This window comes from Cygnus olor, chromosome 3, assembly GCF_009769625.2.
Source record: "Cygnus olor isolate bCygOlo1 chromosome 3, bCygOlo1.pri.v2, whole genome shotgun sequence".
Classification (NCBI taxonomy): domain Eukaryota; kingdom Metazoa; phylum Chordata; class Aves; order Anseriformes; family Anatidae; genus Cygnus; species Cygnus olor.
In genome coordinates this window covers 85454624-85598802 of record NC_049171.1, presented here as the reverse complement: position 1 = coordinate 85598802, position 144179 = coordinate 85454624, and the positions used below count along the sequence as shown (strand labels likewise).

Sequence of the window (144179 nt, the reverse complement as noted above, 5' to 3'; positions counted from 1 at the left end):
CCTTACAGTTTCAAGCAATTTACTATGTGCTAAAGGAAGACAGGGTCATGGTCTGTAAATTCCAAAATCATTACCAGTGCCTTTTTAAAACATAAGCGTGGTATTTGCTATTCATCGGTACTGCACAATAATAGCTGCTTTAAAGCTAAGACATTTCATTCATGCTAAAATGAAAAATATAAAGAAAACTTAACCAGACTTCCTGTGTTTTTCAAATGCGGTTATTCTGTCATTTAATCTTAGGACTAGATAATGTATTTATGTTGGGTTTTCTTATTTTCTTTCACTCAACTTGCCCAACCACCAATATATTATAATAAATTTCCATATAAACATCTTCAAGTCCAGGCACTTTGAATAATCTCACTTTGAGTGTTGTACTTGTAACCTAAGCATAAACCACTTTTTCATTCTTTCTTTCCTTCTCCTTTCTATTTAGGTGGACTGTTTAACATTTACTTTAAGTTTAAATATGTTTGTCTAGTTTAAACCATACTTCTGCTTCATTTTAGGGGTGGAAAAAACATTCTCTAAAAGCTAGTCTGACAAGCAAGCTATAAATTGTATACTTACTGCATTTTTCGTTAAATTCCCTCACCCATTACACAATAGTTCTTCATTTGCTTTTCTCTTTGTTCTCTCTGTGCTGCCTTTTCTTTCTCACTCCAAAGTGAAATGTTACTAATATAGCAGCAGTGTCTGAGGCAGAGTCAAACCCATGCTGAGTGGGTTTGAAGCTAAGCAAAATAAGTATGCACAGAATAGGCTATGGAAATAGCACCTTCCTACCTGATAGACCTCCTTCCTAGGCGTGCTCAGTCACATCTGTGCCATTTAGCTACTACACATCAGGCTTTATTGCTTTCCACTCCACATCTCGCTGACAAGCCACTCTCATGAGCCTCTTCTGACTGAAAAGGAAAAATAAGAAAGTCTCTATTATTTCTTGCAGATCACCCCCAGAGCTGTGTGCCCCATGGCAGCTCAGCCACACCTGTGCAAAGGTGCTAGGAACAGACAGGTTTGCCCAGGTACCCCTGCTTGCCCAGCTGGGTTATTCTGGGCAAAGGACAGAAAAGGAAAGGAGTCAGTGCAGCACCCATGTCGTGGCATGGCTATGGAGGCTAGCACCAAAGTAAACAGTGGATGTTCATTTATAAACTGAGAACGCTTTACAAGAGAATATGGAAGATACTTAGAAACAGCAACTGCATTGTAAAACTAAAACATTCCTACAATTGCTTTAACATTTTTTAACATGTCCTTCAGCATTTGATTGGTTTGTAAAATATAATGGTCCGTACTCCAGCATTTCTTAATTTTTTTTTACATAACTTCCTCCAAATAAACAATGATGATATAATCCCTGCTGATACAATAGCACCATGTGTTAACCCCATTAATTTTTGTAATCATTGCCAAATTTCAACAAAAGCTAACATATACACAAAGGATTCAAAAACCATTCTGTTCCTCCAGGTCTCACAGAAAGTCATGGAGGAAAGCGTCCTGGAAGAGGATGCCAGCTTAGAGCAGAAGCTCGGGTACTGCAGGACCCTGAGGGCTCCACACGAGATAAAGTGAAGTGTTTACACAAGGTGAAGTTTCACAGGCTGTGCACATACCCACGAGATGGAAATTTTCACAAACTTAGGGCCAAAAAGTGCTTGTTATTACTGCACAAATAATGGTATCCCTTCTCAACAAGAAAAATGTTAATATTATAACAAAGTCAAACAGCCTTAAGCAGGGACTGGTTTGATCATCTTGGTTTTATGACCAGATTTCTGACCCATTAGGAAAACCTCTAACCACCTTCTTTCCAGTCGTTCAAAAAAATAAAAAATAAAGATTCCCACAAAACAGCGGCAGAGAAAAGAGAGTTTAAACTTTATTCTAAGTGTAGGGTCTATTACACAGCAGTATAGCATACCTGTGGTTAGGCTGTTATGAGAATACTGCGCTCCACTGCCTGCATATCTTCATATTTATTTAAGGGATAATCTTTATTTCTTTGTGCTGTACTATACAATGCCATAAACAGCTGCTGAGATTAATAACTGAAGTTAAATCAACCTCCAGAGCTGTATATAGAGAGCATACTACAGTGCCGCCGAGGGAACCTAATTGTATTTTAAAGCAAACCATAGCATTATAAGAGAGAGCAATATTTTTCTCTACTTGGGAGAGTGCAGATCTGAACTCTTTCTTGAGCTTTCCAGCACCACACAGTTGCACTAGACGTGGGTAGGATGCATACAGCCTGCACTGATTAAGGGACTCAGGGAATGGAACGACTAATTAAAGACTGGTGCAAAGTGAAAGCACATTAGCTAAAGCTCATTAGATTCCCGTACGGGTACTTTACTGCTGAATGACAAGGTCCGCGCAGAGCTGAATGCACTTCAGCTAATGGGATTTTACGTCACACTCCAACTCATTACATCTTGACTCTACTGGACAGACGCTTTAAAACTCCTAATACTTCCATAGCAAGGTAAAACAGACATCCAAGCAAATGAAGAAAGGGCCCCAAGTGCCAGATTTCGGGAGGCAGTAGGGACCCGTAACAGACAAGAAGAAACCCCACTGAAGCTCCTACAGCCAGTCAGTCACTCCCAAGCCCCACCATGGTGGAGGTGCTGCAGCCACCTCTGTGCCCCATCCTTTGCTCTGCTCCTTCTGCCACAACCGAGACTGTAGAACAGGCAACATGCCCTCACCCCAAACACAGCCCTGCATATTAAGACAAAATTGAAGCAACGACCATCCCAGCAAACATGCTGTGCTGCGGCTGAAGCTGCATAGCTCTCAGTGACGGGTCTCCAGCTGCAGGGGTGAAGCTGCTGCTGCCAGCGCAGGGCTGACAAACCACCAGAGGTCTCAGGGACCAGCACCAGGCACGTGCAGCCTTCCCACTGCAATCACCTTCAGCAACAGGTTCAGGCAACACAACAGGAACCTGACATTTTTGAAAGAGGGATGCCCTTCTTTGGAAGGGCCACGGCCATTCCTTCCATCTTCAAACGCTTCCCCTTAAATCCCACGTAATGTCTTTAAATTGCAGCAGCTTACAGGAGTATCAGCGGCCTTTTGCACTCAGAGGTATTTTGTGAAGGCTTAGCATCTTATTTTTGCCAGATTAATGTGTCCTTGTTATAATTATATCTCACTGCTTTAGCATCCCTTAAAGTTATGCACATTTGTAAATGTTTAACTGTGACCCGAAGCTGCAAGATATGGCACAGTTTCAAAATTTTATCACATCTAGAGCACCCCAGTGACATTTCTCAGGGCGAGAGAAAAAGAACCAATAGCAGCAAGCAGAGGAAATCTCTGAACAGAAGGGGAAAAAAAGGATGCACTTAAAATATGGGGGAGAAAATGCACATGATGAAAAGCTGGAAACTGATCTAAGAAGGAAAAGCAAATCATTTATAAATCTATTTATAAAAGTAAGGAAATTGACCTAACCTAAAACAAGTGTGGTGTAAAGCTGCTTGCCCAGCCTCTGGCTCAAGCCCTCCATGTGGGGTGAGGAACCCCAAGTAGAAGTGCAGCGTACACAGCCTCCACCAAGAGCACAAGTCGTGAGAGAACACCCTGCACTTCAGCAGGGCTGTGCTGGTCAATTTTCTTCTTAAGAAGTGATGAACTGAAACCAGCCAAAAAAACAACCAAGCAAACAAAAGCCCTGTAGTCCTTTGCAAATATTTCCATACTGTGTGAGCTATAGTTAAACCTAAATCCCATCTAACGTGATGAAATCCCATCCCACTAATATCACCAGTGATCAATGTGATTGTCCATCCTGTGTAACGCTGAACATGTAAATCAGCATTGGGGTTTTAAAAGAGTATTAATAAATAGCACAGCTGCTGAGTGGGCTGGAGTCGGCACTTGATGAGTCATCGTAGTATGAGCTCTAACAAAATAGATTAGCTCATAGTATGAGCTCTAACATCACAACTTTAGAAAAAAGAAAAAAACCACACACACCTTGGAGGTTTAAAACTGATACCTGATCCAGCCTCATTCTTTCTCACATTCGCTCAAGAAAAAGTTCCTGCACCTTCAGGAATCCTCCTACTTCTCCCCAACCTTCAGTTCTCCTTTAACCCGCTAAATCTCACTCATAACAAAGCACTTTGTGCAAACACATTTATGAGCTGGAGGCATTCTTGTAAAGGCCTCCAGGATTTAGGGGTTGGTATTGACTTTAAGATGCAAAGTCCAATCCTGTAAAGTTTTCAGTGTCCTCTAAAACAAGAGCACCTCCTTTTCACTCGATTCAATTTATGCAAAATTAAATGCTTTCCTGTAACATGGTCCTAACAAATCCATTACTTAGGATCAGTTTCCATTAAGTTGGAACCTTAAGACCACAGGCTGACCTGGTATTAAATATTGATTTGTTTCACTTTACTAGAACATTTATGCAATGGTGCATTTTCAGGTTTGAGCTCTGTATTCGTATTAGGATAGTACTTTCATTTGACCTTTTTTTCTTTAAAGAACTAAAGTTTTTGAAAATATAGTGAATATCCAAGATTCTTCCACATCTAAGGAAATGGATTTTAATGAGACAGCAACTTAATCAAAAAAAATGCTTTATGCCATTTAAGAGTGATCTTGTCAAACACAGCTATGAGGTAGACACAATAATCTATGCTAGATATATTAATAAATCAATAGCGTTTTTAGCAATTCAGTAATCAACATGGCATTGCATTAATTCATTTTGGAAAAAAGTGTACATCTGAGTTAGAAGTGAAGCATTCATCACTCATTCTCCATTGCATTTAACAGTTGTTTTTTAATTCAATCATCTCTTTAAAAATATAAACACACTCACTGAAAGAAGTTTCTGCTACAAACCATGCTAGTAACTTTACAGAGAAAAAGAGTAATAAAATAATTCTAATAGTCTAGGTGGCAGAGTAAAATATACAAGGACTCCAAAGAAGAGATGTAGGATAATTTCAAACCTGAACAAAAAGTACATCCGTACTCTGCCCTTTCAATTTTGCAGTGCCACGGAGCCATTGCAAAAGCTAGTTCTCCATTAATCCTGTGAGAAGACTCTCCAAGCCGCTGATTCCTTTGTGTGGTAATTGTCCCATTTGCCAAAATTGGATGACAAAATTATCTGATTACACACCTGTAAGTATGCAGCTGTCCGTCAAGTTGGCAGCAGTATATACCAATTACTCAGATTCATCTTGGTGTTGCGTGCATGGATCATAGGGACACCTGCATTGTCAGGCTGTGTTGGTCTGACTCCTGGAAAACTATTCCAGAAGTGAAAATGAATAACCAAGGTCAAAGAGCACAGGTGGGATAAAGGGCATTATGTACTGAGAGATGCTCATATCTTGGCAACTTCTGTGTGCACTGTAGGGAAAAATCAATTCTTCTTTGTTTTCCTCAGACTACAACACTACTGAAGAAGCTGAGTCAGAGATTTGGAGCCAGAGCTCTGTTTCCCAGCAATCATCCTTCAAGCCTTTAGAGAATGTGAGGCTTCTAAAAACAAACATGCTGACTATCTAAATTAGAGGAAGAAAATGAAATCTTGAAGGAGACTTAAACAAAAAAAAAAAAAGTTTTCTTTAATCAGTAAAACAGCCTTCCTGTGAGAATAAAGTGGACAAGGAATGCCTCTGCAGTACCAGCAGCCAACCGTAATAAATGAACTTCAGCTCATGTTGCTGCATTTGTCTTTTTAAAGAGAAACAGCTGAACCCTGCCAGGAGCTCCTCCTGACCAGCACAGTCAGGAGAGCCAAAGCTGCTCTGCACCCAGCACCACCAGGTGCTGCTGATCATGTCACCAAATCGACACAACTTGCTTCTCATTACAGCCTTTTCTCTGACCTGGTGCAAAAAGCAGGCACAGAGTCAACGGCTGCAGAAGTTGAATTTTTCATTTGCCTCCTACACTAGTTGATTCTTAGAGCCATTAGGGGTAGGAGCTGGAGAAAGTTACACTACACCTGAGCACATGAAGTAATTGGGAAGGTCAGTACAGGATGCTGAGACTGTTCAGACTGCACAGACTGCTCCCAGGCTCCAAACCACCAACCTGCAGTCCCTACTGGGCTGCATCTCCTCCAAGGAATGGGAAACCTTCCCCCAGTGCCCTTCTGGAACACCGAGCATTACTGTCCTATGGAAATCAGTTTTCTACAATCAGTTCTTACAGGTTAAAAATGACTTCCTCATACAACAAAGCAAATATTTATGGCCAACATAGCCAAATCACAGAAAGGAGTAATAAGCACCAGTCTCACAACCAATGCCACAGCTGACATCACAGAGGCTTCCAGATCAAAAGGGTATTCTACACTTGCAGTAACAGTGCATCTTTCTCTATTTCAACTTCTCTTTTATCTGTGACTGAAGGTGGATACAAATCTTTTCTGATGAATTTTTGTCAGCTTAGTTCATTTCCTGTGAAACAGAATCATTGGCTTCCAAGCCCCTCACTGCCTGCCCAGTGACAAACATCAAACTGCAGCAGAATATCTGACCTCCATCTTCCCCGAGAGTAGTGTTACTGATATCCATCACCCACCCAAACACAATGATGGAAATATTATTGTCTAAAAAGTCAGCCCAAAAAAATCATACGACCTTAAGTTCCATATACAGAGACAAGGAATATATATTTTAGCCTTTATTGCATATGAGAGATACTTCAGCAGAGGATATCAAATACAACAGATGACTGCCTGACCTTTCAGGGACTTGGAAAAAAAGATCAAACAACTGGATAATTTTTCTACACTCAGTGGCCCATAATGACCATTCAAGATTTTAATTCAAGTGGAAAAGGGAAATTAAGGCCCCATCCCGCAAAAAAAGAAAAAAAAAAAAAGACGAAGACTCACTTCATTCTTTTTAGAAGAGTGGAGTGTACTACTCTACACCTGTCTGACAACCTCTATGCCTCTCCCACTACCTTATTTCCCCATCAAACCTTTCTAAGTCCCTAAGCAGTCTCAAAATCTTCTGATCTAAACAAGCAAAACCAGTGAAAACACTGCTCCACCTTGCCTTCAGTTTTCAGTTATGTTCTGCAGGATCAGGGGCAGCAGTAATAGGCTAAAGTCATATTTAAAGTCATAACTTGTGATATTAAGGTTCCATACCAGCTGAAATGGGAAGAATCCTAAAGAACATCCCTTCTGGACAGGTGTTTTTTTGTTTTGTTTTGTTTTTTATAACCTTTCGTATCTCAAAAAAATATATAACCCATAGGGGTGCTCAAGGTACATTGGGGTCCAAAACCAATGAGAAATAATCTTTACTAATGGAGAAGATAGACAGTATATTAACAAGAACTTAAACTTTATTTTTTAACTATGTGGCCTAAATATATATATATGTGTGTGTGTGTGTGTATGATAATCAATTAAATTAAGTTCTGCTAACTGTTAATGTAACTAATGAAAAATTAAATCATTCATGTTTCTGTCACTTTGGGGTTTATTTGTTCTGACTTATTTCTAAGTAGCATGATGAACACAATTTAACAGCAAGAGGATTTGTATGGTCTTGGTATTCGTAAATTGCTAAAGCTAGAAGTATTTGCATGTTCATGCAAGTCTAAGAGGAGATTATGTTGTCACGTGATTTAATTTAACGTGATTTAAAATGTGATAAAATGTGATTTAATTTAACGACAACAATATAAATGGTTTGCTAAAGATATCAGAGGATATTTAGAGCAAACTCTAAAGTGTTAGGACAGATAAATCTGGCTATAAAAAAAATCACTGATTTAGTGCAAATTAGAAATATATTTGATTAAAAGGTGATCTTCTCATGGATATATTACATTAAAAAGGCATAAACTTTTCAGAAATATTTTTATTTACATATTAGCTACCTCTACTGCAATAAATCAGGAAATGCCACAACCAAGGTGGCACAGGTAACCTTCCTGTGTATCTGTGGGCAGGCATAGCAATGTAACCTTTTTTAAACAACCCCCCAAAAAGCGATTTTGCTTAGTTTTTCACAATTCACAAATCATGTCTCAAAAGGATTAGTACCACCAGTGGTTTGGTGTTTCCTTGGCTCCATCCACTCGTTCCACCTGCACTCGTTCAAACAGCAAGAAGAACTGACTTGTTCAGAAATGCGAGAACCCAGCGCCCATCCTTTCCTCGTTGCAGGAAACCTCCTCTCAGAACCGAAGACGATGCGATGCGCTCCTTTCAGGCTGAGTGACTGCACTATAAGCCTGTTAAAATTACCAAGCTGCAAAGTTCTCTAAGCATTAACCAAACATAAGTCCAGGGCAACATAGCCCAATACTGCTGCATTTTTACAGCTTCTTTAACCTGTGCTTTGTCTTTCTGCATTGCTTATTTTGTAATAGTGTCTTACTTAAACAAACAAATGGTGCTAAGGGCTTTTTAATGAGAAGAGATTAATGTGCAGTTTTCCCACATTCTCTCTATTTTCTGAGTAGGAATAGATCAGCATGCTGTCATTGCCCTGCCGCTTTCTTATCTCTGGATGTTGCCATTACACCTACCTATTGTCAGAGATATGTATCACCTTAGTAAGTACCTCATCACACAGATATCAGCTTTTGCCTTTGATGCTGGAGCAGGCTGTACTGATTTCTACATATGTACAGCATTACCATAAAGACTTAGCAAAAGATAGCTACTACCTCACAAAAAAGCCCCGTGGTTACGTGAAGTTTAAGCTAGAAACAGTCAAGAAGCTGACGGCATCTTCCTCAGGAAAACAGCAAAGAGGATTTACTCATCCAATCTTCCCCCAAAGAGACTCCAAATTGTTTGAAGTGTATCTATGTTAAATAGATTGGCATAAATAATAAAAAAAAAAGAGATTAGAAGGCACTTTAATTTATCAGAAACTTCACGGCGTAGATACCAAGCTAATCTTTCTTTCCCAGGTAACAGGCTGTGCCACAGCACGTGTAGTTGCAGGAAGGCAAAGAGCCGCTTCTCCGTCCTCCTGCATTTAAGCTCTCGCTTATCTCTGCCTGCACCCGCACGAGCTCTGGAGGCAGGGTGCAGCTGAAGATCCTGACTTCTGCCTGTGCCACAGCTGTTTTTGTGTCCCCTAGCCAAACAGGTCCTAAGCGTCCAAGCCAGGAATACAAGAGCAGTTGCTTGGCAAAGCTTTTTTCCCAGACAAACAATGAAAATCATAAAACGCCAAGCTTGTTTTGTCGTATACATGGCTGTGCAGAGCAAAACAGAGCACAGAGCAACCACTTGCCCTTCTGACAGGAGCTTTTCAGTTCAGAAACACTTGGTGATACCACTAGGTTGCCTTAAATCAGATTCAAAACCCCTCTTTCTTTACCCAGTGGTAATAAGCTTCTGGAACCTGCTGCAATAAATCTTGTGGATACGGCCAGCACCGGCAGTTTCAAAAACTGATGAGACAGACCTACAGACCAGCCCAAAAATGACTCCTGGGAGTCCCAGGGCAGGGAGGTACGCTGCCGTCCTAAAGCACTGCTGGGTGCTGAGGGAGTGCTAGAGGAGAGGGATGCAGAAGCAGAACAACCGCACGCGGTCTCCCTAAACAGAAGTTTGTACATTCATGTTTCACAACATTTCATTTCGACACTTACTAAACTTTTACAATCTCAGGGGTACATTTTTTCAAATTTTTATCAGGGTAAATTAACAAGTATTTCCAACAGCAAAACTCTGGACTGAATTTAAAACTATACAACTTTCAAACTGGAGAATTTTGGAAAACCAAACTCCCCCACAAAGTTTTTGTTTTGTCAAGTAGGCATCTTCCAACTGGAAGCAAATACATCAGCAAGCTCCTGAGCAGCTCGCTCTACTGTCCCGCCCTATGCTGGTGACTGAGTTATAATGTGATGGTATCAGTGGTAAAAACTGCAAGATGGGAGAAATAGAGGTGGCAGCTGTCACGTTAAGCGTGCAGGTTTACCTTGCACTGCACACTGGAAGAACATAAAAATGAGATGCCAATATATTATCTGCTTCAGTGCCTGCCTTTCACACAACGACAAGAAAAACAGAGTGTGTTGATCCACAGGAGAAACTCAGAAGTTTTTGTAAGACTGCAAAGCCTGCCTGGCTTGCACTGCGCTACATGCGTTTCTGGGGAAGAGGTAGCAGTGCAGGCTGCAGCCACGTGCATCCAGGTCAGATCCTGCCTGCTGGCACGGGGCTCTCTTGTCCTCTGACTTCCCTCATTCTGCCTGTAAGCAGGGAAAACTGTTCACACTGAAAACACACAGCTGCTTTGTGTGCACCACCACAGTTTCCAAGTGATGCACGCGCTGGCCAATTCGCTTGTGGACTCAGCCAAAGGACAGAGCACATTGCAGCTGTCTTTGTGATGGCACCTGCAGACCCTGTAATAAGTTCCCAGCCCTTCGCCCCTCTCCAGGACACTTTTCTTTCTTTCAATGACTTTCCATTCTTACGCTTGTCAAAAGAGAAAATTAAAAAAAAAAAAAAAAGATTTGTAGGAGATTTTAGAAAACAAGAGATTAGCTATTTATTTTGGAAAAATAATTCTCCAACCTTGCCACTTTTTGCACACTACTTCTCTCCTGATTTGTGAACTAGATTTGCTAAATACCTTCTTTGGCAGGACAGCTCATCTGGGAAGAGCCACCCTACTATCTGTATCTCCCTTCACTTGTTTCAAACTCGGCCAAATACATCGTCAGGTCATTCAGTTGTGCCACAAACCTGCACTTTTACTTAAACGCAAAGTCTGCAGGCTTTCAAAGTAGATTTGTTTTTCACTTCCTTGAGCTCTCAGTACTAATCAGCCTGAGCCTTGATGCCACGTTGGGTTTGCCCAGTTTCTCTTTGCCTCCACTGTTAGCCCACAACACTGCCGAACTGCCACTCTCTGTTGGCAGAGCCTTAGCAAAGGAGCATCTGTTCCCAGAAACTGGATTTGCCATTTCGCTAAGGGAAAAATATCCACATGGCTCTCCCTGGCCTATGCAGAGCTGTTGTGCAAGTCAGTGCCTACTCCCTAACCACCACATCTAGATTTTTTTAAATGACAACTAAAAATATTAAGAATAATAGATTAAAAATTGTAGTAGTCTATGGAGAAATCAGTGTTTCCTTGCTGCTGCTTTTATCCCACCAACACACACAAAAACCCCTGCACTTGGTTCCACCAAGTGGAAATAGCTGGTATATGAGTTTTCTTAACTCTCTCATATTTCTTTGTATTTTTCTGGATCTAGGAAGTGGTGAAAGTAAGAGGGATATGGAAAATACTGAATTACGTTGCTACTTTACCAATTATAAATATCAGTTGCTGAAAAACATTCGCATTAACACCTCACGCGTTGATACCAGGGTTTAGCCCACTGCCTTACCCTGCTAATGCTCCAGTGACCTGCGTGAAACTGTTCACAAAGTACAACCAGAAATGAAGAGATACATCACATGAACGTACCATCTATATTACACATTTTCTCATGACCGTGGGACTAAGTTTACAGTTTATGCTGCTGAAAGCAGCTTTTTATTCTGCCTCTTAACAACCCTGCTCTTCTTTCCTTCTAGTGGGGCTTTTTCTCAGTCTTCCCTGATCACTCAGATCAGCCTTCCCAGACCACTGCCATGCTAGCATTAAAAGTATTTTTTTTCACCCCTAGATTACTTTTTTGCTGATGTAGCAAGTTCCACTGGCTTAACACACAATTAGATAACTGACAGAGCTGGCAAAAGATAAGTTACCCATGGCATATAGTCTGGAGCGAGGAGAGAGAGGATAATAAGATGTTAGCGATCAGCAACAATAATCTGTTAATTTGGATCAAACCCTAACACAAAACTGCAGCCTTACAGCTTCCAGAGCCTTCAGCCGAGATGCTGATTCTGCGGTGTTCAGTAACCTGCCTTACAGACTCCTGATAGCCTCTGCCCCTAAAAGACTGCACTGTGAATAGATACGGCAATCGGCAGGCAGGCAGGCAGAGAAACAATTCAAAACTCATCCAACGCTTCAGCAGTGGGGTCAAGAGGAGGAGTTGGCATCTTTATTCTCAGATCAGTATCAAGTTCTAACCATGCTCAGATCTGAAACTTCTGGGGCCTTCTGATGAGAATTTTGCCATTACAGGGGTCCTGGCATTGCGTTGGTCTGGCTTTACTCCAGCAGCATGTAAATCTTCAACTAAAGGTCTGAAAAACTATATAAACAACATCAAGTCACAAATAGCAGTATGCTTTCTGTACCACTATTGCCTGATCAGATTGATATTAGGAAAAAGATGGATTGCATCACAAAAGAATAAATTCCAGAAGAAAAAAAAAAGAATTCCAGACGTTCGTAAAAATATTTATAAGACTGCGCCCTATTAGCGCATGAAGATGTAGTGAAGCAAGCAGCCTGGTTCATAAAAATTGAAATCAAAAGGTAATTTTCAGTCAAGGATCATCCTGCTAGAAGGAGGTCAATATGCAGAATAATAAATTTAAGGTATGCAAAAATAAGGGATATTTTCCTATTTGTTTCCTGCTTTATACATTTTACACTAAGAAAAGCAGAATATTTAATCAAGGAATATAAAGATGCTATAATACCCATAATATAAAACATTTGCATTGCTTCCCAACCACTAAGATGAATGGAAAGTTCACAATACAACAGAGCACCGTCACAATATACAAACTGTTCTGAAACAACAACTGTTGCAAGCAGGAAAGCACAGAAGCTCATTGATGTCTCATAAACTTAAGCAAAAGATATATTTAAAAAATAAATAAATAAAGATGAGCCCCTCCCCAAAACTTGGAGATATTGCTACCACCAGGGGACAATTCTTTTATTAATAAATAAATAAATAAATAAAGGCCTTAAAAGAACAGTAACATCATAGCTCAGCCCCCCTTGGTGAAGACCGAGTGAACTCAGTGGGTTTATTGGTTTATTGGCTGAGGGGATGAGGAGCTCGGAGCTCAGCCTGAATGCTCTGCAACACATCAGTATCCTTGGGGGACTTTGAAGAAGAAATTTCCTATCTATTTTGGTGGCTTGTTTGAGAAATAATTTCCCTTTATTTTTCCCCTATGCCCAGAACCAAACACATCTGGCCATGACCACAAACTTAGCTCGTCAGGCCCTGCCCAGCCCACCAGTAAGCCCCAGTTTGGCCAACCACCCTAACGCCACGGCACCTGTCCCACCACTTCTCTCACCACCAGCAGCAGCCCCAGACCTCGCTCGGAGCAGGAGGCAGCACCATGCTGCAGGATACTCCTACTGCGGCCCATCTAAACCCAGACCTACCCAAACCTACGAAACCCTGTCCTCGGTGCTGGCAGCAGCAGCTCCTGCCAGAGCAGAAGTAGGCAGCACTGGATGGCCCTTTTGGAAACAACCCCAATAGTAACTAATTGACCTGTTCAAAATCAAGAAGCAATCCAAATCTATGCATTTATGCCAGATGAAAACCCATCCTAGACCAACGAGCTTTGCCAGACAGGATTAAGCATAACTGGAATTCCTAATGTCACCAGTTATAGCACAATCCATTACAGCTGTTGTCTGCACATACGAGCAGCAATTCAGAATTAAATCTGGAAACCCTACAGAAACATGTCCTGATTACCAAAGTAATAAAAACTTCAGGCAAGATCTCCACACCCAACCAACCTGTCTGGGCTTTTGTTTACGCCTTTATTTTTAGAAATAAACTTGAAGGCACTACAACTTGAAAATTTAAATCTTGATGTTAAGCCCCTTGTTGCCTTTGAATGAATTTATCAGTCTTTGTTAGCTCCCAGAAAGCACTATATTTCTGTTTTAAAAAGGGAATTTACAACTACTCCAGTAGAATGAAAACGTGAACTCTAAACATCCAGCAGCCTCATTAAAAATATTGGCCATCAAGAAACACCACCACAAGTGAAAGATGTACAACACCCTCGGAATAGCATTTCTGCCCCCCTCTATTTTAAACCCTTACTTCTAACCAACAGAATATCTTCCCTGATGGACACATGCAGAATAAGAAGTGAGAGTCCACAGCCTATCCTTACATAGCCCTCCTCTCATTAGGCTTTTGAGATCAGTGTATTTCTATTAATGCATATCTTTTTTTTTTTTATAAAACCTTTTAGATTATTAGTTTACTAGATGACCATGGTGTATACATGATATAAATCTTTCCAGCTTGTTAAATAAAAAATAATAAAATAATAATAAAGCCAAGGATAGAATTCTAGCCACAGAATAAGTCTGAGGGAGAAAAAAAAAAAAAACAGTGATTGCCTTCCTCTGTAGCATATTTTTATATATTTGTATATAACAGCCTGCATACAAATACTGAACCCTTTAATATTCTTCTTCTGCTGAGAAAAAGCATACATTTCCCTCTTAATTGGATTAATAGGTTCATATTACTAAATTTGCTGTCAGCAATGCATTACTATCATAAAGTAGTAATTTCAGAGACCTACAAAAACCTGTTGTGAGTAATTGTATTTTTTTTCCATTTAGAATACAAAGAAATCCATTTTGCCAACCTAATGTCAGATGAAAGAAAAATTCTCCACTCAGAATGCAGTCTCCTTCAGTTTCTTTTGCTGTGCTTTTGACAAGTAGAACTAATTGCTGAGAATAAGTTATTCCAGGGTTTACCTATTTGTTCTTTGTAAATTCCATGTCACCAAATTGCAATTACAGTTCTCACTAGTAAGTCTTCCATGGAGAGTTTTATGAACACTTTTGCAACTGATTTTGTGTCACATGAAATTTCCTCCAAGTCCTTGGGCACATCATCTCAATCATATCCTATTATTCTTGACTTCCAATTAGATGACTTCACTTCATGGCACTCTGTTTTCATTCATTATATTTTTTTCATTAAAAATCAGATTTTATTTCTCACTCCAGCAAGTTTCATACAAAAAAAAAAAAAAAAAAAAACAAACTGCAATACGCAGGTGCTGTGTATAATAGATAATTTTGCACTTGCTGAAGTTCTCATGATCTGTGAATGACAGAAGCAGAAATAGACTGAGTCTTACTTTCAATTCAATGAACAGTTCATGACATTCTCATGCTGCTGATCAGCCATATTTCTGCATTTATTGTCATGGGTTCTGTTACAGAGCTGGCTGTAGTCACAACATTTCAAAGCTGTATTTTGGTTTAAATCAGAAGGAAATTCTGAAATGTTCAAAGGAAGAGAAAATCTAAAGAACAGCAGCATAAAGTTGCTAAGGTTTCACTTTTCAAGAGAACTAAATCTCTACAACTTTCACAGAATTACATTGATGCATTTGGGTTCACGAGGCCAGGGTCGGGTGCAGACTGGTGAAAATGTATTCTTTTTCACTCTATCCCTCTGCTTGGGATGGAAAATCCTTTTTATCATAGTGTTGGAATAGTAGCCTCTATCTCCGCTGTGCACAAAGTCATGTGAAACCCGCAATTACAATGTCATAGCCATCATTACGGAAGGCAGAGTTCATCAGGGAGCTTGGCCATTAGAAGGGATCAGGATGTCAAAGAAAAGTGCAGCTGATAGCTTTATTTTACTTATTTAAAACATTCAATTAAATTGCCTACTCCCATTTGGATCAAATAGAAGTGAAAACACCCATTTCTAATTCTATTAACTAAAATTGAAAGTATGAGTTGAAAAGACCTCCAAGATTTGTCCCGCTAAATATTTCAATTTTGGAGGGATTGAATTTTTCATCTGAAAAATCTTTCAAGTAAAAAATTTCTAACTGGCTGCATTTCTTTATTTCTCAATTCTTCTACTTACATTCCACTATGGGATATCTCATCATGGTCTTTTCTCCCCTCTGAATTTGTCTTTATGCTCTTTTTCAGTCCCTGCAATTTTAGCATTTTTCTAGGGATACAGGTTTCAAAATTCATAGAATCATAGAAACACAGAATATCCCAAGTTGGAAGGGACCCATAAGGATCATCAAGTCCAACTCCTGGCACCGCACAGGTCTGCCCAAAAGTTTAGACCATGTGACTAAGTGCACAGTCCAATCGCTTCTTAAATTCAGACAGGCTTCGTGCAGTGACTACTTCACTGGGGAGCCTGTTCCAGTGTGCAACCACCCTCTCGGTGAAGAACCTCTTCCTGATGCCCAGCCTAAACCTCCCCTGCCTCAGCTTAACACCGTTCCCGTGGGTCCTGTCACTGGTGATAACGGAGAATAGGTCACCTGCCTCTCCACTCCCCCTCGCGAGGAAGTTGTAGACTGCGATGAGGTCCCCCCTCAGCCTCCTCTTCTCCAGGATGAACAGGCCCAGTGCCCTCAGCCGCTCCTCATACGTCTTCCCCTCTAGGCCCTTCACCATCTTTGTCGCCCTCCTCTGGACACTCTCCAACAGTTTCATGTCCTTTTTGTACTGTGGTGCCCAGAACTGCACACAGTACTCGAGGTGAGGCCGCACCAGCGCAGAGTAGAGCGGGACAATCACTTCCCCCGACCGACTAGCAATGGCGTGCTTGATGCACCCCAGGATACAGTTGGCCCTCCTGGCTGCCAGGGCACACTGCTGGCTCATATTCAACTTGCTGTCAACCACAACCCCCAGATCCCTCTCTGCGGGGCTGCTCTCCAGCGTCTCATCGCCCAGTCTGTGCGTATAGCCAGGGTTGCCCCATCCCAGGTGCAGGACCCGGCACTTGCTTTTGTTAAACTTCATGTGGTTGGTGATCGCCCAGCTCTCCAATCTGTCCAGATCTCTCTGCAAGGCCTTTCCACCCTCATCCGAGTCCACAACTCCACCAAGTTTGGTGTCGTCGGCAAATTTGCTCAGAACACCTTCTAGTCCTACATCCAAATCATTTATAAAAACATTGAAGAGGACTGGCCCTAAAATGGAGCCTTGAGGGACCCCACTAGTGACCACCCGCCAGCCAGATGTGGCCCCATTTACCAAAACCCTTTGAGCCCTGCCCGTCAGCCAATTGCTCACCCATCGTACGATGTTTTTGTTTAGCTGTATGCTGGACATTTTGTCCAGTAGGATCCTATGGGAAACCGTGTCAAAAGCTTTGCTGAAGTCCAAAAAGATCACATCGGCTGGTTTCCCTTGATCGACTAGATGGGTGATCTTATCATAAAAAGAAATCAAATTTGTTAGGCAGGACCTACCCCTCATGAACCCATGTTGGCTGGGACCAATGACTGCATTGTCCCCCAGGTGCGCTTCAATAACTCCAAGGATCATCCTCTCCATAATTTTACCAGGCACTGACGTGAGACTGACAGGCCTGTAATTGCTAGGGTCTTCTTTCTTACCCTTCTTGAAAATTGGCACAACATTTGCCAGCTTCCAGTCCAATGGGACCTCTCCAGATTCCCAAGATCGTTGAAAAATAACTGAGAGAGGTCCCGCGATGACGTCAGCCAGCTCTTTAAGCACCCAGGGACGAATCCAGTCCAGACCCATGGACTTGTATGGATCCAGGTGGAGCAGCAAATCCCGCACACGTTCAGGGTCGGTTGGGAGTTTGTCATTCCCACCTTCATGGTCCTCCAGCTCAGGGTACCCTGGGTCCCGAAGCCCATCATCAGCGTTGAAGACAGAGGTGAAGAAGGCGTTAAACGTCTCTGCTTTGCCTATGTCATTGTCTGTGCGGAGACCCTCCCCATCTAGTAGCGGACCTACGTTTTCTTTGGTTCTCCTTTTTCAGTTCACATATCTAAAAAAAACTTTTTTATTGTCTCCCACAGACATGGCCAGCTTCAACTCTAGTTGGGCTTTGGGCACATGAATTTTCTCCCTACATACATGAACAGCATCCCTATATTCCTTCGTCGTCGCCTGACCCTCCTTCCAGCAGCCATACACTTTCTTTTTTCGCCTAAGCTCCAGTAGAAGACCCCTGGTCAGCCAGGCCGGCCTTCTGCCCCGCTTGCCTGACTTCCAGTATTTTGGAATTGCCTGATCTTGTGCTTTTAGGAGGCAGTGCTTAAAGATTGACCAGCACTGATGGACGCCAATGCCTTCAAAAGCAGTTTCCCAGGGGACCTTGCTGACTAGTTGCCCAAGCAGCCTGAAGTCTGCTTTCCCCATATCGAGGGCTGAAGTTTTGGTGACAGTTTTCCTTCTGTCACCATAAATTCTAAACTCAACCACTTCACTATGACCGAGACGGCCGCCAATTGCCACGTCTCCCACAAGACCCTCTCTGTTCTCCAGCAACAGATCTAGGAGGGCACCTTTCCTAGTTGGCTCTCTTAGCACCTGCACCAAGAATTTATCATCTAGGTGCTTTATGAACCTCCTGGACTTGCTCGTGTCAGCCGTGTGGTGATCCCAGTTGACGTCTGGCAAGTTGAAATCCCCCATTAGGACAAGGGGAGTTGATCTCAAGGCGTCTCTTAGTTCTGCAGAGTATTTCATAGGCGTTGTCGTCCTGGCCAGGTGGTCTGTAACAGACTCCCACAACGACATCCCTTTATTTGTTTGTCCCTTAATCCTTACCCAGAGGCTCTCAACTTTGCCATCACCAACTTGAAGTTCCACACAGTCCAGCCCATGCTTCACATCCATTGCTACCCCGCCACCTCGCCTACCCTGCCTGTCCCTCTTGAAGAGCCTGTAACCATCTATTGCAACACACCAGCCACAGGACTCATCCCACCAGGTTTTGCTTATGCCGATGATGTCGTAGCTGCGGGACTGGGCCAACACTTCCAGCTCATCCATTTTATTCCTCATACTGCGTGCATTTGTGTAGAAGCACTTCAAATGTGCCTCCCTACACGCAGCACCTTGTGTAGACGACCGAAGAGCCTCACTAGCACACAGTCCCTCTGATTCTAGCACACCATCCCTTAGCTCATCACCGGTGTGCCTGGTTTTATCCCCTTCCCCCTTTGACTTTAGTTTAAAGCCCTATCTATCAGCCCTGCCAACTCCTGAGCAAAAATCCTCACTCCTCTCTGAGAGAGGCGCATCCCATCTGGTGTCAGCAGGCCCGGCGTCACGTAGACCTTCGCATGATCAAAAAACCCAAAATTCTGCTGGTTGCACCAGTCCCGAAGCCACGTGTTAATGTGATGAGTCTGTTTGTCAGCATCAATCCCCCCTATCGGAAGGACAGAGGCAAACGCAACCTGTGCCCCTGATCCTTTAAGTAGTCGCCCCAAAGCCCTGAAGTCCCTTTTGATCGCTCTCAGACTTCTCATTGCTACCTTGTCATTACCAGCCTGAAAGACCAGTAGCGGGTAGTAGTCGGTGGGCCGTACCAGGTGCTTGACTTTCTAAGCGAAGTCTCTCACCCAAGCCCCAGCGAGGCAACAGACTTCCCTGTGGGTTGGGTCCGGTCGGCATATTGGGCCCTCTGTCCCTTTCAAAAGGGAGTCCCCCATGACAATAGCCCTTCTTTCTTTTTTGACAGTTGTAGCAATGCAGCGGATAGGTTGCCTTGCCTTAGGCATCCTCTCCAACTGGGATGGGCTTTCGTCTACTTCGTTGTTCTGACTGTCGTGTTCTAGACCCTCATACCTGTTATATAAGGGTAGATGGAAAGGTGAGGTGGGCAGGGACAGGGATCGCCTACCCCCCCGAACAGGAACCTGCCTCCATTCCCCCCCTTGGCCTGGGTCTCCTCCTACTGCCTGGCGGGATGAGGGAACTTTTGTCTTCTGCGTAGCAGGAGACATTTGTGCTATGGCAGGCTCGTGAGTCTGTCTCAGAGAGGGCAGAGTACACCTCCACCAGTCAATTTCCCTCTCTGACTCCCTAATGCTCCTGAGCCTGCTCACCTCCTCCTGAAGCTCCACTACCTGTTTGAGCAGCTCTTCAACCTGGGCACACCTCTCACAGGCATAACCTTTGCTGTTGCTGTCAGATACCAACAGAAGACTCGGGCACACCCTGCAGCCCAAGATCTGGACGGCTGTGTGTTTCCCCGAGCCCTCTGTCTGAGTAGCCACATCGGTGACTGCGGCAGGAGAGGCTGCGAGAGATGCGGAGTCCATGGTTTTCTGCCTGGTTGATACCATGGCCAGGTTCCTCACAGGCAGGTTACAAGTACTGAAGGGAAAGACCACTGCAAAAGAGCGGCGAGGGACCCTCCCTGCTCGCCCTACCGCGCAAGCTGCCGCGCCCCGCCCTTCTGACACGCCACATCCTGTTTGCCCACCCTGTTCGCCCCGTTCCTGGTCGCTCGTGCTCCCTAGGGGCTGCTTTTGAATGGCTGGGTAGGGGGCGCTACTGGCTCTGCCTACGCCTCGTCAGCCTCCCTCACGAGGGCTGCGGGGTCCTGGCGGCTCCCTCGGCTGCTTCGAGTGGCCTCGATGCCAAAAAAAAAAGCCCTGCCTGTCTCGATTACCCGCTCCGCTGCAGAACGCGTCTGCCCCGGAGCCGATCGCCTCGGCAAGTGGCGAGAGAATTCCTTGCTTAATGATCAGATCTCCTTATGTGGAATTTGGGGTTATGCTTCTAACAATATTTTCAGATATTTTTGTTGTAAAAAATTACTCTTTCATATTGCACCTGTTTGAGAATAATGCTTTGGGTTTTTTTCTACCAATGCTTGAAGATGAACTGCCTTTCACTACCTTCTGCACACACTCTTCATTTTCCCTCATTTTCATTTTATCTAATATTGATGTGAATTTAATCCTGAGATTGCTGGAATTAGCACCACAAAGTACAACATACTCCAAAACATTATCATTTAAGTAGACAATGCAAAGCACAGCAAAAGCATGTCTGAAGAAATTGAGTGAGTTGACTAGAGTTCCGCATTATCTGCTTATTGCCTTTCTTCCTCATACTCCCAGAGTCTGCAAAATATTTATAGCACTTTTTACTGAAACTTTTTGTGATCCTGGATGGGGAGTGGAAAGGCTGGAATTTATTGTTGCTCTTCAACCTAATAGAAACTCTAAAAAAAATCCCACTATGATTAACTATTGTAATTATATGTCTATTGCTCAATCCTCAAATCTTCTCGGGCATGAAATTAAACAATTCTGTAGTATCTATGTCTTTGAAGCGTCTTGGAAGGCATCAAGGAAGACCCTCACTAAAATACTCCATCCTGCTTTTGCCTGCAGACAGAAGTGGGCAGAGTGAAAGCAGCATAGGAGAAGAAGAACAGACAGCAGTGAATAAGAAAAAGCAATGTGAAAAGCAACTAGCTGCACTGTCCCCAAAATGTACGTTACATTTTAAAAAATACTTCAGCAATGGCTTCACTGGATCCAAAGCACAAGGTCAATTTAGAGAATTCCTCTGCTTTCCCTACACCCAATCCCCAGCTTACTGCCACACTGCAGCTCACGTGCCCAGGGAACCTTGCTGGCCCTCTCCAGAGAGCCACTGGTACATCCGTGGTATAAAGGCAGGTTCAGCAGTGTGGATTTAAGGCACCGTGCCCGTCAAAATTTACCAGGGATCTAAACCTTGGGGGTTAAGAAGAAATCAGAGGTAAGACTCTGTGAGAAAGAGGGACATCTATCTGGAAACAAAGAAATACACATTTACTAATACTCTTTCGGGTAGAAAAGGGCAGAACAGATAAACTTGCACAGGAACAGTGGGAAAGCAAACTAGAGGGAAGGACAAGTTGGTGATCCAGTCATGAGGAGGGAAAGGAGCTCTTTTTTGCTGAAAGCCACAAATTGTACCTTAAAACCTAAAACCATACAAGTAAATAACTTCATCTTTACAGACCCATAGTCAGGAAATAGATTTAAATGCTACAGTAAGGATAGAAAGGGCCATGAGGGATGACTTGCCAAAACCACATGATCCATACCAAAAATCATTCATACTGCTTGAACACAGGCAATAAGGGGCACATTACAATCCTCCTTCAAGTACAATACCTTCACATTCATCTTCTGCAATTCTGTGGTCCTTCCTAGTTTCACCTTTCTCTTACAAAGGAATGTTGGTCTGCAGTGACCAGAGTTTTGGGTTCTGCTTGATATCATATTATTGTCCTTTCACAAATCTATATTTCAACAGTGCCCATTTAAACAACTGGCCATCTCATACCACAGACTAAAATCTGCCCCCTAGCTGCCTTCTTGGCTCTTACCATGAGAAAGCAAGAGTATCAGACCCAAAAGCAACACTCACCATATTACCCTCTGAAATTAATTCACCCAGAACCATGTATTTTACTCCTAGTAGGATAATACCACACTGTGGGATTTTGAAGTGGACAAACATTACCTGAAGCGAATAAACGCTAATTGCAAGCATGAAAAGGATTTGGTTCATTAAACAAAAAAATCAGTTTTTCAGCTCGAGTGAGTCAGAGGAATGTACATACACAATACCACCCTAACTAAGGTCACACTACTTCCAAAAGTCTTAGTACCATCTCACAGAGCACAATATTCCTTTCCCAGATAGGTCTAGCCTGCAGGCAATCATTTAATCTTTTTCCCATGTTTACTTGCTCTTTCTGAAACCCATTGCAAGATTTCTTAAACAAATATCTGACTTTCATCCTAACAAACCATATGTTAGACCCCAAGGGAAGTTGAAGACAACAGCAGAGCTGCCTGAAAAGTTACTAGATGCTATAATCTGCACAGTTGGGTTGCAGAAACCTGCAGATCATGCTAATTAAAGGGGAAAAGGGAAGAAGTTCGTAACAGTCTCTAAGTAAACCTGCTACTAAGAAAGTTACAGTTTGCACATACTAAGTTTCTAACTAAAGCAAAGCTAAGGTAAAATAAATAGAAGAAATTATTTAAATGTAGCATTTGTATAGCAAATGGATCCATTTTCTCAACTACAATTAAATGATTTTCTGTTCCCCAAGGCGATTTTTCATTTTTGATAAATTGCCAGACTACGCTTAAGGGCCACACTAGGGTCCGTCCAACGGCCCAGAATCTTATTTTGAGAATTTTAGATCAATGCCCAGGCTTCCCACTAGCTCTCCCTATCCCTCCACATACTGCAGTGGTGTGAAGGCCCACTCTGACACTTACAGAGAACAGTGACAATACAGTTGGCACACGTCTTAGGTTTCCTTTCTACAAAACAATGAAGGCTGCTTTGCTAATAAAGCTTGGAAGGATATTCCTAAACATAACATGCTTAATAGATTTATGTCTAAAGCTGTAGCGTGTTTGTTTCTAATTTCAGCCCTCGTAATGGTGACCTTCATTTGGAGATGCAAGCATTAACTAGACTTTGTGCCCTGCACATACCCTATTCAATCAAAAAGTTAATGGAAGAGTAGAAATGCTTGTGTCCTCTTTTTGCGGTCTTTTCATGTGATGTATGTCCAGCCACTGACGTAATATTTCATTATCTAAAGAACAACAAAAAATAAATATCTAACTGGGATGCGTGCTCTTAGGTTACAACTAGCCTGCTGTCTGAGACAAGACAAAACAGTAAGCAGCCACTTTAGGATGAGAGTATTTTGGGTGGCTTGCCTCTCAGCTTCCTTCTCATAATAGTCCCTTTGTTCAAATAAGATCATATATATTTAAATATTATCAGCCATGTACAGGCACTCACACGGCTGGGTCTTACAGAATCAGGTTAAAGGCCCTCAACACAAACTGACCCATCCAAAATTTACATCACAGATTCCTTGCGGTTCCAATCAAATTTTGTCAGCACATGTCAAGAAGCAAAGCAAATTACCCACCTTTACTTTAGTTCTGCTTAGATCATACTTCTTGTACCAAAAATATTTCACTTTGTGCTAGAGATCTCAACACTACACCGTGGGCCGCAGCACAGAAATCCCCCAGTCTACCAAACACCTACCAAAGAAGATGTGGTTTGGGTTAGAAAAGAACTGTGCTGCTTAACTCACTAGACAGAAAAATCACTCTCTTCTTGTCCCTCTGCCATGGCGTTTGCTCATAGCACTTAAGAGGTTGTTCAGTTTCCGGTTTGAGGTTGGTTTTGTTAGTTTTTTGGTTTTCATCTTTAAAACACAAAGTTGGTCAGAGTTTGCCAAAGTACTGCAATCTGGATTATTTCTATTCTTGCCGTTATTTGAAAAGCCTAACTGAATTTAAGAGTCTTGTTAGCTCAGCTTTAAAAGACAAAAAAAATCTTAAAAGGCAAAAATTTTCAGCCAACAAGGGACTGACTGTAGGGAAGATTTTAAAAAAAAAAAAAATATTTAAAAAAGATTTTTAAAAAGATTTAAAAAAAGATATCTGAAACCAACTTTAAAGGTGAACAGACAACATTAAAGAATAAATAAATAAATAAATAAGAAATCCTGAGAAGCAGAACTGTTACTTTAAAGGAAAGAACCATTTCACATTTGAATGTTGATCGTACTTCAAGCATTTGGTGGGCAGTCCAGCAGAAGATTGCATTACTGCAAGTAAGGTTACATGAACATGTTGAAAGGCACTGAACACAGTGTATGTTCAAAAGAATTAATGGAAAAAAAAAAAAACCACCTCTATTAATCTCTACAGAGATTTGAGGAACCTCATATCTGTTCTGAGTAGGTGAGAAGTGCCAGCCTCGTACCAGGATGCAGAAGTTAATCAAAATCCTTTTGATGACACAAGGCTTCCCTTGGCTTCAGTGAGCTTTGAAACACGCTCTCTATCCAGAAGTCCAGAGCTTCCCATTTTCAATAGTACTGAAACTGGCACCTGCTGACCGAAGTAGATCACACTGTTCAGGAAGTAGAATGCTAGCAGGTTGGGAGTTTTTTGTTTGTTTTAAGTCTTTCTCATTACATTCCTCCTGAGTTTAATTAATAAATTAATGTGTTTCCATTAGCCATTATTGGGTTTTTGTTTATTTGCTGGGAGGGGGTTCTTTTCTCACATCAAAAACTGTAATAATTTGGGAAAAGAAGGCAGGGAAGAAGAATCCCACTGTTGAAGCATAGATTTGATCCTGTTTGTTGTGTTTTTTTTGTTTTCCTTTGCTTGTATTTTTACGTAGGTCCCTGTGAAGCTCTCACACTCACACCCTTGTAAAGAAAAATTTTGCATCCTACCTACATGTGAATAGAAAAGATGCAGTTTTGCAAAGTAATCTCATTAAACCCATGCTGAAAGACCATCCCACTCAAAATTACCCCGCCTATGCCTCTGATATGTGGAACCAGGAACAACAATTTTGGTTCAATTTTGAGGTACACAGTACAAGGAAGACATGGACAAACTGGAGGGAGCTCAGCAGAGGGCCACCAGGATGGCCAGGGCTTGTTCTGTGAGGAGAGGCTGGGGAAGATGGGCTTGATCACACTGGAGAAGGGAAGGCTTGGGGGACACATAACAGTAGCCCCCCCAGTAGCTCCGAGGAGGGCATCAAAAGGCAAAGCTGGGCAATCCCGTGATCCCATAAAGGGTTAAAGGGTTTTAAAGGGTTCTCATCCTTTATTGGGTTCTCCCAACCACATTTCATTTTCCATAACAGGAGGTTGCCATTACTTTGGAGCTGTGATTCTGAGTACTTCATGACCACTTATACTGTGGTACCTCAATTTTCTTTTACAGAAAACCATACTGCTATAGCAATTAGCAATTGCTAATTACTGTTAGCAATAGTAAAACATTAGGAGAATGGTACTTGAATATTCTTATCCAAAACATGTGAATTCTTATTCACCTTTTCCAGTGTAAACACGTTAACACTCAAAACAACCTGCAAGTCATTCTAAATTAAAGCAGAGTGATAGTTGATGGAATTGTAATAGTAGGAACCTGGGTGCAAAACCCAAAGGCAAAACAATCAAGTTAAATGAAACTTCTTCTTGTAAAAACTGGATTCCACCTATGACAATCCTTCTGGGAAACACAACTTTTAGTAATATACTACCTTAAGGCAAACCATAAGTATTTCCCTTTCTAGGTTACTAACCAGTAATTTGCCGCTGGGAAGGCACAGCCCACTAAACCAAGCCAGTAATTTGTCACAAAACATCACAGACATTCTTACTAGCATGTAGTCCACTGATTTCATTATTTATGGCAGAGCCCCTACCAAGAGAAGAAAAATCTAGGAAGATGCCACATGTCAAACATTGCCAAGGACTAAGCAATTCCCATAGTGCCATCTTGAAGTCAGTCCAGATTTTGTCACTCTCTAATTACAAAGTGGCACTTTCCTCCAAATTATTCCTGACTGATTTAAGTCAGTAGTGGATTCTAATAAAATGTAATTACAAGGTCTTTCTTCAGCAAATGGATGAAAGCCGAAGAGAAACTCTCCACTGAATCAAACTTTTCTTGCCTTAGCACCCCAGAAAAACTCTTATTCCCGATGAAGATGTCATCATCAGAAATGGTTTATGTGATAAAAAACAAATTACAGGAAGTTACAGGGATTGGGATTTGTGATTCGGCATTCTAAAAGGAGTATCAGTTCATCCTCCCCAGTGTCAATCCTTTTGAAGCAAGTAAGACCAAGTCATCATAGGTAATTCGGTACTCAAAGGTGAAGAGAAAAGCCAGTGGGATTTTCTAAAGGCAGCTGTTTGCAATTCTCATCGACTTCATTATTCCTTAAAAGTGAACATATGTTTAAACCCCTGCAAGAAAGGTTCTGGAATATTCAAATAAAAACCAAAAGCAGACCCTTACCCTTATCAGTGTTTGACCTAGACATTTAAATGATTATGCACATAAGGCTAAGCACTACTACATCTTTTCAGGATTGGGGTCATAGCTCACATTAAAATAATATCTTGTAAATTGCTTACATTCAATGGAACACAACAAGGCTCAGGAACAAAATATAATCAGGGTACTTCGTCTTCCCCAGCTACAGCCAAAAAGAAAAAAAAATTCTCAAGAATAAAATATAATCATAGCATCCATCTTCATACTTTGAAATACTCCTTCCATCTGTATTGACAAATTAGCCTGAGTAGAAATACAAATTAATGAGAAATTACTTAAAATAACATCACTGAAATTATTCTTCGAGTATTTTGCTCAGATATCACTTTGATACTGTTCACACACAAAATCTTGAAAAAAAATATTCATTCTCAGATTGTCTATTGTACTTTTTTCATTGCTCACATACATAGCCCTGTGTGACAAGCACATTAATTGTTTGCATTACTATGTGTGCAACTAGAATCTAATGAATAATATTGTTGTCTGTATATAGGACATCATTCATCAATACCCAAATATAACGTTTCATATTTGATTGGTAGGAGCACGTTATATATACCATCATAGTACTCACATTTTTCCTCTGCTCTTTGACTACATGATTATTTGAAACCAAAGGCTTTCTGTTGCCCAGTGCAAGTCCTCTCATTATATTGAAGGATTCAGCCAGGGTATGTGTGATGCTATTGTTTTAATACACTGTAGAAGGAGACTGAGTAATCCACTCATTTGCAGTGCATTCAAGCTGTCAGTAAGTCCAAAGTAAATTAGACAAGGTCATACATCAGTACTTAAGTGGAAGACATCACTTTTGATTTTTTCCCCTGTAACATTCTGTTCTCTTCTGCTTCTGTAACTACAATATATATTTCATAGAATCAGAGAATATCCTGAGTTTGAAGGGACCCACAAGGATCATCAAGTCCAACTTCTGGCTCCACACAGGACCACCCAAAAATCAGACAATGTGGCTGAGAGTGTCGTCCAAATGCTTCTTCCAAATGTCCAAACTCCACAACTGTCTTGGTAAATAACCTCTCCTTAACACCCAGCCTGACCCTCTCCTGTCCCGTCTCCATGCCGTTCCCTCGGTTCCTGTCGCTGTCCCCATAGAGCACAGCTCAGCGCCTGCCCCTCCACTCTCCTTGTGAGGGAGCTGCAGGCCGCCATGAGGCCTCCCCTTAGTCTCCTCTGCCCTGGGAGGCCTCCCCTCAGTCTCCTCTGAACAAAGCAAGGGACCTCAGCCACTCCTCACGTGTCTTGCTCTCCAGACCCTTCACCATCTTTGTAGTCCTCCCTTGGACAATCTCTAATAGTTTTATGTCCTTCTGTTGTGGTGCCCAAAACTGCACCCAGTGAGGCTGCACCAGCACAGAGCAGAGCGGGGCAATCCCTTCCTCCCTCAACCAGCTGGCAATGCTGTACCTGATGCACCCCAAAATATGGCTGGCCCTTCAGGCTGCAGGGCACATATTCCTGAATTCTTTCCTGAATCCTGAATTGCCCATGTAAAGGATGAAATATTGAGGAGCCCAATTTCAAACTCCCAAATATCATGCAGGTCAGCTGTCATTCAGAGCAAGGAGCCACGCTGGGGTCGCCTGCCCACCTGATGAACACTGAGCATTCCTTATCAGTAGTGATTCAAACCAATGTCCCATAAAAAGATTAGAGGCCTCATTTTTTGTTGCAGGTCAGTAGGCAATCTTAGCACCAGAAAACACTGCTCACACAGAGCTAGCTCCTCAGCAGCGACCTGAACAACTCTGTTCAGCAGAAAGCATTGCTGACACTCTCAAAGAAGCTGCATTTTATGAGGGAGGGCTGACTTAAAACCAATGCAATGTGTTTGGTCTTAAAGGTCGTTCGTTTGGGATACCTGAGTTCTTCACACATGTCATCAGCAACATTTAGATTCTCTGTGTACACATTTCTGCTTGCCCTAGCTGCAGTACAAAGTATCTTTTGGTTGTGAACAGCCTTCCTATGCAACCGCAAGTGGTTATTGGCCTTGGATATTTCCTCTGTAAGTGAGTGCCCCAGCACGAAAAGGCTGAGTGAGGGAGCCCTCCATGCGCCCAATACAAGGGGATGAGGAAAGGCCTGGGCCCATAAACCCTCCTTAGAAGCCAAGTCAGCAGCCATCTGAGATCATGTGTGGCCTACCTCCAAAAGATGCTAAATCCAGGCCAAATTTATTTTCTCAAACAAAGAAAGAGATACTAGCTACTTGGAGTTGGCTGTCTTCTGTCAGAAATGATTTTTCAAATGCTAAAGTTCTGAGGCTCACAAAACATTTTTGTTACATTTGGAAAATTGGATTTTTTGTTTGTTTTCCAGAAAGTTGAAGTCAAGACTGTGTCTTACAATGCTGCAACAGGAAGAAAAGTTTTGGGAACTCGAGTCTTGGGACACATGGAAGTGTGATTATTTTATTTTATTTAATTAACTAGACTTGAGTGATTTTCAAAAAGAACAAGTAAAATCAAGTTAACTGAAATCAATAGGTGACGTGTTGAATGAGTGGATAGTTAGCAACATACACCATTTTTATATCTAAATGAAATTTCTGTTTAGTAGAGAAAACGAAGAAAGACCTACTTAAATCACAACCACATTTAATTAAAATAAGGTAATTATTGTAGTTATATTTGAACAGACAATACAGTTGCAGCAATTATCTGCAATTATACAGCTCCAATCACAGAATAATAGAAGTTTCAATGTCACTAAGCACAATAAGGATAATTACTCTTTCAATTATTCTGATGGGCTTGTAATTAGCAACTTCTAAAAAAAAAAAAAAAAAAAAAACACTTCATGGGGACTCAATAGCCAGACTTCTTTAACTACTGGCTGATTGAGAGTGATCAAGGTATTCGGGCAAAAAAGGAAAAGCAACATCTTCAGTTGGTTCCAAACTCAACTGAATTGCCATGTACTTCCCACAGAAATAGCACTTATTCCATGATCATAACAAAGGGACTCAATCATGTTTGAATAAAATCCTCTGCTTACTGAACAGGACCTTAAGATAGCAGTATTTAATAACACATTTGAAAAAGCTTATATAAAAATCTCTCCTTCAACAGAGGATACCCAGATCCAGAACAGCAGCAAAGCTACAGGTTCATTCAAACCTATAACTGGTTCTTAAATATTTCATCCTCGATATGAGGAAAAGATTTGAGCTAAAGCATACAGTTTCTTTAAACACGTAACTGAAAACCAGACAGGAAAGAGAGCAGAAACTCCACAATGGCAGTGCTAGCAGACTATACTCCAGGGATAACAGTTCCTCCTTAAAAATTTCTATATTCACTGTCTCCAGATTGTCAGTTTTTCTGCAGTTTAACTTCAGTGCACACAGCAACAGTTGCCTTACAAGAATGTGTGCATCTAAGAGATGGACACCACCTCACTATCACTGGGTGTTATCTGTTTTGCAGCAGACTGGGAACAAACCTTTATTTCTGCCAGCAGTGAGGTATGTGCCCAGGCTGCACCAAAAAGAATGGTCATGTTCAATCACCTGACTGCTGTCAAGCAGCCTGCCCTTTGGGCACCCAACACCTCTGTTGAGGCTACCAAACACTGATCAAAATCATCTGCTTCCTGAGTGGGAACGAGCAAGACATCCCCTCTCCACCTCACTTACTCTTCCCAGACACCCATGATCACTGTGGTACCCCAACTTACTTCAGGCATAATTGGATCCACCTTACTTTAGGCATGTGGCTGACACATCTAAGCCTAGAAGCGAAGTTAGCCTGGGTTTCCTGTATAGCCAAACAGGGAGAAGGAGGGATATGAGATATGGTGGACTGAATTGCCGGTTAGAAGGGTTTTTCCCACTTCAGTCCCTCCTGCAGCTACAGTCCTGGGGGTAATGCAGCTGGTCCAGTCTGGACCTAAGAGGAGAGTGACTTTCTCCTCTGCTTTCCATCCTCGGTAAGGGTGGAAGAGCAAAACAATAAATAAAAAGGGGGGAGGGGGTACCTGCAGGGTTGCCATGGCATCCATGGCATCACACTATTCCTCACCCAGCGCGTAGCCCAAAGTTTCAAGAAGACTGACAGATCTGTTGCTTTTCCTGAACCAAAGCCAGACTTTTTTCCTCTCTCCTGGTGCCATACCTGTAGGACACAAAAGATGCAGGTACCTCCTTGCTGCTTGGCCAAGACCTCAGCTGTCTTACTGGCAAGGAATATCTCCTTTTAAACTATATAAAACTTGGCAGAGTCAACCATGGAAATTATTTTCAGGAAGAAAATTGGTTTTAAAGTAGGATTTTAAAGTGACAGTTAATTCTAGAAAAGGCCCTGACAAGTTCCCAGATTCATCCCTTATATGAGTGACATAATCTTTTCCACTCATTTTCAGAACCAGAAGCTCATCTAAGAATCAAAACAGAGGCTTTCACACTTTTAGACTGTGAGCTGGAATCAAAAATACCAAAAAAAAATCATTTTTCTCTCCCTAGAGAGAAATGATATGCAACACACAGAAAATGCATTTGTTGGGGATAAAAAAAAATAAAAATAAAAGGTGCAACGCTCTTATACATTTGCAGTTATAAAAGCTGAAAAGATTAATGCTCCATTTTGTAGGGCTGAAAGAAGTAAAGGTTTTAGAAGCCTCTTTCCATGTTTCCTTCAGTGTTTAGATTTAAAAAGAAAACTGAGGAAACATAGTGCTTTCAAGATAATGCTGAGACCCACTGCTAGGCTAATGGCTTTGCCTCTGCAAGATGTATTTAGATTTGAGAGTTGGCAAATAGCATGCACTTGACCATGAGACTCAAGCGACTGACTCACCCTAGCCACAGCGCTCTGACTCCTCTCCCAGTCTGGGAGTCGGGCAGACTGCTGGAGCAGGTCAGCCTGCATTGCAGCCTGCTGGTGGCCAGGTACCACCAGAGACCCAAGGAATATACTCCAGGTCTCTGTTGGGTACAGGCCCGCTGGAAGGCACATCTCCTGCCAGCAACTTGGGCTCACCGGCAGCTGCTCCCCTGGGCATCTGGTGTGCACTCATCACAGGACCTGCATACATGAGGTCCCATGAGCTGGTGGAGAAGGCTAGGAGGAGTCAGGATTTCAAGAAGACATAAACCCTTGCTATTAAACACATGTACTGCAACAGAACAAAACGCACTGGTCTCATCTCTTAATGGATTTCAGCCATTTTGAACTACAGTATAGCAGAAAAACAAAATACTACCACATACTTGCCCATCACAACTCAATCTACGTTGTCTTCACTAATAAAAAGAGAAGCCATGCAGTTTGCCTATTAGGCAAATACTTTTCTGGTAATGTAAGATCAAGGGAACACAAACTACATTTGAGCAAGGCCCACCAAGCAAAATGCTTGATCAGTCATTGTGCCGTATAAAAGCGGCTGCAGCTTAACCAAGGCTGCTGACCCCAGTGGTGATTAGACAGCATGTGGAGGGCCAGGGTCTCCCAAGGAGACAATCTGCAGTCTTGCAGGGAAAGAATGTCCTCAATATGTTTGAAAGCAAAATTGCAATGACATCTGCACGCTACTGGTCAGACTTTTCTTATTATAGTCTAAAAATGTCTTCTTGTATTAGGTTTTGTGACAACTACCAGTTGCTTGAGCGGAATACAAACATCTCCCCTGGAACCACATACCAGTTGTTGCCTTTCAGCTTGCAGTTTTTCAATAATTGCACGTTCTTCAGAATAATGAAAAATTAGGAACTTCAGAATTTGTCTATAGCAAACAGTTTACTTTTTCTCTATGCTTGTTCTTCATTTCCAGTTTCTTGTTTTAATATGATGGTGTTGTTTGTGCACATTCATATAAGACCACCAAATTATTTTTCCTCCCAGTAGTGCTTTCTGTATATTGGGGGGGGGGGGGGGGGGGGGGGGGGGGGATATTGTCAAAACAACTCTATTGATACACGTTCTTCACTGGTATGTTAGCATTTGTCTTTCACATTCTTTCCCAAAAGACTATGCTGCTGCAGTGCTCTGATTTTCTTCTTTTCATTTTCTATACATTTCACTTAATTTAGTCCTGAACTTTGAACTGTTTTCATTTTAAAGCAGTCTCTAGTTAGTTCTGTTATTGTTATTTGTAGGATTTGTCATAATGTTGAATAGCTTTATATTTACAGCACTTAGTACTCATTTCTATTCTACCGTGTTACATAAATGCCTTTCTATGTCAATACTGCCTTCGCCTTTTCCTGTGCTTCTGGATGTGTAGTTTGCATACCCTTTGGGGCAAAAATAAATAAATAACCCAACAAATTTGTATGGCCCTACTCTGTAAGCTCTCCTGAACACTGACAGAGAAAAATGCAACAACAGAGAGCCCTGCAGGCCCTCTCCTGCATTGCACTCAAGAACTCCCACATACAGACATTCACATACACAGAACGCATGTCCTATCTCTTCTGTACACGCAATGCACAGAAAACTTACACAACACTTCCCAGACATAAGCTGTAATTGTATGACACCCATAACTTTGCCCAGTTCTTTGAAAATGAATGAGACAGAAAAGTGGCTTGCCTGCTTGTTGTTTGTTGGGAAGAAAAGTAGATGGTGATATTTGATGACTGCAAAGGACTGTTCATTGCATCGTTCATTCCTATTCCACAAACAACAGACCTGATTCAATGTCTACAAAGCGAAGTGCCGTCACAGCAGATTCCGAACCAGCTCTGTAGTCTTCTAATTTTCCTACATTTTAGGAAATCATAAAACCTACTGTATTTTTCCCAGGCAGCTGATGTGTATGCATTTGTAGCATCTGCTTTCATTACAGTCTCTTTGAGGTAAGCTTTAAATGGAAACAGAAATAATATATATATATATGTACTAAAACAAACAAAACCTTACTCATTATTACATGCAATATAGGCATCATTAGGTAGCACTGAAATTTGTCTTTCCAGAGAAGAGTCATCTGGCAGGGGAAGAATAAGAGTGAAGGAACCTGTACCACACCCGTGCTCCAAGGACAAAAACCACTCTACTGTATGCCTGACCATCAACCACAACTCCTTCACACAGCACATCCAGAATAAGAACTACAACCCTCCTCCTAATACCCAAGATCATAGGCTGAACTTGCTGTAACACACACAACAAACATTGGTCTGTCATGTTTTATCATGGATCCTGAGGTTTTGTGCTTACTTCTGAACTGGAGTTTGCCTTTCTAATGGGAGAAGTCCCTGAGGCGATGTATCCCAGCTCACTGACTGCCCTGGAGCACCTCTTGGGTACCATCCTCATGCCTCCAGGAGCCTCTTCCCCTGACATTCCTGTTCCATTCAAGAGGGCTGTGGGTATTCCTGTCAGCTCCCACAGCAATGCTTCCTCTTACAAACTGTCAGGACATCTCTAGCACTTGTGCAGTGAAGGGCTATGCCAAAGGGCAAGAGTTTAATTACAGAACACTTTGATTTGTTCAGTGTCCAGGGCAATCACGTGTATAAATCTATCTTTGCCTTCAACCTCTCCTCCAATTGCTCCGTGTTCTTCCAAGAAAACCTACATAGGAGTCTTATAAAGAGTGTTTTGTGGCACATAAAGGGTTTGTTTCTCATTTTTACCATAAACAGAAGGGCATATTTTTTTAAGTCTGTCATTTTTGTCAACCTTTTAAATACCATAACCCTTTAAATACCGTAGTAAAATAAAGCTATATTCGTAGCCATCAGGATAAATAAAACCAAAAGGATCTTGCAAGAAGGCCTTGACATAATAAGCAAGAAAGTTTTGTAGTTTCCTGACATGCTTACAGGCAGGTTATGTATGTGGGAAAAAAGACCAAACGACCGAATTACAGTGCCCCTCAAATCTACACTGAATGTGGGATCACGCCAACATAAACAGGAGGAGAATCTTCCTATTTAACTCACATACATGCATATTAAATTATTTCATAACTTTAATAAGTTTCTTAGCTACCTTCCAATTTAAACACAACACATCAGTGTAAGTATAGTATGCCATATGAATCAGCAGGACAACTCTGTAATGAGAATTATTCTACTGTTATTGATTATGTCAAGCCACACAGAGGTGCAGATAAAAAATAAAACTGCTCAGGTATACAGCCACCTCAGCTAGACAGACCACTCAAAACAGCATGTCTCTGCACCATCCCTGTTGCTTGTGGCAACAGCAAGATGGATGCTTCTCTTTAAGCCACCTCTCCTCATCCCTCAGCTGCCAGGACAAGTCAGTTCGCTGGGATTCTCCTCCTCTGCAGCCTCTTTGCACTCCCAGGTCAGCTCCTAAGAGGCAGGTGAATTTTTCCCTCCCTAGCTTTAAACATCCCCATTTTTCAAAGCCTTTTTCTCTTCCTCACTCCCTTCTCTCCAGAACACCAACTGACAGTCTCCTTCAGAGACCACATTTTTCTCTTCTTAAATCTTTCCTGTGTTTCTTTCTACTGGCAGCTCTGAGTTACTGCTAGCTCCAAAATTCACAAAGTATGGGTCAGATTCTAAACTACCATGAAAAACCAACTACATGAGGCTTAAAAATAACACCTGTATTTAGGGATGATTCCTGCTTGCTCTCAGTACACGTGTGTGATGTTTGCAGCACTCCAACCCTCACACCCTGTAGTAGTAGAGATTTTGGCTGGTTTTGTGGAACCTTCAGATGAAGCCCCTGTGGAGAAATCATATCCTGTTGGGATTGGTACCACACCAATGCATAGTAAGAGACAAACCTCACACTATACAGCACCCACAGGCAAGCCCTTCATTAGGTGAGAACAGCTTTCAACTGGACAGGACAGGATTTACACGGGCAATCTACCCATGAAATACTCCAGAGCTTGCTGAGCCAGGAGCTAAGAAGGAGCACTGCAACTGGAAGTCCTGTGACCCACCATCCTCTGCTGGGCCTCACAAGGATGGAGGGGGAACAGCTTTCCTGACAGTGTGTAAAGCTTCACAGCTTTTAAGGGTCTCCATCCCTTGTCAACACCAAACCTCACGAGCTTCCCCAGCCATTTCCACAATGGAAGAAGGGGCTGTTCTGATCCCAAGAGCAATGTCATTGCCTAGTGATCAATTATGGTTTTGGTAAATTACCCATTCTACAATGCTAAAAAGGTTGAACAACCTCATCTTCAAGTATTTAGTACTCCATACATTGAAACAAGTTGCACTTTCTGTGGGTTGGTTATATAATCCAAATGCTTGATGCCAAAAACACAGAAGGGGAAAAAAAAAAGAAAAAAACATACTCCAAAACACTAACCAAAAATTGTGGACACGTTCTCAACATATAAGCACTAGAAAGGGATTAATGAGTGACATTGATAATGAGTAAATTAACTAAATGTTAAACAGCTTGTATGCATCTACATTGGGAAAAAAAATGTTCAAAGGAAATAAAAGAACAAGCTTTATATCAGTCTGATATATCTGTGTGTTTGGGAAAATAAATATTGGATTTTATAATCATAGGGATGATCATCATCAAAATTAAGTCTGATAGTTGTGCACATATATAAGTATATGTGATTCTGTTAAGGAAAAGCAATATATTTCTAGTAATTCTGAAGTCTTACTTTTCATTCTGAAATCAATTAATGAAAAATCCAAGTACTCGGATGTTTAATAATCACAGTAAACAGAGTCATGGCCAAACAGAAAAAATAAAACAGCTTTTCGCTGAAAATGTGCCAGGAGGAAATAAACAGCTTTCTGGATAAGTAATAACCAACATCAAACTGCAATGCCATTAGGTTTTACAAAGGACAGAGTGGAATGTGTGGAAAGATTAGAACAAAAAAAAAAAAAAAAAAAGGAAGAAAGAAAGCTATAAAAAGCCTAGATACCTGACAGAAGAATGTGAAAAGGACATGGGTCAGTGTTCTGCAAAAATGATTCAAATAAATCTGTACTTTGGCAAATAGGAAAAGGACACAAAACATGCATTAGAACCCAGTTATTCTCTTTGCTGTTTCATTTTACAGCAACATCTAAGGTCATCTTTCATATAAACTTACCCTAAATAGAAATATTTTGCTTCTGTTTACATTGAGAATGGATAGTAAAGTCATTATAGTTTATTCTTGTGCTGCTCTCATTTATCTTGTATAGTTCTTCACAAAGGAATACATTGTCTAATTGAAAAAAAAAAAAAGCTTATACAACACCAATGACTATTACAGGGAGTGAAGACAGTTTTACTGGCTTATAGAAATTGAAACAGGAAGACAACCACAAAAAAAAAGCCATGAAACTTTGCCAATATGCTTGTATTGTTCACAGGAATACAAAACTCTCAGGCTAATAACTCCAACTCATCATCTCTTTCTTCTACGGTACCATATTTTTGGCAAGGCCTATGAGCAAAGTTTCCATCTCTCAGCACTATTAGATTCCCATAGCATACTGCCAGTCAGCTTTGTTGAAACAGAATAGCCTTTACAACTTTGACTATTTTTCAAAAGTTTCCATTAGGCTGCAAATAAAAATCACATAATTGAGTGCTGCATGAAGAGTGTTTTCACAAGAGTCTTTGTACACAATTTATATGTATATATAGAAAGATACATATATTATTAATTTAAAAACAGATATTTTTTCCCCAAAAGAGAAAGAAGAAAACAGTAAAATTTATCAAGAGTATTATCTGGTTATGGATTTATAGTACTGTTACTTGAGTTATGAAATATATTAATGTTGGAAAGATCTTGAAGTAATCACCTTGAAGGTCTAACTGCAGGTATAAAATATTGTATTTTATCATTTCCATAAAGCACTTGAGAAACTGCCCTATACTTTCTTATGTCATCCTTTCTCTTTTTTCTATACATTCTTCCCACCAATATCCACATATCAGTCATTTCAGCACCTTCAATATATGTTGCCTTGCTCTGTATTGTGTTAAAAGCAGGTAAAAAAGTGGAGATCTCTGGCAAAAATATTCTTTTTGACAAAATTCAGATCAGTGTTAGCATTTATAATGAAGTACCACCATTAGAACGAAAACAAGTCTAGGTAATTGCTTTGACAATAACTAGGGTAAGAATGTATTTAATGCCCCCCTTCATTACAAACCCACTTGGCATCTATTTTAATAGTCAGTCTATTATATAAAATATATATATATTTCATGTTCCAGTGAATGTCATGTGCCTTGTACTTTTATAGCACTTCTATTATAATTCAACATCAATTACAATTCACATTAATGTACTGAATAGTCCTGCAATATGAAATGCTCACACTTTGTAAATGAGAAAATTAAGCTCGCTTTTGTCTGTTCCAATCCCATTTTACCCTTATTAGACTTAGTACCAGAACTCCCCCCTTTTTCTGTTGTATTACCAAAACCATGAAAACACAAAATGCAGCTCTCACAAAGAGAGTATTTTGCTATCCTTACCCCAAAACAACAAAAAAAAAATCACACTAATTTTCATCACTGCTATATCATTTTAGTACGCCTTCCTGCTGTAGAGTTCTTACTGGGATCTTAAAAGAAAAAGGAAGAAAAGGAAGAAAAAGGCAGGAAAAAGGACTAATAGGGAAGTAGATTTTGGTCATCAAAGATCTAGAACTGAAAAACATCCATGCCTGCAGAATACTGGTGAATGATTAAGAAATATGTCACTTCGTGTGTACCCTGACCCCTTCTCAGTTAGTATGGCATTTGCTCAGAGATGACTAGTGTTTATTTTCCCCAAGCTGCATTTTTCAGAGGAACACAGAATAAAAGAAAAAGACCAAAGAAAATTGCAGTTGGAGCTTTTTGATCTTTTAATGAGTCATAGATAGCTATCCTTGGTAAAGTGAATATGATTGGTATAGAATAAGGAAATCTAAAAGGGAATAGTAGAGTGGAAGATAATCGTTTTTCCCCAAACATTTTTGGGGAGAAAAAAAAAGTATTAGTGTACCTTTTAAACTTGTTGGAACAGCCCATCATTGACATACTTCAGCGAGGGGAGTCTCACCAATCCTGTTTGTAGGAATGTGTGTTTGACTACATTGCATCAATACGCAAGGTATTTTGTGGCCTTTCTGGGGAGCCTGTGCATATGTGAAAGCCTTAGGTGCTTAGTGTGGTCAGACAGGTTGAAAACCTCAGTATGTCCTTTAAACTGTTTAGCTGAGCAATTCTTCTGTTAAGTATTTATGTCAAATGTGACACTTCTCAAACAGAAGCCAAAGGAACAACAGGAAGAAGCAAAAGAAAAGGGGAAAACAAAAACAAAAAAGAAATGAAAAAGAGGTGAGCTTTAAGGTCAGCTAGGCTTTCCTAGTCCATGAAATCATTCTCACCCTCCTTGCTGACCCTTTGAGCTAAGCTCTCCAGAGACCATCAAGCAAATGAAGCAGTCAGGTAAATGTCTCCTTGTGCTAACATTCTCACAGAATAAACACGTGGTTGGAAAACACTACAAGCCTTTGGTTCAAGAAAAGCTTTGGGAATATTAGACCAAAAATTTCTATACCATGTAAGTAGTTGTTGCACTTGACTTGCTATAGTTTTAGCATGGAAACTCATGAGATGGTGCTTGACTCTGTAGGAAGGTTGCCAGTGCTAGACCAGAAGGCCTGATTTCATCTTCATCAGAAAAGGTGGAAAAAAATACATTTCTAGTTACGTCCACACTGAGGAATCAAAGAATGAGACTGATGTGAGACCACCAGCTACAACAACCTAAGGCCACTTAGACAGAGAACACCTAGATGGGCATTCCGTGTTTTTCGCTCGAGAACTCAGTTGATTCACCCCATTCCTGCTTGGGATGGAATGAGAGAAGAGGTCTTGATTATCTAGGGTCAAGTACTCAGGATCTTTAAAATATCTCACACTGACCACCTAAACACAGAGACATAAAATCCCTACTCACTTTTGAGGCCACAGTATTGCATCAAGCAATATCTGGGGGAAGACTAGAAAATAAAACTACAGCAGAGAATAGGAGAAGGAAGAAAGAGAAAGGATGAAAGGGGAAAAAACAGTCAGGTTGAAACTAAAGGAAAGTTATAAGTTCTTCATTCGTTTCTGCTTTTCAAGCAAGGCAAGAGACCCATACAGCAGGCTCCTCCAGAGCTAAAGACATGAGCAGCTACCTCCAGAACTGGTCTAGGCAACTGTGGCTTTTCAAGTAATGCCTTTATAATTCTTGCTCTTATTCAGCAGAAGTTTAGTCATGTCATTTTTCATCTAGAAAAGGAGAGAGAAGTAGCAAGGAAGGTAGTATTGGTTTTTACACAAACACACTCCACAACAGGGTACCACATACTGTGTCAACCACAAAAACTGTGATAAAAAAAATGGAGACATCTCTGGGGAAAAGACTCAGAGATACTGCATAATAGCGGTTTAACAGAAGTTTTATGAAGGTAATCCAACTATAATACTTGGAGTATTCCTTATAAATCTTAGAAAGTATTAAAATGTTAATGTTGAACCTTGGGGCTCCAATACAAATAACTCTGATATATAGGTGGTTGTAGTTTCCAGGCACCTTTCAAAAAGAACAATTTATACTTTCTCAGTGAAATAAATATTTACTGCATCCAGAAAACATTATAAATAGAATAAAGTGGATATTTTTTGGAATACTAAGTAAGCTTTCAATAAAAACCCCTAATAATTCTCCTATAGTTAGTTACACTATGGCTGGAGATGTTGCTGTTACTGTATATTTAATTTTAAGGCTTCAGTACAAGAGACATATTCCTGCAATTTAGCATATACCTATAAAAGTTTCATGTTGAATTACTAGGTTATCACTGTGATCATAGTATGTATATAACATATTCCTAACAGGCATTCCAGAGTTTGAGAAAAGGAACAGTGCTGGAGCTCGCTATCAAAACTTCACAATCAGTCGGCTGACTGTGAGCCGGGTACCCCTGCGTATGCCAATGCTGCAGACCTGAGGCTGAGAGTTGGCTGAAAAATTATACCTACAGCCTTTATTCAACAGACTGCAAGTATCAGCACGCCACACACACAGCAAAAACTTGTTGTGCATGGATCAGGCACTGAGCCCATAAAGATTTCTTTAATATTCTCCCTCCACAGTGAGAACTTCTTCCACCATTTCAGAAACCACGACTGTGTTTTGGACCTGTACCAAGCTTCCCTAGCGCAGCAGCCTACCCTAAGCTGTGTATGTACAGACTTACAGTATCCTGTGAAGGTCTAATGAGTCTCTTCTTCACTGCTCCTTCTGAGACAAAATCAGATGCTATAATAGCAATGCTCTTTACTTTGGCCAAAATGCAAATGTTAATTAATAATACAAATCACCAATACTCCATGGAGATAAAGTATACAGTACTTCTGAAAGTTGTGTTCACAGCACAACAGTGTGAGAAGAAATGTTCTTTGCCAGAGGATGTTCCCTCCTAGGACACTGCAAAGGGATACGATATCACCCTATTAACCCATTTAAGACTTACTCAACAGATGAGTTGGGTTTCACATAGATACTACTGTTACACTAGCTAAAAAATGAAAAATCACTAATAGGAGACAAAATGCAAAAGTTTTCTCTTCTGACAGCTCACGCTCCTTAATCACTTTGCATGTAATCAAAGTGGTCTTGTCAAAATTTGTCACTGAGAATTTGCAGTAAAAATTCTGGTTATGGTAATCTTTGTCCTCTATTATCTTTAATAGCATTTTCAGAGATGCTGCCCTAGGGAGCTGCACAAGTCCTGACATTTAAAAATCAGGCATTTGACATTTGGAATTACTTAGAAATACCCTAACAGCAGCTCAAAATAAAGGTTGTGTATGTGTGGGTGTGAATGCATGCAAGCGCACGGCTTTTCTTTGAGACACCTCTACCTTTCTCCGTGCCAAGTCTTTTCTCTTAACCACAATACGTTTGCTACTTTAAGTTCAATAATGGCAAGTTCACATTCAAGATTTAACCTGTGTCAGTGAAAGAGGGCTATTGAAATGCTAATTGCTTCGAAGTTACACTATCTGCTGGCTGTTCAACATTTGCTACAGACACTGGTATGGGAAAGTATGGATTGCAGGAGATCCCACAGCAACATCTCATAGACATTGCAAAGCCTGTTTGGACGAAGTACAAATAAACTCCCACCAGAAATTGTTCAGTTCTGGAGTTGAATTCTTTTTAGCATACGTTAAAAACAGTTTTTGAATACAGTTCAGGTCTTGCAGTGGTTTACAAGATATATATCTATTTAAAAAAAAAAAAAGTATGTCCACTATACAGATCAAAAATTCAAGGCTACGGTATATATGACCTGTAGAAAAATCACTGAATAGCTCAGTATGAGAATGGGAAGATAATTTGCTTCTCTTTACTCTGACCAGGATGCTAGTTATTATCTTGCTTCCTTTGAATGGCTCCTGAATATACCAATGTCACTGCTTAGTAGCCCAGTTTGAAATGTGTGGTTTAGATAAATTTTATGAAATCATAAGTAATATTAAAATGAAATTAAAATAGATTTTTTGAAGACAGAACAAGCACTACACTAATCATTACTTAACTGTGCAGACAGAAGGCAGAGAGATCTGCCTAGCTTTGCATTTAGACTCCTCTTACAGGAAACTCACCAATTAAGATTTCTCTCCCTTGCATACCCCTATGATTCTTTTAAGAGAAAACACAATTAGACCAAGGTCTCCAAAGAGGATGACAATTTATGCTGACAGTTAGAAGCTGAGACGTTCTCATTTCTCAGCTTTTAAAAAATGGGAACTGTAATAGCAATGATAACTTCATGTTACATGGGGTAGAGAGAATTCTTATGCTCACATCCGGTCTTCAGAGCATAAACCATAATGCATTTTGTTTTGAAGTCCCAATCACTTTAGGTCAGTATTAGGACACTTTCATAACTTGCCATGAATTTTAATTTCTATGGGTGAGTAGTTTCAGCCAAGCTACGTTTGTCGCAATTGGGATCTTTTTACCGTGCTTTGAGATCTAAAGCAACCAGAGCAAAGAAGTTCACAAGTAGCTTCCCAACTCCAGAAGAGGGCATAAGTCACCCTACACCAATCTAGTCACAGCTGGACTGCTTTTGGTACACAGAGAAATTAGCTCAAAGCTACCTGTTTTGGCCAGCAGTTAATGCCAAGCTGCAGACGTACCTGAAAATACAGGTCAAGATTCAATGGATGAATTTAATAAGAGAAAAAGAAATGCTTTTTATTCTATATTGGTTATTTTTAATGAACATTGTCTCTGATTATTTTTGGAGACTGGGCTTTTTTCTTATTATGCCGGTAAGAAGAGATAAAATAAAGCCTTTGGAATAATGACAATGCAACAGGAGCAACTGTTCTGTGGATACAAACATTTAAAAAAAAAAAAAAAAATCCCCAGTATTTGCCGCTTTATCAGTCCTGTATAGTAAAAAGCACTCAGAGGAAAATGGAAAACACGTTTAAAGGACTATTGTTGCCAACCCCAATTGAAGCAAAAACAGCATCATTAAACAATCCAAGAGAAAAATATCCAGCTGCAATCAAACACCTTTTCAGCAACCTGAAAGTGAAGCTATTTAAAAGAATGAAAACAGCTGACACTTCCCCATTGCTGTCCCTTGACTCATCTGTCTAGATGAATCATGATCAAATAAATCCACACGTTTGCAATCCTCTTTTTTATAAGGCTATGAACAAACTGCATTACCATACCATGGAGATTTCAGAACTCCAGCTAGATCAAAAATTTATTTCCAGTGTCCCATCTATTTTGCAAATTACTGCACCAAAACTCTGCAGCATCCCCTCAGTTTCCTGCAGTACTCATTTTTCTGCTGTGCTTCAGTGAACAGTTCACCAGCTGCACCTTTCTGCATCAGAATAAGATGAACACGGAGCAAGCTTTCCAATCATCAAAATGAGGAAATCATTTTTCCTTTCCCCGCCATCTTTCTTGATATCCACTGACTGCCCCAGGTGCTTGCAGAAAACATGGTGTGTTCCTCTGATTGCCATTAGGAGACATGATGAAGCTACAGTCACTGTAGGAGGAAGTGCGCTTTTAGCTCACTGCCTCTCTCAGCTTCCGCTTCTTGTTCCTTAGGTCCACAGTCTTTTCCCTCAGAACAGAATATAAGCATCATACTTTCTTTCTTAAACAGATAATAAAATTGCACATTTTATACATCGGAATGTCTTGAAGCTTTAGTCTTCCAAAATCTGCTTGGAGTTCTTTTCCAGGAGTGATAAAGCAGGATCAGTCCACAGTAGAGATGCCGCATGTATCCACCTAGAGTGGCTGCTAGCAGTTCATCAGGAGTCTACAGTTGGCTATATGGATTTTATCACAGTCAGGAAATGCAACAGGCTGTGCCTATAGGATCTAAAATCTATATTTGAAAAGATATTTAACATTTCTCACATACATTCTGGTCAGAAGAAAGACATTGTGCAAAGTATCACAGAAGAGACAGGTTGGATGGTATGTTTACCACCACCACTTCTTATCACTGTGCAGTCTTGCATGGAGACACAGCTAGCCAACGCTGAAGCAGATCATCGTACCTTGCAAAGGGTGCAGAAGACCAAAGCTAACATGTAGCCCGAGTCCTGCAGTCCTCCCAGACTCTCTTTTCAGTCAGGGAAAAAAAAAAAAAAAAAAGGCAGGAAGGTATTCTGAAGAGTACAGTCTTGGTGCTTTTTCTCAGAAAGATTTCTTGTTGGCAGCTTTGCTGGACTGCTTGGTGAAAGAGTCTTGTGATTAGTCACCAGTCTTTGCCTGGTCTGTTCTAAATTGTATTCTTCTTGTCATAATGTTTCCCTAATACATGTCTTCCTTTCCCACATTTATTTAAACAGATTTTATCATTTGCAATCTGATGGATTTACAAACTCCTCAGAGCACTCTGCAGTTACATTTGTGTTCCAAACCAAAACTGCCCTGGAAATCAGCAGGATGACAGCAGCCTCCACATCCCCCCAAGAGCAGAGGGCACAGTGAAAGCACCACGAGCTGATGACGCATTCAGAGCGAGCGATCTCGGGTGCAATTCTCTTACCACCTGGTTTTACCCATGAATAAGGAATCAGAAGAATGGTAGTAACTGGCAAATGCTGTTGGTAGCATTAAGTCATGCCTTGAGAACTAGCCAAGCTACAGATACTACACAGAAGTTTCTAACTGGTCCTTCCTTGAGGGAAAAGTATTAATTTGATTAGTGTTGAGCCTATGTTCCTTTCATTAGCTATTACCAGCCACGTGGGGAAAAGGGCCTGCTGTGCACAGGTGGCTTGGACATCTCTTCGTGCTTTCAGGACCTCCACTTATGCCACTGGGAGAGTTTATTACATGCAGGGAAGTGATTCAAATTAATTTTCTCTGAGCTAGCAAAGCCATTTAATTTAGACTTGCAAAATAAAACAAAAACTTGTAGTAATGAGAATGGCTGAGGCTGCAGAAGCCAGGTGAAGGAGTTTGGGGCTCTTTAACGAGACTCTGCTTGGAAGTGCTGTGCTGGCTGCCATTTTATAGCCCCGATGTGAGAGAACAAAGCCAGTTTGTTCACGACTGAGCTCCTCTCCTCTGTCTTACTTCAAATGGTTCCCCACCACCTGCTTCAACTTTTGATGGAATATTTTTTTCCAGCCCCATCAGTAAAGCCAGCTCAATTCACACCTCCAGTATAAACACGGTAGAAACCAACATGGAGATTAAGGAATGCATGCCTGCAGTCACAGTTACTACTAAAAATTCACTGTTTGCTAAATTTCAAATTAGAGTGACATCTAAACAAGCTTCCAAGGCAGAAGTCATCATAGCTGGCCTGGTTGTTTGCCGCCGCAGTCCCAGAAGTAACTAACACCTCACCTCAGGCCATGGTTTGCATGCATTTTCAATGCAAGTCAGGAGAAAAAATAGGTAATGCAAAAACTGCTTTTAAATCTACAAAATCACAATGTACCCCTGTTTTATGCAGGCCTACGTTCACACTTCAAAACATATTCTCTGTCTCCCACAGAAGGATCATGTTTTTGGTAAGAACTCTGAAAAATTACTCTGATTCAAGGTCTGATGCCTTCCACAACTCCTATCTCAAGCTCAAATTAGCCTTCACCCCCAACGTATTACATCCTTCCAATTGATATCAAGAGGATCAATGCTACAGGAGAGACCTGTGGTTGAAAGTATTTGCAAAAGCCCAGCCTGGGTGTTCAGCCCTTGAAGAGGAAGCCAGACACCAGACAATCAAGCTCTCAGGGCAAGCAGGTGCTGCAACAGAGCATCCTCATGAGTGTCCTTCGGTTTAGAGTTACAATAGTTCAGGTTTGTGTTACTTTAAAAAATATGTCTAAAAATAAACTTCTCTACACACAACGGTTAGCTTTCATGCAGAAAGGTACAAAACAAATGATTTATCTGGAAAAGTACATTTTCATGGAGAGAAACCACTTGGAGAGAGACCCTGATCAGCCTCGCCTCCCGCTGTGGTGGAACTTGAGGTATGAGGAAGCGGCCTGCTCCTCCATGAGAAGCCCCATCACTCTCGTGCATCAGCACCAGTACCTCCCACCACTGCTTTCCACAGGTTCCCTCACCATCCTCTGTCCCGCACTCACCCATCTCCAGGAAGGGAGCACTGACAGGAGGGAAAGCCTCCCCACCCCTCAGGAGGGGGCTGATAACCAGGAAGAGCAAACCACAGCGATCTGCCAGGTGGAGCCAGCCGTGCACTGCACACAAGGAAAAGCACCACATGGGGATATCTGTGCTTCCCCAAGCATGACACCTCATTGTGTGCTGGGCAAGGCAGCTTTTAGCACTGCTCATACCACAGGCTGCAGCACAGAGCCCAGATGCTCACTTTCACTGTAGTTGTTGCTTAAGAGGTTTCCTGGCTTTCAAAGTGAGCTTACACAATCCATTTAATTATTTTATTAGCACATATTCATTTATTAGAAAGCTCTAAGCTCAACAAACAAGGAAGTAATTCTGTGTGCCGAAAAATACTTTCACAAAACTAAAGCCTCAACACTACTTTTTGACGCTAACATTTTTCCTATCCCATTTTTGAGTTAAGATTTCACAGTCCGTTCCTAAATGCTGCAGAAGATCCCCAAGTCCCATTGAGGGCCATCAAGACTTACCACTTTGTGGAATGCAGCTCTGAATAATATGAATATAATGTTGTGAGGGAGCACTGGGATATATTCTAGTGTTTTCTCTCTTCTGATCCATCTATGACAAGACTGGAAACCAAGCAGAGAAATTCTCTGTGGAACATTATTGTACTTAATGGAGGTACACTGCAGTGGATAGCTGAATCTTGACTTCCTTTTATATTGAGTCTCCACTACCTTTTTTTTTCTCTCCCCCTCTTTATCAGGGCATGCCATTGTAAAAATACTATAACGAGGAAACCTTTTCCCATAATATTGTTCTGAAAAGTCCCCTTTTTCATATTACTGTACAGTTGCCATAACAACTTGATGCAACATCTTAGTTAATAATCATTTCTCTGCATCTTTTTTAGCATTTTAGTTGTCATGACAACAATGTGCATTTTATTTCATACCTATTTCCCAACACTCTTAGATGTGTTTTGGTTGCTTTGAATGAAATAAGACTCGGTCTCCACTAAAAGGATCAGAAAGAAATCTGATGCAGTATCTAGCAAATAAAACATCTTTTGGGGAACAAAAATTAAAAAAAAAAATAAATCTAAAACTGCTGTAGAACATAACCATGTCTTTTCTGAAATACTTTAACAAAAAACTCAATGTAATACTGAATTTGTAACATCCAACTTTCTGTCGAAGAAAAAGCAATAGCTATTGATTTGGGGGGAAAAAAGAAAAAACAGACAGAGAGGAGTTGTTTAAACTACAGTAGGTATGTTTTCTGTGGGTAGCTTATAGCGGAATATTGGCTTCAACCTCTCTTGCCCTACAGCAGGGTCAGATATTTATGTTAGATCAGAGTGCCATCAAAGCACAATGATGGCATTTTGCTTTCATATATAACCTTAATCTAGAAGAATTCTGAGCCTCAGCAGGAAAAAAAAAAAAAAAACATCTTGCTGTGGCAGACTGATATTGATTTAAACTATATGCTATGGTAGAGTTTTATACTTTATTTTTAGTTATGAGGTGGTTGTCATGCAATCATGACCTAATGTGCAAAAAGCTACCCAGTCGCACTGATGCTTTTGCTGTTGGATGTCAGAAAAAAAAGTTTATAAATTATAAACCAAGATTTATAAATTATAGTATCAAAAATAGTTCATTCAGGATCATTCATACAGACTAGACACAGGCCACTAAGTTCACCATGAAAATAACTGTTTATGGAGATGTCAGGCCAAACACTGTAACAAGTCCCAGTCTCTTTTTTCCTTCCACAGGCAACAACACAAACCTTGTCACCGGGGACCTACCCATTTCCCTCTGAAAGGAGTGCCACTATCTCTTCACTTGAAGTGCAGACTGCAGAGATCATCTTACACTGCTCAGCTTTGTGCAGCTGTCTGAATTGTAAAATATTTACTAGCTGTGAAAACTTGAGATCATCCCAAGAAGATTTCCAACCACTTCCTACACTACATCAGAATATGCTTTCTGCATTTGCAGTCCTTACAGACATTCTCTCAACCAAGGGAAATGTTTTAACTTTCCCTGAATATTTCGTGCTTCTTTTCCCACAATGTGAAATTTGGAGTCATCCAAAGTGCAACACGTGGTTCCTAGGGTACAGTAGCTGTAATGGTAGGAATGGTAAAGCACATACGTGTAGTTAGGGAGATAGAGATTATGAATTTTAGAGATATGAATCTTCATCTTCATTTTATTGCTTCTGTGAATTTGTATCATGTGTGCTGTAACACAGGTGCAGTTTGGCTCCCTCACTAACATTTTCTTCAGTCCCAATAAATCCTGTTGTTCTGGCATCCTGCTCTGGATATGATGCTATCTCTAGCCATCCTACTTCAAAAGTACACAGAGAAGCAGAGACATAGCAAAGATGGGGGTTATTTGATTTTTAGAAATATGGAGAAGGAATTTATTTGCAAGGAAATACAGAAAAGACTAGAACAGAGTGAAAGGAGAAAGCATGGAAAGTAATGAGCAGATCAGATAGATCAATCTTTTCCTCAACACAAGAGCTAGGCAATAAATCATCAAAAATTAAAACAATGCTTTGTCACATTATCAGTGATTTTAAGAGACTGAAAATGAAGAACCAAGCTAAAGAAAAGCTGTGATTACTAGAGATGCAATAAATGAATTATAAGCCTTCATGCTCAATTATAAACTGCAAATTAGGTGAGACTGGAAATTTCCTATCATGGGTAGCTTATTCCAGAGTTCTGCATGAAAAGATGTCTCTGACTTCATTCAAAAACCTCTGGGGCTGAATCTGAAGGAAACAGGATGCTGGTGTGTAGACCACAGGGTCTGAGACAGGAGCACTCAGGTTCCCGGAAGACCTCTCAACATCCCTGCAAAACATACCTTCACTCTCCTAGCCTGGGCAATACTGCTCTAGGTATGGCATACAAAAGCTTAGCAGGGTAAGATGATCAGCTACAACACAGGCAACAGTGAGCTCACACACCAGCTGGTAGCTGAGCACTGACGCACGCACCTAAAACCTACCCTTCCACTCTTTCCTCTCACACAGCACCTGAGTCTTGGGAAGCTACTTTGTAGTTCTTGAAACAAGAGTTTGTCGAAACAACTTCTATTTTCAACTTCTGGCATCAGAAGCTGACACAGAAATCTGAATAGCCAACCTACAGACATGTGAAAGTTTCATTTGTTTCTCATGTACCCCAATCTAATTCAAGTTTTTTGGGCACATGAGATATTTGAAGCCTACTACTCACAAGATCTGACTGGTAGAAACTACCAGGCACATTGACCAGCTTGCAGACAAGCAGATACATAACAAGCATGTAGACCAACAGTGATACAAAACAGTGTACTTTGTACAAACACACAACATGCAATTAAGAGAATTTAAGAAAAACTAAATTAACATCTAATTGCTTGGAAGGGAAATAATAAGATACGACGTGAAAGTGAGCGAACAAAAATCTTTCTAGAGAAGAGATCTCTCTGACTTAAATAAGTCTCACTGCTAGCAATTACAAAGCAACTACATGCAGAATCCGTGCTGATTTATTGATCTTCAATTTACTGTTGACTCTCAAAATGCTCTTAACAGTTACCGTTTGCTTTAAAATACTCCAAAGCTGCTTAATGTTTTCCCCTTAGCAGTATTTCTTTTGCGTGAATTAAGAATCTATTTAGGATATACACTAATATGAATGCTTTGTATTACGAAATGCAGTCACACTCTAATAATGTTTTAAAGGAAACAAATGCTCAATACTCTTCCTGATCTTTATATTGGGATAAAATACAATTTATAAGAACCCACAACAGGTACAAACACTCTCCCTCCTCCCCAAATACATTTGTACAGTCTTATTTTTCAAGTTTCAACACTTACCAAAGCCAATCCAGTTTCCACACTGTTACTGTTTTAGCTAGATGATAACAATATATCCCAAAATCAATTTTCTTTCAAATCATCAATATCAATACCTGCTCAGTCTTCCATTTAGTGTTTCAAGTAGGAAATACTAGCATTTTAGTTTATAAAGGTACAAATCTTCTTCAGTCATCACTTCTGCAAATGAATTCATGGCATACAGCATATAAAAGGGAAAATATTAGGTATCGCATTTTTATATCTAAGTTTCAAATGTATTTTACCTGAACATTTCTCCTCTCCTGCAATATTAAATCAGGTTGTCTATTTTATTCAGTACAAACAAATAATAATAAAAAAACAGCTTTTTTTAATGCTAGATTTTCTTCTCAAATCTTATGAAGTAAAGCTGAAATGCAAGTTACAGCTACAAAGTTTTATTCTAGATTTTGCTAGCACTAACCTATTATATTTCAAATATAACATACTTAAGAGCATTTAGATATTAAGAGAAATTCTGCAACATCTACTAATGTTCTCCACCAAGAAGCACTGGAGACCTGTTTCAAGTTGGTTTGCAGAGCCCGGCCTCATTTTAAAGTGGCTAGCTCTGAAACTGGCCACTAAAAGCACCCGAGAATAGCTTCTTGAATCACGTTTTACTGTGCCAGTCCCTTGACTGCAGCATACCAGCTGCTGGAGATGGGAATTTATTTTTAGATATATCTTAGTTTTGTTTCATCACATAACAAACTGAATTGAGAAAACAATGTTTTAACAAAAAAAAAAAAGGCTTAATTACCTATAAGCACTTACATATTTCTGTGCCTGGGGGTGCTTTGCGTATGCGGAAAAAAAAAAACAAATGGGACTTCATGCCTAAAGGAAAGAGGCTACCAGTCATGCTTCCTACAACACCCTAGTTCGCTTTTAAGTGCTTATTTTCAGAACCAATACAAAGCAACCACAGGGGGAGGGACAATATGACAAAAAAGTTGTGATCATTCAGTAGCATAGTTCAACTTTATCAGAAGTATCTTCTGAAATTTCAGTCTCTAAATGTGAAATGTAGGACTTGCCATCCAGTACCTAGGACAGTGCAGAAAAAAAGGCAAGCAGAGTGGCTAGGAGGCAGCCTCTGTTGCCTGCTGACCTTTGCAGATGAGGCAGGGATCCACTAAGTCTTAAGGAGCTGCCTCCAGCCCCACTGGGCTGCTCCCCATTGCATCAGCTGTGATAAATTCCAGCCTGGCAATTTGGCAGGATGAGATTGCCACAGCGTACCGGGGATGAGTGTACCAGGGATGCAGCAATAAACCTTCTCTTTCCAATTCTCCTTGACACCTAAAGCTTACTGGAGTATACCTCCGTGACAGAAAAATAAAATATAATAAAAAAATTATTAGTTACCTGCTTAGCCAGTCTTTGTGGCAGCCAGTCTAGCAGCACAAAACAAACCCATGAGGGCCAAGAGACTGTCCCTTAAGGTAGTTTCTCCGCAATACTGCTCGCTTTACAACTGCTCGTCTAAACTGCCAGAGAAATAAAAGCACACCGCTTCATTCCCACCCGACCACTACAAAACCAACCCAGTAATCTCAGAGGCCCGAGGCTCAGGTCATGGCTGGTCATGGCTTTAAGGAGAGGCAGGCATTCACATTTGTGGGGGTGAGAGGAAAGGAGAAGGAGGCCACTATACACTTTCATCTGAAGAAGAAAAGGTGCATGTGGGGCAGAGTTCATGTCATATTAGCCCCTTTAAGCAATTCTCAAAAGTAAGAATAAAAAATACAGATATGGACAAGAAGTAACACAGTGATTTTCACAGCCCTGTCCGAGCATCTTCTGTGTGTTACACAGCAAAACCCCGTCATTTCCAGGAAACATCCACAACTGTACTGCTGTCAATCGTAACATGCTATAAAACACAGCTCCTGGTCACATCTTTTCCTTGATAGCTAGGGAAGACAACCAAGTTTCTTAGTGTGACAGAAGTCTTTCTGGGGCAATTTGCTCGCATTATTTGCAGCAATACAGAACACTGTTGCTTCCGTAGAAAAAAATTGCCCTTGCTCGCAGTGAGCAGAGACAACGTTATTATTATGCAGAATCACATTCTGTGTCATGGCAACTGGGAATTTAATATTATATTGCTGCCTTTTTCCAATGAACTGATTCGTTTCTTTGATAGCAGCACTAATTATACCTTTGACAGAACTGCAATTAAATTAACATGATCATAATTTACCATTGACCAATATCAAGCAATTTACTTCAGACAACTGACAATTAGTTAGTTTTCCAAAAAAACCCTCCAGAGACATGATTTGCAAGTTCAGCTGTTAATCTAATTGAAGCCCAAACAGTACTGTGATTGCTTATCCAAATGTTATGTCGTGTGCTAGGTCACTGCTACCCTTTGGACATCGTGGCATCTTCACTGTTTACTTTTAAGAAGATGTGAGGGAAGAGGATACAATGAGTACTATCAGGACCATCTCCTTTAGAAAAATCAAAAACTACTCCAATGAATATATATCCAGCTCCTAGCATGTTTTACCGTAAGACAATGCAAGAGTTATGAGGAAATTAATATATTTTTGCTGATCCAAAATCACACAGCAACTTGCAGGAAGTATTTATTATGTTCAGTATTTATTTTGACCCTAATTCAGTTGAAAGAATACTGAGCATTTTTTTTTTTAAGCAACACTTCTGTACTTACGTGACAGAATTTTCAAATGCTGAAAGAACATTATCTCAGAATATTGGGTTTTACTGTTTGCTGCTCAAGGTTTTTGGTTTTTTGTTTTCTTATTTTTTTGATTTTTTTTCCACTTATAGGCTCTTGGGGGAGACTCCAGAGCCATCCTTTCTGGAGTATAATTATCTAAAAATTTAATCAACACTCAGATTTCTACTTCCTGTTTAGAAGGTTTTTCCATCTTGAACAGAGCCCTTTACATTTTAAAGTGTTTAAATAATCATTACTAACTTTTTTTTTTAAACCCATAGCAAGCAAGCTTAGAGTATTAAAAGATCTGTTCCCTATGATGACCCAGTGTGATCCTGGTGCTGGCAAAATGTTCTGCCATGAATGAGAGCCTCAGTGCCCTGTGCCAGGCAGACACCAGCCACCTCTGTAACAGCACGTCAGCACCCCAGACAGGGACATCAGGAATAAGAAGTATGAATTCCAGAGGTCTGGTTATACATCCTGAGGGATTTTCATTTATAAGGGCAGCTATCCTATTGCATTTCACTCACCCTAAAGGACACACAAGAGAAACATGTCCCATAACGTTCACTGCGTATCTACTGCGGTCAGTCTGAGAGCACATAAACTTGTGTCTCAGGTGAACAATTTAGAGTCTCAAATACAGCCTCCAGAGAGGTTGTGGACAGTCCATAAACTGATAATTTCTTACTTACACTACTGAATATTAATGATGGAATAAAAATATTATACCAACTCACAGGAATTGTTAAGCTTCACTGAGAAGAGAAGGACTAAAGACATTACCATCTGAATGAGATGGATACTGTTCAGTCATGGCTAATAAACACAGTAACTTCACGTTAGCACTGCCAGCATTTAAGGGGAAAAATTCACTTTAAATTAAGCTGGCCATCTTAGTATCACAGAATTTCAATCAGGACATTGCACCAAAGTTAGAACTGCTCTGAAAGCCTTGGGACTGTGGGCAAGCTCACTATAAAAACAGCTACAATGAAAAAAAAAAAAAAAACTGGCCCATGAGCTACAGGAACCTATTTAGGTATCTCCAGCATCCATTGAGCCACTTGACAGCCAAGAGGACACAACTCACTTGAAAAAGGAATGTGCAAATGGCTAAAGATTCAGAGGATAACTTGGTGGTAACTCTAGCTCTGGCTCTATGTCTGCTGAAAAACATGAAGAGAACAGCCAGCTCAAGCCTCGTGTACTTGCACGCATGAATTGAGAGCTTGTTCTGCTAAGTGGTGCCACCGAAATCAATCGTTTGAAAAGAAAAAGGTGATACAAAACCCACCATTGGTACAAAATCTACCAGCTCTTTCTTGGAAGTCTTTCCACTGACATTAAATGACATCAGTTCAGGTCATGGCCTCATGCTATTAAGTACAACTCATTAGTATCAAAAACTGATCCAAAATATATGAGTACAGACAGGAACAACTGTTACCTCAACAGATGACTCATTCATCTCTCTGTGTCTGAAGCATGTGTATTCCTGGGGTGAATTTTGCTATCATTTATTTGGTTGGTATTTTTACTCTGTCTCAGCACGAACCACTGTGTCACCGTATCTTTCATCTGGCACAAGAAACAAATAAATGTATCTACAAACTTGAAAAAAATTATTCAACTTCCTTGAAAACAGAATCCTGCCTACTAATTGTCTATTGCAAGGGCTACCATCTAAATGAGGGCAGGCATAATTATTGCCACAAATAATTCAGTCTGTGGTAAATAATCTTTTCCTGTTTGTCATTCTCACCTCTTGTAAAGTATTTGTTCATTCAGTGTGCTCTTGTGCTGATTACATCAGACTGTTAAGCTACTTGTAGGCAAAATATTTTGACCATTGATCATATGTTCTTCCTTGGCTTTAGCTGGTCCCACTAGGGTAACACGATAGTCCTCTGTTCCCTGGAAGAGTTTGTTAACCACCAGCAGTGGTTAACAAACCCTATTTTGTAATTCCCCAACTACCACTGCAGAGACAAAGCAGTTTCCAAAAACATTCACTAACAGCCTAGCCACTTGATCAGCTCTTTAGGAAAGGAGTGTTTGAAAACACTTCTTCCAGCCACCTCTGATCTTGCACTTTAAAAAAAAAAAAAAAAACAGCAAACAAAAAGCAGAGGCCTCAGTTGAAAGCACAGGTACACTGCTGTAACAGACTGACAACCTCACCTGGTCTGTACGTGTTCCACTACAAAATGTTTAGATGTACAGAAAAAATGAGAAAGGAATCTACAAAGCTCATTATGCTTTCCAGAAGATGCTGACTTATGCTCTTACCCATCCTTTTGATTGCACCAAAGGATAACTGTGTAAGACTGTGTAAGAAGAGAAACAATCAAGAGGAAGAGAGGAGGCTGCATTTTTCTGCCACTATCCATCTTCTGCTACAGCTCTTCAGCACGGCCAGTATAGGTCTGCGTTCTTTAGGAAGCCAGAGCTGACCAGGGCAGCACTTTTTAAGAAGGCTCACTGAACATGTGAACATGGCTGCTTGCAAAGTGAGACTGCACCTAGCAAGATTCAAGGCATCATACTCAGTGTCCAGCATTAAAGCACCGCTTTTAATCAATAACTTTCCCAGCCAACCCAACTCACCCATAACTCACTGGGACATGAATGTATTCTCAGACTCAAATTTCTATTACAAAGCACTGGGGATATGGTGGGGCTTTGTTTGTTTTTCATTCATTTTAATTTGTTTTATGGGTTTGTCTGTTTTTGCATGGTTTGTTGTGGGTTTTTTTTTTTTTTTTTTTTTTTTTTTTTTTTGGGGGGGGGGTGCATTGTGCTTTTTGGAGGGTTGATTTTGGTTCAAATCTCTTGAAATGGGCAAATTCTCCAAGATTTAGTGGATTTTAGCTACTCTGGACAGTACAAGTTGTTCAAGGATGCATTCTGTTCAAATGTAAAACAGATTTCAGTCAAAAAAAGCACAGGATGCCTGGGAGGCTCATTTGGCAACAACAGTGATGCATGACATTGTTCAGTAAAATACATCTTTTCAATTAAAATTGTGTCTACTGGAGGCTTATTTAAATTACACCAAACAATTTTAAAATCTACAGCTCCATGATGTGTCAGAGAATGCACGTTCTGTTATTTGGAAGCCTTTCCACAAGCTGTTAGGATCACTAGTCCGGATGCTTCGTTCCACTGCCTGCCATAAACGTGAAGCAAAGTCGCTGCAGCCAGGGGAACTATCCCACTTCTATACTGCTGAAATTGAGATCAAGATTCAACTCATTATTTGTCATTAGCAAAGAGGAGGAGGAGGACCCATACTTTCTCAAAATAATAAACAGTGACAAGCACAGTGCTCTATAACACGTCTATTTTTATTTTAAATAGTTTATCCATGGATGAAGAACTTGAAGAAAATTAAGCTTCATCAAAAATCCTATTCATGCTTTCCAAACTGGAATGAATAGTCTGTCATTTCACTTATGCAGCTCTTTCAATTCTGTGCTTATGGAACAGTGGTTTTCTGATTTGTTTCTTCCAGTGTGGGCTACTGAATGTGTGCTGCAGTTAAAGCCTCTTCATCTTGAAGAACAGTTATTACTAATGCTTTGTGGGACGCCTGAACTACTGTTGAGTGTCCAGTAGCTTTAGCAGTTCATCAGACTGAAACTAGGAACACACAGCGGGTGGGACATCTGCCTGGAAAGCTACAATAGCATCAGTCAAAGACACACACACAAATTATAATAATGACTCATTATAAACTCTTTGTGCCTCTAGAAGAACACACATATCACAGCTTGCCATCTTGTTATCGTCAAGAAAATGAAAATGCTGCTTAAAAATGGGTGAAATGTATGTTCATGTAAACATCCATATTTATAGAAAAGGAAGAAAGTGACAATTAAACTACATCAAAGTAGCGGCAAAACACAACACTGATGAACAAGAAAAGGCGCCCGGAACCATGTACTTAGCTGCCTTTTTCTTTTTTTAATCTGTTTGGAAAGAGCTCTTTTTTAGATCAAATTATTTCATGCAAAGATGTGAATGTGGGTATCCACTCTCTTTTAAGTGAGAGGTAGTTTTATATATATTTATGTGTATACGTATATATAACTGTATATATGTACATGCTATACAATGGCCATGACTGTGGAGCCTTCCACGTTATATGCCTTTTCACCTTACAGTAAGATTTTGCGTCCTCTAGGACCTCCTATCCATTGTCCAGGGTCCTCCTCACATGTCACATTAAGGTCTAAACATAAGTTCACATAACGTGTTTCTATTTGGGGCCTTTTCTCTTTGCCACATTTAAAGTGCATTCTTGCACACTGAAGAGACTGAGGCGAGCCATAGTTCACAACTGCAAGCACAGGATTTAAACTTTATATTTCAGAATGGATTTGTGGTGAAATAACTTTGATAAACACTTGAATTCTGGAAGGTTAAATATTTAATAACAAGTCAAAAGGAAGATTTATTGACTGGAGGTCAGAAGGGTAGAGAGAAAATTCTACCTTGCGCATCCCCCGATGTACTCCCAGCCTGAACTAAATCCAGGAATAAAGGATGACCATGAAGTCAAGACCACTTTGAAAAGTGTCTGGCAAGCAAATATCCTGTCCTTAGTCAGGTCCTCAACTCTGAAGGCAGAGGGATTTAAATGCTAAAAAAATCTCACTGTGAAGGGTTATCCAAAACGTGCACTTTACAGGGGAACACAGCTCTGCAAAGAACTCATTTCTAAGACATACCAAACAAAAGAAAATGCACAAAACAGAAAGTGATTAACCTAAAATGATCTTCCTTGAGGCAGCTTACACGAAACACCACGTTTTGGAAGTGAAGTGCTAGCCTTTAAGGCATCATTTACAAAGCAGAACATTTTCACAACAGTCTATCTTCTCTGTGCTCCTTGACAAGAAAGTATTGTCAAAGTGGTCTCCATCTCTGCTGCTGATATCCTGCGCGCAATAGAAACCTTTGCAGAAACATAGATGCATAATCAAGTTTCTTGATCGCTTTAGCCCATTGCAGCATCACTAACAGATAGTGCAGATGACCCCCTTTCTGAAATAACCCTTACGTGTACTGCTCTGACACTCTTAGAAGGGAAGGAAATTTGGTATATATGAACAGCAACATGCACCAGGACAGATGTCATTACAGCATATTGAGAGAAATATCATGGATTTTTATTATTATTATTTTTTTTAATATTGGCTAAGTGAGTAACTGAGACAGGTAAGAATGACATCCTGACAATCCTTCCCTTTGGTTAGGGTCATGGAAACACCTTTCAGCATCCTAGTGAAGGCCATTTACTAGCACACAGTATAAACCACACAGTATAAACCACGGCTTTCAGTTTCCACATCCACTTTGTACTTGATGAAAGTGCCTCTCCCCAGCTGAGCTTTCTGAATGCTATCATGAGCACAGTCAGCACAGCCAAATCACAGTACACACAACGTTAAACTCACTGTCACCTCAAGGGTGCCTTCTGGCAAATGCTCCCTTTCATATTAATCCAACTTTTCCTTCAAACAGCGCTGTGATCCATTTGTCCACTGGCTTTTCCCAGCTAAATTCTTCTGAATAACCTCTGCTCCAAATAAGAGCTGACAACAAGCAGACATCAAAAGTGATGAGTTCTCCAGACTGGTTAACTATTGAGCAGCAGGCCCAGCAAAGGAATCACATGGGATTTCCTATGCAACAAGGTTTTTTCTTTCAAAAAAGCATCCTAGGCAAGTGAACTTAGGAAAATAAGAAACATTACAATATTAAAAAGAGAAGGGAGGAATGCTCTGTTTCTCAGGAGAGAAAAGGATAGCTTACAGAAATGAAGAAATTAAACATCTAAGAATGAATACTTGAATACCAAGCAATGAGAAAATGCCAAAAAAGACCAAAAAAGTATTAACATCTGTAGATGTCTGCACCAGAGGAGGTTTAGATTGGACATTAGGAAGAATTTCTCCATGGAGAGGGTGGGCAAGCATGGAAACACGCTGCTTGGGGAGGTGGCAGAGCCTCCATCCCTGGAGGCATTTAGGAGACAAGTGAATGTGGCTCTAAGGGGCATGGCTTGGTGATTGGACTCGTTAGGTCAGGTTGAAACCACCCTGGGTGTCTGTACCCAGCAGTGCCAGTGGGAGCGGGGCTGTGGAAAGAAGCAGCAGGTGCCAGTGTCTGATGACCACCCCACAAATCCTGTTTTCTGAGCCTGGTCCCAGGGACTGAATGCTTGTTGGCATCCCCTGGGGCAGTGCTGGAGCACAGCTTCCAGCTGAGCTTCTCCCAGAGAAAGCTGCCTTGTTCGGTCTGAGGCCGCAAGGATGCAAAGCAAAGCACAGTAAGCAAGGATTGGCACAAGATTCACTTCCAGCCCAAACTAACACAGAGGCATAAACACACGCTCAGATATAGCTAGTTTCCATTCAAAGAAAACAAAATTCAAGCCCACAAAATTCATGACCAACAACAGACAAACAGCCTTGAATCCAGTCCTCTGAGAAGAAGCCTACAAAGGTCCTATGAAGCACCACCTGATCCCAGCGATGCCCCCCCCAAAACACCTCCAAAACAGGGAGGTAGCCTGACCCCTTGCCTCCTCCTTTAGTTCTCCGCTTGTTTCCCTGGAGCTCAGACCAGGCAGCCGCGTTTCCCTAAAAGACGCTGAATGTTTTTATTTATGGTTTCACATTCTATGATGGTTTAAAACAAGCATTTACTCCACAGGCAGTCCAATCATCTCTCTCTTCTCTCCCAAAAAGCAGCCTGGTATTTTAACCCACCAGTCCACAATACTCACACGTATACAGGATTAATTTAGGACAGTGCGAGTCGTTTACCACTTTAATCTCACTGCATTTAAAAAAAAGGGGATAGTGCTTTTTATTGACAGCTTAATTTGCATGCTTCTGCTCCCAGCAAGACCCACCAAAAGCAGGATCCTGTGCTTGAGAAGCTGACATGCTTGTAGTCTTCACAGGTTGCTTATCACCTGAGACACAATATTTTTCTTATCACCCTTGCCATTATCAGGTGGCTACTAACATACACTACAGGAAACTACTGCTATTGAAAGTAATACCATCTCTTGTAGGAAATAAGGACTTCACTGAAACCTGAATGTTTTGCTTATGCAAATACGTCTAGCAATAAAACAAAGACAACAAAATCAATAGCAAGAAACAGGCAAAATCATAACACTGAAGAGTTTTCCATGACACATCTGCTCTTTTTAAATAAGACAATCTGTTCATTGCAGGAGCTGCTTCCTGAAACCCGAGCTTCCTTTTCTAATACCAACCACCTCCAGCATTACTAAACCTTTGGTCATTTCCTTCCCTCTGGCCCTTCCTTTTCTGGTTTTATAATAGGTATTTCTGAAGCCTAGAACAAAAGACACTAAAACCTTCGAGGAGTCCAGTGCCAGTTTCCATAAGGCATTAAAAAACCTTTATAATAACAGCAATAGTTAATACAGTCACAATCAGAATCAAAATTATTCTCAGTTAGTATAATTTCACAGCCCCATAAAACCACAGATATGTATGCTGGCTCCCTCAAGTGAGTCTCATGGATATATCTTTATTCTTTTTCTTCACTTTATTTTTTCCACCTTTTATTCCGTTTCCAGATAGCATCCTCCTTGTTGGTTTCCAGCGGCACTCAACAATAACATGAAATTGCTGTGATGTTGCCATGTATTAACAAAGCCAGTCCAAATGACTTTACCCCGACAAGCTGGCCACACAAATAACCCCTCCCGTGACAGCAAAATATTAATTGTTATTATCCCAAAGAGTGAAATGACTTCAAATTTAACTGTGTTCCTTATTGTTAGTAGACAATACCAAAAGAGCAAAAGATAATTTTATGGGGACAGAATCACATATACATTCATATAACCTACATAAACTATTCTTGCCCATTATTCTTGCCATTTTATGTCCTCTGTGGGATCATTTTATTTTTTCCAATAGAAAACTAAGCATTTTTACAATTTTACTTTTTCCCCAATAACAGGAGAACTGTTATGGTTTAAGGTTATTTACAAAGATGCTGACTTTAAATAACACTGAGAGGAAAAACAGTTTTAAATGAATAAAGGCATTAGAAGTGCACATCTAAGGCTTTGTCTTTTCCTACTGTATTAGTCCAGACTAGTCAAATTTATCTCAGATAACAGTACCGTTAGGGGAATTCCTCTCACCAATAAGGTCACTACCAGAATTCAAGATAGTAATGCATTTCATTACCTCACAGTTTTCCCAGTTTGAAAAAAAAAAAAGTTCATTCCATTCCCAAGCAGAATCTCCAAGTGTCATTTTATTCAACGCATACTCTCCTGGTGATCCCCAAGTAAAACACAAACTGTCTTCTAAGAGGGAAAGTGTCAGCCTTCCAGAAGTGCAGACATCTCAGAAACATGGGCATTACTTCTCTTACAGGAGGAACTTCCAACTGCAAACACTTAAGAAAACTCCTGTTTCAAGTCAGATGGACACTTCTAAGACAATGGAATACCCATATAGCTCTAACTGCTATTACTCTTGTTCCAACACTAATGTTTCATGTATGACAGCTGCTGTGAATAAAAAAAAGCAGCAAGAATGACTGCTTCTTGGTGTCTGGGATGCTCATACAACGAGAAGACATCCTATCATCCTTCAGTAAACAATTAAAGCAGAAAACCTCAATAGAAGCTAAAAAACATCAACCCCAAGTAATCTCTGGCACATTTCTTAATATAGTCTTCCTGAAGATTAGAAACATACTAGTTCAGGCAGAACCCAGAAGAAATAAATTCTTCTTGGCACTGACATCCTGAGCGCTTTCATTTAAAGTTACTGGATGAAGGTAGACTCCAGCATCTTTTCATGTCGTAAGGTGCATCTAATTTGGTTCAAAAGTGCGTTTCCGAAGTAGATCCTCCAGTTATCCCCACTTACTGTACTTTGCTTCACATCAGGCAGTGGTTTCAGAGGGCAAAAGTAGGAATGCTTTGGGGAGACAAAAAAAATTGAAAGATGTTTTCCAGGACTGCACTTGATGCCCTCCAGTAACTAAGGGGCATTCGGCCCATTTATTTGACTAGGGCTGGTACCAACTTAAATCTGCTGAAACATACTGTGCAGATGCCAAGTCCTCAGCATCAGTCTGCTTTTCAACTCTGCTTCTGTAGTGCCATATTATTTTTTAATATGCATGTAGCCTAATACTATTTTCTTTCCAGGACAAATGTACTTGGCAAATTTAAACCAACACTAAGAACAGTTTTGAAACAAAGCCTACTCACTTGCATTATTTTTAATGTTTGCCTGAAGAGGTTTACCTTTTTTGGGGTTGACTCAGAGCTATACTTCATAAATAGTAATCAGTAAAAAATAAAATAAATAGTTATCAGTTAAAAAAAAAAGCGCCCACTAAGCTTAGAACAGTCACATGAAATCTACAGTGACCCAAAACAGTCATATCACTTTGGAGTGGGTACTGGCTTTCCTGGCACACTGGAAAAAGCCCAGAAACTTAACTGGGTTAGTAGCTTAGTTAGAGAGGGGTGGAAAAAAGTCAAGAGGGTCTGCAATATAACAAAAGTTAATTGATCATGGTTCACACCAGGTAGTGAACATATCACTAATGCAATTAGCGGAAGCAGTTAGCCAAGTCTTTGTGTTCCACATGAAGTACAACAGAACACAGACCATATTATCCACTGATTCTTATTCCCACTTGCTTTCTACCTGCTCAGTGAGCAAAGCAAGAAACTGGCTGTAAATCTACTGTCCCACCTGAGATACCTGTGTTTCAAGCAGTAATATTCATGAACAGTTGAAAGTTCCATAGAAAAAAAATGCTGCTATTTCCCCAGGTGGTAACTAAAGAATCAAGAGACGTTCTCAGTGGACTTCCAGACAGTGGAAAGGAACACATGGTCTGTCTTCATATTTGTAAGGGCTCTCTTCATATTTGCTCAAGCCATGCTGAAAACTGGAACAAGGCATCAGGTTATCATTAGAGTAAATAAGAAAATAAAAAAGCCCAGCATAAAAGAGCTAGTGCATTATAAGAAACTTACTAGTTTCAAAAAAAATGAAACTGAACTGCATTTTTCAAATGGTGCTGATTCAAAAGCTGCTGACTAGGAAAAACAGCCTTAAAATATATTTGATAAATGTCTAAAAACATAAAATTCAGCAGAATTGAAGTTGAATTCCCCATTAAAATGACTGAGAATCAAAAAAAGAGCTGATCACTGCTAGTGTAACAGAACAAAGCCAAGCTAAAGATATTGAAAAAAATCTTAAGAACACAATTAATAGAGGTTCTACAAATGTCTTGCTGAAGACTCCATTCTTTTCAGCTTCTCTAGAATTACTGCTACAGCATGTAAAAATGATAATAGTATAGCATTTTCAAATAAAAATATCTACTGACGATTTTTAAAGTAACGCATTATCAAATGTTATTTGTAGACTAAAGAAAACAAAGTCTAATCAGAACTGTACAAGTGAACCAAAGAACAGAATCCCTTGACAACCCTACTTACAGAAAGCACTCAGAGCAGATTAGATCAGACTAAATGCATTTTTCAAACATTTAGGCAATAACCTAAATTAAACACTGAAACCAAAAATAGTAATTAAAAATCTAGGAGGTGCATTTCCTGCAATTATTCTCTCCCTCTATTTTTACTGTGAGAGGCTACACAGACATCCATGGCACAGGTACACCATGCCATACTCAAACATGTATGTTGGCCAACTTACACTGAAAGGCTTACAGGAACTGACATATCCATTTTCTAGGGAAAAGTGTAATTTTCTCATGTTTGGCTTCTGAATTAGCAGTAACTACTGTTTTTTACCCCCCTACCAAGCATGCAAGTTGTTCAGGATGCCAAACAAAACCTTCTCATAATCATAACTACTTGATGTGCTGCTGAATCATGCATGACTTATGTAAACATTTTCAGTTTCATTATTTTCCACAGACAAATGTATAGTACCTTCCTTGAACATCTCATTTTATTATTAGCAGGCAAAAATACTTGCTAATGTTAGACCCCACACTTCTGGAATAACTGCCCTCAGAATAAGTGCTTCTGAGTCATCATCTTAGGGTTTGTTTTGCGTAATTCTCTTATAACTTTGAGTCTTACAGAATATATTCTTCCCCATTTTGCATGGGATTCATTTCATTTAACTCTCTTGGTTTGATGCTTAAGTTAAACACAAGCAGGCATCTGCTCACAGTTAATTGTCTAGGCTTCCTTTCACAGGCTATGGAAAAATACAGAAGATCCCCTAAGGATGATTCAGCCCACCTTGAGCACCCACTTAAGCAGAAAGTGATTCATCTCCTCTCTCTCTGCTCCTGACTAGGAGAGCTACTTTTAAGTTGCTAAAGTCAGACAAGATGAAACCCATTACTAATGCCTTACAGTTATAACCGCATTAGCAGCTAGCATGGTTCAATAAGAGCGCATCTGCAGTGCAAAATACTTTGTGCTAAGAAGCACACGTTCACACTAGGTACACTTCAGGGAGAGAGGGGAAGCAGCATTTCAGATTCACTTTAGCCTGTCCCTATAGGCTGAAAGTCCATTAGTAGCTGAAGCTTATTTAGGTGTGTTCCTGCAGCATGTCTGATAGTTTACTTTTTATTACCATATCCCACAGCCCAAGACTGTTCCGCAATGAAGACCAAAATGGGTAAGTGGGAACACCCAGGGGGTTCAATTTAAAAGCATGTTCTTAGTCCAAACTAAACTGCTAATGCAGACGTCCCGTGTTAGAATTTGTGTACTTCGAAACAGCTTTGGGCTTGTTGGCACATTCAGTCAGTGCCCTGCCATCCAGGCAATTATAATCTATATTGTTAACTGCCAACTTTCCATACTAACCCTGCATTTTTGACCCGTCTTACTTCTGCTAGAGTGCCTTTCACAAACACGAGTGGTACGCAGCATTTCCAATGAAGTCTCAGCACAAGCTACACCACCAGCTCTGCTACCCAAGCTGGAAACGTCAGGTGCAACCACACAGGTATCATGCAAGGCATCTTCATGGTTATATACAGACATCTCCCTCTCTTACTCCACCGATGACTGATTGAAGAGACAAACAGCAAGGTACAATAAATACAGCTGAGGGTGAGTTCAAAAACTGTTGGCACGGGTTGAAGAGCGAAGGATTCCAACATTCCCATTTTCCCAAACACATAATTCTTGCCTTTGACCTTAATGAGTTTCTCTCACTATTCAGGTTTTAAAAGCCTCTAATGAATCTAGGGGCAAAACATTTTCTTTTTCAATAAGAAATCAGGCCAAACACAGTATGAGGCAAACTAATCTGAAAAGTACTCCCTGGGAACAAAGTAAAGACTAATAACAGACACTGAATCACCTGATGCTGGGTCTCACTAGCAAATGTCACTGCTAAATCAGGCATCCTTTGTTACCATAGGCAAGGAGTTGCACGGAAAATTTAAATCCCACAAAGGGAACCATTGATTTTAGAAGAGAAGATAAAGGTCTACTAATAATGAACCCAGCAACAATATAACTTCATAGATATTTAGCAGTAGAAACAGCATGTCACGTCCTGTGGGTAAGCACAGACAGCCAAAGGTCATTCTGCTTTGTTATTCACATCAGCACATTTCATTTAAGAGGATCTTCTACTACCCACACAAAAAACGTACATGTGAATAGTGTTTTGCACATGGAGCACTGTCACCAACACGCTCCATCTCAGGAATGTTATAAATTTAACACAATTGTGTTGAAAACTAGGTGATTGAGCAGAGAAAGCAGTAATTCACAGTATGTAGCAGGAGCAAAGACAGTTGACATTCACCTCTCCTCCTCCCATATCACTATTAGGAACAGCTACAAAAAGGCTGCTCTCGTCACCAGGAGGAAAGGTCTAGCTATTCCCGCAGCTCAAGCCAGCGTTCTTACTTCCCCTGTCCCTTTCAGAACCTTCCTCCAGCCACCTGCACAGAGGAGGAGAGATCACAGAAATCACTCGTGGACACTGAACTCTCAACTGAATTCACCATGCCCAGAGAGCACATGAAGGTGACCAGCCACTAGGTCTCCTTGCCTTCACATCCCACCAAATTCTTACTTCTGTCTACATCATCCCTCACACCTGAAGGATAGAAGAGGTAAAAATATCTAAAGTAAAATTACATTAACATTTACATACAAATATTTGTGTTCTCTTGTCAGCTCATTCCCTTGTGCCCTTCATCATGAGTTACATCGACTTCCATCCTCAGAAGTAGTAGATCAGACTCAAGAAAAGTAGCACATAAGTTACACATTTGCATCCACATGATGCTAAAGTCATGCCTGCAACACAATGCCTTGAACTTAGACCAGTTTAGACCAAGTCATCTATAGCAACAAGCTCTACACAAGGCTGAAACGCCTTTCCAGAAAGCTCAGTAAATTCTTGGCAGTTACCCCATGCTACTGCGCTCTTGCCAAGCCAGCTAACTTAAAGTTAACTTGGGTATGCCCCACCTTGCAGTCTCAGTAGCAACTACACAAGAGCAGGCAAAAACCTATATAAGTTGTCTTCCTAAATAAATTGTCTTTTCTGTTGTCTCTACATAACTGATTAAAAATGGCTACCAAAATATGCCAGTTCTACCTGAAAGCATTTCATATAAAAATACACATATACATATCACATGAAACAAAGCTGCCAGTACCTATGATAAAGATTCAAGCAAGATCAAAATTAAATGTAAGAACTCCAATTCAGATCTCAGATGTTTTACATCAGTCTTCAGTTGATATTATTACATTGCTCCCTATTTACGTCAATAAAAGAACAGGTCCAAGGACTGTGTCCACAAAACAGTGAAATAAACAGGAAATTATACAAGCAAAGGACCCCTTTAGACTGTTCATATAATTCCTAAATTTGCAACACCAAATATTGCCACATTTATTTCTATTAGAAAGCAGTTTTTAAAAATATTGAAGAAGCGTCCTATTACACAAAACTAGAACTTTCAAGACTAAAATATGTTAAGACAGTCCCAAGAAAAACTAATCAGAGTTCATAATTCCTGGATAATTTCAGATCTGCCCTCCATTACGTTCAGTACTGAGGCATTTTGCTAAACTCTGACCTAAATTCTAAACCCAGAGCTTTATAAATACTACAGAAATTGTTGGCTTGAGTTATTTGGTGTTGCTGTCAGCTCTGTATCAGACTGCTGCATTCCTTCTTTATGTACAAAATAGAAATCCTGACAGTTGCATCTCATTCAATAAAATGCAATGAATTACTACAGTAAGAAATATATTGAAATAGAAAGTGCATCAATTCATGTCAATTCATTCCAAAATACCGTAGTAGGACATTTTTCATCACCAGAACATCACACAAAAGCTTTTGGCACCTTACTTAGTGCTGGTTGTACTGACTGTCATTATGTGTTCCAGAAGCCTTTCCTTGCCTTACACGAAGGCAAAAATAAAACAGAAAAAGTGACAAGTTCAGTGCTGTCACACCACTTCATGCTTTCCATGAAGACACAAAATTGGTTTTGGTAAGAGAAGCTTCAGTCAACAGCTAAGCTGAGCACTGTAGTTCATCTGGACTAAGAATACTAAAACATTAAAACTTTAGGCTTCACAAGTTTTTAATCAATTCCCTGCAGCTGTTATTTGCAGCATCTTTGTTTTTGAGATTCAATAGTATGCATGTTTTCACATTTGAAATGTTCGGCTCAACATTTTACATATTTTGAACTAGTTTCAATGAAAGAGTGAAAAAGGTCACACAAGCATTCCTCTAGTCACAGGCAACAATAGTTGCCTACTATATAGTATATACTGTGATTTTCTCTCACATAAAAATACTGGTTAAACTGGTGGTAACACATACTGGTTAAAGTTTGTCCTCAGCTAGCAGCCCAGGCCTAAATTTGCAGTCCAAGTCTTCTCCCCTCACCACAGTGAATCTGAACAGTGAACATAGACCCTAAACTTCAGAAAAAACATTTCTAAGACTCAAGTTTGGAAGCCACATCTTATTATAGAATTACAATGGATAAATTGAGATCCAGAATTTTCATATGAAATTCAATACGGCCTAAGAAGGCTCATTTCACATTTGGAGACTGTAATTTAGTTCTAGGTAGGACAAATCAGTACCAATCACCAAAGATTCTCTTCTACATCCAGTACAGAGGCTGAAACGTCTACCTGTAAACCATGTCAAACAGCATTAGCAACAAAATATATCCTGTGACCTTTCTTCCTGGTTATTTGCAAGGCTGCTATAGATCTGTATTTTGCATGCAAATCACAGTCTGTATGAAGAACTTTAGATATTGAAGCTTGACTTCACACACACCACAGTCAGCAGTGTTTCAACTTTTGTTAAAAGTTTTTTGACCTCACATCAAAAATTGATGCACTTCATGAATTAGACTTAAAAGACCTCAACGTTCCACCGAGTATTGATATGCTGGGTCTGTCAGCCTGGTTACACCCCATCCTATGGCTCCACTCTGCAGGTTTTCCTTGTAGGGTCAGCTATCTCTCCAAGTGGCAGTGCTGCTGAGATCTACAGGTTTGCTTAACCAAGAAGCATTGCACCTGACAGCAGAGTGCTGAAATACAGTGGGTACTGAACAATGAACGAGATCGAGGCTATAAAGAGGAAAAGCTTGCGCTTGCAAAGGTGCAGTAGAGAACCGTGGGCAGCCTCTTCCCCTTCCCCAGCCCCACAGGCCACAGGAGATGCAGTTCCCATGCCTGCTGGAGAAAATCCGTGGTCTCCGTGCCACCTCCACCTGCTAACACCCTCCCCGGCCTCCAGGGCTCCCACCCTGCCATGGTACACCGCTCCCTACACATCCACACAGGGATTAACAGCATCACCCCTAGACTAGAAACAGTTCAGCGCACTAGGTAATTAAAATATTAGCGTACTCATATTTGCTTCCAAAACACCTTTCACTTTTCTCCTCCAAGCAGTTAAATATCTCCCAGGGTCCAGTCATGTCACAAAACCTTGGGATCAAAGCACGATCTTAGCTCTATCCTTCATCTGTGCAGCTGATTCACTACCACCCCATGAAGTTTCTCTTGTAGCATTTGCTCTAACAAAAAAAAAGTCTCCGTTCTCACCCCGCAGTCACCTTGTAACAGTCTGATGCCCTGCACTTCTGGATCACAGCCTGCCATCTGGACTTTTGTCTTCCTCTGTGCTCAGGCCCCGTCCTGGGCCACCTCACAGTTGTTAATTAGTGGCACTGTCTACATGCAAAATATCCTGCCCATCATCATTTATATTATAAATGCCTTTTCCCCCCTGACTCTCTATGTTCCTGCTGCTAAATGTCCTTAATTTCAAAATCTTTATACTAAATTTTGACTTTAATAATGCCGTAATGAAAAGCAATTTTAAAGCAATACATACTGTCAGAGGTCCCCTCAAGCAGATACAATTTCTCTTAGCTTTCCCTTTATGTGCAGGTTAAGCTTAAATGGAATAATAATACCATTAATAATAAGACTATACACAACAAACGTTTAAGGTCAGACATTGAACATGCCAAGTTTTCAAACATTTCCCAAACAGCTGCCCATATGCTTGTGAGCTCTTGCAGACCATCAGTTTCCACTCCAGCCTACTTGCATCATTGCAAGATTGAGCTTGTAAGAAAAGCTAATGTAATACATTACAAAAGGAAAGTTTTAGCAATGTGAAACCAACTAAAGCGAATTGGTAATGAACGCAACAGCTGACTGCCAATGCATTCTGTTCTGCTATTATAGCAGCATGGTGTCATCAACAAAAAAATGAGGCTTTTGAAACTGAAGAATTAGGCAACCTTGAGATATCAGCCAAATGAATAAAAAGGAATTGCAGACCTGACATTGGAACAGGCTGCCCAGGGAGGTGGTGGAGTCACAGTCCCTGGGGTGTTTAAGGAAAGGTTGGACGTGGTGCTTAGAGACACGGTTTAATGGGCAATATTGGTGATAGGGGGATGGTTGGAGATCTTTTCCAACCTTTATGATTCTATGATTCTAAGACTGAGAAAGCATATTCTTACAGACAAGACCCTAGACTGGGAACCAGAGGAGCAAGATTTAGGATTTCTGAGGTTCTCAAGTTTTTAAAAACACATGGCACGATCTCCAAATCAGTCACTTTGGTAATGGCTGAGCAGAAGAACCGATCAATGCAAGAAAGTGCTTTTCAAAAATCCTGGACAGTGGTAAAGCACTCAGAAGCAAACAAATGTGCAAATGCCACCCACTTCAAATTTCAAGAGGTAATTAGGTGTCAACATGTTTCTGAAAGCATCAATCCAGGATCTCTGATCCTGCACCAATAAGAATTACTTCTCTGCTCTCAACTTCCCATCTCAGCTGAAGTCTCCAGTGGCTTATAAATAATAACAAATAATCCACTTAATAACTATAGCACAGAAATTCCCCGGGACTTCCTCTACCCAAAGAAGTGGTAAAGATAAACAAATACTGATCCATTCCTGTTAGATAAAAGTTTGTCCAAATGCTGCAAAGTCAAACGAAAATGCAACAGACTTTTCCAGCATTGGCCAACTACTTTGCATTCTTAAGATGCAACCAGACAACAGTGGAGCATGAATATGCAAGAAAGCACAGGTGACTGAACAGAAACAGCCTAGCCTTGAGCACAGAAATATTTCAATGGCAAAAGCACCACAGACTGAATCATGCCAAGAGAGGCAGAATTTTTTGTGTGATCCTGTGACTGCTCTGTGTATCCCCATGTTAAGACTGCCATCAGTCTCAATAGCAATGAGGGACTCACCACAGCAACAAGCAACAGGCTGACAGACAAGAGGCACTCAACTCCACAGCAGCCCTGCCAAGGCCTGTAGTACTGCTCCTTCTCAAGGGACACTAAGAAGAGGTTGCACTTTTGTATTTCAGTAACTCCACATAAACTGTAATTACAACCCTCAGCCCTACCCAAAATCACCTTTCAATTTGAAATTAAATCTAGGTTCTTTGCTTCTAGGCAAAAGCCCCACCTAACCTTCAGCTAAATCCCTGCCCCTCTTATTACTGTCTCTTGCTATGCTCATGAAGAACTTGGGCAATGACTTGTGCTGCAGAATTGGAAACAAATCACCACCAGTGGGCTTGCAGGAGGATATGTCAATGTAGCAGGAAAAGGCTGACATTTTCCTGCCGTGGTCCTGCCATTTTAGGTTACTTGTGCCACTGCTTTTGGAGGCTACACTGGCTACTGGGAGATGGACAGAACCACAGCAGCTCTTGTGCAGAAGACAAGGGAATGGCCGTGGGGACTGTTATGTTATTCCATCATGTCCCTGGCATACAGAACCATATCCCAGAAGCTTCATTCTACATGCCTCTCATTTCAAACATCCACCCCAACACCGGCCTTTCCCCTCTCTCCCTTTCCCTACTATAGCATATACAGCTTATGGACCTCCCACTTGGGGCAGCTAAATTCAGTACCAGCAACAATGCTGAGAAGCCTTGAACGCGTTGGAGGACACACTGCAGACCATCTCCAGGCCTGGGAGCTTGCACCACAGACTGCACTCCCCAGCCAGGAGCAGGACACACATGTACGTACTTGGCCCTGCACATCAGTCCTGCAGCAACAACACCACCACCGTGGCTGGCATCTGACCTCACCTCCCTGCCGGACATGAGACCATAAGCTTTCCTCAGGGAAGCAATCTTGTTTTGCTTTTAAGAAAACTGGGTCTGTGGGAGCAGACCTGAGCATGTCTGGAGATGCAGAGAAGCCTGCTATACACTCCGTAGCATAATGGCAGCCTTCCAGCCAAGTGTTACAGAAGCAGTGGAAGCCAGAACACCCTCCAAAAATCAGTCCACCCCTGAACAGGAAGAAAGATGACAATAAGGATATACAAGTCTAAATTTTGGATGCCACAGGAAGGGAATTATAATGCTATTTCTCATGGAGCTTTAACGCAAAAATAAAAATCCAAGCTCCCTAACACCACACATAAATAAATAAACCCACAAACAAAACCGCACAGATCCTGAGCCAGGGGATAGCAGTTTGCCCACACTAACTTTAAAATGAGGTATTTCATAAAGGCATACTAGAAAAGAGTTCTGCTGCAGTTTTAATTCTGTTCCCTCAGTCGCAGACAAGTGTAATGATACAGCACTGCAAATTAAATATTCTAATGCAAATCAGGTCCATTTCTGAAAGTCACAGTGACCTGAGCAGCCACCCGGAATAAAAACTTGCCAGAGTGCCCTCAACCAAAGGACAAGCCTAATGGCTCTCACAGCACACAGAACTGGAGAAATAGATTTTCTCCATCTCATATATAAATGCACACAACTTGAAGTGAATTCCTCTGAAGAAAATGAGGTAGCTAGCGGTTGTATAAAAAAACTAATGGGAATTTTAATAAGGTATCAAAAAAATGTGATGGACACAGCTGTTCAGTATCTCTTATGTTTCATTCTGAATTTTAAATAATTAATTTTTAAAAACAAACAGTAATTGGATTTTAATAATTGAGAGAAGAGCGGATAAGGAAACAACAAACAACGGAAATTCAAGAGTGGTGGAAATAGTCTTAGAAGATCCAGATTACTTGAAATCATGGTTCAATGTATTTCATTTTCTCCTCGGGGACCTCAGACACCTTTGAATCTCACTCAGGTTCTTGCTTCATTTCTTCTTATACAAGACCTCAATGTTTTTATGTACTGCTGCAACACTATATTTAGTTTTATGACTTGCAGCAGTTAACACTGCAATAGGACGGGCTTGTACTTATTAAGGAGCAGTTCTGCTAATGATGTTCATGATCTGCTCTGTAAGACATATGAGTAAATTCAAAGATGCACTCCTGCAGATTACACCTGCCACAGCTCTATGAATAGCATACCGCTTGTCACTGCCAATGCAGTTCTTGATGGATGGCTGCACAGAAAGGGGGATCTGCGTGTGAGCAACAAGCAGGTATGGGCAAGTTGTTTGTCTGCACCCATTCTCTGTTTATCGGAGTGCTTGATAGGAGTGGTCACAGATGGGAGCAAGGAGCACTGATGTATGAGAACCTTTAATTTTGTTGTAATCTATTTTAAGAAATATAGGTTACATTATACACAGGGACTGAAATAAAGCTCAGTCTCTTGTCAGTGTTTTTTTTAATTGCACGGAGGTGTCAGGGTTGACAGGGTGCTGCAGATTTACAGCATCCCAGATCTAAATGCACAAAGGAATTTCATAGATGCTTACATGGAGAACTTAGAGCAACCTCAAGCAACAACTCTGGATACTCTTGGAAAGAATAAAGAACTTCAATTCATGCCAAAAGCTTTTGAAAAAGTTTGCGGTGTTTTTCCTACCCCTCACTGTCCTATACATCTGTTTATTTAAGTCAGTCTAGTGTAAGATTCACAGATATGTGGTATGTCTCTGATATCGCTAAGCCAGGGGCAACTGGCTTAGCACAGAAATCCCTAGAAATGCATCAGAAGCCCCCAGATGGGCAATAAGCCCATTGATGGTGTCTCCAAGCTGCTCTCCGGCTCTTCTCACCCAGAACACTCCAGTGATGACCAAAAGGGCTACATGGCTGAAAGTTTCCCAAGCCCCACAGCATGGTTCAAATCCTAACAAATAATCCATGCTTAGAAAAGCTTCAAAAAAAAAAAAAGGCAGTATTTTTATTGTTTTGTTATAGAGATAGATACCAAAGCATTAAATTAACCAACAGCATTCCTCTCAGTCATGAGCTAGTGCTATGCTTTGTAGTAGGCATACTCTGACTGTTGGGATAATGAGCCAACAAGTAAACAGATGTACTGCAGACAAGGTCCCCTAATACTAATTGGGCCAGAGATTGCTACACCTTCTCTCTTACAACCTACTGCATAATTTTTGTTCTTCAAGTAGCTATAGCTCACAAAGTGAAGTATATCTTGTTCCAAGACATGTTACTACACCCCTGAGCATCAGCAGTTAGAGATCTGGTCAGCAATTGAATTGGAGCCAACTCAGTAATTAAACTGCTTAATCAGCTTCATTGGCTGGTCCCTATTCTTTTCCCATAACTAGTGCAAATCAAATGGACTGAGATTATTCCTAATTTTTACCACTGAATCTGAGAAGACTCTGGTGTGTTCTTCTCAAGCGATGCCCTGAGCAAGGTGCCAACCCCACCACCAGCTCCCAGCCACCCAGCAGAAGCCCTTCCCTGAGTGTCAGTTCAAAGAGGAGTTTTTATGCCTCTTCTCCTGGAGGTTTAAAAATAAATAAATAAAAAAGCCATGCAACTCACGACTATTTCACAGAAGAATATACTCAGCAAACCATCTGAAGTAGTCAAGGACTGAATTAGTCTTTGAAAAAAAGTTTGTGTGCGAAATCAAAGAAAAAAGCCTCTTGCTTTTTATCATATTAAGGTGGCATTTCTTAGAGATGAACTAATTAAAAAGCACTTTAAACAACATTGATGGGAATATAAATCAGATTTCACTTTCCAATAATAAGAAAAAATCACTTATGTCTACAGCAGCACTCATTAGGGAGTATTTATAAAGGCTTTTTTCCTTTGATTTGTCTCTTTAAATAAAATTCCCATTTTTTTGTTAGTATAATTTGCCTTTGGTCACCTAAAACCCTGACTATCCTGAGTTACACCATCTGAGAAGCTGTTTCATGCTAGCTTTAAGAAACATGCTTTTGAACATCCTTTGACCTTTGCTGGACAGATAGGTAAGAATTACAATTGTTCTTCCCCTTGAGGAGGATTACTTTTGAAAAAGTGATCCAGAGTGAGATGTGTTACCCTGCTCTTCTCCTTACTGTCAAGCCTGAGATGCTGCCACCGTGGCTCTGTAAGAGCAGCACACTGCCCCAGCTCCTGCAGAGAGAAGCCGGCCAGGCTCTGCACAAGACAGAAGGGCTGCAGGGCTCTCCTGCCCTGCTTGCTGGAGCCAGCAGAGTCAAGCAAGCAGAGCCTTTGACCAGACGGCACTGGCAACTCTCCTTTTCTTCTGCTTACTTCAGTGGGTTTCAAGACAGCCAGGGAGATCCCCGACCGCAGACCCCATGGGACCTAACGACTCAAAGGCCCTCTTTTCCACACATCCTTAGAAAGCCCTGACAGCCTCTCTTGCTCACCACTGCTGCCAAGTTCTCTGTTGGCTGCCAGACTTATGCACTTAAAACAGGATTGCAGGAGTAAAAGCTTATCCGCAACCACCTCGCGGGCTGTTTAGAGTCCTGCAGCGCTGCTGGATCATCGCCCCCAGGCATCTTAATCAGGTTCTTTAATGTTCTTTACTCGGCACTGCTGTTGCTTCAGAAGCGCTCTGAACTGCCCTTTTCAGCCTCTCATCCTGCCAACACGGCCACGATGAGCCCTAGGAGGCACACTCTCACAAGTCCCAGCAAGGCCTGGGGTTTGTTCTTGTTTCAGAGCCTGGATCTCCCAGGGATTTTAAGCCCCTCATTTCTTGTTTCAGCCCCGTCAGTATTTTCTACCCAGCACACGTATTTTAAGCGCACAGATACAAATGAAACAGGTTATCATTCTGCTTTCTTGACAGGATCTGCCTTTTAAAGTCTCTCCTGGTATTAAGCAGAAGCAACTACTGCTGGAAAGCACTTGGAGAGAAATAGCATCAGCAGTGCAGTGTAAATAATTAACTAAACCATTCATTTAAATTGCATTATGCAGAGAGGAGTAAATCATCAGACAGGCATTTAATATTTCATGAAAGTTATCATAAAGTTGGGAAATCAAGTGTCCTTCTACATCATTTCAGGGCATGGACTAGTCATCAATACATTTAAGGACTGCGCCTTATACCCTTGGCAGCACTGACGGAGATGGATTCTCTCGAATGCTACACACATTGAGTTTTCTACATCCACTAAGATTTCTAGGAGGCTCATGATCAGAATTTCCTGGGCAGGGCGAGGGACAGAGAAGGGAAAAAAAAAAAAACAGGCCTTTAATGGTCTTTTAAATTGGGTAGCCAGAAATTGAGGCATACAGCATTGCTAGCCATTTCTGAAAGCACTAACTCACTGAGCTGGTAACGAGGAGTTGAGTTGCTGAATGACTACTTCAACAAAAGATATTATCCATCGCCCTAAGTGATACTTATTAACAACAGATCTATCCTCTGGAGAAAGAAACAAAGCAAAACCCAATCCAGCTCCCTATTTTCAGCCTTGCCAAATGAAAACCTAGCATAGTTTCTTCAGAATTAGTAATTAGAAAGCCATGGAACACATCCAGCCACATCACATACTCTCCAAATCATTTAACATTAGTTTTTACAGGAACAAATGACTTCGCAAGTGACTTAGGACTTTTGCTAATGATACATTTTCTCTTGAACAGACAAATTTTTAGTATTACCATTGACTTTTAAAGACAAAATAAAAAAAATACTTGTACATTTTCAATTATCTGTTTTATATTTGCATTTATCCATTTTAAAATAGATATTTTTCAGGTTTCCCTTTGTTACTTTTGCTCTTTACCAATAGCAAGTTTACCCAAGTTCCACTTGGGTAAAGAGGAGGGAGGCTTTTCCCTCCTCAATCTTTAGCTGATGTTCTTCATCCTAAAGTGAAATCCCAGGTCCTTCTCAGGCCTGATAAAACTTAAGGCAGTGCAGTATCCAGAGGAAAAAAAAAAAAGATGAGAGCATCATGGTTTCTCAGCTTTGCAGCAGTAGATGTAGGAAGCCCAAAGTAACTATTACCCTCAACTAAGATTTTTACGTGCACAGGACCTGGACACCTTCAATTTCTAACATCCACCCTACACTGAAAAGTGAGTGAAGAGTTGGAGCTGTGTAAACACAAGAACTTTTTGCTGGTTGAACACACACACACCCACCACCCAAAGCAAGATATGATCAAGACACTGTATTTTTAAGCTTACAACATTATTTTAACTTATATGACAGCACACACTAAGGCCATTAATGCAGTGTTTTGGCTCCACTGCTAGGTCACAATAAAGTGAATTGTGAAAGTTCTCATGTGAATACAGATGTTCTTTAAACAGAAAGGAAAAATTGAAGCTTGCCCTTAGAGTAAAAGCTTTACTTCTACTTATGTTGTTCTAGAGGATTTATGATGGTTGGAAAACTTGCAAAATTGTGCAATATGCAGAATAAGCAGCTCTGCAAAGACAAGGCAAGTGAAACTGTTAGGAAAAATCATTTTAGAAACGCACTGGCAGCATGCATGCCTGCATGTTATCATACAGAAGAACCTCAGTCTAAATCCTAGCACCCAAAGCCTGAATGATCAAACTTTCTTAAAAGTTAACCCAACTCAACCAGAGCTGTATCAAAATGTATGCTCCAAGTTCAGAACCCAGTAGAAAATACAAGATTAAAAGAAAAAAGACAAAACTGAAAATCTCCATCAAAATAATGAGCGAACACTTGAGGATGAATCCTGTCAGTTCAGCAGTGTTAGCCGCAATAGGCAGCAGACACACTGCCTTACAGATGGAGCTGCAGGTCCCAGGTACAGATTCAGCATATGTAGTTATCCATGGTAACACCAGGATAAATAGCAACACTTGATTTTCACATTTATATATATTGGTGTGTGTGTATATATATATATACACACACACACAAATCATTTGGTTGCTTCTCTTCTTTTCCCTAACCATAGATTAGCCACATAGCTCCCTACTATCCCCTACTGCTAAGGAGCCATTCCAATGCTAAGAACACCTAAATATTACATCTGCAGTTTATTATAAAAGCCATCTGCATCAGTTGCACTGGGAGGAGAATAGATGGCTTTTTCTCTTCCCAGTTTAGAGAAACATGCAGGTAGGCACAGCCTAGCCCTGAGCACACATCATTTTACCTGAGCCAATGGGCTAGAGCTAGTGTCCTGTGTGTTCTGCCATGTGGCCAGATGCATTCTTACAAAATGCACTTCAGTCCCTATTGCTGTTCTTTTAACCAGACTTCTTATTCTCACTTCTAAAACCAATTAGTCAAAATACCATTAGCTTATCCCATGTCCCATCTAATCAATCTCCAGCATGCTATAATCAAAATATGCCCAATCAATACCCTTGAAATTTTCATTTTATTTGTTTAGCCTTTAAGAGGCTCATCAAACCTCCTACATCAAATCCAGTAGCCTAGTTAACAAATTAATGATCTTCACACAGCATCCAGCGTAGCACTATTATCCTGCTTTCTCTTAGTGAAGACAGAAATCCACACGACTTAATGAAACTCCAGTGAGATGGCAAAATACTAAGCATATTAGTTGACATTGTTCCACAGAAAGCATGTGCGTTCAGTTGTCTTCCAACCAATGAAGCAGGACTGTTGTGTCTGACGCATTATCCTATAAGATTGCATACGTCTAACAGCAAGCTTGAGATTAAAAATAGGCAAGCAAGAAACTGGAGAGCTTCCCAGAAACATCTCTGAAGGCAATCTATCCTTCTTAGCAACTAGTTAGCAACCAGAAGATAATTACTATGGGTTAAAGAATTAGATAATAAAACAAAAGCCTAATCAGAAACACTATTGCCAGCATTTTACTACCACAGGGCCCATTAGGGAAAAATAAAGACCACTGATTTTCATTTTGTTAAAAAATTAACTAAAAGAATAGAAAGAAATTTAGAGATGTAACAAAGATGGAGGAAATCCAGACTCATGAAAATATTTGAGGAACCAGAAAGAAAAAAATATTTTTAGTAGGCATTTGTGGCTTGGCTGAATTTGCACTAGCCAAATCCCCTGGCACAGCAGTTTACTTCGTATTTGTGGACATTGTGTAATTAATTCACCCATTTGGAAGAGTCAAGTCAAATTCAGCTCTAGTATAAGCAAGCATAATTCTCCTGAACTTAGGACATTTCTTGCTTGCCTTTACCACTCACAAATCCAGCTGCTTCCCACACAAGATCTAGGAAAGATGAGTTGTTTACATTCTAAACCATGAGATCTCTCATGCTGCTCAAGCTCCGTAGGCAACTGGTAGTGCAGTCTTATGGAAAGATTAGTTAAGTTGTGTAATCCCGTACAGAAGATCAAAAGGGACACTGCAGAAAAAAATGCATTTATGCAGGTCATAACACCAGTGCTACAGAAGTAGAGGAGCTACCTCTATTATTCCATATTATTCAGTACATTGGACTAGCAGAGACAGGATGGCAGTCCAGAAACCCTGACCCTGGGTTCAGATTTGATAAACACTGGGGAATTCTAAGGCAGAGTGAATATCCAATCTGCATGAGACCAGGAAAATTCCAATGCAGTTTGAAATGCTTGTAGCAAAATTCAAGAAGTAGCTAACCAAATAGTCTTAAGACTAAAGAGTTTGTCCGTCCCGACCCCCCCCCCTTTTTTTTTTTTTTTTTTGCATGCCAGCAATCTACTGAAAACTCCAGGGGCTTTATTTGAAGTTTTCTTCCACTATTTCTCTCTCTCATGTGAAAAACAGTACGAGAAGATTATGATAATGAAAAATTAATGCTACATGATCAAGCCCACACAGCTCAGGGAATTACAGATTCCAGGTTAACAGCTTTCAGTATGTCCCTTCACTCTGTTCATAATGTACCATGACCACAAAAACTGACAAGATCCAACAGATTTTAGTATTTTACCATGCAAATTTATACACTTTCAAGGAACTTTACCACATCTTTATTCACTACTCACATACTTATTCAGGTAATTGAGTAACAGTCACTACAAACCTGAAGTTTCTCATTCGGTCTTTCAATGTTTTGCTATTTTATTTTAGTATGCAGTTTTCTGACACAGCTTCATCTGAAAAAGGGATGCTGCCACAATGATTAGTTTAGTTTATTGCACAATCTGATTTACTGTCAGAGATTTGTATCCCTTAAGGTATTAAACACTAATTAGCCAAATTACTTTTGTTAACATACCCACTAAAAGAAGAGTCAGGCCTCTGTCTGGCATGTTACTATTTCTTCTGGACTCTGTGACATAAGCTAGTGTTCATTAACATTTCTAAATTACCGGGTAGGATGTCAGTAGTTACTTATTTCATTCAGCTTCCAAAAACCCTAGAAAAATTGTACCTAAGCTGAAATGAACTCTTCAAAAAAAAAAACAAAACCACAAAACATGCTGTCACTATTAGAAGCGCGTAGAAGACATGAGATTAGTCATCTAACAGACTGTACTATCAAAGTCCTGTCTAAGCTACCAGGATAACTAAGAAATATTACAACAGCAACACGTTTTCAGAAAGACAAATCCTTTCTCCAAGGTCAGATAGACACTAAGCAAGGAATTTACAGAATCCACATGGTGGTTGTGGTTTTTTTTTTTTTAATTTGGTCGGAGGTTTTTTTTGTAATTTTTTAAAAGGGGGGGGAGGGAGAGAAGGGTGCGCAAAAAAACCTGCCACGTTGAAGCTCTCTAGAAAACTCACAATTACTAGCCAAAGCCTGCAAATTCCAAGTCAACCACAGAAAGTTCAAAACCCTGAATAAAACCTAGGGTTTTCTCCTCAGCCAGCTTCAATGTATCAAGATTTGTTTCAAAGCAACACAGATTTTTAATTACTTGGTTCTTTAAAACCAAAGCAACAAAAATGCTCACGTTCTCCAGCATCACTAGTTCAGGAATATATGACCAAATGTACCTGCATAGGTAGGCAAGTTATTTTGCTCATATAAAATAATCCTATTTCCTTTTTTTTCTTCCTGCATCATAAGCATTAGTGATACTGATTTTTCTAGAACACCATTTTCTTGTTTCCTATCTATTTTTCAAAGCTCTGTAGGTACCACAGCATTTTTCCCATTTTACCTTGTGTTTGCAAAGGTTTCTGTGTTTGTTATCGTCATAGTTTTTAATCTACCATTTACTTGACTTCACAGATCATTAATAAAGATGTTAAGGAAAAACACACTTTATACTCATCTCTGGAGCAGTATTGGGCACCTCCACGACTCATCACTTTTCTGTTTATCATTTTTACCAAGATACTATTTCTGTACAAACCAAATTGGAGTTGAGTCCATACGGAAAACCCACATTTTTGAAGTCAAACTGGCTCACTGAAATTCAGTGAAACACTGATTCACTTGAGCCACAACAATTCAATGGTAGTAAACATATATGCTAGAGACTAAGTGTTGAATCAACTGTACTTGATGAAAGTTACTCTGGAGCACTTTAGGAACTGGAGAGGGCAACCAAACTTCATGGAAGTTCACTGAGACCCGTCAAGTTTAAAGTTTTGAGAATTTTGGGGATCACAGGGAGAGAATGGGAAATCCCGGTATCATTAATTGTTCTGTACAATACATAAGAATAATAAAAGTTTTTTTTTTGTTTTTTTTTTTACTTACAACTGCTTACAGACTTCACAATGGATTTAACAGAACATTTAAATTTCTTTTAGTATATGAAAACAATGAGTGTAAGAGTGAGTACAGGAGAGTCATTGCAATGTCTTTTCTTGCACATAAAATGTCAGTATGGAAACACAGGGAGGCAAGAATAAGATTTGAGTAAAATCTAAAGCAAAGCACTACCACTTTGGGGGCATTATTTATTAAGAAAATAGTAGCCTGATCAGAGGTGAATCTGTAAGACAGCTGTAAGAAGGATCAGAAACCTAGAAAATGTGAACTACATAAAAAACTAAATAAGTATTTTTATTCTAAAAAAACACAAAGGGAAGAAAAAAGCTCTGCGTGAAGAGTATGGCACTGTTCTTCTCCCACCTCTAGTGAGCATGGAATAAGAGACCTATAATGTAGAAGAAATTAAGTTTAGACATCAGGAATTATTTCTTTTTTTATTATTTATTTTATTTTTAAACTCCCCCCCCCCCCAAACAGTAGGAACTGCAAAGCACTGGTAAAAGAAATTGCTTGCAGCTAAAAGTAAGTTCCACAATTGGCTAGCAAGAGCAGTCTTGTCAGGACACCAGATATGCACCAGTGAGAGCATGCAAAGTAGTAAGATGCCTCTGTGACAGGCTGTTCAGCCTGACATTCTAACATACCTGATGTTTTCAAGTAAACTTTGTCCAGAATGGATGCCCATCATATGGTTTCAAACTTAAAGGCCTTTGCTTCTTTAGCATGGAAAAAAAAAAAAGATGAGTTGCAACGAGCTCAAAGGGAGAACATACACCCACAGAAACACCAGGGATGCCAAAACATATGATATGAGAGGAGCTGTAAGAAGGGCCTATGACAAGTTCTTTAGGTGCCATACCTTACCAGATGGTAAGGGTGATTTACACCTAAGCAGCAAGCATGTGCAGCTCTGACAGTCTTCTGGATCAGTATTAGGAGTGTGTTGGCTCTGCTCTTCTTAGAAGTCCATGTGAAAGAACATGTGAGAATTAATGCCTTACAAACACTTGTAGGTTGATACTTAATGATTCTATGATTTATTGCTCACAATTTCAGTACTGATGTGGAAGTATAGCAGAATAATATACCAGACCGATAGCACTCTTTGCTTGCTTCTAAAGTCCCTTGTTCAACAGCGGGCTATCTCCCACAGCCCTGATGCATTACACTATTGCTTTTTCAGTTCAAAAAGATAGAGACAATTTAAAGTCACCTAACAACTAGGAAAGAACAGATTATTTTAATACACACTTCAGTCAGTTATGTGTCACATGCACATAACTGGTCTTACTGAAAACAATCTGACACATTGCAAAGAAATTCAGTATGTAGCTACCAGACACCTAGCTACAAATTTCTGGAATTTCTAATTAAGTAGCAAACATTTGCCAAGTTTCAGAAGGCTAAATAACCAGAGTCCCCTTGAAATCACAGCCCTAAAAATTGATCCATCATGGACTGACCTGGCTCCAAATTTTCTTTTCCACGTACTAAATTAAGAGCTTGTGGTGAGCAAGGCACTGAAAGAACTGCAAGCTGCTAATCTCACAATCCCTACAAAAAGTTAATAAGTGATTGCTGCCCAAAAGCTATGCTAGTATTTTAAGATGAGAGCACAAATGTTATTCCAATAACACTGTTTACCATGAAACACATGCCATTGACATCACCCTAAAGTGGTTTGAAGAAATCAAGCTCCTGAGCCATGGAGAGGAGGAGCAGAAGACCTGGCATCTCAGGGCAGAGGTGTCATTCACGTCTATTCCCCATCCCAGGTCAAAAAGCACAGACCGGCCCTTATGCATCTCCGTTTTCTCTACGGCATTATACACAAACTGCACATGGAAAAAAGATGCCCACAGCAACAGCTGAAGAATAATCATGCCAAGTTTATAAAAAACAGTTCATGCTACAGGCAGCTAAACTATTTCAGCCTGCAGCTTCTCCACAGGGAAAAGTGCTCAGCACCACAGATTCTGCAAAGTCAGTATGCCTCTAGCAGCAAAAGTATCCCAGAGCACCTATAGAGGGCTCGCACTGGAGAGATTACAGTGTGTGCAACTGCATTCACATCCAGTTCAGTCTGCTGGCCGATAGGGAGAGATGAGCAGCATGTCAACTTGTCTTCCAAACGGTTTGTAATTAACCATTACCCAGACTCGAGGGGGACTTGATGTTTTCCATCGTCTCCTCTCCATTGTGAAAAGACATGAGCAAAGCAAGAAAGTTTCTATCTCCCAGTTCATTTTGCCAAGACAAGCCTAGCAAATACCCTGGATCCCCCATCAGCAACTGTGCAAGAACAAGCATGCCCAAAGGCTTTGTTCAGCCCTCTGTCACAGAACTAAGCTGTTTACTTCTTTTGATACAAAAAATGAATCAATAAGCACAATCTCAGATACCATACTTGCCAGAAAAAATATTGTTTCAACAGCACACAAGGTAATGTTACAGCTTTTAACTTTTATCCAAGGTTTGCGGTGATATGTCCCTTTACTTAACAGTGAGATAGAAAAGTATAAGATCCACTTCAGCTTCTCCCTTCACCCATCTTTTTACCATGCAGGCCATTTAAACTGACAGAGGCAAGCAAAGCTCTTCACCAGCAGAAAACTCTCTACCAACCCCAAAGAGCACAGCATGAGCTAGATGAGCACAAAGGGAAGGGATGGCAATGAAGTCTTTGCCCTGAGGGCCCCATTTCCCACAGCCACAGCAACACAGCCATAAGCCAGGGCAACCACAGCCAACGTGCTTCGTTCCAAAGCAGCAAATCGACCTTGCACATGCAGGAGGGAGGTTTCACACATGCCACACCAGTCCAATACTAGACCTTATTAGTATCCTTCCTCTTCACATAAACACTGCTAAAATGTTTATACAATATAAGAGGAAATTGCAGAGCTACCCAAGTTCTTCAGGGCTAAACCTAGCTGAATGTTCATAGTTCAATTGAAAATAGAAGCATTTAGAAATAAAACTGAAAAGCTGCTTTAGATCTTATAAGCTCAACATATTTTAACAAGTTAAAAAGCCTTTTTGATAACTTGTAAGTGAAGTAAGAGTCCCAATATTATTGAATTTTTTTCCTGCTTGAAAACAAAGGCTTACGATAAAAAATAAAAATTTAAAAGGTAATTGCACAATACGAGTAAATACAACAATAAACAAATTCCCACAGCTCTATTACATGCCATTTCATGGGAAGCAGCTTTCAAATATATACATATATTTCATGTTTATAGGCAAATTGGAAAACAAATGCAGATAGAGTTGTTCTATTAGATACCAAGGATGCAAAAACAAACTTAAAAACCTACGAAAAGAACAAAGCCAGAGTGGCTCAAACTGCTCTGCAGCACTAGTTCTGCAGAATAAAACATGCGAAGCTAGCCCAGTTGATTTCCTCCTTTTCTTACACGTCAAGTGAACAAAGGAAAATCAATCTGTTAATCTCCCACTACAATAATATTTTTCCTTACTGTTCTAAACTCTACATGTCAACCTCACAGGTAAGCCTGAATCATTAATTGATGACCAGGAAAATGATTGCAAAGAACTGTTATACCATTTCCACAAGTGAAAACAATTTATTATAAAAGAGATTAGGAGTTTGAATAACGGATAATAAAGGCATTACACTAGAGTTAAACCTCTGCCTGCTCTCCAGATACTGTTTTGAAGAATAAGGCTCAACTCCACGGATTTACTCACAAATCATGCCCTAAAGACAACTCTCTCTTTTTCATCCTCTCTATTTATTTAGAACTTTTAAGCTGACTTGACCTTTTCCCTTTCCCACAGAAAGGAACACATTTTTCCTATCCCTTAGCAAAATAGTTAGGAAATCAGTAATTCAACAGCATGTTTTTTCTGGCAACTGTGGCTGTTGACACAAGGAACTACGTTATCGTAAGTGCACCGACACAGCATCATGGGACAACTTCTCACATCTCTTCCCAGACCCAGGACTGTGCAAAGAGGATTTATAGGTGCATCTCCCAGCTGGCATACCCTGCTTAAAACCACAGTTCCAGAATAATGAATCCATGCACTGGTATGGGGACATTATAGATTTGATGCAGATCCTGATCAGGCAACAACATGCAGCTGCTTTTTTGGTAAGCAAGATGGAGTATATGCTTCCTTTACTCCAGGAGTTGAAAATACAGACTCAAAATGCAAGAGAGACACACAGACAATATCTAATCCAGAACTCCTGGTACATATCAGACTTAGCCCATTAATTATTTTTTTTTTTGAATAGTTGAATTGGCAGAGCAAGTTAATAAGTTCTTTTCATTATGTAGTTCTGCAGCTTTGTTCATTAGCAGGTACCCTTAATCCAGACTTAACGCATTTAGGAGACAGCCTTGGGACAATATTCCACAGAATTTACAATGATGTTCGACAAGTTGAATTTTAGCCAAAAACCTGTGACAGCACTTTTCTCTGTTAAACAGGACTTCTCTCTTCCATCACAACTAGGTCTTGATGAGGCCAGTAGAGAATTTTCAAATCAGTGCAGGAAACCTCAATTCTTTCTCAAAACCTAAATCTTCCACCCACTCCCATTCAGTAATCTCTGTTGCCCAGTTGTATAGGTGTAGCTCGTTAGGAAATATTCTATAAAAGGCCTGGTTCCCACTTACTTCACAGCAGGACAAATAGTTCCTAAACCCTTCTTATTTTTATCAGAAATTGCCATTTCTGAGCATCCCCTAGGTTTGAATCCTGTGCTGTACATGTGACAAGCAGCTACCACCAAATTCAGCAGATCTAGGATGAGAGCAGAACTGAACTATTAGCAGCACAGAATAAAAACTGTCCAAAGCTGATCAGTCAAGAATTCCCATTACCCTGGAAAGTCTTTCTATGCCAGACTGAGCAAGCCATTTTTGCCACCCCCAATCTCACAGTTACATCCACAGGACAAAAGGCCAGAACAGAAGAGTAGCGAGCACTCTTGTATGCCAGCACTGCACAGTCACGAGGTGCATAAAGTCACAGAAAGGTTTGGGGTGGAAGGGACCTTAAAGGATCATCTAATTCTGAGCCCTTTGTCACAGACACGGACACCTCCCACCAGGCCAGGTTGCTCAAAGCCCCATCCAGCCTGGCCTTGAACACTTCCAGGGATGGGCAACTTGGGCTCAGTGGACTACAGCCAATTCCCCTGACCTCCTCCATTTCAGGCCTCAGTGCTAGAGCCAGCAAGATAGCACTGGGCTGGTGATCTATTTTGAGCTATACCAAAACATCTTCCCACTAGAAACAATTTTTCATTTTCAAATTCAGACATTTCTGATGAAAAGAGGCTCCTAAGGTTGAGCAGTATTTCAGATTACGCACTCCAAAGATCCTTACATAATTAATTACTTGCTGTCTGTTAGTTCAAAATAAACTGGCCATAGATTCTACTTACAGTAGTTTAGTAGCTATGTAATTTACATAATTTTAAATTATAGAACCAATAAAGTGCTAATTATTGTACTTTTCAGTTATATTTGAATTTACAATGAAAAGGTCTGGAACTTTAATTAGCATAAAATCAAGTCATTCAATTGCTATTTTTGAACATGGTGTAATTACAATAACAAAAACTACAAAGGACTTGGCTTTCAATAGGTGGTTAGAATTATTAAAGTAGATCTTTAAGAGCTATGCTGATTTAATTGCAAAAGAACAGAACTTTTTATTAATATGGACATATTAAGAATTCATGTACTGTCGAGAAGGAGAAATACATCTTATAGTCTAATGGAAGCGTAAACCTTTTGGCTGCAGTATGTTTTCAAGAGAAAGTGATTTGGCCCAAGTCCAGGAAAAGATTTACTGTCTGAAAGTCTGATTTTGCTTTGCTCAATTTCTAGATGCATAGACAGAGAGCAAAATCCAGGATTGGTACAAGCAGCTAGTCCTTTTATATGATATATATCCTCAGCATCTCTTCTTAAAGCTCTCACTTCCAGGGTTAGGCATGACTTAGTAAAGGATTTTCACAACAGCAGCTCTGGTGACAATCCTCCCTCTCATCCCTACCCTTCCACCTGAGTTTATGTACTTAAAAGAAAAATGATTCAGTGAGAGTGCTGTGCACTATCTCATGCCTCAGTAAATACAAGAAAAGTATGAGAAAAGTCAGCCAGCCATACCCTCTAGTACGTTTTTGCAGACAGCAAACTCAAATGAAACGCAGGGCAGGACCGAAAGAGAGAAGGGTTCCCATTGTTTGGGGAAGCACAGCTCCCCCCACTGAGTGGAGAGTCTTCTGTAGACTGACTGCTGGATTTATGCAGGTCTAAGAACACAGTTTACACACTGAATTCTGGCAGCACCTGAATTTCCAGCCAGGTGATTACATAACTTACATTTGTTACCTCTTTTCCCATATTTTCATTTCTTTTCTGAAATTCGACCATAACATAGCATCAACAAGACATACAGAATGGTGGCCCCTCTCTCTTTAAATAAGAAGCGTTGTTATATTTGGTTGGTAAACCTTGCAAAGATATTAGTCTGTGCAGCAATAGCTGTTTTTCTTAAAAACTAGTGAAACCAGCTACCTCCCCAAATATGTTTAAAAAGGGAAGGCAATAAAGTTATTCACTTAGCAACAATTTAACATTTCAGTAGATTTCAAGTATTTATTTTTAAATAAGGGTTTATTAGTGCTGCAGACACAGGTATTTTTATTCATTTGAGGCATTTCTCAGCAGTAGCAATTAATGCTATTACATCTGCAGTCTGCTGTGAAATATACTCTAAAATGGTTTCTAAAAACAGTCTAGCTAATTTTCCTAGCAAAATCTTGTAACAGCCCTGCCAAAACACCCAGACATAGAGCAATCTCATTCAGACAGGTCTTAAATATTTGTCCCCTCACTCTGAAGTACGCCTTTCAGCCACGTCATTACATTTGGATTGTGCAGATGAACACAGATTGCAGGGCTGTTTACACTTCCATAATCACAGTGATGTAATTCTAATTTAGAAAGAGATATTCATCTCCAAAGTGAATTGCTTTACTTGTTAACAAGCCTTATCCTAGTACTGTGGCCATTTATAAGTTACCAGTATGGGCTGAAATTAAGCTGCATTGACAATTGCATGTATATTTACCTCGGCAAAAAACATAGCCAGGACTAACAGGTTTATTTCCCAAGTTTCATTCTAGAACACAGAGGAGACCACAAAGCATGCGTTCCCCATGTATCCATGCACCCTAATTACCTTGAACACTTAACTTTCTACAGAGAATTTCACTCTCAGTAGCAAGAGACCAAAACTACAAGTAATATAAAGTATTGCAAGAGTTTAAGAGAAAAAACGCCAGTGTCCCTCACTCAGGCCCATTCAATGGCAGAGAACGTATTAGGTAACCATCCCAGATATCCCCAGTGGTGTACTGTCATCAGTAAGGCTACTTGTAGCTGTATCAATGAGCTTAAGCTGAGCTTTAGGAACCTAAGATACAAAAATCAGGTTGTAGTCAGCCTGTTCAGAACAGCAATATTGTAATTTTTCAGTTTCTCCATGGAAAAAAAATTAATGTCCTATTTAAAGTGCACTCCCAAATAGGGGAGAAGAAAAAGCATGCAGGTGACAGGATACCACACAGACTGAGCTCTGGTAAACTGATGCATGGTAGGAAGTGAGAAAAAGCCTCAAACTTTGGAGACTATGCCTTACCAGAAAGGCCATGCATGACCTTTCTGGGCAATTTAGCTCTGCCTGAGGCTTAAGGAGATAAATTACAAATGATGAGGACCCATGTATTATTGTAATAGGGGCCAAACAAGTATGACCTGAATGATACTGTCAGGCTGATATTGACACAATTAGCCCCCTAAAAATAAGAGCTCTTTACCACTATACTACACTTCACTTTGTCATCTTCAAGATGTACAAAGAAAGTTTAATCATCCTAAATGCTGAAGAGACTCAGAGTAAAGATTCTCAAGCACTGAAGAGCCGTCTAGGTAGAAGCCCCACAGAGCTCACTAACCTCTTCCTAGCAGAGGAGCTGCTCTTCAATAATGCAGCATAATTAATGCTCACCATTCTTAACCTCAATCTGGCAAGGGAAACTTAGCATTACTAACACCTTTTACTTTCACGGCTTCTTCTTTTCATCTGCCCTAGAGCATAATGTGCTCCTTGCTGTAAAAATAACGCCAGTATCTCATCCAAGCTGCACAGCAACAGTTTCTAAGGGAAAGAAAGAAAAGAAGTTCTCTTTGAAGTTACCCAAGAGCCAAAGCAGTCCACAGAGGGAAGAGTGAAGAAAAAAATGCAATTTCCAAGGGTATCCATACTTTGCCAGTCATCTTCTACAGAAGGAAAAATAATTCTGGTGGTTACTGACACTCATTTCTCTACAAGTTGCAGATATACTACCCCACCTACCAAAGCAGACATTTTCATTAGACATCTCTGACAACTCCAAAGAGAGTTTGCCACCTAACACAGAACACATTTGCAGTGACTATTTAGGTAGCACAAGTGACTATAGAGATGTGTACTAATCACTTTTTTCCTCTCAAATTGTCACTTAAATTTAGTAATTCAGCAAAAACAATACATCACTCTCCAAATCAGTTTAAGTAAATAAATTCTATTGGGTTTCACATAGTACTACTTACACTTACTTACAACTTGTGCACTTGAAGGTCCCAATTAGTCTCATCTGCCTTTCCCAAATCCAGTCTTAGTCTGCATCATGTCTGTCCACCTATAGCAGATGTAAAAGGCCCTGCCCTACACTAGAGAATCATCAATGTGTCAGAAAAAAATGAATTTAAATGAGAAATGCAAAACTAAGGACACAAACACATTTCATCAGGAAAAAAAAAGTCGGTTAGAGGTCAGGTACCCACAACCACACCACGTGCTCTCCAGAAACAAGACTGTTCACACTGTAGTTAGGCTCTCCAGAACAAGCATAGCCTTCTGCCATCATTTACGAGAGAATACTTGTAGTCTTGTAGTCTAAAAGCAGAATTCCAACACACTGCAAAAAATGCATTTGCTTCCCATTAAGACCAGAAGTACTTTCAGCCTCTCACACTTTACCTCCCACTGCTTATCTAAGCCTTGGATTATATTTCCTCAAACTTGAGCATATTTTTTTCCAAATGGAGTATCACATTGTTAATTTAAGTTTTTATTAGCTAACTTAAGTCTTTCTCCTCCTACTTCCAGTGATGCATGCAATTCACTTCAATTTGATGTTACCTGTTAATGTCATTAGTGTATGCTTAAACCCACTCTGAGGTAATTAATGAAGATAACTTACTGAAAACATTAAGACACCAGGAACACAAACATATACATCAATGATTGTTTGAGGAGCAAAAAAAAAAAAATCCAAGTCTGCTCCAGGGACAGGTTTCAGCACTAGAATAACAATTTTTGTAAGTGGTACGTGACCTCTTCTGACATTAACAGGCAAGTTACATAAGAAGAGAGGTAGTTTTATGCATCTTATAAAGTCCTACCTATGGAGAAAACAGCCCTTACCTTTCTTCCCAGCCCCTGAGGTCTAAGTAACAGTTTTCAGATCCCCATCAAATATCCATCCTAAAATAAAATTAATCAAGCAAATATCATTATGAAACACAGAAATCGAAATAACTGTATCACTCCGTCTTCTCCCTAGATTCTCTTCTTATGGTTTTATCCAGGAGTATAACCTAGTTCGCCTGACAACATTAGCTCTTTATAAAGAGACACTGATTGCTCCTAATAGCTCTATTATCCTCTGGAACAGACTTGTTTATGAAGTGCCCCTAAGTTCGGGTATGATAGTGCATCTCACAGACAATGTGTACAATTCTAGAATAGGATTTGCACCAGCGCACAGTATCATAGAATATCACAGAATATATGACCTGGAGGTTACCTGGTCCAGTCGAGTACCTCACTCAAATCATAGCCAGCAAAATCAAGTCATTCATGGCAACTTGTCAAGGCAAGTTTTAAAATGTCCAGGAGCACACAACCTCTCAGGTCCCTTATTCTAGTGTTTTCATCCCTCTCATGGTTTATAAATGAGAAAAAAAACACTCAATATTTAATTGGAATTTCACACATTACAGCTAAAGCCCATTGCTTCTTATGGTAATACTGTACATCCCCATGAAGCTTCTGGTCCTGTCTCTCCTCTACACCCTCCAGTTAACGTAGCTGAAGACAGCCCTATGGTCTCCCTCTTTGCCCTCCCTTCTCGAGGCTGAGCTGACCCAGGTCTCTCATCCTTCCCCCATATGCCATGATCTCCAGACCTCCAACCAGCCCATCAGCCCTGCTCCGGACTTACTCCAGTTCATCCACCTTTTCCTTGTATCAGGAAGCCCCAAGCTGAAAGCACTACCACAGATCAAGCCTCACCAGTACTGGACGGAGGGGAATTGTTTTCCTCAACCTGCTGCCTACACTCTGTTTGTGCAGCCCACGAGGTGGCCTTGTTTAACCCTTCGCTCCTGCAGGTTCAGCTCCCTCCCCACCAGGCACAAGGGATCACACATGGTCTGGATGATGGGTTTTTTCCCTTTTGGGGCAAAAAGCAAGCATTACCCATCAACAATCAGCTTCCACAGGATTAGAGGGGGTCAGGTCCAGCACAGCTATTTCTCTGCTACTACTGGCCTACCATTCATTCCCAAAGACATTCCCAGCCATCCCTTACCCCTAATAAGATTAAAATAAAGTGTAACAAGTGTAACACCTGTCAAGTTGACATTTTACTAGCATTATACATAAGAACTCTGAATATCACCACTTCCTAGACCATTTTGTGAAAGTCAAGCAAGGTTTTACATTCCCAGAAGAAAGGCTGTTCCTTTCTCTCTTGTTGCTTCTCTTACCCACGCAGCAGTCATCAACCTCACTTTCTTCTTTCTGAAATTAGCCCTATGCTCTGCTTTAGCCTCAGGTTTTAGTCTTTTTTTTTTTTTAACAGCTATTTCTGCCTGGTGACCACAGATGGGGAAGGTAATTATCCCTTTTTTTAAAACTCTTTTCATATTTTACAGTTGTGGGAGGTAAATAGAGCCAACTTTTTGTAGGTCAGGCACCAGGGGGAATGACCCCAATATACTATTCATTCATTCATTTGGTATTTCAGAATAATAACAAATAAGTTACAGCCTGTAAACTGTGCTCACAGCTAGACAGAATACAATGGAGGAGGGCAGATTTGTTGATGAAAGGTGTAACATTAATGATTTTCACTATCATTTTTCATAACCATAGCTGGCTTTTACTCTGCACCACCTTCTCTCAAACAACTCAAAACTTTCCCAGATTCCTTTTTTTTTTTTTTTTTTTTATAAACAGCACTTCATAGTTCTTCAAGTTCTTCAAATTAGCAATGAAACCAAACTCACCAGTCTACCTGTCATTGGATCCCCCATGCTCCTCTTCCTCCATATAGCCCTACTAACACTTCCCAGGTTCCCATCATCACTTAAATTCACACCGACTCTTTCCCATTCTTCCCCTCTTACAGCCATGTGAACTGAATTTGTCTACAGCATTAAAAATCCACGACAGTTCCCAAATGGAAGTACGGCACCTGCAAGCAAGGAACAGAGCAGAGAATCTTCCCTTCCAAAGGAGTTGACAAGCAAAACCAGACATCCAAAGCATTTCACGTGAACCTCTGCAGAGCTCTCAGTGCCTGTTGGCACCTGAGCTTGTTCATTTGGATACCCATTACATTGCTCTTCATCCTTTGGGTTAGAGCTGCTGGGGGTAGGGAAGGTGCAGCAAGCAGGAGATCAAATGGTGCTACTGCACCAAAGCCCCCAGGCCAGAAGGGTGAGGGGACAAGCTACAGCAATGGACAACAGGCCTTGAAGGTAGAAAAACATGTTCACAAACAGATGTCAGAGCAAGCCTGCAGTATGCCACCTTCCACTGTGGAGTTACTCTGGAGCTAGGGACCTAGAGGGACCATTAGATACACAATCTTATTTCTAAGTCACCACCTAGATATTAGCTTATGCTCCTATTGTTTTTACAACATTTTACGTATTATTTTATAAAAAAAAATAATATGCAGACTGTCAGCAGATTCCTTCCTTTCTTTTTGACCTTTCATGAGTCAAACTGCCATACAAACAGGTTTTTGCACCTAAACTCACCCATCTGAAAACACAACAGGACCTGCTGGGGCTGCACAAAAGTGTTTTGTGGCCCACTGGATAAAACACACAAGTGATCTCATTTCCAATGACATATTGCTCATGGTCCCAGCCCAAAAGAGGTCTGAGACACAATATTTTAAAACTGTGGCATTTTTTGGAAGGAAATGTTATTCTGAATTGCTTCTAAAGGTATTCATTTCTTTACTGAGGCTCGGTACATTTGTGTTCATGGTGACTGAAGAGCCCAGCTTTCATACAGTGCTCCCAGAGCTACATACTTTCACCCTCAATATTTAACTCATTCTAAGAAAGCTTTTCACACATAGCATATATGGAACACATGATGGCCGATGTGACAGAAAGCTTTTATGGTTACTTGTCAGACTGTACTTGTCTAACTCCTTTGGGCCTTTGTCCACTTTGAGGCATGTAATAAGACTATTCCCAGGGTTGCACTGAACAAACCTTTATCAAGCAACCTTTGACATCAATGTCACCACAATCATTTATGCTAGCCACAAATATCCCATGATACAGCTGTACCGTATTAACCACTTTTTCCTTGTATTTTTACTTTCAGTTGCAATTTGAGTACTCGGGTTTTGTATTTTGCTTTTTTCATTTGTTTGTTTTTTTTTGTTTTGTTTTAATCTCAGCTGTTGATTTAGTCCTAGCTTGTATATATATAATAAGATAAACACAGTTGTGTCATTCTAACAATAAACCTATCAGTTCCACATGTAAGCTGATGATACTACCTCCATTCCTTGGGGAAGAAACAGCTGTGAAGGTGCCCTTTTAACAGGATACCTGCATCAAAAATATTAGCATACAAGTGAAGCATCTTCTATACAGAATTTTTACTTCAAGAATTCCATTACTGCAGTATATTCACTTGTCTGACACTGCTGTAACTAACTTTACTTTATCAGATTGAATATTCACACTTCAGTACATGACATTTAGTGCGCCTAACCAGAATCAGTTTTTGTCTTATATGATAGCAGTAAACATTTGTGATATTTCCCTTTGTAAATCTTCTGTCCACTTTGAAGAGTGAAGAAAATATAAATAAGTTTATATCTGAAATTCTTATTAACTTACACCTATCTGCCATGTTTTGCTTTTTTAAATAATTTCTCTTACATCCCTAATCTTTTGTATTAGCTATGCAATTTCTTCTGCGCAGGAAGATTATTTTTACTCATCTCTGTTGGGTATTTACCACAGATTCCTATCACAATTCTAACTACTACTTTAGAACAGATTTCCTGGCACAAGATCCATACATCTATTTATGTAGTTAAGTATACACAATGTAATTTTCCAAATGGTTTCAGCCATAAGTACTTTTCAAAAATGTTATCCACTACTAGTATATTAAAATGCCATTTTGTGCAATACAACAAATGCGTGTAACAAATGGTGGGCAGTGGAAAGGAAGTAAAAATCTCATTCTCTCTTGAAATTATAATAGACCCAACTCAAACATTGTTTTTCTACCCATCAGTGCACTCGATTTGAATGAAGTCAGCTCAAAACCCAGACTCTCTATAGCCCCAGTTACAATGAGAAGCTTCTTAATCACATTTAGCCTACAACCCAATCTCTGTCCATTTCTTTTTTTTTTTTTTTTTTTTTTAAAGAAACCAGCATTTGGTCAGCCATTTTTTAAAATGAAACACAGCTGATAAATTCATTGGGAAGTCTTTCTAGCTAGACCAGACAGAATTGCCTCCAAAAGCTGGCAGATCTGCCTGTCCTTTTCATCAGGCAGTGGCACTGGAGCCTTTAAAGCAAGAGCTGTCATCACACACTGCAGGAAGGCTACAATTCCTGGTTATAGGGAATGTGCAGGCAACATACACTGCAAAGAATGCCAGGCCATTTTGTATGGTTCATACAAATACAGAAGGTTAAAACCAAGTCATATACAAACACAGCCAGAGGAGTAGCAGGTTTTGGCAAAAAACTCCTCTATTACTTTATAGAATTTTTTCATGATGCAAGCAGGCACCATCAATGGTTGGCTTCCATCAAATTTTTGTTTTCTACACAGTTTCTGCTTCCAACAGTTTAACGTTGCTCTATATATACTCTTTCAGAATGGTTGCTTTTTCACTTCCTTCCAAAACGTTGATACCCAATCGCAAGAACGCAAAAGGGCTAAATTTTGCTCCAGTTTAGGCTGGCTTTATTGAAAGATTATTCTTTGATTTAGGAAGGAGTTCTGCGGAGCTGTTTTAATCAGCACAAGCACTTCAATAACAAGCCTCAAGTTGACAAAATTGTCTGTAGCACTAAGGTAAGGGAAGAATGCAATACTTCAGATTACAATTCCACTATAAATTCCCAGCTGGGTTGGCATCCTCTCTAAAATAATATCAGAAGACAGAGACAAAGACTAACTTCAGCTCCTTCCATCTTCATTATAAGGGCCTCTTATACTTTCTGACATCCTGGTAAGCCCCACTCTGCTCCCCGAGCTGTTTCACACTCTATCATAGCTTTGCTGTAACACCTTCTGATCACAGTCTAGATATTTGAAGGATTGTGTTGCTCTTTTCAGTCATGAAAGACAAGCTTGACCTAATCATCCACTGCCCCTTCAATTAGCAAAAAGCATCAGATGAAGACATTTCTCAGTGAAAATCTTATGCCTTGCATTATACAGTTGATAGAAAAGATCATACAGCCATTTATCCACTTAGACCCTAAAAGAAGGGGGGGGGTTCCTTTCTTCCATGTCATTAGCCGGAAAACTCAAAGAGCAAACTCACAATAAGTCAGACTGTGAGCTTCAAAATGCTAACGTGCTCTTTTTCAACTCAGAATTTCTTGTCTGTTCTGCAGGTGAAAGATTACAACGCTCAATAAGCGATGAAGGGACGACTAAGATTAACGGCAATAGTGCTGCACACTCCTTGTCCTATGCCTTGCTCTGCTTGAACATGAATCTTAGGGCCACAGATTTCATGACTGGTAGCACAACTGGGTAGTACACCACAGAAAACAAAATGCCATCTCAAAGAAAAATCTCAGGTGCAGATCTTCTGCTAAGGGCAGACTCCATAAAGCAGAAAATGATTAGAAACACTAATCCTAATTCTCAGCATCGGTATCAGAGAAAACCCAGTAAAGCAGAATACAGTTCACGAAGGTGATTACTGGACAGTTTTCACAGTATCACCTTCTGTGAGTGTTTTCTCTCGTGGTCTATGTTTAAAAACAGTCACCACAAGCAGAAACAGCCATCTTGACCAGCATGTACCAAGACCACTTGGCAAATCAAAACATCATGCAGTAAACAGCCACCAACACAGATTTGTTTCAAAAACCACACAAGTACTCAAACCCAAGAAGTCCATGTGGACACAGCTATTCCATTCGTAGGGTTTCTTCCCTCCCCCCCACAAAAGTTACAAAATGCAACTCTACAATGAAAGGAGAAATGGAGATGGTTCCTTCCTACCAAATCTTTACAAATGTTTGCCTACAGCAGCATGTGAGCTTGTAGGAAGCCCTGTCACTTATATTTGCATGGAGTTCACATTTCTACCCCATAGCATAACCGGCAGACTATGCTGCTTGCTTTCCAGTGAATGGGCTCCTGTCCTGCCCAAAACAGACAACACAGAAAATGTAATCCTTCATTTTTAGACACAACTTTTTCTGTCTTTCCTCTTGCGTTTGCTCATGCATTTGTACTGTATCATCAATAAGTGATAAACATAACTCATCAGTTCTTAATTTCCAGAATGGAGAAGAAAGATCAGAAAAAAACATGAAAACAAACTTGAAATCTGGATTTCCATTACAGAAGGTAATATAGAAAAGCAGGGTGGAAAGTCTAACAAAAATATTTTAATACACAGAAGTCATGAAAACTCAGCGAGTATGAAAAATTGAGTATGAGTCAACAACCTGTGCCTGCTACAAAAAATTTGCCTTTCTTCGGATTAATTCTCATGAGAAAGACTGTTCTGCTCTCCAGGACAGAGAGGAGAGGCAGGACACAAGCTTATGCATTAAAACAGTACGTGCAGCTTTCTTTTACTTCCACCTCCCTTGCCCTAGAAGACCACTACAGAATGGTGAAACAAACACCCAGTCAGGAAAAGTTGAAAAACTTCAAATTCAGTCATATTTTCAAGAAATCATTCAGATTTTTGTTTTCCTTTAGACCTTTAGAGCAATGAGCAAGATATCTTCAAAGTGAATAGCTAAGACATCATAATCTTAAAATCAGAACTGTGCAGAAATGCTTGGATTCGCTTTATATCTGTGCTTTGGGAGGCTAATTTCTCTGGACAGTATTTTTAATGGCAGGTAACCACACATCACTGAGTTTCAATGGAACCAGAATATTTAAGTTCCTTAGAAACATTAGAAACCCTTGCTTTTGAAATCCAGGTTGTCAAACTAACTTACTAGAGGTTAGTCTCTTCCAGTAGAATTCAATTATTCTCACCTAAATTCCTAAGTACTGCAAAGAGTTATTTTTATTTAAGGTCAGATGATTTGCATTTAAAGGTAAGCCCATTCAGGGATTTGTAGGAAACCATATATTTCATCTCTGTCAGACTTTTCTTTGTCCTTGACCTCACTTTAAGCCCAATTAGTATTGAGGCATTTTAGATCAGCATCCAGAGCGACATGGAGTCGTACAACAATGCCTACACATGCTTTCAAGCAATTGAATTCGAGCCTGAGGCTCACGTATCACGAATCTGTGTCCAAATCATACATTTACATGTGCAGTAAATCCATTCAGACATCAGCATTAACAACTCACTTCCCTCCTATCTCCACAGTAACCTGCTAACAAGGTTTTCTAATTGTTCTTTGAAAACAGAAGCCAAATGTATACAAACATGATTTAAAATAACAGGCCCTCAGAAAAACCTGGAAATCTTGTAGAAAGCAAGTTATAAAAACACCAGTTTTACTCACCCCAAGTGTGGGAGCAGGAGGGATGGGATTTCCCCTACAAGCACTTAACCTATTACAAGAAATAATAGTCATCATGCCTCTAATCAGCTTTCTTGCCAAAGAAAGCATGAGGAGATACACCTACTTGGCTGCTCCTTGTTTTCTATATCCATAAGGTGCTGTACAACAACTTCTTAGGTCCCCAAGGTAGCATAACTAGTCCAGTACTCAAAAAAGGCCAGAGCTCAAGCACTGGAATTCAATGCTCAGATGATAGGCAATTTTAAGGAGACTTGAAACGCATACCGCAGGGTAAATAGAACAAGTAACTAATAGAGAAAGCAATACTCACCTGGGGTCAAGTTTGAACCCATCTTGTATTCCATTCTGGTTGACAAGCTTTACTATTCTGACACATGCCCTTGATGGCACAGCTTCTACCTGGCATTCAGTTGTCCCTTCTTGCTCTCCAGTATTATTTGACTTTTTCTTTGCTGTCTTTTCTCCAAGGCATGCACTCACCCTGTCTTGATTTCCATCTGACAAATCCCCATAGGTTTTTTGCAAGTCTATTTACAGAAATCCACTTTCAAGCTTCCATTCTCAACTTTCATTTCTCAACTTTCTGTGATTCTGTGAAATTCATCCACATTGTTTTCATTTGGCTGAGGGCAAGGACTATTTCTGTAATTGTCAAGTTGCATATTTGAAGAAATAAAACAGTCTCCAAGTCAACATGGATTCTGATTAAGTCTGAATTAAATAGTAAGAGCAGATGACAACACAGAAAGATGATGATGGAAGCAATGAGGCAGTAAAACAACTGTCTTGACAGGTTTTTCTAAGAGGTATTTATTCTAGTACACATATTGTGGCATGGGCACCTAAGCATTCAAAGCAACTATTCTGAGGGATTAAACAGACAACATATCTCCACAATTACCAGGCCAAAAGGTGACTTAAATGTAGGTTTTGCATAATTTCTCACTAATGCCAGCTGAAAAAGATGGCTATTCATTTCCAGAGTTTGTGTGCTGGAGGAAAGGGAATGGAGCAGAAACAGGGGAGGATCCAAATGCTCAGACATTACCACAGTTTATGATCATGCAGTCAGTTCATCCCACTGCAAGCCTCTGCCCAAACCAGAATTTCAGCCAAATGGTAATGTCCCTGAAGCAGGGCTCACAGGCTTTCAGCCATGTACCACCACTGTATTCCCTCCATAACCCCCGAAAAAGATTCAACCTGAAACCCAATCTGATGCCAAAAAAGCATAGATGGAAGAGCTTTACTGCCAGCTTTTGCATTCAGACATTCCTAGTTCTCCAATAACTTCTACACAAATAGCAAGAGGAATGGACTAAGGTTTTGGCACTGACCCCCTCCAGGTTAGCACCAATCTGCCCTGCAGATGCTTTTGCCACCCTGTCCAGTCATAACACAATCAAATACCCACACACCCCTGAAAACATGGTTTACCTGTTCTGCAATGATGACAAAATAATGAGGACTGACAGACAGTTCACCCTCACAATAGGAATCACTATGATCCTGATCCTCTCCCTTTTTGCATTGTTCATTTTCCTTGCAGAAATGTGTTTAAACTTTACCGAAATGCCAGGAACAAGCAGCTCTTCCAGTACTGCAAGGTCCAAACATTACAGCTCCTGAGTAACACACAATTCTAGGCCACTGAATAGTAATCTGGCCAGGGGTACGTTGCACATTGTTTAATAGGTACAGCCAAGCACCTCCAACGGTAAAGGCATGCTGTTCCTAGGCATTAATCAAATGTCTGGTGAGGTGTGCTAAGCTCTAGAACTAAGTCTCTGGAGATGTAAGGGCTTCAGTTTACCCACTATTTCATCTTCAGAGGGTGCTGCTTGTGATCTAAAAACAAACGTATGCATAACATTCTCTTAACTGTCTCCTCTTAGATTTGCCTTCCCCCTCCTTTTTTCTTAACCCAAGAATAGGGTAATTCGGATCCCAAGTCAGTAGCTGTCCTTTGTATATCCTGTAGATGGTTCCTGGTACCTGTGAAAACAGTAAGGCCACAACGTGGCACAAACCTGGACGTTTATAAACCTAACACCACACGATTTAACTTTCCCTTACTGCACTCTTCGCACTGCTCAGCTGATTATGACAGCTCACTGAGAGGTAAAGTGACGAGCCTGTGTAAACTTAAAGGTGGACCTTACTTTCATCAAGTGCACACAACAAAAAAGCACAGCTTTGGAGTCACAGAAGCCACCTCTGCTAGCAAAGCCTTGCCACACACAGCTCACACAGGGTTAAAATACATTCAAAAGGCAAGTGACATTGAATATTTGAAACCTGCCAAAATGATTCATTTTGTAGGGACGCTCTCCACCTGTGCTTGCTAATTGCTGCTAATAAACCCGTTAGAGGGCACAGAAGTCACATGAATATAAAAGAAAAGACATTCACATAACAGATGCAAAAATAAGATAGCTAAAAAAAAGACCTGATCCTGCATTTACTGTTGATTTTTATATATAAAGGTTAATATAAATTCATCACCACTCCCCAAAAATATCTGTGCAGGGAGACATTATATTCCATTTATCTTTTCTCTTACATAATAAGCAAACACCAAGATCACAAGTTTAACACTTGTGAGAAGAAAACAGCCGTATGCCATATAAAACAGTACTCACAGAAAGGAAAGTCAATGCTCTTTCAGCGTCACAGTATCCGATTCTAATACAGGTGCAGGAACATTTTCTGGTGTTCAGAGATCTAGATAGTCAGATGCTACTACTTTTCTTCATTTCTCCCAATAAAGGATGATGTGATAAAAGCAGAAAAGCAATGAAAGAAAGCAAAATAAGTAGGATAATCTACCTTTAAGACAGAGCATTCATGGACTTCTGGACAACAGTGTGATAATTTTTTCTCACTAGAAATGCTTTCTATCATATCCACACAGAACTCAATGGAGGATGAGGTCAGCCAAGCTGTATGACGACCACTGAAAGAGGATATAGTCCTCAAAATATTCTTTCTTAATATGTATAAAGCAGCACTGGGAAAAGTATTAATTCTTCCAAACACTTTACACATCACTAGTTGCAGTTATCCACTCAAATTCTTCTCCAAGGCACAATGCAACTGTACAGAACGTGGCAGAGATGACAGGGTTGGTTTTTTTGTTGGTTTGTTGTTTTTTTGTTTGTTTCTTCGCTATAGTTGGGTTAAGGCCCAGAATCTCCTCCTTACTCCAGGATGATCTATACAAACGTGATTTCATTTTTTCTTTTAAGTTCATCTCCCTCCTTCAGATATACTAAACCTTCCTTTCAAGGTCAATTTGCTTTCCCAAGAGTAACTAATTTAGCATCACAGTATCATGATGAGAAAGGCAAAAAATACTCTCTGTACTGGAGATTAGGACACTGAGGCACACAGCAACTATTCCCTGATTCACACGAGGAGTCACAAGAAAACAAACCCTGCCCTCCCAGCTCCATTGGCTGTAAGACCATCCTTAATTCATTTTACAGTCAAAAATACTACTGCATTCATTTCAGCTCTGAAGCATATTTACAACCTAGGGTATTTTTAAGTAATCTGATCCTCTTTCTTGGTCTTCATCACTTAATTCCGAAATTTATTACTGCTGAGATTTTTGTCCATTTAAAATGAGATGTTCTACGATCAAAGGATTTTTATTGATTTGATCCAATGTCTAAAAAGACTCAAGTGCCTCTTGACACTTTTTTCAAGAACAAAATCTTGCTAGCTCATTTTCTTAATGTCCAGAAGAGTGTTAATGTATGCTGTGGCCTTTCTTTCAGAAGATACACTAAAGGAAACAACTTGGTCATCTGTTCTTTATGAAAATCCTGGTAGCTTAGTATTTCACCTCTTAAAATTTGAGAAGTGCCATTGGCTTCAAAACTTACTTGGTGGGGTTCATACCTGTATACTTACCAGTAGTATCATATAACACCCCCCCACCTTTTTTTTTTTTTTTTTTTTTTAGAAAAAGCTAAACAAAACAGATTTTCAGTGAAGTTCTTCCTCTGTCCACCACAGTATTTTCTCAAGAATGACACCAGGAATTATTCATTTCTACAGACACATAGGATCAGATTTCATAAACATGACGCAAACCCATGCTTCCTACACTTACAGAAAGACAATGTCTCCCCTTCCCCAGTTTTTGGCTCAATTATCCTAAAAGGACTTACTTTGCAACAAGTTCGTTAAATTTTCTCAGGAGATAGTTGAGTGTTTACCAGCCAGGCATTCTGTGCCTCTTACTAGATGTCCATAGGAGCAACATCACCTTTTTATTATTTGAAAGTACTTCACCAAAGGAAAGAAGTCCTTTAAACTAAAACAATTCAACACCCACTTTGCTGGATCTATTTTAAGAGATGGCTAGTGACACACATACATAGTTACTTTTAACTGCAATCTGCTGCTAAAAGGGAAGCAGATTTAGTCCAGAAAAAATGTGTTTTTCTCTTTTGCAGTATTAGTTCATTTTTCACCTCATAAAAGCAACAGTTCCATATGACTGGGAAATGTAGGAAAAAAACTATGGAGGAAAAACTGCTGATATTTGTAGTGCCCTTCTAATTTTGACTTTGAGAGACTAACTACATATGCATGTATGTTAGGACCACACGGTAAAGGTCATAAGGATAGAGTTTCCATTTAAGTTTCCCAGGTAGATCCTATTTTCCCCACTAAAAATTTCATCCCACATTGACAATCAGAACCAGCTGCCAGATATCTTAAGATCTAGGACACCACCACAGTGCACAAGCTGTAAATATATTGGACGTATACATTATATGCATCTCATTGCCACTGTGTGGTCACAGAACACAAAGAAAAGGAGACAAACACCTGTGAGAAGCATCTGTTGGACCAACCATAACTTATTTCCAATGGTTCTGCACACACAACGATTCTGACACTTCATGGACACAGGACTTGCCATACACAGTTTTTATGTAGGTACACTGAAAGGTCCCTGGATGAACACCCATGAAAAGCCAAGGAGAAACTGACAGGTCCTGCCAAGCATTATTCTAAAGGTGTAGTTCTGTAGCTGCCTGCTAAAGACAGCACACATCTACAAATGAGTATAGACATTTTTGGTTTAACAGGCCAGCAAGTTTGCATGTTGCTCCTTTCCCGCTCTCCGACCTCATGCATTGTAGTGGAGAAGTGAATGATTATGTTTACAGTGAGCCATTTGACAGCTTGTAACAATCACTAATGAAGAGACCTCTGTTACACTCATGGATGCTACCAGTGGTAACTGCGCATACATTCAATATTAAGCAAAGGTAATTTCATCACTCCAAACGTAACAATTGTGTCCCTAAAAAGCAGAGAAAACATTGCTAAGTGATATAAATACTTTTCAATCATCTGTATTAAAATATACTCCCTGTGCATGTATACATATAAGTACTGGATTGATCTTCATGCTCATATTTTTATAATGAATTTTAAAAGCTGTCACACTGAAATGTTGTTTTAAATCAACAGATAGTGTATTTCTGACAATCCTTGCCTGACGTATATCATCCTTTATTGCATTACAATGGACAAGAAGCTAACAGAACATGATTCATTACTGCAAAGCATTGGATTCTAAGGTAACGTCTCAATGAAAACTGTTGAAAGCAACGCTATGATGATTTTGATGACCTTCACTTCCAATGGTTTGAGGGTGTTTTTTTTTTCCTCCAATCTGAAGGAAAGTAAATACTGAGAAACCTGAACATCTATCAGTAACTCAACAGTCACAAGTATCCAAATGCTTATGATATATCCAATTTTCCTAAAGGTATGCTCAATAAGAAAAAAAATCCACTTAGGTTTAGGAATGTTTCACACCTGGAAAACTGTCCCCATCCCCCCCAGTCCTGCCCTCAAGGCCCAGAGTAAATTATGAAACAGATAATCTAGACTGCCACAATCATCTAAAAAGAAAGAAGAAAAACACAGAAATAAGCCAACTGTCCTACAGCATACCAGTGAGGACGAAAACCTGCTGATTGATGAGTTCGCCATTTTGGAAAGAAGAGACATTGAAGCTGTCAAGCACTGACACTGACTAAATGACTAAAGCAAGTTGAAATATTTTCATGTCTTTTGTTTTTTTCAGACATTTGAATATCACATTTTCTCTGTTTTGGCTCCTTTTAATATGTGGTTTCTTCTAGTACAGAACAACATATTGCCAAACATAAACAAGGTAAATTATCTGCTGAACAAACATATAGGCTTATAGGGTTACCCAAACAGAAAACTGGAACTTCGCATGCTCCAGCTTCATATAAAGCTATGGTGTCTCCTGGGAGAAATTCTAGTGTAAACACTAATGTAATTTATTAACTTTGATATTCTCACTTAGAAATATATTCACACTTAGAAATTTGCTTCTACTGGGTGGATTCAAGTCTCCATCTTTGTGATTGTATATAAAGTGATAGTGGAGAACAGCTTCATCAGCTGCATATGAATAGCTGAAATAGGGTTGGCTAAAAACCATCCAACACAGCACTTTATCTCTGACAAGAGACAGCAGTAGATGTGTAGGAAGCACTGAAAGAACTTGGCAAGTATAGAGAGAAACTTCCCTAGGTACCCACTTAATTCAAATTCAAGAGTGTCAGAAAACATGAAGCTTGTAAGGTATCTATATAATAGCAGTGCTGACATGGTGTTTAATGATGGGCTTGCAATCATGATTTTATATATATATATATATATATATATATATATATATATATATATATATATATAAAATTACCTTTGAACCCATCTAGAGATTTTGGATCAACACCATGCTCTACAATGTCTTGTGGCAAGGCGATCCTCATGATATAATCTTATCTTGAATCTGGCATGTACTGGTTTCATCTGATGCTCATTTTTGTAACAGAATAGTGAGCAGGTTTTGCTTGTTTGTTGGGGGGAGGGCAGCTGGTTTAGAGTTTTGTTTGTTGGTGGGGGGTTGTTAAAAAAAGCTTACTCCTCCTTAATTCCCATGATTGGATAGACTTCTACCCTATCTTTTCTGCACTATTTCTTTTTCAAGACTAAAGCAATCTTGCTCCACTTAGCCATTCCTTCAGCAAAACCAGTCCACATACATCTCTGAGCACCCACAAGGTGGTTCATTTACAGAGAAAGACAATGTCTATGAGATGTTTTCACAACTACCTTGTTGTAGGCCAAGTCCCATTCTCTCATGGTTATCCTCAGGCAGAAGTCTCACGCAGAATATGTGATCTCGCACTACCTTCCACAAGAACTGCATTTCAAAGCAGATGTGTTACACCAGCCTCAGCTTCTACTAGCCCAGACATGACCCCTCAAAAGCTACTGTGAAAGCAGTTTCAGCAGAGCTTGAGGGCCAGGAGTGGGAAGGGTGGCAGAAGCTGGATGTACACCATAAAATGTTGGACCCTTCCAGTAAGTTGTGGTCCATTTAGGCTATGTGTCCATTACTTTCAGCCCCTACCCAGGAAATATCTGATTGCATGTTATGGGCCAATGAAAGGAACTGAAATGAAAATATTTAGCACACTGTTAAGCTGTCCCACAAAAGTGTCAACACATCATACTTAATTTTTTCCTAAGGAATTTCCCTAATTTGTAAAGAACAAACATTCTCTTGCTGTTATTTTTTGCATTCATTTTTATGGTCCGGGGATAGTCTGTGAACAGGTACAATAATTCAGCTCATATTTCCAAATATAAATTTGATGTGTGTTTTCAAAGCCATTTTGACCCATTAATGTCCAAACGTTTCATAAGTGCAAAAACTCACACCTACAAAATGTAATTGCCTATTTCCTGAAGCACTGACAGACATCCAGCTGTACTGAAAACACGTACATGTGAGTAGAGCCTGCCAGGCCCCCAGATCTGCTATTTAAGTAAATTCCATAAATTGATTCAAAACACATTGAAAAACTGAAAATCCACTTCCTTCCCTCCCAAATCCTTTCAGGATAAGCTGTTGCTGTAAGAAACCATTCAAGAACTTAAAGCTGCCTCCCACAGAGGAAAGCAGAAGCCAGTTGCCTCATTCAGCAAGACTGATCATCCAAATTGCTAGCTTTTCGTCTGTTCTAAGAGGACTCCATAGGTAGATCAAGGGCAGATAGAAAGGATACCACTAGATAAAAATCAGTTTCCAGCCCACCTGAAATCTGGCATCTTTTAAAGCCAGCTAAACAAGACTCCAAATGTGAACATACCCACAAAAAAAAGATTCAAAACTTTTCATGCAAAGATGCAGAATCTGTGTTTCAAAGAATTGATTTACAGCTTCCTCTGATGTGTTTTGAAGTCATTTTCAATAGAAGATACATTTCATTCTTTAAGCACAAACAAGACCAAACCTTGCAGCACACTTTTCACACCTTATACTATGAGTTCAGTGGTTCCCTAGAGGAAAGGGAGCACTTTAAAGGAGGAGCTCCAAAATGCATTTTTTTGCAGGTAAAATACTTCATGTTACCATGATCTACCACCTTTCAATTATTTTTTGTAAATAATTATGTTTGTATTCCACGTTCATGCATGCATTAGGAACAAAGAGCCTGGCTGGTGGCCCACACAACACGCTCCCAGCACAAGATAGATATGAATGTACTAGATACAGTCCAATGCAGGGCCACAAAAATGACTAAGCGTCTGCAGCTTCTTTCATATGAGGAGAGGATCTGAGCTATGACAGTTCAACCTAGAGAAATCGGGATTGCAAAGAAAAGAACCTTATCAATACATATAAATATCTGCTAAGAGGGAATGAAAAAGAGGCAGACAAGACTCTTGTTCATGATGACCACTGACAGAACAAGAGGCAACAGGCACAGATTGAAACACGTGAAACTCCATGTGAACAGAAGACAACTTTTTAACCCATGTGAGCAATCGAATACTTGAAACAGGCTGCCCATAAATGTCATGAGATGCAGAGACTCTGAAGTCAACTGCTAGTCCTAGGCAGCCCATTGCAGTTGTCCCTACTTGAACGGTGGTATTGGAGTAAATGATCTCCAGAGATCCCTTCCAACCGCATTCTGCATGTGAAAAGATTGGAATACAAAGAAGCCTCTGTTGCTTGCACAATTGTGTAGAAGTCAGATGCAGTCTCAGTCCCCCACCCTGGTGATGGAGGTCTGCACCAGTTAAGCCACGATGGTGTTCCATGGTGTTTACTCTGTGCACTTTGAGCTAAAGACCTCCGACAAAAGAGCCCCAGCACTTGGTTTGATTCAATAACTCTTGCTGTAAAGCACAACCATTCTTAGCAAGACTCAGTGCTGCATCAGCATGACTATATCACCTTGAGACAGCACACTTCGAGAGGGTGTAAGAAAAGATTCCTTTCATCTCAACCTTGGATTTTTTTTTTTTATTTAAGTACACCTACCAGTGTAGCCTACAATCCTTGCTGCATCTCCAAGGCCCAGTGAGAAGATACTCCTGGTTCAAGGCTTCCATTCATAGTCTGTCTTGCCCTGCCAGCTGTAACCTCCCCAGTAACTTCCTCTATTGCAGAGTTACTGCATTTTATCTGTCCTTCTGCAGCATGCTGAAAAGCAGCAGCAATAGTCAGTGACTTAAAATGAGCTAGAATTTATAGCCTCATTCACCCCTCTACAAAAAGACATTGGGAAAGGTAGCTTACAGTACCATAATTTCTTAATATCTCAGAAAAAAGATTTTTCTTACAGTTTGAAAATATGTATTCCCTTTCTATTTGAAAACAATAAGTTTTTAAAAAGATATTCAAAATAAAGCTTCCATTGATTTCTTATTGATACAATCAGGTAAAACTGACATTGAGCTATGTAAGAATATTACAGTTCATCTGCAGTTGACATATGCGCACCTCATTCTCTCCTACTCAAAGTTAGTCTTCAAAATGTTTTCACATACAAAAAAAGATCACTTACTATTTTCTACCTCCCCAGGGCTACATAGATCAGAGCAGCAGCTAGTAAGCTACTGACCACAGTTAGAATCACTGTATCCTGCAGGCCATTCACTGGTCCTCTTTCTTAAAATATGCAGCAAATACAGTCCCCACTCAGAGAGCCACAAGTGCAAACATTTTAGGTCTGTATAATTGTACTATTCTGCTTGTTTTTGTCCCCCCCCCCCCCCCCCCCCAACTATTTTACATTTGCTTGGAAAAACGATGTTAAATTTGCATGCAAGTATCTATCAGACAAAAGCAAGAATCAGCAATACCTACACAGTTAAAAATGCCATCATGCTGCTTCTTGTACAGTTTCAGAACAACGACATTTTTTCCTTTAGAAAACTACGCTTACAAAACAATTGGAAAGTCTGAGGTGCATCTAGGTTTGCAAACTACTGCAGCATGCAGATATGATAAACTAATTTTGCATAGTACAGGTTATGTAGAGATTTCACTATGGGATTCCCTACCTGGCCCTGCAACTGTCAACCTCTGGTTTGAGCTTAGCATGCCTCACAGCATTCTGTTACTCTTTCTTCATGCCTGCCTTTCTCCTGTTGCAAGACAACACAACTTTCCTATTCTAAGCTGTCATTGGCCCCTGCTTGAGCCTCTGTCATGTTAAGGTCACGTTCAGCACAGATCTCATTTCTTCCACCCTATGGCTAACGAAGGAGGTGGTGACCAGATACTGCTCTTAAAGCTTTAAGAGCATAGTCTTGTTGATAAGTCTTCCATTCTTCTACCAAGACCAGCACCTGGTCTAATTAAAGAGATCCTACAAATGTATTTTTTTCTTAAATCCATAGCCCACCTCATGCTACCCCATCTACCTGCAACACCAGTATTGCTACAGTAGACAGTAAACATACATGTACACTAAGCAGCAGTGCACACGCCCATGCTACTGAGCATCCTACTGTTCCAGAGATAACCCAGAGGACTGACTACCCAACAGCCCCATCCAAAAAGCTCCATGTAAGGCTGAACACCTAATCATTTTGTCAAGAGGAAGCAGTAATGTAGAAGAAGTAGTCCTACCTAATCATTACAGTTGCATCGATGCCCAGGTTGCAAAAGCAAATAGTTTTAAGATGTGCTAAATCTTAGATTCTCTAATAAATTAGGTATTGTTCCTTAACAACCTTGAAGGACTTTTCAGCTAGGTCCAAAAATTTCCTTGCTATTTCCCTTATGTCCTGCTACTACCCAGGAAATATGAAAGGATTCTCCTTGACTGGCAGCTTTTGTTTACATTGTTTTTATCACATTTATTATTGCATTTATTAATTGCATGCTCTAGGGATCATGATGCAGGAAGAGGTTTTTCCACTTGAGATATAATTTGGCAACCAGGGAAAAGCAAGCATGGTTCACCTTCCTCTGAAACACTGGAAACTGGCCAAGGTTAAAAATATGATAGAGGTGAAGTGCACTAATCCTAGTAGGGCATTAAACCCTGTCAAGCATTAAACTAATCATCAGCTCTGGGATCAAGAGAGGATTTGTCTCCTAGATAAGACTGATAGAGACTACTGAAAATGTTTTTGCTCACCTCTGTATTTGTTCTGAGGAGCGGAGGGCTCAACTATGGGCTCATCTCTCACCAAGTCTCTCTTCTTCCAAGGGTTTTTGATGCCCCAGACCCTCTTGTTCCCCCCTGAGGAAGATCAATTGTAGCCTTTTGCTTCACATTTTAGGTTTGCTCTGGGACACCATTTGCTATATTTGTTTCAGTACAACCCCAAGCCTGGGGCCACAATCAGAATACAGACTTGTGAGCTAGTCATCTACAGCATGGTTGCTTGGGATAGCAGAGGACTCAAGATAAAGCCAGATGACAACTGCTGGAAATAGTCATACAGTGAAAGTGTTCATATAATAAAGCATCCCCCCCACTCATACACCATGACAGGCTGACTTCACAACCACCACCTTTATGTCAGAGACCCCACACAATATTTCCTGCCTCTAGACCTGTTAGCTACTTATTCTTTAACATTATTAAACTATTACTAGCTATTAACTAAAAACAATGCCAAATTAAACCTAGTTATACTCTGTTGACCTTATAAACCTGATGGAAATATGCATATGACCTCTTTTACACCCTGAAGAATATAGAAGGCTATTCAGCTCAATAACACTACAGACTTGTGCTATGATAGAAATAAAATACATTATAATCCTCCTATCAAACTTGTCTGTCTTTATTCTAGAAAGGAGAATATCAAACATTTGAACATTCATCATCTCCAATGTAAAGGAATTACAGAACAAATTGAGCCTTCTATTGCCAAGAAGAAGGTATTTAGTCATCAGATAAGTCCTTGACAGTAATTATTTTATCCAGAAAATAAGCTAGCATTCAGTAAACAAGATAGGATCAAATGCAAAATGGAAAAAATAGCTCCAGATTTTTCTTCATTCTTTGTATTTGCATTTCAATTTTACAGCTTTGCTAGCATCCGGGCAGCAAGATAGCTGCAAAATTAAGAACGTCAAAATATGGAATTTCCACAATATATTTTCACTAACACATTACATTTTTTAATTTTCAGCTATTATTATTATTATGTAATTATACAAATTGCACTAATAATTAGACAGCAACTCTAAGAGAAAACTGGTAACAAAAGAATTTAGCCTGACACTTCACATTATGCATAGAAGTAGCAGTTGGAACTTCTTCACTGACACTCTCCTCTAAAAAGGACTCAAAAATAGGAGAGTTGGAGAAAAAGCAACTGAATGGCCATTGAGCTCCAGATACAGTCAGCAGGCAAAAAGCCTGAAGAGCAGCTGAAGGAGGAAGAGACAAAAGGGACTGAGACCACCATATAACTTCTGAAAACCTAGTGAAACAGAGAAAGTGTTGGGAGAGGAAGCAAGCTTGGAATCAGAGTAACAGTAAGGCAAAAATGATTCCATCGCTCTCACTACTTGGCAGCAGGACCAGTTCTCTCAACTGTGTTAAAACCATAAGCTCTCAGCCTCTGGCATCAGACTTGAAGGGTATTTTTTCCCCTTTCTGGAGTACTATTTTACCACAACTTGGCTCCATAATTTGGAAGGCAAACACCTTCCTCTTAGGTGCCCTACAGCTGACTGAAACCGAAGAGATTTTCTGAACACCTGTGTGACTACAGAACTAAGCCAGAATTGGCTTAGTTGCAACTATTACACAGGAACTGCAAGCACACAAGTTCCAATGTATACTAAAAGACCACCAGTCATTTCAAGACAATATGCTTGTTTCTTATGGCACGAAGACCTTATCTACAGTATCGGGTGTTTTATAGGGGAGACAGGTACTGGAAGATAATCCAACAATTCTAGAAGCTGTATATCATAAGCTCAGCTTTTGTATAAAAAACAGCATTCAAGGCAAACGTTCCTTACTTTACAAAATCTCTTGTGTCTCAGTCAGTCTAACAAAGTTAAGAAAATTACCTCCTGGCTTTCCATGTGTTGGGGTGCCAGCATTGTGTCTTCCAACACATGCTGTTCTGAAACTTCATGCCACAAACAAGCCATGCCTGTAATTTTAAACAGCTGCCTACTAAAACCTTTACATTACATGTTATAACAATGAAAGCTTCCACACTAGTAAAGGTGATTTTCTATATTTGAGTGCACATATACTTAAATATACCCCTACATACACAAGCATTCTGAGAACCTGTACTTTTTATTCTGTATGCTTTTCTCCTTGGATGGCTGAGTCAAGCATGATGGATTACAGTTGCTGTACAAATACAAAGTCATTCAATGATAGCCTGACAGAGGGTATTTGCTTAACAAAAAAAAAAGAAATAGTCTGTGAACTAGCATTTTGGGCATTACTGCTTCTAATAAATCAACTAAAGTGTTCTCTGTTGTTTTTCCTCAATAATATTTTGTTAAAATTTCTATGTACCACCTTAAGTGTTATCTTGATTAAGTGCTGTACCTGATGCCTGAAATTGAGCAGCAGTTGAGGAAGTAGCAGCACAGAAGTGCTTTGTAGATCACAACAAACCTCTTGAATGTTATTTCTCTTAGCTATAAGCCCAATGTAACTGCATCCTTCTTGATATGCTTAGCTAATAGAAGTAACAGATGAAAAACCTTAGTTTTTTAATAGTGCTTACAGCTGTCAAGGCTAACTCACCAGCTAATGGCTTGAGGAAGCAACCTCCAGTGCCAGCTAGAAATTATACCAATATCTGATAAGGCTTTTAGTGATTAGCTGTCTGCATTCTTGGCTGTTTCCAAGAAGATGGAAGCACTCTCCTATTTGCGTAGATGTTCTTTTCCATTACATTTCAGATAAATAGCTACTAAAAATAACTGTTACTTGCAGCTTTTGGAATCAGGGTCTTAGATATGAGGCAGCTCTTCAGCAAGGTTGACTGACAAGAAGCATGCAGTAAGCCTTCTTTCAAAACACAAGGTACCTTGTGGAATCCACAATCGTATGCCTACATGTGCTTTTATTATTGTCATGCACACAAAACAGATTATCTGATTATAAAAATAGAAAAATAGAAAGAAATCCTGCAATTCGTCAGCAGCGCAAGCTATAAGGATGCCAATTAAAAGTGTCTACCCCATAGCTCTGTTTCTCTCTCCCTCTCTTCCCCCCCACGCCCCACCCCCTTACCATTACCCATTCTGAGTTTTGGTGAGTTTCCCAAAGTATGTTTTCTGAGGACTTATATTTGAGGAAGAGGAGTTTTAAAAATGTTTGGGGCCATATTTAAGTCACAGTAATCTTAAAAGGTTATCAATACTAACCAGTAAAGAAAGTAAGAGTACCACTTCAGTGTCTAATCTTTCACTTTTTTTTTTTTTTTTTTTTTTACAAAGCAGCCATTGATTACAGCAAAGAGTACATCATAAGTAAGGCTACTTGTTAAGAAATTAAGTTAAAGTTTAACTCCAATATCATAAAAATCCTTATTATAAGAATTTAATAGCTACCTTAGACAACAGTAGATATTCTCCTCAATTACATAAGAACAACCACATTTATATTACTTTAAGGTGTCCATATAAGTGGGAACAAGGTAGACAGTTCTTTGCAAATCTACCTGGCATTCAGAGATCTGCATGTGCAGGGTACATGCACCTACTGAAAGCTAGCTCTGAAAGCACAGGTTGTGAACATAGCCTTAGGAACAGCTGCACATAACTTATCTTTTGAAGTTGGAGGCAAAGAGAAGAATCTAAGGTGGTGGTGTCAGATTGTGGCCAGCTGAAGGTGCTCAGAAATCATCCTAATAGCCTGTGGAGAAATATTTCTGTTTCTCAAAGGAAGCTGAAGCTTTACAACAGTAATGCAGTGATGCACTTTGTTATTGCTAATATTAATTACTGGTGCCATTTTATTTTGTGCTTTCCTTTTCATATCACCAGTAACAGAGCTCCAGATACTGTTGTTCACCCAGCTGCTGCTTTTCCCCAGGCCCTCAATGACCCTGGTATAGCAGAGGCTGGAGTAGAAGACAGCAGTCATGAGACACCTATATATGCTGTTTATATCTATACCTGAAGCAACTATTGATCTCGCCAAATAATGACAGCAGATAATGCAGATGTGAGCATATGTAAGGTATAGCAGGGTTATTTTTCTCAGTATTCTAGCAATTTTGACATTCATAAATGTCTGTTCTCACATTTGACAAAAAAATCATTAACAAAAAAATGAAAAGCTTCTTAAGATTGAAACAAAAAGTCTAGTTGTTACAATTAAAAATATTTATGGTTCCCCACATAAGTTTAGAGAAGTAATTAGGTATTCATAAATCATTCCTGCACTGACCATTTTTTTGTGACAAAGGTTGTCAGTGAAAGAAAATATTCAGCCCTTAATGTTAGAACTTAAAACTAATTTTCTTTTGACTGTACCAGCCTCACTGAAAGTGAGATTTAAGGTGAATATATTAGGAATAGACAGGCTCCAAAAATGTGGAATTTGCAATGATATAGTTGTTTTCATGGCATCTCATCCCCCTCCCCCAGAAAAACACCCCTAGGAATCTATCAAGTTGTCAGCATGGTGCTTTCCCTTCCCACACACTATCAAATGTTTCCCTTTCTTGAAAAGAATCCAGGATAATACTGACCACTGAACTAAGCAACAGTTAACCTGAAGATACATAAGCAAATCCTGGAATTTGAAGCAAGATTAATGACATCGTTTAAAATATACTTTACTAAAGGCTTACAAAAATGTCTTGGGACAATTTTGAGGTCACTGAGGTAAATACTCTAATTCAGTGCTGCAGATATGGCTCTTGATTTGATTGCCAGGAAGCCCAAGCATCAGGCTTCACATGGTTTAATAGCCTTCACTGACAGCAGCTTAGTCACTGAGCTGCTCATGGCAGCAATGAGTTTTCTAAGTGCCTCTAGCAGAGAATTCAGTGCCACATATTCAGCGCATGAAACAAATATCTACTGTGATAAAGGAACATTTTCAGCAAATGAAGGAAAATATTCTTTCCCCTTTATACCCCCAGTTGGCCAAATGGAGATCATTTCTCCCCATGTGACAAAGCTTCCACAATGAGCCCAGCTAAAGAAACTGCCTTTATATTCTTACAGACTGAAGGGTGGGAATTCACACGGCAGTCAGGTCAGTGGAACTTGAGCTCAGTAAGCCCATTTAACAAAGGGAGACATGATTGCTACATGGAATTCCTACACAAATAATCAGCATTTGTCACACATCCTAGATAACTCCTATTCAAAAAAGGACAGAAAAATGTGTGATTGACTGAAGTAAACACTGAACAATAATCTATTGAATCTGACACCTGAAGAACGTCCAAACATCTCCCCCAACTTCAAATACTTAAGTGATTGTAGATCTCATTTTGGCCACGCTTATTTTGGCAAGGTTCTTTTACCTTTTGCTGAAATTGTTATAGCAGTAAGTAGTATTACATCAACAAGGGCAATAGATGTTTTAACCATTTCTACTACCCCTGGGAATGGGAAGAATATACATTTTCCCCTTTTGCAGGGTGTAGTATTTGTTCTGTGTAGGTTCCCCTGCTTGCTGAACACTAAGCATTCTGTCTGCCTACACCCTCTCAGCATAGTAAGGCTCTGAGAAAACACTACTGGCACAGTTTTTCTCTGAACTTCTCCTAAAGCAAGTTTAAAGACAACAGAAATGATTTTTAGTCATAGTAAATTGTCCATAATGTACTTGCTACAGCAGATGATGCCACATGGTACTCCAAAATTCAACTTCTGCAAAGTCTTTGTAACATGGATGCAAGACTTTAGTCTATGGAAACTCTTTTGCCTTTATTTTATTTATTTATCAGACTATGGTTTATTTTCAGAGGAAAAGCAACTTGCAAGCCAGCTTCCCTTAGAAAAGGCACACTACCATCATGGAAGAGCAGCAACCACAATTAAGAAAACAGGTACACAATGACTTGGCATCAAGACAGCAGAAAATCGCAATGATTTTTTCCTTAACTTCCAAAATGCTGGATCACAGAACATGGAGAAGGCAAAGGTCTGGTGGGCCACCTTGTCCACAGCTGGCACAGGAACCTCTTCTAGCCCATACCTACTTGTCCTAAAGGTCCAGTAATCAGGTCATCAGGGCTGACAATTAGAATTCACAGTAACAGAAGATGCAACGGTCTGATGTTCTTTACTTGGATACAGTCTCTAAAGACTTGGGTTTGACTCTCCCTGGGCTGAACAGCAATAGATTCTTGCTACTTTTGTTATGCCTTGCCTTAGCCACAGGCAATAGACAAAAATGCAGAAATCAGGCTTCTTACCAGTGTTATGCAACCTATGCATTTTCCTCTCTGTCCAGACAGTGAGGGCTTAGCATCTATCTGTTCAGCGCTTGTGCCTTTGGTGACCACAAACAAGCCAGCTCTGTAGGTTGTTCAACTGGTGGCAAACAAACAGTTTTAAATACATCAACACCTTACAGATTCAGTTTGGAACAAGGCTACTGGTGCAAATGGAAAGTGTCCCAAGCATCTTCCAGATTTGGCTAATGATGATTTAATACGTTCCAGTTACTTCAAGGCAGAATGCCCAGTTAGTGTTGTATAACAAGCCAATATCATGAAGTACTCACTATTTAATCAGCTGTAAGTAATTTGGAGTTTTCCAGAGAAAATTAGCCTTCAATTCAAGATTACCTTGCAGACTGCACTCAGGGGAAATGTCCAGTTGTACTCTACATCTCATAATGTGTCATAGGAGATTGCCAAAAGATATAGTTTAATATAGTTTACGGATAATTCTTTCCCCTCTCTTTAAAAAAAAATAGTTTAAATTTTATGCTAATGCAAGTGTCATTACTACGGTCCCAGGAACTTTTACTGTTGAGTCTGAGCAAATGTAATGGGCTGAAACAAAGTATCATGGAAAAACTATGCAAATCACCATGTACAGTAAATCAAGCTAGTAGGCAGACTTCAGCTTTCTTCCACAAAGGTCAAACAGTCTGCAGTCTGAAGGAGAAGAAAGGGACATTAGTGCCCAGCACATAAATCTAATTGTAATCCACTCACATTACATAAGCACAGAAATACTAAACATTGGAGGCTGATTTGCCTTCGTTGATGGCATGAATGAAAATTAAAAAAAAAAAAGATCCTTCAACACTATTTCATGCACCTAGCCTGCCCATTCCTGGTGTCTACTTTGGCGTGCTGAGTATGAGCAAGAGTTTACAGAATAGAAACAAGATGTAAAACTGCCAAAGTTCAACATAAAAATATGTATCAAAGGGAAGACCAAAAGGCAATCTGATCAAGATCACTAAGTACTTACACCAAGTGATTCCTGACAATAGATGGCCCTTCACCACAGGCAAGAATCACACTGCAAAATACTACACCTGGAAGTTGAAGCCAGAGTCATTCAGAATACAAATCAGTTTTCCCTGAGGACAAAAATATATTTAGCGTGTTATCTTAATTACTCAAACTTTAAGAGTAAATAAATAGACAACTTTCCAAAAACGACATGAATTAGACACTAAAGACTTGAGTTATTAGGTTACCAGATGAAATTCAATATGGGTATCTCCAGTTGGCCATACTAAATCATCACATAGCCTCCACCAGCTTTAAAATAAGACGCTGCATTATTTTCAATGTTTTGCGTCATTTAATCGAAATATTATTCCTGCTCTGCATTAAGATTCTTAGAAGTATGACCCTTTTTCTATTTGTCTAGGCTAAAGCTTTGGCCTGTTTCTCTAAATTTTCCCATCTCAATGACACATGGCCCGAACAAGAACTTTGTCTTTCCCTTCAGCACTTTTAAGCCATTATTTACCTCTTTTCTTGCTGTATCTCCAAAAATCATTTCTACCTATACATTTTCCTCAGCCTTAATCCAGCCAGCACCAATATAACTGCATAACTTATCTGAACATTAACTGTAACTTATTCCTCAAACTTTTCAGGGAAACTTGTAGTCTCAAATTTCTATTTCCTATACTTACTCCTGGCAGACAGCACTGCTTTCCACCTTTCACAACCATTTACATGGTGGGTGTTTCTTCTACCCCAAGAGCACTGGATACTGATCTAAGCTCGCCATCTTTCCTTTCCTGGTCTTATTACTGCCTCCAGAACATGTCATCATCTGATACTTCCTCTCACTATTTCCTCATTCACATTCTTTGGTCTCCAGTGTATGGCTCTTTACATCCTTTCTCCTCATCTTACAGCTCTGCTTGCTTCTGTGGATCACCCGCCTTGCCTAAATGTTTGCTCACAAGCTTAGAGAAAGCTGTAGGGACAGTTTGCCCTTCTGCCTCTAAATCTGTACATCTTCCGTCCCTGGAAGTCCATCAGGGAAAGGTTCATATACAGGCTTCCCGATATTCACAGAATATCGATGTGAGACTAATACAGACTGCCTTGAATCCAATTGCTCAGCTCCCCTACATTTTGCCTGAGCAGAAGCAGCCTTTTGTTTAGGTCAGCCCTGTCTCCTCCATCAGCTGTCTTCAGAGGTAGTAAGCTTCCCCATGCTCATTACACCAAACCTCCTCAGCTCCATGTCCACTTAATTTTTTTTCTTTAAAAGAAAAAAGAAAAAAAGTAAATCGCAATCTATTTAAACTGAGTGCATAGTTTCAGCTTTTTTTTTTTTTTTTTTAAGAACTTGGTTACCTATCCTAGTGCATTCATACCTGGGTTGCCTAGTCATATTCCACAAAAATATGGAGATTAAAATAATTACATAAACCTCTTGCATTATTTCAAAATCCTATAACATATGAGCTGTACCTGTTGAGACCACAAACAAAAAAAGGTAAGTCATTAAGAACATTCTGCGTTAACAGAACACATTAGACTTTAAGAATTTATACCAGTATTTCCACCGCCATTTGAAGAGACTAAATGGTAGAAACACTGTACAATGTTATTCCAAAAGCATCAAAACAACATGGATGTCACTTGGCAATTTGTTAAAGTAGATAAAGACAGTTATGAAAGGCAGAAGTTTCCTTGAGTTTTCATCGAAAATCAGTGGGAGTTAGGGAAAAGCTACATACCTTACAAAATGAGATTATATTTGAATACTCCTCTTACTTCTGAGGTCCTTTCATGTTCTGTGTTGCAAAAATGTAGTATCTTGCAATTGTTCAGTGATCAATTTTAAAGTTAAGGGAAGAATGTTAAAGCTTTCTCCACCTCCATATAAACACCAGCTATGACGATGCTAGATATAAAACGTCTGCTCCTGTACGATACTTTCATAAAGCTGATATTGCTTAGGCTTAGTGTTCTCAGGTTTTCACCTTGAGCAATACCACCTCCCAGTTGCCTTGTTCTTACCCATGCGTGTTAGTCTTTCCCCAGTCTCTTGGAAGAAGAGCTTTCAGACAAGGGATAATCTTTTTCTTCTGTGCTACGCAGTTCCCAGAACATGATTTAAGCTTTTCTTCAAAATCAATGTAATGTTTTTTCTTCATTTTTCACCCTGAATACTTTCAGTGAGGCAGAATATTTTTTTTTGTCCATGTTAGAGTAAAAAGGAAATTACCATACCCTGTTCGGTCTCATTTTGAGACTTTATGCAATAAAATCTAAGATCGGTGGGATTTTATAGCCAGTTTTAGAAGTCATTGAACTTTAATAATTTAATCAAACTCCTAATAACAGGTAAAATAATTGTCTCTTTATAGAAGCATTTTCATAAACACTGGTGTTCTCCTATAAATTGTACTTAGTTGTTAAATCAAGATTCAAAAAAAGATTCATTTTCCCACAGAAGTTTTTAGACAGGCTATGAATTGTTCCTTATCTTCATTATGTGGAAGCAGACACAGCAGATTACTATAAGATGAGTATTAGCCTAAATAAGCACACTTGTGGCTCTGAGGGAAAGTGAATGTTATTTTAGTAAATTTACTGAAGGACAGATGTTTAACAACATCAATTTCATTTTCATGGCCCTATGGAAGTTAGTAGGATTTTTACCCACTGAAACTTAACACTAAATATTTCCAAAAGTCTTCTTTAAGTATGCAAGAAGAACATCAAATGATCATTAGGAAATTCAGCTGCATTATGATGAAGTACACAGCCATACAGATGTCTCATTCTGCAAAAAAGATTCCCAGGTTTTGTATGGAATGCTACGTCAGCTTTTTGTTTGCCTGTTCTGAGCTGACCTGAAATGTAAGCACCACATTAAATCTCCTGGGTCCTCGAGAAATCTAATTTATGCAAGGAGAAAACCAGATTATATTTAAGCTACTCTGGACTGCAAAAAGCATCTCGAGGATTGTTACAACCCGTGTCACCTACAGCAAACCCAGAGACTTGATGTGGTCACACCATACCTTCTGCTTTCATAGAAAAAAAAAAGAGGTTAACAGGAGGTAGGCCATGATGCATCCCATCCACAACCAAGAACCTAGTTGGGAAGAGCATCTCTTCCACCGACACATACCAAGACAAGATACCTGTTCAGTGCTGCTCTCCCTGCTCAGAGGCATTGAAGTAAATACATGCTTAAAGGATTTATATATAGGGTTACAATAGATTAGGACCTGCCTAATTCAGTTCAACTTGAATTAACAACATACCACATTTCACAGATTTAAAGCAGGTTTAAAATAATCTACCTTTACAGGCTGACAACTGCATAGGTAAATCAGTAGTAGACACATACCAAAGTTTTCACACAGCTGAGGATCAAGTGGCATACTTTGTATTCAGTATTTAGAAAGAGCACCATATTCCTACCCTGTTCTTCCCTGACCTGGTATACCCAGGTATGACTGCTATTTGAGACAGGCAACTGAGCTACAGAGAGAGCACTTGTGTTTCAGCATGGCCATGTTCATGAGGAGTTCCTGGCTATACAGTTTGGTCCAAAGCCATCCACAGTGGTATTGGCAGTCCGAGCTATCTTGTTTGTTGGGATTTGATCTACTGTGCATCTCCTGCATAACTAGCGCCAGCCCCATGCTGTGGCCCCAGTGCGGGAGTCTCACTTGAACAGTTCAAGTGCCACAGGCTGGACATTGCAAACCTAATTCATTCTAAAATCCATGGTGTGACTTCTGCTTAAAGAAAAGAAATGAAACATGCTACAGTTGAGCCTGAGATTCATAAGCTAGCAATACCCTAGCAAGAGCTCTGAGCTAACTTCTAGGCCTGCCTCTTCTCCCCTAGGCTTGAGATGGCTCATACTTACCTCACTTGGCAGTTACTCTGGTTGTTCCCACCTAAAACTGGCTTTGCAGGTCTGCAAATGATCAGGGAAAACAACCAAATGAGTAGTGTCAATTCATACAGGCCACACATTACTCGCAACTGTTCTCTCTCCCCCAGCTGCTTTACTCCATCAGCCACCACATGCAGTGAAGCTTCTGCATGAAAAATGAGCTAAGGCTAACTTCTGAAATATTAACTTTATGAAGATAAGAAGGCAAGAAATGCACACTGAATGAGCAATGGGGTAGATAAGTTCAGTACACACATCCAGTAAATATAACTTGGTGCGTAGCTATAGCTTCCTGCAAGCTATATCATGCAACTGCTGAAGCCAAGGGATTTCACAATTCACTTAAAAGGCCAGTGCCCAAGGTCTACTCCTCTTTGTCTGTCTGATGTCTAGCACAAGATCAAGCAGGGCCTCCAGGTTTTACTATCAGTCAGGCTGCATTAGAAGCCATCCTAAAATAACAGGCAAACCTCGATCAACACCCATGAAGCAATAGCACAACATTCCTACAAACCCAATTGCTTGACCAGCAACGCCGTACAGGAGGGGATTCACCTGCAGCTCTCCTCGTTTAGTTCTCTGCAGTACAGCTCACAGCCTTCCTACCACAGCCATGGCTAGTCAGCCTTCCCATGTGCCAGGACTTGCCACTGTCTGGAATCAGAACTATTTCTCTGTTTGTCAGTGTCATTCATTATTAGTTACATTGCCGATAGCAAAGAATATGCAGAAGTGAACTGTCTGAAGCATTGTAAGAAGGAAGAAAGGAAGATAGCGTGCTGTTAAAGGGAGAGAGTTCAGAAGCTAACTCAGGCTTTTCAAATAACTTTAAGAAGCAAGCGACTATTTTAATGCATTTAAAATATTTCCCTGTTTCACATAAGTAGGTAGGTAAAATCTGTAGTGGTTCAGATATTATGCTGACTGGGAAATTACAAACACCCAAACATATATGGCCATTTTCACTAACAGTCTTCCCCAGCGTGTCCTAAATAAAAGTTTGGCTCCATAGTACTCAAACATAACCAATTGGACAATACTGAAACATTGCTTTTTTCACGAAGAATGCATGTTAAACTAAAATACCATTCTCACTTGGAAGCACTTAGTCAGTAGTATCTATTTATATAACTGTAGGCTAATTAACTACGAGTAATTGAATCTATAAATAAACGGAAGAAATAGATCACATTTTGTTTAACTGCCTTAAAGCTAGAAGCAAGTCACACATATTGCATGTTTTCAGAGAGAAAACTGATAAAGCTTGCTATGAGGTTAATTTTCTTGATTCTGGCACATTCCCACAATTGGTAAGTAAGAGACACCCTTCAACTTGCTATAACGACACTATTCATAATACATTAATCTTCCACAAGGCGTTTACTAAGAATTGATAATTCAGCAGAGGAAGACTAAGTACAGTTTAAGTAGGCTAGAACAGAGCTTGGGGGGAAAAAAAAGCTCAGCATTTGTGTTTCAGTAATCTGAATGCTGCAACCTCTCCAGCTAAATTCCAGGCACAGATGCCTGGAGGTGGAGCAACACTAATTTTAATGCATACATTTTGCAGTCCAGACCAGTAAACCAAAAAGATTAGTAGTGCCCAAGCCAGCTTCCAATGCCTTGGACAATCAACAAACAGTCTTAAAGGAAACAAATAAAGGAACCTCCAATTAATTTAAATCATAACACTAGAAAGTTGTGGTTTTTTTGTAGTTGTTGTTTCATTTAATTAACACAACAGCTATGCTGAATAAGGTTACATACCACAGCAAAGCTACTCTGCATGATAGCTTTGCCAGACAGAAATAGCAAGATTGTTTTTATGGTTTAATGTTCAGGCTGGAACAAGGCCCCAGAGATACTCAGCCATCATGAAAGCTCTGCATGCTATTATGAGTGAAAAGCAAATGAACCAGTCATCTGAAGGGTAAATACAGTGAGAAATAATTGAACATCCACTAAACAAAACAAGAGAAAGGAGCTAATGAGGTTTTGGTAGCAACAGCCACCGCAGAAGTTCATACGATAATGAGGATAGGCAACACCAGGTCAAGAAAAACAGGAGGGCAACTCCTTCAGCTGCCAACAGCTCAGGTGGTATGGCTGCAAGACAGAGAAGCTAGAGAGAAGGAAAGAAGTGTTTTTATCTTCCTTGCGCAATGACAACATCTGAATGAGAGTACAGCTTAAAATAAAAGTAACCAATCTGTTAATTGTAAAGCACAGCCCCACACAACTAATAACCCGTGCGTGTCACGCACATAGTCAAGAGTCAAAGGAATATGCTGTTTTCCATGACTCATCAGCAATGGGCACAGAGACTCTTGTAAACATCATCAAGCAGAGTTTTATTCATTCTGAACTACGCATTAGGGAGTTTAGTGGACGCTGTTAAAATTCTTCAAGCAGCAGTCTGGAAAATCATGCTAACAAATAACCTACCTTTGTAATCTGCTGTGCATGGAACATAACAATAAGTCAAACAGGCTGTGCATCAATAGCCTACCGGAGCATACTTTGGAGGCATTTTGAGGACCAAAGCAGAAGGGAGAGGGCCTCCAACCATCTGAGAACAGCAGAAGCAGCCTACTAATGCACGCCCTGGCCTAGCTGATTGTTAAAACAGCAGGACTCAAATTTCAAACTCCAGGTTTCAGAAAATAATTCGCAACACCTAAAAGTAACATCCATCTCTTTTGAAAAGAAAAATGGGTACCTCTTATCTACTGTTTTTAATGTGTGACTTGTCTTGATGGCAGACATTCAAGGGTATTATTAGTTTGGATATTGTTACTACAGTAAAAACTCCAGCGTGTTTAGAGCCCCTAAGACTGGTGTCAGTACCGGGGTTCTTTTGTTCCTTCCCCCTGGCACCCCTATATAGGGAACAGCAGAAAGAGCTGAACTGACTTGCCCAAGGTCACAGAATAATTAAGTGACAGGACAGAGATGAACCTGAGTCACCATTGCTCATGCTAGCAGACTAATCAGTGAAAAAAAATGTAATGAGGAGTGATCACCTAAGGTTTCCAAAACCTTTCATAGCCTTTGCCTCTTCCCCATACACGTCATTAAATGGGAAAGTTTATGGAAACAGCTGAGGAGACATTTGTTTAATAAAAAAATCATCTAAGGTAATAAGACAATAATTCTTTGCTGTACTTGCTAGTTCTCTTAGGAGTGCTGGTTTTATTTTAGGGAATTGCACTTAAAAGAACCTGGAGAAATATTGCAGGATGAAAAACATAATTAGCCAAAGAAAACTTTAACACCAAACAGAAACATGAAACTAGTACTTCTGTAAATATGTCAGATGATGTTATAAAGAAGATTTAAGTAACTCAAGTCATTAATCACAAGTCTTGAAAAAGAAACGGAGGCTTTAAAAGTATCAGAGAAAAGTTTAGCATAAATATTAGGAACCTCTAGTAACCATAACAAGCAGACAGTAAGACAAGCTACCAAGGAACATTCCGAAGTCACAGATATGAGCAACAGGTTGGAGACTGGTTCATCTTTGAGATCTTTCGTCAGTTGTGCAAGGCAGAACTAACCATCTAGAGCTGACCACGGCCTCCGTCTCAACAGCAGTATGTAGAATTGCCTTCACCAGAGCTCCCCTACTGAGAGAAGTTTCAAAAAACACTGGGTTCCCCTTAGGGAATGGGAAAAAAGAGCAGCAGTGTCACCATTCCTACAGAAACCTGGGCTCAAGCCACCCAAGCAGAGCCACAGCAGCTCTCAGTAAGACTTTTCAAGCCACAACACAAAGCAATATAATTACACCGAATTTTTAATTCTGGCTTTCTTTAGAATACACTGGGAAACTGTTTTCTGACACCAAGGAACACTTCAAAAATAACTCATAAGTGAAAACAGAAATCACCATTAGTCAACATTACGATAATGCATTTCCACGTTACAGGCCATCTCACCTACTACATGAAAGCGTTGCTGTACAAGATGAAGTACAATGATACATTTATTCAGCTCTCAGAGTAAATACCACTCATTTGAGCAGAACTTCTGTGATTCTGTGAACTCAGTTCCTTAATCTTTGCTTCTCGTTCATCTCAGTCTGACAACTGGGCAACTGTCTACAGCTGTGAAGAGGGAACCTCCCATGTAATAAATTTCCTAATACTCTGTAATATATTATGCATTCCACATCTCTCCAAAACCAGTGTTTCAACTGGTTTTATCTTTTACCCATGGCTTCCAAACATGTCAATTCTTAATAGCGTTAAGTTCCTTAATTTTGTCCAGATTTTTAACTAAAAAAGCTAAGCTGCAAATCTAGCTTCACATCAAGAACTGGATGCTACAGTCTTTCAGAAATAAGGATTGCTTAGGTCAGGGAGGAAATTTGCGTCTACCTTGAATGTACCCTGAAACAAGGGCTTTCCAACAAGTTCATCTTGATTTCTTTTACTTATTTCAACCTTAACTATTTATATTGGCATGATGCAAGACATCAAATCTCATTTCTTGGCATGGGATCTTGGCCCTGTGCTTGTGGCAAGATGATGTTTCTCAGGCTGTTGTGGATGAGAAGAGGAAAGGCTTTAGGCCACCTTCATAGTTTCTGGATGCGGAGATTTAACAAAAGCAGAGTGTCCAGCCCAAACTACAGCAGGCCAAAGTTATTTCAATTTATTTCAGCCACCCATGGACATAAAGAGCCCACACAAAGTGCAAGAATATCTGATGCTAGGGTCTATGTGAACACCACCTCCCCCAAGTACATGGCACCACAGCACTGCTGGTGGCCCTCTGCCACCCACAGGTAATTCCCATGCAGCTGGCTAAGATGGAAGCTGTAAGGTAGAGTGAAGACGTGCCAGATCTTTCCTAAAAAGAAAAACCGTGCTTTGTTCTCTCAACTTAAGATTTTCCATATTTCCTTCAAGCGACACTTCAGATCACCAGCTTGCTATTTCCTTGTTCCACCATACAAACCCTCCTCTTTAGTTTTCTGGCTTGGCTACCTGCTTTTTCGTGTGTTTCCCTTATCTGTCTCCAAGACAGAGTGCAGAGTCCCTTTAGGTGGTATATCAGGCTGCAAGACCCGTGAAACTTACTTGTCTATGAATCGTGCTGCAGAAATGAAATGTGTGAACTTCTCACCAGATCACCAGCTCATATCACAGAATCTGACCAAATGCTCCCGTGTCACCACCAGTGTGTTACTGGTGACACAAGCCCAGATCCCCATCAAGTAAACTGGAAAGCAGGCAACTCCCCTCCTGACCTCATGAGCTTACAGAAATTCCCTCCAGAGGGTGAGCCAGCTGACCACTGACACTGGGAAAGAAACCCATAGTGTAGATGGGAACCACTCTCCCAGCTCGCTGAGCCACGGTATCACTCACTCTGCATCACTGACTTCACATAGCCAACAGAAAAGTGTCTGATGAGGGCACAGTCAGGGTCTCTCCGCCTTTCTCTTCCTTCTCTCTTGGTTCATTTCATGTTCTTTTTTCCTTGATGCCTCTTTCAGGTGTCCTGGAAGGGTTTGGTCTTTAATTTGTCTATTTAAGCTACATTGAAAGTTAGATGCATCTGTGTTCATACAGAGTTATTGAGTCTTCTACCTTGGGGTTTTTACTCTCAATAGGAAGTTTTTCTGCAATGAACAAATGCAGCTTCCAGGAGAGATGGAGGAGTGCAAAAGAAATGCTTTTCTCCTGTGAGCCAGCAATTTCACAGGCAGCATCAAGAGGGCTACAAGGTTGGGAAGCTACCTTTAATGGTGCTGTGGACTTCACTCAGCATGGCATGAGGGAGAAGGTGCTTGATTAGAAGAGAGCCCCATGTCTCCTCCCTCCACCAGGAGGCAAAGCCAGCCAGCCCCTTTGCCGGGAGAAGGCAAGACATGGTAGGTAGTTCTTACTTCAGAAGTAGTTTTGAGCTGCTTGATACCTTGAAACACACAGAGGATTGGGAATTGAGTAGCAAAAGCACCTTAGAGAAAGACTAGAATCTGATCTCAGTTATGCTTATCCATCTAGTTCATTCTCTTCTAGGTAACAAAATTCTCACCCTCTTTGGAAATATTCCCAGTAAAATGCCCCAAATTAACTACCTCTGAAAATACTGATGGGCAATACCTCATAACACAAAACAAGAACATCTTCTGGGAGAAAAAAACTTTCCCTAATGTACAGTGCAAGCCTTTCTCCCTGTTGTACCAAGGTTTGCAAAGCAAAAAGAATCAGCCCTATAGTGAAGAGGTTATGAGGACTTCATCTCAGGGAGCTGTTACAATTCCAAAATTATCAAGGCAGACACTTCTGGATTGACTCCCTCATTCCTCCAACTGGCAGCACGTGGAAGTTTCAACTCAAACCCATTAGATGACTACAGGCCTGCCAATGCTTCCTATAATGGCATTTCTCCCTAATCTCTTGAGTTTTAAAACCTGACAGTCTCACTCTCAGCCTAGAGAGCCTGAGGCAGGTGCAAAGTAGTCTTGATCTCACTTAAAGGCAAGATCATTCTATTCTTGGTCATAAAATGCCAGCATTCATTATGAATTCACCAGCTACATATGAAAGGGCAATGGGATTACTGCCTATGAACCTTAAGGGCATCAGGGAGTAATACAAATTTAACTGTCATTAAGCTATAAGTAGCTCTTGTACCAAAAGAAGTTCAGACTTCCTCCACCAATTAGCCTTCTCTCCTCAACGCCTACACATGAACCTATGCATACATTATTTTAGCTATGTACTGGGAGGGAAGAGATCTATTTTCAAAGACCCCATGCTCCTGAGTTGAGGGCAGGAGGTCAGACTGTCTGCGCTCACTCTACTTACTTGTCGACTGAAGGAAAAAAACAGTAAGGATGCTGGCTTTTTAAGTCAGATGAAAGCACTTACAATTCTCTTTTGCTGCAGGTTGATTTGTTTAAGAACTCTGGCCGCAGTTCTCATACTCATAAGGAATTGTTTCATGAAATGGGAACAGTTCCTGCGCATTGCTTCGTACTTAAGCTGCATCCGAGGTGAATCAGGTCTGGGTCCTGTGCAGATGAATCCTGAGCATAAATAAGCTGTGCTGTCATGTCACAGAATACGAAGAGCAGGCATCCAAGTAGAAGTGATGGAAAAAGCTTTCAGTCCAAACCATCCCATGCAACTACCAAGCAGACTCTTCCCTACCCAGTACTGGGTGTAGAGTCCTCACTCATGGCGGCAGTCCCAAGGGGTTAAATGGCATTATGTGCACAAGCAAGGCTCTTGTACAAGTCTTAAAGAGCAACCCTAATTCTGCTGCCCCTGTCCACACCTTAAATAACTCCTTTCTCTCATGTTTTCCCCAGAACCAACCCTTTATCAGCAGAAAATTAATGCATTTACAGATGTGGGACTATTAAGCACCACAAAAATAACTACAAATTCTGAGCCTGTGCTGAAGGTAAATGACTTCATGTGCACCACAAGTGTGGACAAGGACAAAACCTCATCCAGCTACAGTACCTAGAACAGGGTTGGACAAGGATACATATGTAATGCTGGTACGTGTCACCAGCAAGGAGGTGTCATTCTGCAGCTTTGCTGGCACCTCACTGTTTAAAGGAAATAGGGAACAGAATCCCTATTATCAAAATAATCAGCTGTTAGGCCACCTGCTACACAAACCTTTTCACTGAGCTCCAAGTTGGGCACTTCAAAGATCCCATACTTGTATATCTCTTTCAGCCGTAAGTATCATTCTGGCAGAGTTGGACTTTGCATCCAACTAAAATGGCATATTGACTATTTCCTAAAGCCACTTTATTATCTCCCAGTAAGAGCCTAGAAAACAGCACAGAAGTGCCTTTTGTCACACATTTCCTATATCCTCTGTTCCCAGACCCTGAATTTTGTCAGACAATTTAGACATACTAAAAAAAAACGTATTTTAAAGTAAACTTCTAACTGTGCAATGCTCTAAGCTGCAATTTAATCCTTAAGAAAGGTTATTATTCTCAGTAATTCAACTTATAAAGTTTTGACCTTGCCAGAGAACTGAATGGCAGTTTTTCTTCTTTCTTGCCAAAGACCAATTACAGCAAGGTTTTACTAATACAATTTAAGCCTCCATGCCCCCTTTACATTTTTCGTGCTGGGAATATCATATGTTTTGATAGCTTTGTATTATGCAGTTTTGCACGGCTGGAGATTTCAAACACTGTGATTGTCCTGCCAGGAATCACACAGGGGGCTTTCCTTTAGAAATTCAGCTGCTATGATTGTCCTGCCAGGACTCATATAGTTGTGTCCTGATGTGGAATGCCCTACGATTTCACTGTGCTAAGAATTTAACTCCTATGTTTACCTTGAGGGGAGTATGGGAACACCAGCAGTGAACTATTTCCCTCAGACTTGTCTGAGTTCCAGGATGTGATTTCACCTCACTTCACAGGGTTTGTACCAATTAGCAGGCGCTGAGGGATCTCCTTTCTGAATAGGCACATAAGAGCTCAGAGGGCACTGTTTTTCCAAGCAAGTTATTTATGTGAAATTCTCTTGCAGTCCCTCAGGTTTCAGCTCCATTCCCAGAGGAGCCAAGGTGTGTGCTTGAGTGAAGATCCTGCGTACCTCTCAATCACATTTCTCCTGCTCCTCTGACTGTAGGTGCCACCACACCGGGACATGAGAAACACATCCCCAGCTCACTGTATTGCAGAACAGGGTGCCTGCATTGAGGGCCCATTTGCCACAAGTCAACGTGTTATGTACTTGAGAAAAAACTCTCCCCTCCCAGAGCACAGCAGCATTATATTAAATAGTTGCAATTAGTAGAGTTAAATGACGTGCCATGAGGAACACAGAAGCAGAAGCCAGGGGAACAGCAGTTATTGGTGCAGTGCACTCCAATTTCTGGTTACCATAGGAATGGAAATGTTCTCCTAAGTGGAAGGAGATTTACTGTTGGGAGCCTCACTTTTTGGTAACTTTTTCAGTTACACGTCTGACATGTACAGCTCCTATGACTGAAAACAACTTCGAAGTTTTTGAGTGTATTCTTTCTATCCAGTGATTCACTTGCCTTCTAAAAAGTGACTGTGATGTCTCTGGCTGTATCCACTCCATGGGATGCCTCTCTACCATCTGCTCTTTGAAGAGAGCGAGCTAATTTGTGCCAGCTCGAGAAAGAATTCTCTTCTACCAGACAGACACCTGCCCAACAGTTACTACGCTGTCCCTTTGTACAGTCTGCTTCACACAGACTGGACCCATCAGCATTTTTCTGACACCGCGCAGCAAAGGGTACAGAAAACCCTAAAACTTTTCAATATCAAATGACTTTTTCACTCCACACAACACAAAGCGTGTTTAATGATGAAGCAGCAAAAGCTCATCCTGCAAGACAAAAGTCAGGCTTGCTGCTGCAAGTTGCAAGTAAACAAAAGACCACAAGTAAAGCAAACATAAAATACAACCTTCAGCAAGACTTGGCAGCAGGAGCCCTCCCCAGCTGTCCATGCCCTTCCTCTGTCTCTTCTACTGCAAGAGCTCAGAGCACCGCATCCCACAAGGCTGTACACTCACCTGCCCCCCACAGCCCCCATGAAGACTGGGGGTTAGATTCCCAATTCAAATACAAATGCCTGAGATGACTGTCTGGGACCACACATACCTGAAGCTGCCTTCCTAGGCCTGGCCTAGCTTCAGGGTACCAATGGGTCATACAAATGATGTGTCAGCTGTTGACAGCTTCTTAAATTCAGACAGGCTGGGTGCAGTGACTACTTCACTGGGAAGCCTGTTCCAGTCTGCAACCACCCTCTCGGTGAAGAACCTCTTCCTGATGTCCAGCCTAAACTTCCCCTGCCTCAGCTTCACACCATCCCACAGGTCCTGTCACTGGTGATAACAGAGAATAGGTCACCTGCCTCTCCACTCCCCCTCGTGAGGAAGTTGTAGACTGCGATGAGGTCCCCCCTCAGCCTCCTCTTCTCCAGGCTGAACAGGCCCAGTGCCCTCAGCCGCTCCTCATACGTCTTCCCCTCTAGGCCCTTCGCCATCTTCGTCGCCCTCCTCTGGACACTCTCCAACAGTTTAATGTCCTTTTTGTACTGTGGTGCCCAGAACTGCACACAGTACTCAAGGTGAGGCCACACCTCGAGTGCGCTCATGAGCACTGCTACACTGTTTATCGTAAACGTAATGAACTCATGCTTCATCTCCTGCATCTCCTTGTTTCTGAACATGGGGAGGCCACAAGGCTGTCTGCCAGGTAGACCAAAGTGCTATGTTCCACTAGGAACAGCAAGTATAAAACCTCAAGGGGAGCTTGATTATGTAGGAGATAAAACACGTCAAGAAAGAGAATGGAAACCATGAAGTTTTTTTGTTTGTTTGTTTGTTTTTTACAACAGTTAAAGACAACTGCAAGCACCAGGAATTTCATAATTTTAAAAGTTTTTTTTTTTTAAACTCTGTTCCTCTCCCTCACCCCACCCACAAAAAATATATTTCTTCCCTTCACAGGAAGGATCATAAATTATGAAGCAGTCTTAAAACCAAACCTTCAACTGCTTTTGTAGATTGTTCAAAGTACTAATGGATTTTCTGGCGTACAACCACCAGCTCAGCATACATCATGGTTATTGACTGTAGCTGTTGAGAAAACTCACCTGTTATGGCAGGACTGTCAATGTATTGATAGCATACATGCACCAACAGGACATCTGAGTATGGAACGAGGTAATCAGAGATGTTATTTGTAGTGCTTTCAAACTCTTTCTTCCCCTTCAGCACACAGGAAAAAAAAAGTAATAATGCTTTATCCTATTTAAACAGCAGTTACTTTCAAAATTCTTTCAACAATATTCTCCTCTGCAGATTTACTCATCTACGATGCAGATTCATGCAGACCCTGCCATCCTCAAGAGTTTGCCAGTTCATGTGAGGTAATATATTTGTCTAAGCTGGGTTACATGGAGACTTTTGCTTTCAAGACACCCTTCACTGTTTCCAGAATGGAAAATTTAAGGTTTCCTGAATAAGTGTAAAACGTGAAGCTTTAGTGCCCAGTATTTTGGCTAAGAACCTTCAGACTGCCTGTCACCTTCAGAGATTCACTTGTGTTTTATTCACAAAAATGCCTCAATGAAAAATGCAATTGAACGCCATCCAGGTCGCTTCTAGGTATCGCACTGCATATTAGAGACAGAAGGCAGATAATCTAATCTTATTTACTAGAGGTATGCATGTCATAAAACACCTGCAAGCTGGTCTTCTGCCCAAGCCATTTTGCTCAGCAACGAATTACCACCTGAAGAAGGACTTCCAGAAATGACACTTCAGTCCCAATTAATCAAGCCTTGCTGTAAATCACTGTATGTCATGCAGGAGGGCAGAGCTCCCGGAGTATTGGTAGGTGTAGAGATCTCATGTCCCTAGGCACACAGTAACCTCCACAGGCATACCACCTGCTGTGCTGCTGTTTGTGTGTGTACTAGAGGGATACGTAACTCAGTTCTGTTATTCAAAGACCAATTTCAAGACGATGCACAGCAGATTCAAGCTGTACCTACTATTATTTGTAATGAGTGCTTGCAGCACTGAACATTCACTTCTTTCAATTATTTGTCAAATTACAAGAACATAGCTCATCACTAAGCTTAATGATTAAAAGGGACTATTTGTACTGCTTCCCATATATTTCCCAGCATTATGCTATCTAGCTTCTTTCATAATGATGTGAGTGAAATCTCTCCTACTACAAAGATGTGTGATACGCTATATACTCACTTCTGATCACACAGGGGCACCTATACGTAGAGCCATGAGATTTATTTAGAATTCAAGCAAAATGAATTTGTTCTGAGAACTTCAATAAAGAACAGTGAGGACTTCAGTAAAGACTTGCATTTGAGCTTCCCAGCTTAGAACTTCCTCTCAACTCTCCTAGAGCAGATGCTGTGCTGAATACAGCATTCAGGAGCTTTTGCATCCAAATCATCCTGCAAAGTAGTATCCTTCCCTGCAACACACTCCTGAGCTGTCACTAAACTACAGTAGGGGAGCTATGAAGGAACAGAAACACTCCCACTTACTGCAAATATCTTAACTTGCAACAGTCCCAAGCCAAGCAGGCTCCATGGTCTGCCAGTAGGATAGAAGGAATAGTAAGAAAGAAATTAGAGTTATTTCCAAGTTTATAGTCAGTAAGACAAACAGGCCACATAACACCCAAATAACCCCATGAAGTACATACTCAGCCAGAATTATCTGCAAATATTATTAAGTTTGAGAGAGCTTGCTCTCAAAGGGTCTTTATGTCAGGAATGGCCCATCCCATGAGAAACACAGTATATATACTTTAAAAATCACTACTTAATAATAAGTGCTAGCAATATAAAAAACAGTGCTGCAGTAATAGTATAAGCACATAAATGCTAACATTTGCTCAGAAGCAGATAAAAGAAAAACCATAAACTTGTGTGAGTCAGCTTGCCATTTTCAGAGAAAGTTGTTTATGTCCCCCCACCCTTTTTTTTTTTTAAACACAGCAGTATGAGAAGTCAAATTCACTGCCTTCATCATAACAACACAGATAGCCGAGCTCCTCTTTTTATCTGCCAGAAGGCACAAGAACTTTCCTAGGGGTGTAAATTATGGGACAGCTGGGTTCTTACATCCATCATCTTTCAGCACAATCCTATCAGTTGAAATCTTCACTATATTCCCCTCTTATGCTCCAAATCTTTTTCTTTTTTTTTTTTCCAGTTCCCTTCTCCTCTTCATGAGGCAAAGGGCTTGACAATTTTTAACCTAATAAAGGTGAAATACATTTTTCTGTTGCTATCATTTCAGCCTGCACCTCTTCCAATCCATCATTTATCCATGTTTAATTTATGTACTTCTTTGCTGAAGATAGCCAACATTTTCTCTTCAATCTCAGATCTGTTCCAGCCGTTTCTAAAAGGACTGCTTTCTTTTACATTGTGTTAGGGGTGTGTGTGTACATTGTTCATTTACATACCCATTTCAGTGCCTAGGACTCCTCCTTCAGTGCGGACATCACTGTTTCTAGCATAAGGACTTGTGCTCAAATTACAAGGAAGAACACAGGTCCAGATTAATTGCATTCAGGCCAACAGTCCATTCAGTCTATTCATCTTCTTTATCAGACTGAGATAGAAGAGAAGAACTTTATCAGATGAGAGAGAAGTGCTCTGGCACCAGGACCATCATCCCCTTTGTCCTTCCTATGCACTCCTGTATATTGCTTAGAAACTGTCAGTGTGATAGCATTTGTTGTGGTTTTGCACATTTTCATCTTGCGTGGTCTTATTTGCTGCAATAAACAGTACACTTCGCTGGGTTTCAGATGCTTCTCTTTTTCTGCCTCTAGAATCCTATCCTGTGCTATTTAGGACTGTCTGCAAATCTCATGTTATGAAAAAAAATGTCTTAGTGATTTTCAGTGTAGAATAGATTACTCTTTTGCTTGGTTAGTGCCAGCAACAGCTAGTTGTTGGTCTGTCAGTAGCTGCCTTCTGGTGGGTGGCCCCAAAAGCCTGCCATGATCTGACTTCTTCCAGTGGTTCAGGTAATCCAGGTTTTCCAAGCACACAGATACTGTTCGCTAAGCTTTAAAGAAGCATCTAAAGGTGGAACGTTTCTGCCTTGAAACTGAAGTTTTACAGCTCTCCAAAGCTATTTTCTTCTCTCCAGATACTGGCAAACCTGCTTCCCTATTTAGTAGATCTTCTGGAACAATTAAGGTCTTGTAATTAAACTTACTGGGCCATGATTCACACATCCCTTTTTTCTTTTCTCCAAGTAAGTATATTTGTCCTTTTGAAATCTTACCTGTCCTCCATGAGTTCTCCAAATTAACTGAAATTGGGTCCAATTAAACAGTTCACAGAGCACACTAAGTTAAATTTAATCTGTCTGCTGATTTGAATATGCTCAGATTCTCCAGGAATTCTTTAACAAGCATTTTCCTGATCTGTGACTTTCCCAAAGCTCCTGCTATGCTCATTTCTAAACTGAACACTGAGACAAAAATAACTGTTAAGCACTTCAACCGCCACGTGTTTCTCCCAGTGGAGAAACTGGACATGTACATCCACCATCCCTAGAAATCAACACATTCACTTACACAAGATGACAGGATTTACACCTCAGTCCCCTCCACAAGTAGGGGTTGGTGGCAGCCAAGGAATGAGGTTAACTCTTCCATACAGCCCTCGGTTTTTGTCTAGTAGCATTTCCAGTTTTCATTGCCCAGTCCTCCGCTACGGTGACCCTTCAGTGAAATACAACACACGCCTGTCTGTAATCAAGCTCACAGACTTAAAGGTGCTACTGGCTAGTTAATACTCAGGCCTGTTGTTGCATGAGGTCCTTAGATTGTTTTCTAGGGTGATTAATGTGTTTAGGTCTGGACAAGTGGTTAAATACAGCACTGAGCTGAGATCTGTATCTTTTCCAGTTTCCTTTTAATGTACTCCCTTCCAGTTTGTACCTGTTCTTAGTCCAAAGGGCTCTGATGGATCTTTACTAAGCATAATTTTAAAATGCCGTCAGTTTACTGAAGTGCTTCACTGTTGTGGTTTTTATCAGCACTTTCTCTCTGAAGGAAGTCTTTCAAATTTGTTTCAAAGATAAATATATCAGAATACAAACACAGCCATAATCTCAGTAAAGCACCGTACATCAAAGCAACAGCACTGTCCTGTCAAAGAAACAATCTCATCAAAATTCTGTCAAATGGTTTTGATGAAGGAGAAAGAAGTACATCAAGTATATCAAAGCATGAGCACATTTGTATATCAAATGACAGCACATGTCCTGAACACTATGAACAGGACTACTGCAGAAATACAATAAACACTATTTGTTGCACAAAAAGCACTGGTACTGCTTACTGAAAGTTAGACAACGGGGAACCAAGAGCCTCGTGTCTGACACCAGCTCTCATTTGAAGGGAAATTTCTGTTAAGAGCTTCCTGAAAATTCAAATACACTTACAGTCATGTAATCACAAAATAGATAGTTCAGAACTGATGGTAATTAAATGAACAAGGCTCTGCTGTAGTAAAATGAAGCTACGACTAAATGTCATAGGCACCAGCAAAGTATTTCAGCCACACAACTATTTTTCTCTGAATAGTTTAATTTTTGCAGACAAGCAAACAGGAATAGCAACGCTATTTTCACAGAATAACTGCATTGCACTGTCATCTTTTCCCCCTTTTTGGTAGAGAGAAGGTATAATAAAAACAACAGTGGAAGATCACTACACTAATTGAAAATGAGGTTTGAGACTTTCATTAAGAAACTGTCCCCCCGCACCCAAGATATTTTTTCTTGGAATTCACAAAAAGAGTGGGGTGGAGCAACAAAGCCCACTTCCCACTACAATGAAAGGAAATCCAGTGGCAGCACTTTCTAGAATATGCCATTCAATGCAAAAGGTTCCTTGAAACAAAAAAAAAAAAAGCATTTCATTATATTATTCCTATAGAGCAAATGCTTCAACACAAACTGTTACTTCTGTAGCTATTCACCTCCCAGCAGGTGAACATAGTCACATTCAGCATATATTTCAGGCCCATAATGTTGAGATCTGCTCCTTGAATAAAATCCCATGAGAATCAACAGCAAAACCCTACAAACTTCAGCAGAGAACCACAGGATCATTCAGGCTGGGGAAGACCTTCAAGATCATCAAATCCAGCCATCATATTTGCAGATTCATCATCCTTTTCTTTTTCAATTATGTCAGCTCCTTAAGTCTTTAAATACCCCTATGGTGTGGAAGCTACTATTCAGCTGAGCTTTGATACAGTGACCACTAGCCCTAACAGGGCACTGTACTCAAAATATAAAATAATCCCTTTTGGGGCTCTTCAGAGGTGCCTGGGAGCTAGTTTAGGTTAAACTACACACCACCATCTCTCTGCTAGGTTTTCACCATGTGAAAAGAGTCCACATCCACTAATATGATAAAAATGTATTTTTATTTCCCATGACTTCTTGCATATAAGCCCTTACATTTTGTCATTAGTGATGTACCATTTTACTGTCTTAATAAAGACAGAGACACAAAATTCCCCCTCCTTTTAACAGCAGAGTCCTTTCTTGCCTTGTGCACTGGCTAACTAAACAGCCTGTTAACCAGCTGCTAATCTCCTGCAACAGCATCATGGTGTCCCATGAGATAGATAGGAGCGCACCCAGTATGACTAATTACAGTACAGCGCTAACGTGGTGGAGAGAAATTAGATGGGCATCACAGGCTGAGCAATCTCTGAAGCTGATTTACTGCAATACCTAGAGCTCTGCCACACACAGCACTAAGCACACAAGGCAGTCTTCAGATCATCTTTTCAGCCCTGTGACTACTTGAACGAATCTCAGATCAGGAAGTCAGAGCTGCAGTGGCCACGCGCAAGTTGCGAGGGGCTATGGTGACTTGCGTGGTATCACAGATGGTCTTCCTAAAGCTCCTTGGAGAGCTTTCCTAGGTCAAGGGTTTCATTAAAAGGACAACTGTGCCAGCCCTAACTGGCACTGCCTCTGAGCAAATACAGATAAATGCTCTCGGGAAAAGGGCAAGTTGCTTATAATCTCCCATTATTCATGGGTGTTTTACCAGCTGGCAGCAATGGATTAACATGTACTCACTGCTCATGCTGATCTTTAGGATTCACTGAGGTGAAAACAAAGGGATCAGCCATGGATTTCTGACTCTCCTGCATCTAGAAGTTAAATGTACTTAGTAGCAGCTGTGCTAACACACTGAGCCTACTTACATCCTCCCCTCATTACACTTGATCAGGGTCAGTCATTCAGCTGCAATAACTTAAAGGTCTAATTGGTAATGACAATGGCTAGCAAAAAGGATTATTTTTTTTTAAATTGGCAAGGTTAAAGCACATGAAAGAAGTGAAACCAGTAAATCTTCAAACTGCACGCTTGTGTATTTTATACTAAAAGCCATTGTATAAAAATAACCATCCCGCTCTACCAACCCAGACAAAGGCTCTAATACCAGAGGGAGAGCTGGATTTGTTCTTAAAGTCTGCTTTGGGCCCAGTAAAGACTTAAAAAAAACAACCCCCAAGCCAGCACACTTCTAAACAAGACATTGCTGAACATAGGAGTTCAAATCCCCATAGACAGAGCTGGGACATCAACGCAGGTCAGTCTTATCTGGGATGAGAGCTCTGATTACTAACAGAAAAATTTGGTAAAGCAGATCTTTTCACACTACTTCACAGAAAAATACTAAAAGCATAGGAAGTAACCTTTACATAGTATATAAATTGGCCTGCTTTCAAGAAGAAATACTGTAAACTTTATTCTTTAATTATACTCTTTGAAGCGGCAAAATCTCCAAGGAACATTTAAATATGGATCTGCAGTAGAAAAGCAACATACTGTAGGTGTAGCAAATTAATTAGGTTTCTCATTGCTAAGTTACTAATTGACATGGGATAAGAATGGGAATTGAAAAATAATTGACCATAGCAGTCTCGTAGTAGAGCCACAGAATGTTTTAGAATCCCTGTCAAGAATAACATAAATTATAGTTATTATAAAATAAGTTGGTACTCTATGCTATTCACATATGAAAGTCTGAACTTAATCCACAGCAGATGGAACTATGCCAAAAATAGTGATATGAAGATAATCTCATGCCATCACAAACCCATAAGTAGGACCCTCAAAACAGCAAGATTATCTTTAAATTCATGAAATTTCAGTTTACACAATTTAAAATAATTTTTCCTGGTGTGATGGCACAGAAGGACTCAGAGACTGAATTAAATTTTCACTACCCGAAATACTGTTTGTGAGCAAAGCCCAGGATCCCCTAGTCTTCACTAGAATCCAACCGCTCCGGCTTTTATTTAAAAAAAAAAAAAAATCTTTTAAAAAAATTGAAAACTGTAGTTTTTAGCTATTGCCTCTCTGAGATACAGTTTTTGAGCCGGTGTTTTACTGAGATATTTTATTTTATGCTAACTAGGACACGCAGCTTCATCGGATCGTATTTCTGAGGGAGCTTATTTCTTCCACAGGCTTTTGTTCTAAAGACATAAGTTAGTATACTATTTCTCAAATAGCATGTTCCATCATAATGCTGCAGTGGTATTTCTGAAGTACTTATACAGCTTAGAAATGACTAATATTCTTTAAATTATTGCTTCAGATCAGTAAGAAAATATGTAAAATAAAGCATGTTAAAAAAAGGAAATATATCAGAAAGTCACGAATAACTATATGGCTAATTTAGCTAGCAACTTGGAGATAACCTTAGTACTCACACTTCCTTAACCAGCCATACACATTAATGTGTTGACATGAAGTCATCCAGCAACATTTTTGTACGAAAGCTAACAGGTTATTTCTTATTTAAGTTTTTCTTCCACTTTAAGTTTCCCCTTAATAACAGCAGACCAGTTTTCTCTCTTCAGGCCGCAACGTGCACATTTAAGACTTTATCTAGAGCCTACTGAAACCAATAAGTATTTTTCCATTACCTTAACGGGACCAGGCACAGACCCTTCAAACCCTTTCAAGTCCCCATTCCCACGCGGCCACTTCATTGTCTTCCATTTTGGTACTTTTAAAGAGCTAACCAGGCATATAATTTTCCACAACCATTAATCCTAATGGACTTCCTCAGCACACTTCTTTTTTAAGTCACTTACCAGCATAACACCAGAAGTCACTTCTGCAGTCACTGTGAGCTTCACCACAAGTCACAGCAGCAGAAGGCTCCTGCTCCACACCCTCCATCCTCACTGTAGTAGAGTTCCTCTTCTCAGATGCAAAACAGGCACTCAGTTCAGCAGTCTACAGCCCCATCATCAAGACTTTGAGTACATGAGGTACTCCAAAAGTACCTCAGCAAGGCCAGAATCTTCAGTTCTCTGAAGCTCACAAGTTGTTAGGCATTGGAATGGGCTGCCCAGGGAAGTGGTTGAGTCACCATCCCTGAAGATCTTTAAAAAATATTTAGATTTAGAGCTTAGTGTTATGGTTTAGCGGAGGACTTGTTAGCGTTAGGTCAGAGGTTGGACTAGACGATCTTGGAGGTCTCTTCCAACCTAGATGATTCTGTGTGGGTTGTATAACCCTACAGACCATTCACACATCTCCAAGCAGCTTTACTTAGACTCCAGTCCTAGCAGAGCTCCTCTCAGCCCTTTTTCAAACACAGTCGTGCTTAATCTCAACAAAGGGAGTCAAGGAGTAATAGGATACAGGTTATCACTCAGCAAGGAGTGCACACACGCCTGTTTTATGTCATGCTCAATCAAGCTCAGACAATACAAACACCTGTGGAAGCCAGGGCAGGGAGGGCTCTTCCTGCAACGCACTGGCTACTGAGCCTCTCTGCACCATAACACCACCTCAACATAAATGCAATAAAACAAACTAATATGCCTGTAATATTCATAAAATAATACCCACTTTTTCCACATTTACCATATATCATCATCTATGAAGAAAATAAGCATTGAATCTGAACTATAGCTACATGGAACATTAAAGAGGACCGGGGACAGCTGAGTATCAAAGGGAACGAATGCATTTGCATTTCATCTCCTCTCAATGATTTGCTAATAAAATGGAATATGAAGGTCTATACTCCACAGTTGGTAAGAGTCCCCGTAATGAAATCTTCATAAATAGCATTAATATAATTGCAGTCTACTGACCAGAAGAGGTTTAGGAACAAGCTAGCATGAGTGGATAAAGAACTGCGTCTAATCTTCACAGGATATAATTCCACCAGGTCACACCCTCTAAAATGGTAATTGGATTATGTGGTATCAAGGACATAACAAGGAATTGTCTCCTCCCTTCCGGTGTCAGTACAGAATTATTTCTTACAGCCCATTCTCAGTAGTTTTAAATTAGTCTGGTAATAGAATCCAGAGCTTTGTGGCCCCAGAGAGATAAACAGGAAAAAATCAGAAACGGTCTTACATTTCCCTCTGCTTGGTTTCATCTCCCACTAGCAACCCGTTTGATATCTATGAAGCTGTAATCAAGAAGAAGAAACCAAGACTCCATCTGAAGATGTATGGCAGGAGGATGAGAGACAATGGACGTAAATTGAAAGAAGAGAAGTTCAAAGTAGGTTTAGGTGAAAATCTTTTCACCCCAAGAACAGCCAGAACAGGCTGCCTCACACGGCTGGGCAGTCTGCATACTTTTTGAAGTTTGAAGTTTTTGAAGTTGAAGTTTTGGAGTTTGAAGACCCAGCTGAGCACCCTGCCTTGTCTGTCCTGGCCTTGAGCCCAGTGTTGACTACAGAGCTCCTAAGGTCCCCTGCTGGCCTGAATTATCCCATGATCTCATTACCTCTCGTCACAATTGTGGACCTGAAATAATTGTGTCTACTTTCTCATTTCTTGCATCTGTTAAGTGTTTTAACAGTAACAGGGAGAGCTCTGTTTGGTTTTGCAATATTCAGAAAGGAGAAACCATCTGCTCCTGGATGGCCCTCTTTCATTGTCAGAAGTGAAGAAGACATGTTTAATGTTACCAACTCTCACAATATATTTGAAGCCTGAGTCCATAAAGTTACTTGGTTAAATAAAAGTCTCCGTTTTCATTTTCTTATTTTTTCCACACTGCATATTGGTAAGCCCACACAGCTTGAGAGAAAAAATTAAAAATGTGTCCTAGATACAACATCCCAGCTCAGATCCCAGAAGGCATATCCAACATGCACTGATTTCTGTTTGCAACGTATGAGTTTGGTGCCTGTGTTCTGACTTGTAAATACCTAGAGTTAGCAGTAGTGACATTTCCCACATATTTCGGGTCTAGTAGTCCCACCTAGCACAACATCTGCAGCTAGAAAAGTAAAGGAGAGCAGACAGAGGGGACAGAAACACAGCCATTAAGAAGTATGCATAACTGCAGATGGACAGGGGAGGTATAATATATATGCAAAGTAACATTATAACAACCTCATTTGGCTTTGAGTTTATGAGGTAATAAACAAGCCCTGCAGAAGTCTTCTGAGAAGCATCACCACTCCCTTGGGCTGAGGTCCTGGCATTTATTTGCCAGAGGACTTTATTGTCTCATAAAGCAAAAGCTAAGTGAAGCAAAAGCAAAGTATTTCTTGCTCTGAAAAACTGCAATATCAGACATGGTTATTTACTGTATGGTAACCCCATTATTTCTGGTCTCCTCACAGTGCTAGGATGCTGACATTTGAGAAGAGAGTTGCTGTCCCAATTAAAGAGAAACTGCCTATTGCCCTTCCTTTTTCAAAAAGGTGTTGTCCTTTTGAAACTTCACAGCTTCACTGCTGCACAGTTTTGATATTCTGGCCACTTCATTTAGGTGCTCTGAATAGGAGACAGAGAAGATGACAGAGAAGACAACATTATCAACTTTCAAATTTGGTATTAACAGAAATCAAGCATCTTTAATATGACAGATTAATTCAAGAGCATGATCAAGCTAAGGAGCTTAAGTGCTCTGCACAGTAGAGAAATCAGTTCTTAAGTCATAATCAGAATCTCAGACAACATTATTAAGTTATGAGCATTACATCATCACAACAAACTTTAATTGGCTGACCCTAGGGCACTACATGGCTGGCACACGAATTTGTAAAAGTTTTTGTTTTTTTTTTTCATGGGCACCATTGGGTATGTATGCATAAGTATTAGTATTGGCGTACTAGGAAGTGTTTTATATTATATTTTATCAGGGAGTGTAGCGATAGGACAAGGAGTAATGGCTTTAAACTAAAAGATGGGAGATTTAGATTAAATATAAGGGAAAAATTCTTCGCTCTGAGGGTGGTGAGCCACTGGGACAGGTTGCCCAGAGAAGCTGTGGATGCCCCATCCCTGGAGGTGTTCAAGGCCAGGCTGGATGGGGCTTTGAGCAACCTGGTCTGGTGGGAGGTGTCCCTGCCCACGGCAGGGGGTTGGAATTAGGTGATCCCTTCCAACCCAAGGCATTCTGTGGTTCTGTGATCCTCTATAACCGATGTAGGAAAGATAAAGGATCCATAGGCAGTAGCAGGTAAAAGGAGGCTGTCTTTTAGTTTTAACCATTGAAATTTTCTGAAGTAAGGAATCAGGATTTTCAATTCATCTTCCTTTCATTCTGTGTCTGGGTATTTGCATGAGACAGAGGGATAGACAACTGTTCTGCCCACCCACAGCACATGCATTCATTTCAACCAAAGCTCAGATGTTGGAGGCAATAGTAGGGAATGAAAATACAGAAATGGATGTGAAATTAAAGTAAAATCACAACAAAGGAAATAAGGGAAATCCTAAAGAAGGAATGACTGAAAGAACAGATGACAAAGACATGGCAAATGCACAAACACCATCATTAGGGAAGTCTACATTGCAGCAATAGGCAATCCTGGGACTACAGTGATAACCCATATAGGCAGCATTCATGAAAGAAGCCAGTTCTGTTTCAAAACAACTGAACATAAGCAGTTTGCTAAACCTTTGTTCCTGTAACAACAGCAATTCACTTTTTTCAAGTCTGTGGTTTTGTCACAGAAATACACTATTGTTTCATTAAAATACTGGATGAAGCACTGTAAGACACGAAGAAACATCTGATCAATTTACTCTACTTCAAAAATAGTCACTTTAATTTTTCTTTGGGAAATACATTAAAGAGAACTTCTGTCTTCATTCTATCAGTAAATTCTTGTACTATTATAAACTCCCACAAATAGATCTTCACAACACAGACTACATAAATATATTATTACTAATAGTTTTTGGCCAGAACAGACTAATAAAGAAAAGAAAGAAGAAAAGGAATGCTGTTATCTTCGTGTCACAGACTGAAAGCCTTCCCTGAGAGAAGAGTTTCCAGTTTTCAGTGGTGAGCTGAGTTTTCCTTCTCCCCTGGAAGGTTTGCATTTTGCTTAAGCCTTTCAGCTTCCATACCCATCCTACATTCAGAATATTAATTTTGAAACTCCAATTTAACATCTGGTCCTAACTATACATATTTTTCCATTTCAGTACCCCCGTGCCAGTAGTCTCTTAATTTATTCCTTAGCTCATATCCCATCAACAAATCCTGTGGCATATTAACTGAGAAACCATACACCTTTTTTTCAGTAGGTACACACATAACTCTCTAGGCCTGCTTTCATGTGCAGCCATAGAAAAAAGTACATACCTTG

The 144179-nt window shown here is 40.2% G+C and overlaps 1 long non-coding RNA gene across 1 annotated transcript; it reads right to left on the bottom strand.

Moving 5' to 3' along the window:
* Nucleotides 1–81339: 81339 nt before the first annotated feature.
* Nucleotides 81340–139868, bottom strand: LOC121068530. Its single transcript, XR_005818936.1, has 4 exons — nt 139690–139868; nt 90723–90782; nt 81845–81916; nt 81340–81585 (listed from the first exon to the last, which is right to left on the bottom strand). It is a non-coding gene; the product is annotated as an uncharacterized LOC121068530 (long non-coding RNA).
* Between the last annotated feature and the right edge of the window lie 4311 nt (nt 139869–144179).